This window comes from Sturnus vulgaris, chromosome 17, assembly GCF_052056855.1.
Source record: "Sturnus vulgaris isolate bStuVul1 chromosome 17, bStuVul1.hap1, whole genome shotgun sequence".
NCBI classification, from domain to species: Eukaryota; Metazoa; Chordata; class Aves; order Passeriformes; family Sturnidae; genus Sturnus; species Sturnus vulgaris.
The window spans coordinates 7,254,148-7,383,845 of NC_142259.1; the positions used below are offsets into that span (position 1 = coordinate 7,254,148).

The 129,698-nt window shown below is 56.9% G+C and overlaps 12 protein-coding genes, 1 long non-coding RNA gene and 1 pseudogene across 23 annotated transcripts; 10 read left to right on the forward strand and 4 right to left on the reverse strand.

Moving 5' to 3' along the window:
* Positions 1–8,814: 8,814 nt before the first annotated feature.
* On the forward strand, positions 8,815–17,922 carry FKBP1A (FKBP prolyl isomerase 1A). The gene is made up of 5 exons (XM_014890125.2): positions 8,815–8,983; positions 9,090–9,137; positions 14,972–15,084; positions 15,762–15,914; positions 16,890–17,922. The coding sequence occupies exons 1-4, from the start codon at positions 8,839–8,841 to the stop codon at positions 15,888–15,890; spliced, it is 435 nt and encodes a 144-aa protein (XP_014745611.2). The 5' UTR covers positions 8,815–8,838; the 3' UTR covers positions 15,891–15,914; positions 16,890–17,922.
* Positions 10,032–14,965, forward strand: LOC148221808 (uncharacterized; annotated as a pseudogene).
* Positions 17,923–19,639: 1,717 nt separating the features above from the next.
* On the forward strand, positions 19,640–23,982 carry SDCBP2 (syndecan binding protein 2). The gene is made up of 8 exons (XM_088174880.1): positions 19,640–20,639; positions 20,753–20,828; positions 21,062–21,165; positions 21,334–21,495; positions 21,740–21,915; positions 21,984–22,155; positions 22,281–22,372; positions 22,458–23,982. Exons 1-8 carry the CDS (start codon positions 20,586–20,588, stop codon positions 22,510–22,512), a joined length of 891 nt encoding a protein of 296 aa, XP_088031006.1. The 5' UTR covers positions 19,640–20,585; the 3' UTR covers positions 22,513–23,982.
* Positions 22,769–34,682, reverse strand: SNPH (syntaphilin). Of its 7 annotated transcripts, none has more exons than XM_014890075.2 (4): positions 28,802–34,682; positions 27,853–27,954; positions 26,188–26,337; positions 22,769–25,384 (listed from the first exon to the last, which is right to left on the reverse strand). In XM_014890075.2, exons 1-4 carry the CDS (start codon positions 29,206–29,208, stop codon positions 24,247–24,249), a joined length of 1,797 nt encoding a protein of 598 aa, XP_014745561.2. In that variant the 5' UTR covers positions 29,209–34,682; the 3' UTR covers positions 22,769–24,246. The 7 variants fall into 7 exon arrangements, with proteins under 7 accessions (XP_014745561.2, XP_088031000.1, XP_088030997.1 ...); XM_088174874.1 differs by having other exon boundaries at positions 27,853–28,053; positions 28,802–28,878; XM_088174871.1 differs by lacking the exon at positions 28,802–34,682 and adding an exon at positions 28,491–28,795.
* LOC148221809 (uncharacterized) lies at positions 34,064–39,157 on the forward strand. Its single transcript, XR_015807319.1, has 2 exons — positions 34,064–34,812; positions 36,080–39,157. It is a non-coding gene; the product is annotated as an uncharacterized LOC148221809 (long non-coding RNA).
* On the reverse strand, positions 37,636–54,949 carry RAD21L1 (RAD21 cohesin complex component like 1). Of its 3 annotated transcripts, none has more exons than XM_088174879.1 (13): positions 54,831–54,949; positions 48,795–48,924; positions 47,293–47,392; positions 46,226–46,332; positions 45,677–45,862; positions 44,966–45,067; positions 43,885–43,995; positions 42,663–42,892; positions 41,745–41,847; positions 40,897–41,036; positions 40,136–40,225; positions 39,482–39,583; positions 37,636–38,717 (listed from the first exon to the last, which is right to left on the reverse strand). In XM_088174879.1, exons 2-13 carry the CDS (start codon positions 48,814–48,816, stop codon positions 38,526–38,528), a joined length of 1,485 nt encoding a protein of 494 aa, XP_088031005.1. In that variant the 5' UTR covers positions 48,817–48,924; positions 54,831–54,949; the 3' UTR covers positions 37,636–38,525. The 3 variants fall into 3 exon arrangements, with proteins under 3 accessions (XP_088031005.1, XP_088031002.1, XP_088031004.1); XM_088174876.1 differs by having other exon boundaries at positions 47,298–47,392; positions 54,831–54,894; XM_088174878.1 differs by lacking the exon at positions 44,966–45,067.
* On the forward strand, positions 54,212–59,340 carry TMEM74B (transmembrane protein 74B). Its single transcript, XM_088174881.1, has one exon. It carries the CDS (start codon positions 54,860–54,862, stop codon positions 55,352–55,354), a length of 495 nt encoding a protein of 164 aa, XP_088031007.1. The 5' UTR covers positions 54,212–54,859; the 3' UTR covers positions 55,355–59,340.
* A 125-nt stretch (positions 59,341–59,465) lies between these two features.
* Positions 59,466–66,507, reverse strand: PSMF1 (proteasome inhibitor subunit 1). The gene is made up of 7 exons (XM_014890169.2): positions 66,297–66,507; positions 65,247–65,399; positions 64,628–64,710; positions 63,871–64,047; positions 62,634–62,687; positions 60,642–60,800; positions 59,466–60,528 (listed from the first exon to the last, which is right to left on the reverse strand). Exons 1-7 carry the CDS (start codon positions 66,423–66,425, stop codon positions 60,477–60,479), a joined length of 807 nt encoding a protein of 268 aa, XP_014745655.2. The 5' UTR covers positions 66,426–66,507; the 3' UTR covers positions 59,466–60,476.
* Positions 66,508–82,647: 16,140 nt separating this feature from the next.
* Positions 82,648–91,434, forward strand: RSPO4 (R-spondin 4). The gene is made up of 5 exons (XM_014890079.2): positions 82,648–83,215; positions 86,241–86,429; positions 86,691–86,834; positions 86,925–87,110; positions 90,066–91,434. Exons 1-5 carry the CDS (start codon positions 83,137–83,139, stop codon positions 90,137–90,139), a joined length of 672 nt encoding a protein of 223 aa, XP_014745565.1. The 5' UTR covers positions 82,648–83,136; the 3' UTR covers positions 90,140–91,434.
* Positions 91,435–92,563: 1,129 nt separating this feature from the next.
* On the forward strand, positions 92,564–101,646 carry ANGPT4 (angiopoietin 4). The gene is made up of 9 exons (XM_014890141.2): positions 92,564–92,896; positions 97,089–97,244; positions 97,465–97,586; positions 97,884–98,116; positions 98,591–98,706; positions 99,124–99,225; positions 99,305–99,471; positions 100,231–100,361; positions 100,448–101,646. The coding sequence occupies exons 1-9, from the start codon at positions 92,579–92,581 to the stop codon at positions 100,606–100,608; spliced, it is 1,506 nt and encodes a 501-aa protein (XP_014745627.2). The 5' UTR covers positions 92,564–92,578; the 3' UTR covers positions 100,609–101,646.
* A 1,739-nt stretch (positions 101,647–103,385) lies between these two features.
* On the reverse strand, positions 103,386–105,425 carry FAM110A (family with sequence similarity 110 member A). Its single transcript, XM_014890142.2, has one exon. The coding sequence runs from the start codon at positions 105,139–105,141 to the stop codon at positions 104,140–104,142; it is 1,002 nt and encodes a 333-aa protein (XP_014745628.2). The 5' UTR covers positions 105,142–105,425; the 3' UTR covers positions 103,386–104,139.
* A 5,951-nt stretch (positions 105,426–111,376) lies between these two features.
* SLC52A3 (solute carrier family 52 member 3) lies at positions 111,377–114,274 on the forward strand. Of its 3 annotated transcripts, none has more exons than XM_088174861.1 (4): positions 111,377–111,449; positions 112,316–113,386; positions 113,641–113,764; positions 113,888–114,274. In XM_088174861.1, the coding sequence occupies exons 2-4, from the start codon at positions 112,359–112,361 to the stop codon at positions 114,098–114,100; spliced, it is 1,365 nt and encodes a 454-aa protein (XP_088030987.1). In that variant the 5' UTR covers positions 111,377–111,449; positions 112,316–112,358; the 3' UTR covers positions 114,101–114,274. The 3 variants fall into 3 exon arrangements, with proteins under 3 accessions (XP_088030987.1, XP_088030985.1, XP_014745625.2); XM_088174859.1 differs by having other exon boundaries at positions 111,403–111,661; XM_014890139.2 differs by lacking the exon at positions 111,377–111,449 and having other exon boundaries at positions 112,249–113,386.
* Positions 114,275–117,806: 3,532 nt separating this feature from the next.
* Positions 117,807–122,870, forward strand: SCRT2 (scratch family transcriptional repressor 2). The gene is made up of 2 exons (XM_014890143.2): positions 117,807–118,001; positions 120,123–122,870. Exons 1-2 carry the CDS (start codon positions 117,878–117,880, stop codon positions 120,827–120,829), a joined length of 831 nt encoding a protein of 276 aa, XP_014745629.1. The 5' UTR covers positions 117,807–117,877; the 3' UTR covers positions 120,830–122,870.
* Positions 122,871–124,247: 1,377 nt separating this feature from the next.
* Positions 124,248–125,691, forward strand: SRXN1 (sulfiredoxin 1). The gene is made up of 2 exons (XM_014890144.2): positions 124,248–124,542; positions 124,711–125,691. The coding sequence occupies exons 1-2, from the start codon at positions 124,282–124,284 to the stop codon at positions 124,912–124,914; spliced, it is 465 nt and encodes a 154-aa protein (XP_014745630.1). The 5' UTR covers positions 124,248–124,281; the 3' UTR covers positions 124,915–125,691.
* The last annotated feature ends 4,007 nt before the right edge of the window (positions 125,692–129,698 follow it).

Sequence of the window (129,698 nt, forward strand, 5' to 3'; positions counted from 1 at the left end):
ATGGAGAGGGTTTTGCCTCTGTTCTTCTGCCTTGGCTGCTGCAGATAAGTCCAGTCTCAGAGAGCGAGGCAGCATCTGCTTTTAAAGAGCTGCATGATGGGATCAGATGTGCCAAACAGATGATTAGCGGGCAGAGTAATGGTGCCATCCCTCCCTGCCAGCCTTTTCCAGTGCCTGCTGTCCTCTGAAGCCAATTTCTCCCTCTGCTTTGCTTTGCCCAGCACTTGCAGCAGTGCTGGCTGTGAGCTGTGAGCATGGCTGCCTTGGGAACGCTGCTGCTCCCACACAGCCAGCACCAAGGAACTGGGCTCCCACCACTCTTCATGCAGGAGTAAATTTTGGTTTGTGATGCCGAGACTGGTGGATGCTCTGGGCTACAAAAGGATCGTGAAAAGGAACTGAAATGCACCTTTCTTGTCACCCGGTTAAAATACTGTGTGAGGTCTGCACTGCTATGGGAGATGTCTTGGGAGCTCACAGGCTGAAGGAGGCTGGAAATTGAAGATCTTCCAATATAAAGGAAAAACGTATCCCTGTATCCACATGGATGTATCCAGGATTCCTATGCTCACTGACCTTGTCCTGGCACTTTGCATAAGTGCCTGGACTGACATCACAAGGGGGAATGGCTTCACACTGACAAGGGCAGAGTCAGAAAGGATATTAAGAAAAAATTCTTCCTTTGAGGGTGGTGAGTGTCTGGCACAGGTTGCCCAGAGAAGCTGTGGCTGCCCCATCCCTGGAAGTGTCCAAGGCCAGGTTGGATGGGACTCTGAGCAACCTGGGGTAGTGCAAGGTGTCCCTGTCTGTGTCAGAGGATTGGAACAAAATGAGGTCTCTTCCAACCCAAAGCATTCTGTAATTCTGTGAATAAGTCCAAGCTGTGTTCCAGGACTTCTTTGGGAGAGAGAGGCTTTTGTTGCAGAGTGACCTGCAGCAAGGACCTGCCTGTTCCCACTGCTCTCTCCCTGCCTATTGCTGCCACTCTGCCTGCCTGCCTGCTCTGGATTTCACACGCTGGTAGTTGCTGGTGCTGAGGCAGGAGAGCTGGGCTGGCTCCAGCATGCTCCTGTAGTGCTCTGGAGCTCAGGCAAAGGCCTTCTTCCATCCCTTCCATCCCTGAGATCTCATTGTGGGAGCAGCCTGGAATGGGAAACAAATGCTGGACACAGCTTAACCTTTGGAGAGCAGAAGATTTCTCCACTTGACGGTAGAAAGCCTGGGAACTACTGCCCCGAGTCTGTGCTGCACTGTGAGCCCTGACAGGGTTCCTGCCTCTGTGGGCAGGGTCCGGTCACACTCCTCCAGCAGAGCAAGTCATTTCCCCCATATTATCTCCCCCTGGAGCCTCACAGATGTTGTACCTTCACTTGTCAAATCCCCAGCCAGCTCAGATGTGCATTTGCAGCAGCAACTTGATGTGCAAGGCCGAGTGTTCCTCACCCCAGCCAAGGAAGGCTCTGCCTCCCTGCCACGTGAAGGATGCAGCCGTGTCTGCTGCCACTCGGGCATCACAAAGATGCTGAGCTGCACAGGTTGACACAAGGGGCTCTCCCAGAGAGGAGAGTGGTCTGCAGAGAGGCAAGTTCAGTGTCCCAGGGTGCTGCTTCCTCACATGCAGAGGCGCATTTCACACGTGCAGCTCACCCTCGCTCGCCCACGCAGAGCCTGCCCGGCTCGAGCCGCAGGCTGTGGGGGTGGTTTGAAGTGTTTATGACTCAGGCTCGAGAACACATTGTTAAAGCAAAGCTCTGCGTTGTGGTGTTGTTGCTGACTTTCAAATGAAATGGGCAGAGCCGTGCATAGCGCTGTCCTACCTGCTGAGAGCATCAAGGGAACAAAAGCTACCACAAAACCGTGCAGCCATGAGAAATGCCTTTGTAATTTTAGAAACACAACTGCTGTGGAAATAAGATGTTGTATGAGTAAGTGCTGCTCGGTGGTGCAAGCCTAATGCCTCAGCCATTCCCGCGGGACAAGGCTTTCGAGATTGCATGCCTGCAGTTTGGAATACAAGGGACCTGACTCTTGCTGTGGGTCGCAAAAGGCAGAAAGTAAACTGGGACCAGAAACTGAGAGGCAGGAACAGGCTGGCACAGGGAAGGCAAACACTCTGCTCCCCTGGGTGTGTGGGGAGAAGCTGGGCCCTCCAGCCTCGTGGGCAGAGCAGCGTCAGTGCTTTTTCCGTGGCAGGGGCTGTGGAGGAGTTATTGCTAATTGCTGCGTGAGGGAAACTCATTCAGTGCCTTCTGGAATGCTGCTTTTCTGGGACTGTGCCCCTGGTTCTGTATACTGCTCCCTAGTACCATTACAATAAGGGTTTGTCATCCCTCAAGGGCAGTTGTTACCTTGGCTGATGTTAGTGGCACAGTGAGCTGTCCCCAGCCCAACCAGACCAGAGATCTGGCAGGTTGCACCCTCACTCTAAAAGAGATGAGAGAAGTGGGAATTTGAGGCATTCCTTGACTCAGTTTCCTGGTTCCCTAGCTGTCCATGTGATGCTACAGCCTGTCCCTCAGCCCAGCCTCTTGCACAGCAGCCCTGTGTCCAGTGTTCATCCCTCCTCACTCTGCAGGGCTCTTCTGGAGGAGCTCACAGCCTTTTACAGCTCTCTCTGAACCAGGCCTGGTGCCTGAGATGGCCATGTCCCCCACAGGGCAAGGGAGCCTTCTGTGTCTTTCAAAAGGTGCTGTGGATTTTCTGAGTGCAGGACACAGCCCACCTGCTGCACTGGAGCTGCTCGGGGATTGGGAAAGCAAAAACGTGGTGTGACCAAGAACCCGAAGTGCTCACGAGCCTGTTAGCCCTGGGCATCATCCAAGCTGGTCTGTGCTGAGAGGGGAGGTCAGCCCTGATCTTCACTGTGCTGGCAGAATGGCCTTGGAACAGATTTGCTTTATAGGAGAGTGAGTGTCACCAAGGCCACACACTACTCCAGCCAAGCCCAGATGAGCTGTCCACTCTCAATGTGGTCTTACCCTGTATCCCACAGGATACTCCTGGTCTTGTTCCATGCTGAGGTGTATCACACTAGATAGCAAATTCAGATAGCTGGAGGTAAGTCAGTGCTGTAGGTTACCTCTGGGAGCTTGCCAGATACTTGAGGATCAGTATGGTGTTTACTGAAGTTAACCACATCCAAATAAAAGAAAAGTTTTGCCATCAGCCCTTTTCCTGCTTGCTGAAACATTCCTTGTGCTTCCCCTGCTGATCTACAGAAATCCCCTGGGTTCTGGTCTTTGCAGTCTCTCTCCTCACTGCCTCCATTACAGTCACTTTAAGCCTGATGCAATTTGTACTTTTTAATATTACAGAACTTGAAGCATTGGATTGTGGTTCAACAGAACAGGAAAGGACAATGTCAGAGCTCAGCAGAGCACTGTGCCTCAATTAGAATCTGTGTCTCATTCGTTAGCAGCCTCTCATCTCCTGCAAATATGCCTTGAGGAAAATCAGGGAAAACACCAGAGATGTGACCCTGTTGACAAGACAAGCCCAAGAGGAGCAAATGACACAGATGCTCACTGATCAGCTTTTGCCTTGGAGCTCTGGCTGGTGGAGGAGTGGGTGTGGGATCAGAGAAAAGATTTGGTTTGAAATGGACCTTAATGCTCATCTCATTCCAACCCCTGCCACTGGCTGGGACACTTTCCACTAGACCAGATTGTGCCAAACCCCACCCAGCCTGGCCTTGAACAATGAGATGGGGTTATCTGCAAAGGGGTTCAGCAGTCTGGGGCAAAGGCAGAGTTTGACAGGTAGCTGAAAGCCATTGGAAATGCATTCAAAGTGGATCAAAATCACATGATTGTAAATATTGGTGGTGGAGATGTTTCTAGGCCATTTCAACACTTGGAGGGGTGTTCAGGGAATGCAGATGAAACACTGGCTGGAACAAGCTGCATCGTGCTGATGCTCACAGCTTTTCCCCAGGACTTCTTTCCCTTTCAAATTGTTGTTTTGCTCCCCCCCCCCCCCCCCCCCGGCTGGAGCCATTCCATGTCTCTTTGAAAATTTCCCTTGAACAGATTGAGGTGCAGTCTGCTAGTGGCTTCCTGGTCAGCAAGAGCCCAAGGAGAAAATACTGACAAAAAGTTGGTCCCATGGTGAATGTCCATGAAGATACCTCAGGAGGGTCTTTGCTATGTTTAAATTCCTTGAGTGATAGCACAAGGAGTCAGCTGGGACACTCCACTGGGAGGTGAGGTTTTTGAGGGATTCAGTGCTCCGAGAGGCCAGTGTGGTGGGACATATGGAGTCAATTCTTCCAGCAGCTCTCCTCCAGGCTCCAGCTGAGGGCAGATCTTGCATGCAGAGATCACTGCTGCCCCAGGGTTCTGCTGCAGGGCAAGGATTGAAGCAGTTAAGCAAGAAAATAAGAGATGTTAGAAACTCAGACATTATATTTTCTCTCAAATGTTAGTGCTTCCTCTCACAGATCTTGATCTTGCAGTAGCTGGGCTGTGGTTTGGAGGCTGGGGAAGAGACCGTTCTGTGTAACTCAGCTTGTGCAAGGAGCAGTGTGACCACCTTATCTGAGGGTCGCATCTGGCCAGCTCTGCTTCCTCCTCAGGGCTGCTCCAAGCTCTGTGCTGTCCAGGGTGCTCTGCTACAGCATGGTGTGATCCCTACCCCACCTCCCTGAAATTCCTGTAGCACCTGTTCAGGTACAGCTCCTTCCAGACTGTAAGGAACATGGTGCCTGGGGCTGACTGTCTCACACACCATCCTGTGCTGCCAGGGATGGGGCCTGGCCAGCTGGGGAGTCCCAGCCTCTCTGGGAAGGGACCTGGAACAGAGCCTGGGAGAGCTGAAGCTGGGGAGGATGAGAGATGGATGCAGTTTGAAGCCATTGCCCATTGTCCTAGCCTTGCCTGACTTCTCACCATGTTTCATGCGTGCTTGGGTTCCTTTTAACCTACATCAGGTAGAGTGTGGCAGCTGAGAATAAACCTGGGCTGGAGAGGCTGAGTTCATCCAGACACAGATTTGCTGTGCTGTCAGGATGTGCTGCTGTGGGGGAAAGTCATTGCTTCCTGTTGCTTCCTGTTCCCTATCCCAAAGGCCTGGTTTGTGTCCCAAACCCCTCCCTCTCCCAGCTGGCAGGCACGGGGAGGGGGTCCTGCTGCAGGCCCTGTCCTGCCACCTCACCAGAGCTTCTTCCAGGGGCCTGGCAGGTCCTGATAGATCTGGGCAAGGCAGATCCTTGCTTTCATCTGGACTGCAGTGCTGGGAGGAAGGGCCCCCACCAGCCCCAGAGCAGCACTGAGACAATGGAGTGTGGAAGTGTCACTTAGCCTGGTGGGAACACAAGCACAGCAAACATAGGGGCTGTTTTTGAGAGGAAACTATTTTTGACCAGTTTATAGGGAAAATACTCCTGAGATAGTGAATGTCTTTGTGCTCAGACTGCCCTTTCACAAGGAAAGGTTTAGAATTTCTTTGAACAAAGGTGAAGTTGAAGCCAGCGGTGGGTTAAAGCATAAGCAGAAACAACGCCTGGCAGCAGGGGGGTGGGAGTCAGCTCTGTCCACCTGCCTGGGCCATGTCACCTGAGTCACTTCTGGGAAAACAGGAGAGAATAGGCTATACTGCCTCCGGCCAGCAGCTAGGAGGAGTTGGCAGCTTGTCCTGGGTTTTAACAGGTTGGGAGGTTATAGCAGAAGTGTCAAATTAATTTCAAGATGGGCTGAACTTTTAAATCGTAGCCCATAGCTACATCTCCCACAGCAGCATCTTCAAAAGCTGCTGGCACCCCCACATCTCTCCTGGCAACAGTGAGGGGGCAGTGGGGGGAGAGGGGGGAAATCAGGCATCCAGGGGCTGTAGTGCTGGGCTGGGCTCAGCCTTGTGCAGAGGCAGAGAGGGAGGCTGGTTATTTTTAGGGCTGGAGCTGGATCTGACCGTAGGCTGACCTTGCAGCTCTCCAGTCTGGTGCACACTGGCAGGATTTGAGCAAATTGCTCCCCAGTTGTGCGATGAATTAATGCAAAGCCTTAAGTCTCATGGTGCAACACTGTGATCAATGAGGTGATGCTGTTTGAGAGCTGTGTCAGGACAGTTCCAGCAGCCCTGGTTCAAAACCATTTCTCTGATGCACAAAGAATCTCATGTTTTTCTCTCTTTTTTTCCTTTATTGTTGTTTAGTTTTCTGGAGGCTGAAGGCTCTTCCTTGGGATCATCTGGCTCAGCCTGGTCAGGTGTTGGGATGCACTGCACCCTGCCACTGCTTCCAGTCTGGCTGCCTCTGGAGTTAGGAACAGGACAGGAGCAGGGTCACTGCCCTGGTCCTGCTGGCCACACTATTGCTCATCCAGGCGCCATTGCCCTTTTTGCCCTCTTGAGCAAACACAAGCTCAACTTCAGCTGCTGCTGTCCAGCACCCCCAGATCTCTTCCCAGATTTCCGGCCACTTTGTCCCAAATCTGGAGCACTGCATGTGGTTGCTGTGACCTGAGGGCAGTATCTGGCACTTGTCCTTGTTGAATCTCATACCTTTGGCCTTGGACCATCGATTCAGCCTGCCCAGATCCCTCTGTGGATCCATCCTTCCCTCCAGCAAATCCGCAGCTGCTGGTGTGTGTGGTGGCTGCCAGCCCACTGCTGCCTGGGGTGGTGTTTCTGTAGCTCAAATAATGTCCCTTTTATTTTTTACAGTATTAAATCTCAATGGTCACGTTTGTCCCTCTTGGCATTTCTGATTTAGTGAGTTCTGTCAGAGGATGAGCCTGAGGGTAGGGAACGATTGGGGCAGAATTCACTAATTTTCAAGCCTTTATGCTTTCTCAAGAGTTTAGGCACCAGAATGTGACCTGAACCTCTCCTGAGTCTGACCAGCTGGACCCTGAGCAGTGAGTGGTTGGTCAAATCTGGCTGAGCACCTTGCCCCTGTTGAAAGACTGCTTGTTGCAGTGACCTTGCTGCTGGTAAGATGAGCAGATTATGCCAGGGACTTTAAAAAAAAAAAACAAAACAAAAAACCCCAAAACACCTCACCCAGAGCAAGAGCTGCTGAGCCTGACGTGTGCAAGCGTGCCTACACCAGTGAGGCAAGGGCTCCAACGTGGGTTTACATCCAGCAGCATTTTCCCCTTTCAGATCCTTGTTTATCACTACTTCTTGTAGAGAGAGCAGGCCCAGCTCTTGACAAAGACAGCATTACTACACAGGGATGAGAACATGCCCCTTTTTCTACCCTGTTGTTTTTCACCTTGACCCAGGGCCTCACACATCCGCCCTCCTGATGTGGAAAGTCAGGGACCACCAGCACCTCCGGTGTGTTGGAGCTTTAATGTAAAACATAATGCTATGGCATCAAACGAGAAAAAAACCCACCCTTGGTATTTCAGTATTTAAAAGATACACGCAAGGGACAGAAGCAAGTAAAACTTGCTTCATGCTATTATCTGTTATTTTAAGAGTCTCCTCCTCTTATGTCCCATTTTAATGCACTTGCTGAGAATCCTGGCTTTCTATTAGTCTCTTGGCTGTCCTTGGAACTTCTCTGTTCCCTTGTGGAGGCTCAAGTTCACCTCCTTGAAGTAAAGAAATAGGACACTTTGAGGCAAAATTCTGTGCCTGGAGTGATTCTTTTTTTGACCAAAAAAGAAAATAGTTGCTGCTGTCACCAGAAAAAGGTCCTTTTGAGTGTGGGATTGTTCAAACCTGCATATCTTTTGCTGAGCCTGTCCCAGTGATGCAGGGCCAGCACTGACCTCCATCTGCACAGTGGGGAGCAGCATTAATCACAGAAGTGTTATGGTTGGAAAAGACATTTAAGTTCATCAAATCCCAGCATGACCAAGGCCACCACTAAACCATGTCCCCACCTGCCACATCCACATGTCTTTTAAATTCCTTCGGGGATGATGACTCCACTGCCCTGTGCAGCCTGTGCTGGTGTTTTCCTCCATATCCAACATAAACCTCCTCTGGCACAACTTCAGGCATTTTTTCCTGTCCTGTCCCTTGTTCCGTGGGAGCAGAGTCTGAGCCCCACATGGCTGCACCCTCCTGTCAGGGAGTGGTGAGGGTGAGATTCTTCCTGAGCCTCATGTTCTCCAGGCTGAGCCCCTCCAGCTGTCTCAGCCTCTCCTGGTGCTCCAGCCCCTTTCCCTTCTCTAAACATGCTCCAGCTCCTCCATGTCCATCTTGAAGTGAAGGGCCCAGAACTGACGGCAGGACTCGAGGTGCCTCAGCAGTGCCAAGCACAGGGGACGGGCACTGCCCTGGTCCTGCTGGTCACACCGGGGAGGGCACAAGCCAGGACGCTGTTGGCCTTTGGAGGACATGGAGCTCTGGGTCTGCACTGCCACCTTGACTGTGTGTGTCCAGTTCAGCAGAACAAAGGACAGGACGAGAGAACATGGTCTTAATATGCAGCAGAGGAGGTTTAGGTTGGATGTTAGCTGTAATACCTTCACAGGAAGGGTCATTAGACCTTGGAATGCGCTGCCCAAGGAGGTGCTGGAGTCACCGTCCCTGGAGGTGTTTAAGGGAAGAATGGACGTGGCGCTCAGCACTCTGGTCTGGTTGACACGGTGGTGTTGGGTCAGAGGTTGGACTCGCTGATCTCAGAAGCCTTTTCCAAAGTAATTGATTCTGTGTTGGGCCACGCACCCCGCGGCTGTGTGGGCTGGAAATGGCGATAAAGGGGCAAAGCCCGCAGGGCGCCGCGCCCGGAGGGTCCCTCATGGCCGGGCCCGCGTTCCCTCGGCAACCGCGCGGTGCCGAGATGGCGGCGGGCGGGGGGGCGGAAGATGGCGGCGGCCAGGGCAGACCGCCGGGCGGGATCTATGGAAGGTCGGGCGGGATCTATGGAAGTGACGGGCGGGCTCCATGGCGGGGCGGGCGGGCTTTATGGCGGTGACTGCCGCGGCTGCGCACACGCGGCCCCTCCTCCGTCGGGCTGCGGGCGCTGCGGGTGCGAGCGGCACCGGCACCGGCATGGGCGTGCATGTGGAGACCATCGCCCCCGGCGACGGTGAGCCGCGGCGAGCCCGCTCCCCCCCATCCCTTCTCCCTGCCCTCCCCGCGGGTCCCGGTGCGGGTCCCGGTGCCGCGGGGTGATGGCGCGTGTCTCCCCGCAGGGCGGACGTTCCCCAAGCGCGGCCAGACCTGCGTGGTGCACTACACGGGTGAGTGCGGGGCGGCCCCGGGAGCGGAGGGGCGGGAGGCTCGGACCGGCCCGGACACCGAGGGAGCGGGGCCTGCAACCCCCCGCCCCCAGCTGCCTGCAGAGACCCCGGGCGCGGCGGCTCGGATGGGCCGCGGCGCTCCGTGGGGAAGAGGGGGCTCCGGGCCGCCACGGGGGCCTTTCCCGGGGGGCGCTGGGGTGGGCATGGAAGTCCTGTCGGTGCCCCGTGGCTGTGGGGAGGCCCCGCTGTCCCCGTCTTTCCCGCAGCCTTTTCAATGAAGGGGCCTTTCCCACGCGTATCCAGCCTTCTTTTTGGGGGTGCACCGGGGAACGACCCAGAGGGGACGCCAGGGCACAGGCAGGGGTACCCCGGGCAGAGCCCTGGGGGTCCCAGGGCAGCCGAGACCCGTGGGCTGTGGGGCAGCCGGGCCCGGAGCCCTCATGGGCTCCACAAGTCACCCCCCGGGAGCTTCGGGGTCCGCTTCTTCAGAGCGGGGTCTCTACTGCCATAGCTCCCTGCAGGAGTGCAATCCTCCTCCCTAGTCCTGCCCCAATCCCTTCTCCCTTGTAGGGTGACACCAGGGGTACCCGTGGGGCCGCTCCAGACCCGCATCATGGGGTTTTTTGGGGCGACCCCAGTGCAGGTAATCAGGGCGCTGTTAAGTGGTCGGGATAGTGCTTTAATGAGGGGCTGCCCCAAAACCAGGGTGGGTCATGTCCTCCAGCAGCCTTCTGCAAGGAAGGCTGGGGGGAAAGAAACCAACCTTGGGACCCCAAAAAAATGCTTTGGGGATCACTCTGGGGGCTCTTGTCCCCTTGGGCTGCCTTTTGTACAGCGTTGGCTCATTGGCATGGTAAAAATGAGTTAATGACTCATTTGTGACTGTTTTTGCTAATAACCAATTCCCCTTCCCGCCCCAGCGCTTTCTGCCTCGCCTTGCTCCCCTTGGAGGGCTGGGGGTGCCCCTCTCTGCGGAACGGGGCCTGGACTGTCGGGAGGGCTCGGCGGGCATCCAGCCCATCTGCTGCTCCTCCATCTCCCCCGTCCTTCCCGTTCCCTCGTCAGCAGGGAGAGGAAACAGCTTGGTCCGCCCGGCCGCCCCGTTTCCTCTGCCGGTGGAAGAACAAAGAGAGGCTGGCAGGCAGTCAAGTGGCTCCCGGTGGGCCAGTCCTGCCGCCTGCCAGCCCTCCCAGCTCCCAACCCTCTGGCTCCCTGCGCCGGCTCTCCCCTCCTGCGGCGTTGCTGGAGCTTGGCTGCTCTCCCCAGCTCCGTCCCCCACCCCAGCAGAGCTGTTTGGGGGTCACCAGCATCCTGTACCCACGTCACGGTGCTTCAGGCAAAGTGCTACGTGGTGACTTGCTCACAACGGACCCTCCCCAGCAGTCATCTGCTGCGCCTGGGAGCGGTTCTCTAATTTCCTTTATTTTATTTTTTTGTTATTATTGTCTCCATTTGTCCTTTATCCCCACCCCCGTTCCGTCTGCAGGCTGCTCCTGCCCCCCCTGCCTCGGCAGGCAGCAGGAATCAAACACCTCCAGGCCCTGATGCCATTTCCCTGCGTCGGCAGCGCAGTTCCTGCAGCCAGCCCTGCCAGAGACAGGAGCGGGGCTTGGCTTATGGGAAACCTTACAAACCTTTGATTCCCGGCCCAGTTGCAACGCTTGCCGATCCCAGAGCAGCATCAAAGATGGTGGCAGAGTGCAGTGCTGGAGGTGCTGAGCTTCAGGACTCCTTCCAGAGCCCTGTGTTGGCTCCGTCCCCAGCTGCCCTTTGCTCCAGTGCTGGGGAGATCCAGCCTGTGGTATGCAGGAGGCAGCTCTCCCTGTGCTGGGTTATGGATGCACAGTGGTTTGGGTAAAAACCACTTGGGGAAAAAAACAGTGATCCAAGTGTGAGGGACTGTGGCTTGGTCAGCCAGTGGCTGGTGCTGCTTCTGGCTGTGCCTAGGCTTCTGCTCCATGGGGCATGGCCCTGCTAAGAGCATCCCAGAATGTACAGACAGCCCTGGTGCAGGAGGGCAGTGCAGAGGAAAGAGGTGGAGAGAAGAGCAACCTCTGGGCCTCCTCCTTGGAGATGCCAGTTATTTATGCTGGGGTTGCAGAGATGGAAATATATGAGGGGAGCTGGTGGAATTGAACTTGTTCCCCCTCCTTCCTTCCAGGTCCTGGGTGTTTTTGTGGAGAGCTTGTGCCATGGGGTGTCCAAAAGAGCCTCTGATATGAAATCTGCTACGTAGGGCTCTTAAAGGAACAAAATCAAGGATAAAGTTCCCCAATGTGCCCAGTGTGTTCAGCACACTTTGCTTTGTTTGCAGCAACTGGCATGGGATGGAATGGAGCGTGGGAGTGAATCAGTGGGGAGAGGATGTGGATTTGGGGCCAACAGAGCTAAGCCCCCCTGAGTCAGAGCAGGGAGCAGAGTGGGCGTGCTGTGCAGCTGAGGGTCCTGTAGTGCTGGTGCCAGGGGGACCAGCTGTGTGGGGAGACTGTGGGCACCCCACTGTGCTTCAGGAGGGGAAATGGGGGGACCATAGTCGTTCTGGGGAGTGCCAAGACAGGAGCAAGTCTGACATAGGTTGGCCAAACAGGTTTGCACTCAGCATGTGAGGTCTCTGAGGGAGTTGGGCTTGGAGCAGAGAAGGATACTGAAGGAAACTGCATTTCTCCAGCAGGATGGAACTGAGGGGACTGCTATCCTCCCTAGCACCTGTGCACAGTCCCTGGGGCAGTGGTGCTCCCCCAGTTGCTCTGGGTGCTGCCCTCGATGCTCTCGTGCTGCTCAGCTAATGCCCTGTGGTTGTGAGGTGTTTCCTCCCAAGGTGTGCGACTGCTGGTCCATGGGTTGTGGCAACTGTGGGAGCTCAGCGCTGTCTCCTGCACTCCTTCCCTGCCTCTGCTGTGGTCCTCTGTCCTGCCAGGCCTCAAGAATGGTGGGCAGAGCCCTCTCTCCATCCAGCTGTGGCTGATAATGGGGTGGGCTTGAGTGATGGGGAGTGCTGGTGGAGGCAGGATTGAACCTCATCCAGGCATCCCTGCCCTGAGCAGGGGTTTGGAGCATGCTGGGTATTCCAGGGCTTCTGGCAAGGGTTTTCCATCCTGTCCCAGCTGGAGCAGAGGTGCCTGCCCCACTGCTCTGGTCTCTTCCTGCCTCTCCTTGGGAGGCTGGCTCTGCGCCAGAGCCCCTGGGCAATGGCCGTGCCAAGGATCAGCACCCCGGAGGGGATGGAGGGGGTGCGGGTGGGGCTCCGCACCCCTGGCAGAACCCGACCCGGCAGGTTTGTCCCAGGGCTGAGTCTGCCTGCTCCAGCACTGCTCTCTGCTGCCTCTGCCCGCCCAAGGGGGCCCGGAGCCAAGTCGCACGTTGCAGCCGGCGTCTCCCAGCTCCTGCCTGCCAAGTGTGGCAGAGACCTGGCAGGGCCACGCTGCCCAGCTGGGGCCGTGCTCCACAGCCCCTTCTCCATCCCGTAGCTGCTGCAGCCTCAGCTGTAAGGCTCTCTGTTCTTCCTCACTGTGATTTCCTGAGACCTCTGAGGGTTCAAATCCTTCTAGGTTGGAGTCAGGGCAAGTGAGTCTCAATAATCCACCTGTGTTAGCTCTGCCATCCTTGCAGGACTGGGGGTGACAAGCATACAGCCCTGTCAGGGGCTTGGATAAGCTGGGATGTGCCAGGGGCTATCTGCTGCACCTGGGGCTCTGCTGGGGTAGCTGCTTTTGCCAGAGGATGCTTTGCCTCCATAATAGCTTTAAGATCTTGTTATCTCCTTGCTCAGGGATGGCAGGGATGAGGAAATGGTTACTCATACTTGTCCAGGGCTGGAGAAATCTCCTAGGAGGCTTGCGGGCAGAGGAAGTGCCTGAGATGAAGATGCAGTCTCTGAGGGATTGTAGACTCTTTGTTTTTCCCACTGGCATGATGGGGGAACATGGCCAGGCTCCCATATATGACCTTCTCCATCCTGGTTCGGGAGAGCTGAGTGATCGATCCCTTAGGCTGCCGCATCCAGCATAGTCCAGCAATCCCTCTCTTCTGCAGCCACGGAGCTGCCAGCTCTGAAACAGTTCCTGAGGCTGGATTGGGACAGGTGAGCTTGGCAGAGGGGTCAGACAGTCCTGTCCACTCCCGTGCAAGGTTGATAGCATCTCCTGCACTGCTGCTGATGCTTCTGCATTCCCAGGTCAGGACATAAACGAGATTCACTTCTGCAGGCTGCAGATGCCCAGTAATCGCTGCTTGCTGTGACAAGCAGGGGGTTGTGTTGCATGGTCCCTTGGAGTTTTTCCTTGGTGGGTATCCAGGGAGACGGGTGGCAGAGAGCTGTCCTCTCTGTCCCTCCTCAGCCACCCTGGCCTGTGTCAGCGCCGGAGGGCCGGGAGCTGAGTTGGGGTCAGCTGGGGCCGCAGCCAGGCAGCGCTGCTTGTGCCAGCCGGCACGGCCTGCCCCGTGTCCCTGCTGCCAGGTGGGAGCAAGGCCAGCGGACGGGAGCGAGGAGCAGTGCCAGACGGGGCTGGAAGCAGGTTCAGTGACAAGAGGTTTATCCTGGAAGGAGGAAATGAGAGAACTCCAGAACTCCAGATTTACTATTCCAAAGTCCAGGGCTACAGCATGACCGGCTGAGCTGATGCTGGACACCCTGGAGAAGGGATTTTTGCTGTCTGTTAAATAAAAAACTTAATTCTGCTCCCTGAGAGGAGCCCACAGGTCTCGGTGCTTGTTGCCCCTGCAAAGGTGATGTATTTTCTCCCATTCCCTTCTTTCCGTTGAGCATTTCCTACCACTGTGGCTGCTGCTCTCTTTGTGCCATTCCCTCTGGTACTGTGCAAGCAGGGGCTGAGCTTCCCCATCCCATCTTCTTCACCAGACACATTTTCCCTTGCACACGTGCCCTGGCAAAGGGAAGTCAATCTGCCCCATGCCATCCTGAGGAAGTTCGGCTTTTCAAGACTGTAGAGCAGTGTCCAGCCAGGATAGCAAGATTTTTGGGCTGTTTTCGGAAGTGAAGAAATGTTTTGAAGAGGGTTTAATTTTGCTCTTATCACACAGGGTTTATTGTACAGGGCACTGGCTGTTTTAATGCAGAGCTGGAGCTGTCTATGGGAGCTGACTGGTGGAGTTACTGCTCCTATAAGGCAGCGCCAGCTCCAAGATTCCCCAAGAAGGTCAGGCAGGGAGCAAGGGAGCGGAGGAAATTCCTCCTTAGCTTATGTTGGGGAGTTATATTTAGCTCTGGGGATATCAGCCTGGCTCAGCCCGTGCTGGGGAACGAGGGCTGCCCCAGGCACATGCATCTAGCACTTGGTGATGCCTCTCCCTGTCGTCATTCTTGGGTCCAGGAGGGATTTGGCTTAGATCAGCTGGGCACAGGCAGGCCTGGAGGCCAGTCACAGCCTCCAGATGGGGTAGTGTCATCAGTGTTTTTGGATGCCTGAAGGTGGAAGCCTGGTGAAGAGTGAGAGGCGTGTTTTCCTGTGGGATGGGAAGCACAAGGTCGGATCCTGCTGCCTGATAAATGGCTGTCGGTGGTGCTGCAAGGTGGGCAAGATTTTCTTCCCCCATCTATCTGCTCCCCTGTCTGTCCTTGGTCCTGGCCCAGAGGAACACTTCTCTTCTGCCAAAACAGTTAAGTGTCATCCTTCTCTACCCCAAGATGGGTGATGCCACAGGGATTTCCCCTCCTGTACAAGTGTTTCCCAGGGAGAAGGAGATCAAGCTGAGACACATCTTTGACTCAGAGCCATGTGACTGTCACCTGCTCGGGCTGCCAGGTCACAGCATCTCACACTGGCGTGCGTGGCTCTGTCCTTGTATCACCATCACCTCCCTCTCTCTCTCCCCAGGTATGCTGGAGGATGGGAAGAAGTTTGATTCCTCCCGCGACAGGAACAAGCCGTTCAAGTTTGTGATGGGCAAGCAGGAGGTGATCCGCGGCTGGGAGGAAGGAGTCGCTCAGGTGCCCGCAGCTCCTCCGCCTCGCGCTCCCCGTGCCAGGCTGTGCTGCGCCAGGAGCTGCCGCGTGGGCAGCAATCAGTGTGCATGCAGCTCGTTCCCTCTTTTATTATTTTTTTTATTTTATTCCCCTGTTCCACCCCCTCGGCGCTGGGAGGTGTGGGTGTGAATATCACCTTCTGCATTGCCACCTGCCAGCTGGCAGGAACAGAGCCGGGCCAGGCCCCAGCAACACCTACAGCACGTCGGTGACTCAGCGGTGACATTTCTGCACTGAGTTAGCTCTGGATGAGCACGGCGGGAGTGCTCAGGCCTCCTGGGCTCCAGAGCCCACGCAGAGGGAGGGCTGTGGGCACAGCACAGCTTCAGCTCCTGCCCGTGTGACGCTGCTCACTCTGTGCTGTGCTGGCAACACAAGGATGCTGGTGGCTGGAGGGAATGCCCTGGCATTCCCTGCCTTCCCCTTGTGTGAAGGACATCTCAAGCCCTGCTCCTTTTCCAGCCTGTGCTGCCTACCTTTTCCCTCTGACATTCTTCTCGTTCTCTGCTTTGTGCAGCCTGGGTCCTTGCCCTTGCCCAGTGTGGGGAAAGCAGTGGGGATAGGTGTGTGTCCCTCCTCTGTCACTCACCTGGTAGTTGTGCCCATCTCCTGACATCCCTGTGTTTCTGTCCCTGCCCCAGATGAGCGTTGGTCAGCGGGCAAAGATGACCATCTCCCCAGATTATGCCTATGGCTCCACTGGCCACCCAGGGATCATCCCACCAAATGCTACTCTAATTTTTGACGTGGAGCTCATGAAATTGGAATGACCCATCCCAGCACCCTGTCCTCGGGTAAGGAGGGGCAGCTTCTGGCAGGGGCTGTGTGGATTGAGGACAGCTCAAGGCCCCTGTGTTTGATCTCTTGAGACAATGTGGGGAGGGGAGGTGGGATGGGGGTGAGAGGGGGGGAGTGGGCAGTAGTGGGAAATATGAGATTGACAGGACAGGTTTCTGGCTGTGGGTAGAAGCTGCTCTTGGGAGTCTGGTGAGCTGGGGTTCAGATCACTACAGTGCTACATGCAAAGTTCTCAGCCTGGCAGAGCAGGTTCATGTCATGGAGGTGTTGCAGTGCCAGTTCTTTGTGCTTTGGGTTCTGAGTGTTGTTGCTGCACCAAGGGGGCTTGGCTGCCTCACACACTCCTGTCTCCCATGCTGCCAGGGTATGGGACTGATGATGTGGGCAGGAGGCTGTGACTGTGACCCAAGGTTTGGAGCACTTCTGCTATGGAAACAGGCTGAGAGCTGGAGTTGCTCAGCCTGGCTCTGGGGAAACCTTCCAGAGCCTAAAGGGCCTCCAAGAGAGCTGGAGAGGGACTTAGCACAGGGCAAGGCAGAGCAGCTTCACACTGACAGAGGGCAAGGTTAGATTAGATATTCGGGAGAAATTTTTCCCTGTGAGGGCGGAGATGCCCTGGCACATGCTGTTCGGAGAAATTGTGGCTGCCCCATCCCTGGAAATGTCCACGGTCAGGTTGGATGGGGCTTGGAGCAGCTGGTCTAGTGGACAGTGTGCTTCCCTGTGCCAGGAGGCTGAAACAAGATCGGTCTTTAGGGTCCCTTCCAACCCAGCCCATTCTGTGTTTCTGGGGCTCTGCTCTGGGGTGTGGGGTCCCCACGGTGTGGGCAGGGTGGGGCTGTGCTCCCCGCTGTGATCGAGGCTTGACTGCTGCCTTGAGGGCCCGGTGTGGTTGCCGTGCCCTGGGCACATTCACTCCTCATCTGGCCCGCACTAAGCTCTGTCACACTGCCTCTCCTCTCTCCCCACAGGTTTGGCACATGGAGGAATCCAGAATCTCAGCTTCAAGAAGAGTGCACATGACTTTGTATGGAGCTTTTCCTGATAGTCCACTACACTCATTGTATAACCTTACACCTTGATTGAATGCCTTTGGTCACTAAGCTTTGCGTCTGACTCTTCCTCCTTGTATCGTGTTTTTATGTCTTTTTAAACTATACGCCGTAAACCTCAACTCTTTTTGGGTCAAGTTCTTAATCTTATTTTTGTTCCAGGTGTAGACTATGTTTTCCTAGTAGCACGCAGATGGGCTGACCTTAGATAGGAGTCATTTGAACAAAAGGAATCCTGTTAGTTACTCGTTTTGGTGCAGATTTATGGTGTTTTCAAACCAGAAATTGCTGCTGCTGCAAAAGCCATAGCAGAGTGAGGTTGTCGAGGCTGAAGGGATGCAGAGAGCAAGGGAGCAGTAGGCTTGTTTATAGGAATTCTGCCTGGAATGGGACAGCGAGGGAGCCTGGCCTTTCCCTGCTCCCTGGGGAGCATCACTGTGGGCATTGTGGGTTTGCTTTGGGAAAGGAGTGCTGCTCTGCCCCTGCTTCACCCTGCCATCTCACGGTGGGCCTGCCTTCCCCTCCAGACCACTTTTGGATTTAGGGAGCTGGGTTTCCACCAGAGCTCCACCACACCCTGAAAATCCTGTAGCATGGAGCTTTCTTTAAAGAAAAAGGAAAACTGGACAAAGGGAAGGTGCTGTCTGCAGGGGAGGTGGTGGGGGCTCAACTCAACAAAAATGCCTCTGTCCTCCTTCCCCCCCGTGGAAAGGAACTGTCAGCCCCCTGTTGTCCCTGCTCTGAGCACACCTGCCCATTCTCTCCTGCCACCTGATGCTGGTCATCGCTGCTTGCCTGGTCTCACAGGATGCATAGCTGTGTCCTGTGTCCCCTCCCTCTGCCCTGCCCAGTCCATTGGTAACAGAAATTCCCGCCGGTCACTTCCTTCTCCGCCGCACAAAGGTATCCAGTTTATTATCGCAATAAAAACGCTTTATGCTGGCTTTTCTCAGCCCTGTGTCCTGGAGGTTTTTCCCTCGCCCGTCTATCGCTCAGCAGGGGCCGGGCTGGGCTCAGGGGGTGCTGTGTGGGGTGCTGTGGGTGCTGCTCTGGGCTTGTAGGGAGCTGTGCCACGCTCATGGGGTGCTTTGGGTGCTGTGCCAGGGTTGTTCTGCTGTGGCTTAGTGAGAGGCTCAGGTGCTCAGCCCTGGGAGCACAGTAGGATGCCTGGGGCTGCTGTGCTCTGTGGGAGGTGATGGCGGCCTGCTGGAATTTGCATAATTAATTGCCTCGCCATAACCTATTATGCATTGCCCTCACAGCCTCATGCCCTTGTGGCCGTGACTCAGCCCAGGCTGGAAGCATGAAGGATAGATGGATGTATATTCCCATGGTCTTTGCAGCTCCAGGGAAGCCTTTCCTTGCATCTTTCTGGATTTCAGTCCTTTTGAAAGCTGGACATGGCACAGAGGGCACAGCACATCACCTGCTTTGGGCTTGTTTGTGTGTAAGACCTGCTGAGGCACCACTGTGGGCCAGTGCCTGGCTGCTCTGCTGACAACCTTTGATCAGTGTGCCACACCTGATAACACAGCCACGATCAATAACACAGCCTGTCCCGGCTGCCAAGCAAAGTTTATGTGTAATGGGTCCTGGAGGGAGCAGTGGCCCTGGGGCAGGAGCAGCTCCTGCTATTGGGATGCATTCAGGAGCACCAGTGCTTGCACAGGTCTGTGCAGGAATTAACACTGCCCTTAATTGCTGCTCAATTAAGCAGAACACGATCTTGTGGGGCACCAGCACCCTGCTCTGTCCTTTGCTGTGGCCATTTCTGGGTGGAAGCTTGAGGCCAGTTTGGGTTTCTCTTCCTGCAAAGATTTTTGCTTTAATTATTAACTGGTGCCAGGCAGTGCCATGGCTTCTGGCTGGGGCTGAGCTGGGCCTGGGGGGAGGCTGAGGGAACCTTCCTGCCCTTGGGCCCTCAGCCCCTGCACAGCTCCTGCAGCACCTGTGAGTGCAGGTGGGGTGTGAGTCTTTCCAGTTGTGGTTTTGTGGGGCTGAGGGTTTCAGGAAATGAAGAGTCTCCAGGGAACAATCCTCTGTCTGTGTAGGACTCTCTCTGCCGCTGGTGCTCAGGCTGTTTTTGTCCTGGGCTGGTCAAGGCAGCTGGGCACCATCCAGCTAAAAATAACACCGGTAAATAAAACACTTCCTCCTTGCCTGGCACGCCAGAGCGGAGGCACAGGGAGCTGGGATGTGCCTGGCTGTGGCTCCACAGTGAGGCTGGCCCAGTGCCAGGGAACTCTGGGCTGGTGCCACCAGGTCCAGGCCTGCCCAAGCACCCTCAGCACCCCCCTGCCCAGCCCCTGGGGACACGGTGGCCCATGGCATCCTCAATGCCCACAGCAGAATGTCACCACTGGCTGCTGGAGGACTGGATCCCCGGGTGACATGGTGATGGCCCATGGCAGCAGGACGCCCCAGCCACCCCATGCTGAGCTCTGTGCTGCCTCAGTTTCTCCACCTGTAGCATGGGACTCCCACACCTGGCACGTGTCCCAGCTGATGGCTGGGAGGGTGTGGGACACGGGATCCCGGTCACAGCCGCGCCAGCCTGACACGCCAGGGCAGTGAGGTGTCAGCAGGAGCCACTGCCCACGCAGGGGATCACAGTGGGGAACCCCCTTCCCCCCCCCCCAGCAGGGTCCGTGGAGCCCAGGAAGGATAATAAGGATAATGGGGGGAGGGGCAGTTGGGGGGCCAAGCCACATGCTGGGGGTGGCAGGAGAAGTGTGGGGGGGGGGGGGCCACCATGGAAGGTACAGCCCCAGCCCTGCTTCCTGAACCTTCAGAAAGCCATCCCTGTCCCCATCCCAATCCCTGTCGCATCCCTTCAGTGCCAGGGCTCTGTGCATTGTTGCTTTCATCTTCCTCTTCCTCTTCCTCACCTGTGCCCTACCTGGCGGAGGTGCAATCAGCTGAGGCTGTCTGGCTCCTCCCTGGGCTGGGCCCGGCTATAAAATCCAGGGACCAGGCAGAGGGTGTCACAAGGATCTGGGAGCTGTTGGCAGGTGAGTCCAGGGGTGCCAGGGTTGGACTTGGGGAGTCTTGTCTGTTGGATGCTGCTGCTATCCTTGGGCTGCAGGTGGGATTCTGCCTGGTTCCCACAGGGCTGAGAGCTGGGTCTGGATTTGACCTCTACCCCACGAATTTTGGATGTTTGGGGCACAAAATGCCATAGAGTAGGTTTTGGAAGCACAGTCTTGGGCACAACATGAGGTAAAGAGGGGGCTGATGGTGTGTACAAGGGCTGTTCCATGAGACATCTCACTGTTGCAGCTGGGTAATGTTGGAATGGTCCCACTGGCCAGCTGGGAATGGGGAGCAGAGGGGTCTGATCAGGGGCAAAGGGGCCATTCCCATGGGATATCCCATTCTGCTATCTGGGTGGTGTTGGGATGGCTCTGTGGGACAAGTGAACATCGGGAGCAGGACCTGCCCAGCACACAGCCAGCCAGGAAATGGTGGTGGTGGTGACCCTGCTGACATAGCCTTGAGTCACACTGGAGATTCCAGGTGACAGCCCATCTCCGGTACACGGGCTGGGAGGGATGCTTGGAGAGAGGCAAACCAGTACTTGAACCACCCCATCCCTGTCCCCAGACAGCAGCAGCGATGGCAACACTCTACCCCTCCCTGGAGGACATGAAGGGCCACCAGGTCCTGCAGGTCAGTGCCAGTGTTACATGGGGTGAAGGGAACCCAAGGGGTCCCTTTGGGGTCTCACCTCAGAGGGTCCCCAGGGTGGGGGGCACAGCATTAAGCACCCTGTCTCTTGGCAGGCACAGGCAGCAGCTGGGGTGAGGACCCCTGCCACCACAGTGGTCACAGAGAAGCCAAAACTCACCTCGGGCACTGGTAAGATGGGACACGATCAGCTCACCCTGTGCAGGGGCTGTCTGGGTGGGCAATGATGCTCAGTGTGGGGGGGCTCAGATGAGACCTCCCACAACTCAGTGCATGGGCTGGGGATGGGCTTTTGGAGTCTTTTTTTGTTGGCCCATGGTCCCAGGGGGCTTCTGGGATGGAGGGGACAACAGCTGTGGGTTAGGGGCCCCAGGAGCTGAGACCACCCTTGGTATGTCCCTCAGAGCCACCTGTGCTGTATCCCAACCTAGCTGAGCTGGAGAACTACATGGGGCTGGCGCTCTCCAGTGAGGAGATCCAGAAGAACCTGGGCACAGAAGACAGCACCGTAGGTGTCTGGGCTGAGAGCTCCCTGCTCCATGTGGCTCCCCATGCCATAATGGGGGTCCCTCTGGTTCCTCATCCTGCCTGGGAAAGGGATGCAGCACTCCCAGGGACGGAGGTGCAGAGGGCCCTGTGTCCCCCCTGTCTCCACTGACGCCCAGCTCCCCCACAGGCACTGACCCCCGCAGGGCCCTCCCCAGGCCAGCTGGTCGCCCCCCTGAGTGGGAACAGCGCGGGGCTGCGGCGGGCAGAGATCAAGCCAGGTGTGCGGGAGATCCACCTGTGCAAGGACGAGCGGGGCAAGACGGGGCTGCAGCTGAAGAACGTCGACCAGGTGAGGGGCTGGGTATGGCACGGCACAGTGTGTCATGGCATGATGTGACATGGCATGAGCATGACAGTAGAGCACAGCGTGACATGGCAGCGCATCATGGCACAGCAATGTGTGGCATTAAATATCACAGCTGCCACAGTGCAGCACAGCTGGGTGCGGATGGCATGGCATGGCATACCATGGTGCATGGCACGGCCACTAGTCCCTGCGCCAGCCCTGTGCCACCACTCCACTGTGTCCCCAGGGCATCTTCGTGCAGCTGGTGAAGGCCAACTCACCGGCAGCGCTGGTGGGGCTGCGCTTCGGGGATCAGGTGCTGCAGATCGATGGCAAGAACTGTGCAGGCTGGAGCAGTGACAAGGCACAGCGTGCACTGAAGAAGGCGAACCCTGAAAAAATCGTCATGGTGGTGCGGGACAGGTGAGTGGGTGGTGGCACCAGCGGTGCTGGCAGTGCTGATGGCAGCATTAATGGTGCTCTCCTCACAGGCCTTTCCAGCGCACTGTGACTGTGCACAAGGACAGCACTGGCCACATTGGCATTGTGGTGAAGAAGGGGAAGATTGTGTCACTGGCCAAGGACAGCTCGGCCGCCCGCAATGGGCTCCTCACCCACCACTGCATCTGTGAGGTGAACGGCCAGAACGTCATTGGCATGAAGGTAGGGCTGTGCCCTGGTGGTGCAGGACATGCCTGGGGAGTCCAGGATGTGGTCAGAGAATCCAGGAGGGACGGGCATACTGAGCAAAGCTGGGCACCCCATGGACCCCCTGCTCTCTCCCACAGGATAAGCAGCTCATGGAGGTGCTGGCAGGGGCTGGGAACGTGGTGACACTGACCATCATCCCCACTGTGATCTACGAGCACATGGTCAAACGGTGAGAACATGAGGCTGCAAGGACCCCCCCCCACCCCACAGGGACCCTCGGGTTCCCCCCACTGACCTCACTTCCTTCTGCTCAGGCTCTCATCAGGGCTAGTGAAGTCATCCATGGACCACTCCATCCCTGACCTGTGACACCACCGCTGCTGTTCCAGGAGCTGATGCTGGAGGCCCAGGAGGCCTGCTGAGGGGACCCCACAGCACCTCCAAAGGAGCTATTTTAGCACAAAACCCCTTATCCCTTCAGAGTCTGGTGGCTGCTGGGTGATTCTTCCTCTCCGCAGCAGGAACGGGGCAGATGTCCTGTACCAGGGTCCCATTGTCCCTGTGTCCCTGCTTGGGCCACCCCCTCAGGGAGGATGGCAAGGGCTGGCTCCAGCCAAAGCAGACATAGACCCAGCAACATTTATTACATCCACCACAGACAGCGAGTACAGGACAGGGGAAACAAGAAGAGGGGGGTTACAGCTTGTTCAGTTCTGTATTTAAAAAATATATTATATAGATTTGTCTTTCAAATATAGTCGTTACATTTATTTCTTGGCAAAGCTTTGGATAGTCTAACAGACGTGTACACAGATCCACAAATACATTGCACGAGAGGCGAATATCCCAGCTCCTCTTACAGCTGCCCCGGCTGCCTGGACACTGCTGCTCCCCAAATCCTTCCCCCAGCACCTGGTGCTGTGCTGGTGGCAGAGCTGCTGTCCCCACTGTCCCCCAGCACGGGCAGAGCCGGCAGAAGGGGGATGCAGGGAAGTGTGGGGCACACAGGATCTGGCATGTGCCCCTCTGGGGACCACTGGACACCGGCGTGTGGAGCATCACCGGCTGCCAGGGCACCTGGCCAGTGGCACCCATGGGTGGGGGAGTGGGCTTCGGCTGGGGTTGGGGGGAAACACTGTTAGTTCAAGTCACGAAGAAACCACAGACATTCGTGGGGTGGGAGTGCGGTACGCCTGGGGGAGCCCCAAGTTCCACACCCCAACAGCCCCGCTGAGCAATCCTTGCTGTCTTTGTGTTTCAACAACAACAAAAAAGGCATTTTTCCGGAGGCCACCAGCAAAGCGGGGGTTTGGGTGGGCCGGGGCGGCAAAGGGCTTGGCTCTGCCTGCACGGCACTGCTCGCACCCCAGCAAAGGCATCCGAGCTCCAGCACGTGGTGGCATCACCGGCATCACGGCTGACAAAATTACAGGAGCCCCCGGTCCCGCTCCCCGGCAGCCAGAGTCCCAACAACCGGGCTTCAGTCTGTACCCAAAAAAAAAGTGAATATAGTGCAAAGCAAAGGGAGGGAGAGCCCACGGCTTCCTCGGGGGGCTCCGTGCATGAGCTGCAGCCCAGTTCCATCCCAGTGTGGGGAGGCATCTCCTAGGGCACGGGGGGCTGGCCCGAACCGCTCCGGAGCTGATCCCTGTGTCTGGACAGGAACCCCCACCCCCCTGCCCACAGACAGACACTGCACCTGGAGCAGGGAACCGCCTGCATCCCCAGCGCTCCACGCTGCCAGCGGCTCCTTGCCATCCATCACCCGCCCGTGGCAGGGCTGGCTCCGGGGATAACCCGGCGACAAACAAAAAGCAAGTGCGACGGAGGGAGAGCCCCCCCCGGCGGGTGCAGCCCCACAGCTCGCCGCAGCCAGAGGCACAGGCTGGGGTGTCCATCGGCGGGGGTGACGCTGGGTGCCAACACCCCTCTTCTAACAACGGTTCTTTCCCTCCTCCAGGACAAAGGAGCTGGGGGGGGAGGCAGGCAGCCCACCTCGATGCACCCACAGATCTCTCGGCCCCTTCCCACCCGCCAGTGCCAAGCCGGGGCTTTACAATCAGCAGTCGGGTTCGTGGGGGCGGGTGGAGGGCGTCGGAGGGGTCAGGGCTGGGCAGCGCCTCCGGGGCCGGGGCTGGCGACGGGGCGACAGCCCATCCTGCGGATAGAGTGCAGGGCGACGGTGCAGCAGCCCCGCAGCAGCGAGCTGATGTTGTAGATGGGTTGGCCCTGCCGCCGCTGCGAGCGGCACAGCCAGGCCACCGTGGGCACCGCCGGCACCACCACCGCCAGCAGATCCACGATGAAGTGGCGGCTCCAGTAGCTCTTGGAAGGGTTGGTCTCGCAGCTGGTCACCTCCGTCAGCTCCTCCTCCGCCACGCAGGCGATGGCCACCGAGGGGCTGGCGCTGGGGGGCTGCCGCACCGCCGGGTTGCAGGGGACACCCCCCTCGGCACTGGCAGCCGCCGTCGCGGCGTCGGGCTCGGCCACCATCAGGTCCGTGGTCCCGGTGGGGTTGGCGAGCTCGGGGACGGGCATCGTGTCTTCCATTTCAGAGACCCAGGCTGAGGTGGGGCTGCCCAAGCTGCAAGCCTGAGACTTCATCACCTTCTCTAGGATGGTGTCCAGGTCGGGCTGGCAGGGCACGAAGTCCGTCTGGATGGCCCGCTCCTGCATGCAGCTGGCCTGCACCCCTGCCTCCACGCTGCTCCGCAGTCCCAGCACCTTCTCGTAGGTGTTGCTCGGGGGCAGGCGGGTGCCGGGCTCACCCCCCACCTCCAGCGGGTCCGTGTGGCCCGGAGCATCCTCCATCCCCACGAAGCCGCTGTCGGCCCCCTCGTCCAGCGAGATGGTCTGCGAGCCCCCCACGTTGCGGTCCCCGGCTCCCTGGTCGCTCAGCTTGGTGTAGGTGGAGCTGCGGGTGAGGGATCGGGCCGGGGACCCCCCGGCCGATTCGCCGGCGCCCTCCTCCTTCAGCGCCCCGTTCTGTGCCACCTCCATGCTGTGCAGCAGCGTCTCCAGCTTCTTGTTCTGGATGTTGATGTCCACAAAATACTTCTGGAGGCCTTTGTCCTTCTCCAGTAGGTTATTCTTCACTGTGTCGATGACCTGCTTCAGCTGCTTGATCTCCTTGCGAGCCTCTTTCAGCGCCAGCTGTGCCTCCACGCGGTGGCACTCCTCCTCGATCCAGTCCTCCTGCATCCGTGACAGCTGCGTCTTCAGGTCCTCGATCTCAGCATCCCTGTGGAGACGGGAGGGTAGCACCGCGGCGCTGAGGGGGCTGCAGGGACAGCCCTGTCCTCGTGTGCCCAGCACTGGATTGCAATCAATCACACAGTAACACTCCCAGCTGGGAACAAGGGATGGAGCCAGTGGCTTAGGGACCCTCAGGAGTGATACTCAGGGACCCCCAGGAGTGATGCTTAGGGACTCTCAGGAGTGACACTCAGGGACCCCAAGGATGGATGCTTAGGGACCCTCAGGAATGATACTTGGGGACTCTCAGGATTGATGCTTGAGGACCCTCAGGACTGATGCTCAGGGCCCCCTGGGATCACTGTTTGGAGCAATGGGAGCCCAGGGATCACTGGAAGTGATGCTCAGCCTCCTCCTGGAGGGGTTGCAGTGCCCAGGACTCCGGAGGGCTACATGGGGGTGGGCAGGTGCCCCAGGCAGGCGCGTGGCAGCTGGCACGGCGGCAGGGCCATGCCTAAGCCTGAGAGGAGCAGATGGGGATTAGCCACCCTCTGACGCTGAAATTCAGCAAAAGCATGGCAGGGACTTAAACAGGGTGAGGGGAGAATGCAGCCACTGCAGGTGGGACGTGGGGCTCTCCACTCCCCAAATGTGCAGCTCCCAGGTGCCAGATCCCACATGCCAGCAATGCCGTGGTACAGCTGTGACCTCAGTCCCAGGGCACGAGCATGAGGACAAGGTGCCATGCTGGGAACTGAGACACCCAGAAGGACCAGTCCCAGACAGGAGCTGCCACAGTGGGTAGTGATGGCTGGTGCTGGCACTCTTCCCATGAGGTCACATGCTCACCTGTCCTGCAGCCGCTCCTGTGTGTCCTTCAGGCGAGCCTTCAGGTGCCGGATGCAGACCTCCTTCTGCTGCAGGGGAGTCAGGTACTGCTCGGGTGTTGGTGGCTTTATCCCATGGTTGTCACTGCAGAGGTTGTACTTGGACGAGCGCCTGCGGGGACACAGATGTCACCCACTGCCAGTGCTAGGGTCAGCACAGGCTTGACCCAGGGGTACTAAGGCCTGCTGTCGGGGTGCTGCCCCATAATACATCCCAAAGGAGCCCTGAGAGCAGGAGGGGCAGGGTGGGTGCATGAGGGTGCAGTGCCCTGGCAAGAGAGGAAGGGTGGGTGCCTTGAGTGTTGTGCCTCTGGCAGGACAGACAGGGTGGGTGTCTTGGGTGCTGTGGCCTGGCAGGAGGGTGGGGGCAGCTCCTCCTGGACACACCAGTGCTGCTGTCAGGTACTGAGCCCTCTGTGGTGCTGGGGCATGATCAGAACCAGGGGAACCGAGGTCTGTGTGTGCCCAAAGTGACCTTCCTGGAAACAACTGATATGCATGGAGACCCCCAGGGTGGGATCAGCCCCCACAAAATGGGGAATGGAAGGGTTTGGGATGGAGCAGGTCTCGAGATGGTGGCTGTCCTGCTCATGGGGAGCAAGCCAGGGAATCCAGCATTTGCTCCAGGCTGGGCCAGCAGCACTCTGGACCCTCCTTGTGCCACCACTGGAGCAGATGAAGACATCTCTGGCCCAAAGTCAGTGTGGAGAGCAGGAGCTGGCCAGGGACAGGGCTACATGGCCAAGCTGGGAGGCACGTGGAGAGCTGGGAGCTGCACGAGTGGCTCTGGCATGGCAGTAGGGGGACTGAACTCCCTGCGTATGGAAAGGAGGCACTGCAAAGTTCCCTGCACGGTGTCCATCAGCCCAGCAGCCTTTAGCCATGTCCAGAAGCATTGTGTTAGAAGCATCCATGCCTTGGAATGCCCCATGGCAGCACGACAGCCACTGTCCTCGGCCACAGCACGCATGGGATCTGCTCACCATGCTGCCCGTGGGCCTCTCAGATCCTCCCAGAATGATTCCACCTCCGGGAGCTGGCAGGGGGCAGAGGACAGGCAGGCGATGAGCAGTGCACCACGGGCTGCTGTGCCTGCAGGGCTGGGGCTGGTGCCCATCCCACAGCTTGGTGCCAGCTCTTTGTGCCCCGAACACAGCTGGAGTTCCTTGCTGAGAAGCCAGGGGGCCTCCAGCTCTTGCCAAACCTTTGCCGGGCAACACAAGGGGATGGAAGCGAAGCTCTTGCCCTCGTGCCTTTGGTCTGGAAGGATCCGGGTGCTCCTTGGAATGCAGGAGTGGCAGGAGGGAGCGTGCAGCGTGCAAGCCACAGCCACAGCAGGACGGAGGGAAGAGGATGGGAGATCCCTGGGTGGCAGGCGGGGGGACAGGGAGGGACACAACACAACAACAGCGGCGGAGGGGTTTGGAGGAGGAGGGTAGTGAGGGTCTGTGGAGACACACCAGCAGCTCCGCCAGCTCCGGCTCCCCCAGCCACAAGCGCACAGCCTCGCTTCAGCTCCTGTCCCCGCTCCTGTCCCCGCTGGGCACCGGCACCGGCAGCACGGGGGGCTGCCCCCCCTGCCCGGGGGCACCCAGCAGCCGCTCTGGGGCCACGGGTGATGGGTTACCTTGGGGTGGGGCTGCTGTCGCTGCCCTTGCAGGAGCCAGAATTGCTGCTGCTGCTCAGCGAGGAGGTGCCGTAGGTGTCCCTCCCGGGGGGCGAGGGGCGCCTGGAGGCAGGGAGAAGAGGCTGTGTCTCAGGCCGAGTGGCTGAGGGCGCTGAAGACTTAAAGAAGGAGGCAAAGCCACTCCGTCCATAAACCCCGCGACTGCCAACCACCACACCGAGAACACACAAGACAAAAGGACAAAACAAACAGCAGGGATCAAAATTGCACGGACATGGCGACGGGCACAAAGGCAGGGCTGGGGGGGATGTCCACCCACTCCCCCTTCCCTGGTGTGGCAGCCCATGGATGCTGGCACAGCATCCTTGCACCCTGAGGACCTTGGGAGCCCCTGGGATCCCCTTGTAAGCCCCTTGGGAGCCCCATAAGAGTCCCCTGGGAGCACGGTCCCAGCATAGCTCGAGCCACACCTGCCAGAGCATCACCTCACGTGGGCAGCTCTGCCTCTTCTCCCTGCCCATGCTGAGCCTGTATCTCCATAACAACAGTCCAGGTCATGGAGACATTGGGAGGGGAATAAATGCTTTTTCTCTCTTTGTCACTCAGCTCAAGAAGATATTTTCCAAGGGCTAACATACCTCCCAGTTTCATTGCCCCAACCCAGTGCTCTCCACCACTGCCTGCCTTCGCCTGGACGGACGGAGGGGTCGGTCCTGGCTGTGGCACAGACGGACAGAGGGACGGGGCGTGCAGCACTCGGGGAGCTGCATGCACGGACAGGGAAGTGCTGTGCAGCGGGCAGTGCCATGCAAACCCCTGAAAGCTGGGCTGGGGGTTCGTGCTGCGAAGTGGCAGCTGGTGGTGGAGGTGTGGGGATCGTGGGGATCGTCTCATCCCGGCTGCAGGCGCTGGTGTCCAGTCCCGAGGCCAGAGGTTGAAGCATATTCACCTTCGTGATCCTGTGGACGCGCGTCTGCTCCCCGGCACGGACATGGCCTCGGTGCCACGGGTCCTGGGCACAGGGAACTGCGGGTGAAGGCAACAGAGAGAGCAGGTGAAGGCAGGAAAATGGCCCTGAGGAGATGGGGACCCTGTGGGGTGAGCCCTCGCATCAGTATAGTCCCCAGGGCCACCAGCAGAGGGACAGATGAAGACAGCATCCCCTGCACATCTGGGCTGTGCTTCCCACTTGTCTCCCATAGCCCAGAAATGCTGGAATACTGCATGCCCGTGGTCCCACAGGGACAAGGGTGTTGTTAATTTAAAAGGCAGACCAAAAGCAGAGCAGGTGCCTGCCCATGGTCTGGAGCCCCTTTCCCACCACGGTACAAGATTTCCCTTCTCCCAGATCCCCATCCCTGCCAGGCAGCAGGATAATGCCACAGCGACCGAGTGCCTGCAGTGGTGGCATTACTGGGGGCAGAGATGGTACAAGGGCTCTGACCCAGCCATGGAGCTCCCGCGGCAGACAGCTCTCCCTGCAGTGGGCTGGGTGCCTGCTTTTCCTTAATTAAGTGCAAATCCCCCATTCAGCAGTGAAATCAGGTGAGGAAGAACAGATCCCTGCATGCTGAGGCAGCAGCTGCTAATCCCTAGGGAAACACAGAGCCTGCTCTCCTGTAAATAAATAGGCCAGATCCAGAGGCTTGCAGCACCTCGGGCACATGCAGGATGTGAGGGAGTGAGGGAAGCATCTGCTCAGCACCCACATCCTGCCAAGCACCCATGGCACTGCTGGGATCCTCACTGTGCTCCCAGACTGACAGAGGTTGAGGGGCCGGGGGCAGCATGGCCCCGCCCCCGCTCCCCAGGCCTAGTCACAATGCCAGCATTTATCTCAGATTTTGGCAGAGCAGTGCAGGAGATGGGATCTGCCAACAGATAATCGATGGGTGACAGGAAACACTCCATGCTGCTGGCCCTGCTCCAGGGGAGAGTGAGGAGTGGGACAACAGGGGAGGCAGAACAGGAAGGGGGACATATCCAGCTCAGCCCAGTGCAGCCTTCTGCAATTACCACCCCAGGTTATTTTTCTTTCAGGATACCTCAAGGCCCACCTTGGCCAGCCCAGGCGCCTCCTCTATCCAGAATTTGCTGCTTCCTGATCCCCAAACCAGGGCACCAAAGATCTCAGAGCACTGTGCTGTGAAGTCCCAAGACCCAGCAGGCACAGTGCCCCATGACAGAAGGGTGCCAGCACTCCTGGAACACTGCAGGAAGAATTTGGGGATCCTGCTGCTCTCACCTGGGATGGATTTGCCTGGAGATGACCTGGGCAGGGGAAGGCAGTGTTCTGTCCTTCTGGATCACTGCTCCCAAATGGGCATCGAGCTCTGCTACTGCAGCAGCATGAATCAGCATCCACCAAGAGCTGTGCATGGCCTCACGCTGGCAGGAGCATCCTCCAGGATTCTCCATCACCCTCCAGCAGTACCACATGGGGCTGCAGCACAGCCTGGGCTCCAAGAGCTCTGAGCAGGGATTTAGGGAGATTTGAGAGGGTTGATTCCTCACCCTCTCCCCTGCAGTCCAGTGGTATCTGGTATTATCCCTGTGGTGCCCAGCATCAGCTCAGCTATACCTGGATCTTCCCCACTCGTGGCAAGGTCACCCTCATGCCACACTGCTCTGTGCAGGGCTCTCTCTGTGCACTACTGACACCAGCAAGTGCCACCATTCCAGATGGCATGTGTGTGTCCAGCACATGTCCCACATCACACGCCAGGCACCTGCTGCCAGCATCCACAGCCTGGAATGGCTCTGTCGGGACACCTGCATTTGGCCTCGTATCTGGGGACCTCATTTCCTCCTTCTCCTCCTCCCACTGCTGCTGACTTGCTTGGTGCCCACGCTGAGGCCTGATGCCTCCTACAGTACCCAGGGTGTCAGGAATTTAATAATGATAATTAATTGTCATTATTCCCAAAGGATCAATGGGCCTCTTCAGTCTCCCCAGAAGCCTCACTGTGCCCACAGGCTGCCCAGGACAGGCAAGGTGGGCAGATTCAGCACCAAAGCTGAACACATACCTTCCCATGTGGTACATGGCTATTAAAGGCAGAGGAAATTATGGATCTGCACTCAGAATTACCCCCATCACATGGACCAGGATGAGTAGTTGCAGCACCAGTGAAGCCTCACCAGGAAAGCAAGGGGAAATCCAGGATTAACCCTGGTCTAGTGGGTGGCATCCCTGCCTGTAGCAAGGGGTTAAAATGACAGAATGGTTTGAGTTGGAAGGGACCTTGAAGATCATCTCATTCCAGCCCTCTGCCATGGGCAGGGACACCTTCTACTAGCCCAGGTTGCTTCAAGCCTTGTCCAACCTGGCCTTGAACATTTCCAAGGATGGGGCATCCACAGCTTCTCTGGACAACCTGTGCCAGGGCCTTACCACCCTCACAGGGAAGAAATTTTTCCAAATATCCCATCTAACCCTGCCCTTTGTCAGTGGGAAGGGATTCTCCCTTGTCCTGCCACTCCATGCCCTTGTCCAAAGTCTCTCTCCAGCTCTTGGAACCTTAGGCACTGGAAGAGGCTTTTAAGGTCTCATCATTTCTCTTCTCTCTTCTCTCTTCTCTTCTCTTCTCTTCTCTTCTCTTCTCTTCTCTTCTCTTCTCTTCTCTTCTCTTCCAGCTCTCTCAACCTACCTCCACAGCAGGGGTGGTCAGGGCAATTCATGGACCAAGACAAAGGTGATTTTGGGGGTACTGGCTTGTCTCCATATTGGGGGACTGGGGGACCAGTAGGACCCTGCTCAGCACAGCACCTCTGTGCCTGCCCTGACTACCTGGGAATGCCAGCAAGGGCCAGGGTCTGACACTCCAACTTATACCTTGAGATTGTCCTGCAAACCACCTGCATGTGGTCCAGCACCCTGAAAATGCCCTAAAATGCAGTTTGAGGGCTGGGCAGGGTGGACACTGCCCATTACAAAGACCAATGTGTTGCTGGTGCTGCCAACAGGAAAACTCCCTGTGAGTCTCCCAGCACACAGAACAGAAGGGCAGAGCTTTTACAAACAACAGCACAAACCAGGGTTTGTTCCATGCAGTGGAATTAGCCTAGGGAATTCCTGATAAATAAAAGCAATGGGCCTTGATAAGGAAACAGCTGGAGCTACAGCATGAAAAAGTTAATCCCTCACAGAGGGCTGGGATGGAGAATCAGCACAAGTCCCCCACACTGCCACTCTCCCAGGGGGGTGACATCATGGGCTCATCTCCTGGTGGGTCCCCAGTTCCTGCTGACCTACTGATCACACCATGACAGTGATGGATGGCAGAGCAGTGACAGAGCAGGGAGCCAGGTGCCCCAGAGGAAGATATCCCCAGGGTCAGCTGGATCACTGCCCCACAGAGATGCTTTTTCACCTCAAATCCTGCCACTTCCTTACTCCTTACTGGATCCCCTAGCTGTGCCACTGATGGACAAACCAGGTTGGGCAGGTATGGCCCTTCCTAGATGTTTCTCACGTGGGAAATATGGACACAGGACTCCTGAAGTGACCCTCATCACTGGCTCAGTGAAGCCTCCGATGGGTCCTCAGCTTGTTCCTCTGAGGGTTTCATGGCTGCAGGCTCAAGAGTCCCATCAGCTTCCAAAGCTCAGCTTCTGTGGGATTCAGAGGGATCCAGCTGCTGCCAGCTCACCCCATCCCCACGGGGAACATGAGAGGAGGTGTGAGAGCCCGCAGCTCACTGCCAGTGTCAACCCTCAGCACAACACTGCTGTGCCAGCAGCCAGCACATTTCCCCGGATTTCTCGCTCACTGCTTCCTTTGTCAAGGCTCCCATCATCCTGCCTGCTGCCGGATTCCTGTGTTTCCCTTGGCACATCCTGTGTGAGGAATCTTTTGCAATGGTGGCACTGAGCCCAAGCGTCTGAGAGCAGCTTCACCCACTGCAGAGACCTGGGAGAGGAACTGTGGTGTCCCCATGAGTCTCCTGGGAGATCTTCAGCCTCCCAGGATGAACAAGATTAAAAGCAGAGGGAACACGGAGAGGGAAACCACAGCTTTGTTTTTCCAGGGTCCTTTTTGCCAAGGACCTACCCTGCCTTCCTGACACCGGCTCTGCTTTTCTACACACTAAAAATAAGCAAAGTGCTGGATGTGGCCAACAACCAGCAGCTGATGTGGGGCAGAGCCCTTGTTCCTGGATAGTGGCAAGGCCAGGGCTGCTTGCACTGGAAAAGGGTCTGGGATACAGCTGGGTCACAGTGGGAAGGAGCAGGATCCAGCAGCCAGGGCTGGCAGAAGTCTTGGTGCAGGAGGGGGTCAGCATTGGGGCCGTCATCTGGGCAGCTGGGGGCAAGCATCCATGACTGTGTCCACTCCACCTCCTGCCATGGAGGATTTTTGGGATACAGGGATTGCTTTGCTTTTGCTCCAAGAAGATTCCAAGGATGAGGAGCCTCTGCTCTAGTGTAGACGGGTTCATCCCAAAGCTTCACCTGGGCCCCATGCAGAGGGACATCATGGAATCACAGACCCATTTAGGTAACGAAATTACCTTTAATTCCTTCAAATCCAACTGCTAACCCTGTACTGCCAAAGCCACCGCTAAATCCAGTTCAGGACAGAGCCAAGTGCTCGGGGCACAAGCAGAGACAAACCCCATGGGGTGTTTATGCAACACCACCAGAAAAATCAATGTTGCTAAGAGTGGTTGTATCCCATTCCAAAAGGCGGGAGCACCTCCTTTTATTCTCCTGTTTGTTATAAAATGCTGAGTTGACACCCAGAGACTACAGGAAAACAGACACCATTTGGAAAGCTCGGGTTATGCAGCTCATCACTTTTCCAGCTGACCTAGCGGCAACTCCAAACGGGGAGGTGGCAATTCCCAACCCTCATTAGCTAAAAATAAGGTGCTTGACCAGAGGGCAAAGGCTGGGCTCTCAATGGGGACTCTGGAGCCAAAGGGAAATGGGAAAAGAGCTCCATGACAAGTGCTGTAGCAGCATGACAGCAGGACTGGGACACCCAGGACGCAGACCCCATGGTTTCACCCCAGGCCAGGAAGGTCAGCAGGATGGGATGGAGGTGCCATCCCACTGCACAGCCCAACCTGCAGAGGTGCTCTGGCAGGAGCCGAGCTGAGCTGTGTGAAGCAGAACAGCCCACTCCTTTGAGATACAAAGGCAAAAACCTGGAAGACAAACCCAGCTTCCAGTGCAACAGCTCCTCCTCCCCTCGGTGTCTCGGCGCGGCAGAAGGGAAGCAGGTCTCCCCTAACCACCTTGAGGGAGGGCTGGGAATGACAGCGGTGCCGGGGGATTAGCCCTGGTCTCCACACCGCTGGAATGGCCTACTTTAACCACACAGCACATCTCCTGCCTCAGCCCTCTGCAGCACTTCCGAGATGGGAGCACAGGCACTGCCCCTCTGACCCCCATCCTGAGACCCCTGCATACCGGGATTTGCATCTTCTGGCACAAGGTCATTGCACAACGTGCCTATTGCCCAGAGAGGGTGGGAACACTGGGATTTTATAAGCAGAACAGGCACCCAGCAGTGGGTTCTGTGTGACAGCCTGACCTTGTGGGGAGGAGAGAACAGAGCACCCGGCTCATCAACCCACGCGGGTGTTCCTGTGTCCCTTTGAAGATGCAGCATGAAGCCATTAAATAATAAAATGCCAGGAGCAGCTCCAGCTCCTGCAACGCCCCATGGTGCCGGAGACACTTTGGGCTGCTGCACAAGCAGATGTGGGGCTGGTGCTTGAGGGGAGCGTCTGGTGCATGAGATGTGGGTTTGGGGGGTGCAGGGAGGGTTTGGAGTGTGCAGGGACAGTCTGGTGCATGTGATGTGGATCTGATCCATGTAACATGGGATTGGTGGATGCAGGGAGGGTCTGGTGCATGACATGTGAGTCTAGGGTATGCAAGAAGGGTTTGGTGCATGTGAAGTGGGTCAGGTGCATGAGATGTGGGTCTGGCGAGTGCAGTGCAGGTCTGGTGAGTGCAAAGCGTGGCTGATGCTGCTGTGTGGGTCTAGTGCATGTCCTATGGGTCCAGGGCTGTGAAGCAGGACCGGTGGGTGTGGTGGGGGTCCAGATGGGTTTGCAGTGTGGGTCAGGGTCCATAAGATAAGGGTCTGATAAGTCAGATTAAGGTCCAGTGCGTGGCACGGGGGTCCAGCGCATGCCGTGGGCTTTGGTGCAGCAGTCCGGGTCTGGTGTGTGCCGCGGGGGTCTGGCACACGCAATGCGGGTGCGCTGCGGGCCCGATGCGTGACCCTCCCCGAGCACCCCGTGCCCCGGGAACCCCCCCGCTCCCTCCCCCCGATGCGGAGCGGCGCTGGCAGACCCGGCTGCGCCCCCCGCCTCCCCCCACCCCGAATCCGCAGCCAGAAAGGGATGAGTCACGGCGGCCGCGGGGCCCCGCACCGCGCCCCCCGCACCGCGCCCCGCACCGCTCACCTGCGCGGGGCCCCGCCGATGTCGGGGGCGGCAGCGCCGGGGTGGGGGGCTCAGCGACCTGCCGGGGAAGGGAGAGAGCGGACTGTGAGCGGCGGCGGCGCGGGGCCCGGTGGGGGACCCGGTGCGGTGCCCGGTGCGGTGCCCTCCGCCCCACCCCGCACCCCGCGACCTCCCCCGCCTCCATCACCTGCGCCGGCCTCCATGGGTGCGGCGGGGCGGCCGGGAGCGCTGGAGGGATGAGGGAGGGATGGAGGAGGGAGGGATGGCGAAGGGAGGGAGGGAGGGATGGATGGATGGATGGAGAAGGGAGGGAGGGAGGGATGAGCGGTGCAGCTGCGTAATTTGCTCCCTCCTCTGCGATCTTAAAGCGACGGCGCCGCGGGTGCCTCCCTCCGCCCCCCCCGCCGGGTTTCCCCCCGTTTCTATGGCAACTCCCCTCTGCTGAGCGGCACAACCACCTCAAAAACAGAAACCAGCCGGGATTTGGGCTCCCTCCCCGTCTGCGAAGCCCCGCGGGCCGGGTGTGCCCTGCGCCCGGTCGCCCTGGGCTCCTCGCCCCGCGTAACCCCGGAGGAGGGGGAGGAAGGGGAGGGGGAGCCGGGGCGGCTCCGCGCTGCGGCCACCCGGCCTTTGGAGTCCCCTCAGCGTCGTAGCTTTCATTTTAAGCAGTTCAGCTGTGAGGAGATCCCTGCCTGTAATTAGTGACGCACTTTCATAAAGTAAAGTCATTAAATAACCGGAATTCTGTGCCCCATTTCAATCCCTCTGGCTCTGCCCTAATCGCCGGGGCTGGGGTGGAGAAGCAGCAACAGCCACCCCGAGCTGCTGTTCCGCGCTGTGACCGGCGTCCCGGAGGTTTGGGAGATGAGGCTGAAGGCTGGCACGGCACGGCACGGCACGGCACGGCACGGCACGGCACGGCCCGTTCTGCAGCACAGCTCGGTTAGTCATGGCACTTCCCACACGCTTCCTGCTGTAACTGTCAAGATCAACCTTCCCAAATTATTTGCTGAGGAAACGTCTCGGGAGCCCCCGCGGGGAGCAGCAGGGCACCGGCTCCTGGCGAGCTCCGTGCCCGCGGCCAGGAGTGCCCAAGGTCGGCTGCGGACACCCCCGTGGGGACCAGGAGCGTGAGAGATGCGCATGTGCCTGTGTTACAAACATCCACAGGACATTGAGCTGTGTGGATCCACATACGGATTGATGGAGGGAAATGTTAATGTGGGAAATAGCCACAGAGTAGAACCTGAGCCCAGTTTGGGTCTGGACCCGAGGCCCATTGTGCTTCCCAGACATTCCCAGCTTCCTTTGTCACTCCCCCATGGTTATTCCAGAGTTTTGACAAACCTGTTTGGTAAATGCATGTCAGTCTTTTCTCCAGCACTATTTTCTGCGTGATTTGTACCTCATTTATCCTGACACACAGACTGTTTTCAGTGTATATATATATCCTGCCTCCCATTTATCCCTGCCCGCCTCCAGCTGCCTTTTGTTTCCCTCTTTCCTGGTGAATCCAGTGCACAGCCTCTCTCCTTGAAAGGAAAATTAATGAGTTAACACATCTGCTGCCACTGGAGCAGCTCTGACCATGTGGCACAGGCAGCAGCTCTGCTGTGAGATGCAGAGTCATTCCTGATGGCTTTTGGGAAAGAAAAAAGCCTTCTTCCCTCTGCAGTCTGCAGTGCTTGGTCTCCCAGGATACTCTGACCTGAAGAGTGGGAGCAGCACTCCAGGGAGATTGGGCCTGCTGCAGGGAGAGAGGAAGAGGTTTTCACCAAATGCAAACCCTTTTCCCAGGTCAGCACCTGGCTTTGGAAGTGCCAGGCCTGCCATAAGGAAAAGATGAGCTGCCCTTGGTTCCAGTCTTGGCCTGAACCATGCTCCTGTTCCCACCCAAACCCAGCATTTCTTTTGCAGAAAATGAAGAGGTTTTGACCATACAGGAATGTTTTTCCCTTCCTTACACCCAGAAAAGGAACCCCTCAAAGAACAGCACCAAAGGCCAATTACTTATTTAATCAAATATTCCTGTTCAAAAAGGACACTCAGCTGGAACAACCCCACAGCCAGTGGCCACCCCATGCCATTCCCCTGGCCCACACTGGGGCTTCACCACTTTTAAAGCCTTTTTACTCCTTTAAACATACCATCAAAACCAAACCCCCCTAAATCCTGTGTGACAGGAACCACACATTAGTGGGCCCAGAGAAACAGGGGTGTCACTGAGGTGAGTAAACACCTGGAAGTCAGGTGACAGTGTCACCCATCCTTTCCCATTTTAAGTAAAAATCACCAAGTCCCTGATTCTGAGGTGAACCCACAGGATTTAATCCTTCAGAAGAAACAGCAACAAGCAAAGGAAACATCTTCTGATTTTTATTGATTCCACATTAAAGAACACTGATGTCCCCACAGCACCAAAGCACCTGAATGGGGCACAACTACCCCTCCTCCAAGTGGGAGGCAGCTGGAAACCAAGAGCTTCAGGAAATTACAGTAAAAGGGATAAAATTTATCCTAAATTAGATTAAAATGCAAGGAACTAATATTATTTCAGTTAACAACCATTTCTAAATAGGGCTACTCATGAATAAAAGTGTTAATAAGTTAAAAGGCTCTGTGAAATCTGAAAATGCAGGATTTCTAGGAAATAGAATTTCTTGCTGCAGCTTCTGGACTCTTCTAGGGCCAGTGTAACCTATGTGTGCCTGAACACACAAAAGACTGGAGACAGTACCCTGCTAGATCTTAAAATATGAAATACTGAGCATTCTTTGACAGGAACAATTTTAAATAGTCTAAATTTTTTTGCTACAGAGAGTAAACAAATAAATCTCTAATACCGTCAGTAAGAGTTAACAGAACCAAGCCTTGTCAAGAATAATTTAAGCTCCAAAGGTAGTGTCTGAGAAGGGTTTTTATAGAAGTCCTTCAAAACCTTTCAAGGACTTCTATAAAATTCCTTTGAGGACTTTTATAAAATCCTTCACAATGTAAATCTCTTATGTAGAATATATATTTCAGTGGTATTGTATTAACATTGTATAACTATAACTCATCATGCAACTATAAATATTAATAATAAGCCCTCTAGTGATCACCTGGGGCAGGACCTCTGCACAAGCCATTACTGGGTGGTGTAGAGGACAGGGAGCTCTGCTCATCTACCACATTTTGACAAGACATTCCATCCTTTTTCCAGGAAAACTACTTGCTGGAAAAAGCAACCTAAACTGTATTTTGATCAGTTTATCTGATCTTGTCAAACATGGGCCCAGCAGTGGCTGTGAGGTCAGCAAAGGGCTCATGCTGCTGCAGCTCGAGGACCTGCTGCTTCTTCAGCACCAGGAAGATGTAAAACACGGCTGCTGCTTCTTTCCGGTTGTTTCTCTGGCAGAGCTTCCGAAAACTGAAGGAACACACACCTGACCTCTTCAGTTGCTACACGAGGGAAATGAGAAATCAGTCAGGTCAGCTTCTCCACCAGTGAAACTGGAGCCCATGGAGTCCAAACAGGGCACTGCATAGAGGGAGTATCTCTGCCTGAATGCCTCAAATTGGATCCAATCTCCATACAATCATGGAAGCACACACTGGTTTGGGTTGGAAGGGACCCAAAGACCATCTCATTCCCCCACCCTGGGTACCTTCAACTAGATAAGACTGTTCCCAGTCCCATCCAACCTGGCCTTGAACACTTGCAGGGATGGGGAATCCACAATCTCTCTGGCTATCTTCCATCTGTGTTTATAGAAGTGGCTTTTAACATTTAATGCCATAATAGTGTTGGTACTTCCGTGTGTTACTAAAATCTACAATTCCATTACACCAGGAGTGCTTCCACCATGCTTTGTGATTGATAATAAATATCCTGGAACAATTCTTTGGTTTCAGAGTTATCTCTTGTTTTTTAAAGGCTGTACTCAGGTGTAAATATTTATTTATTATTTGCACAGAACCTCTGAAATATGTTTAAAAAAAGCAGCACATTCAGAAAATTCTAGTAATTCCAGCAGCTGTGGAAAGGAACACCACACATCAAGCACCCAGAATCCTGATTTTCCACAGAAATACCAAAAAAAAGCACATGCTGCAAGTGAGAGGCAGAGACACAATGAACAGTAGATGGAAGAGTTTTTCTAACATGGTCCAGCTGAAATCAACACCAGCTTTTGGTATTTAATAACAAAATCCAGCACTGGTACCTGTAAAGTTTTTTGCAACCGAAGAGTTCTTTTGCCCCATCTTATTTCTTCACTGGTTTCTTTATTTTCTTCACTTATTTCTTTCCTGGTCCTTGTTTGTTCCTTAAGAGGAAGTAAACAGCAGGTTAGTCAGGGTGTGTAAGAAGTCACACACCATAAGAAAAAGGAGTTCCAGCCTGACTGAAAATCCAGATGGAGCTCAGCATCTGGATGGCCAAACTCAGGGAATCTGGAGCCTCTGACACCTCTGTGCTCACACAAGGTTGTGTGAAACAAAGGAAGGAATGGGACCTGTGTGCTTTGTGCTACAGAAACAGCTCAGGTGTAAGAGGCCATGGATGGTCCCAGTGAGGCAGCTCCACAGCCAGGTACTGCTCTGTGGGATTGGGATTCTGACAGGATTTGTACTGGCCAAGGGCTTAAAGAGATGTTCAAATATTTAGCTTAGGATTTTGGGCTTAACCTCTGAAGTCTGCAGCTGACTGCCCTGGTTTCAGAGTACTTGAGCATCCTCAAAGCCAGTAAGGTTGAAATTATTTCCTTCTCACAGAAAGCAAAACTCCCTCTAAGTTCATGATGTTATCTTTTTTTTTTTTTTAAAGAAACAGTATTCTCTTCTGAAATAAGCCAGGGCCATCAGCTTAGGACACACACCTTTGGCACCTCCACCTGCTGCACCTGCTGTGCTTCAGCTTCCTGGCCCAGGGAATTTTTTGAGCTCTCGGAAAAAGCTGCTCCATCCTCCTGTGAGCACGAAAAAGACAATCACTAGGCCTGACCATTTAGACACACAGTTCTGCTCAAAGAATTTATTGTAATGAAGCTTTTCAAAATGAGTTAATAGCTGCTATTTCTACCTATGCTATTTCTATTCTATGTCTTTCCTGATACAGGGAAGGGCCTTGCTATAGGATTTATCTTACAGATGAATCTAAATCTGTGGGCAGAGTTCAGGCATGGAGCACATGTCTTCTGCTGCCATTAGCTCCAATTTCATAACTTTTCAACATTAATGAGCCTCATATTCTCTAAAGAATGCCCTTTAGCATAAGTGAAGAAGGAAGAGATATTGCTTAAGTATTTCCTCAATATGAGACACAAAATATAAGTTTTATCCTTTATAAAGATTTGTCTCTTCAGTACAATATTTAATATTTAATATTAAGCTCTCATTTATACTTAGTGATTAAACTGTAATCTATGCTGATTAATAAACATTTTAATTCATCATTCATTGTGGGAGTTTACCAAATTATAATTAAACATTCATCACACAAGCTGCTTAATGGTCTCTTGACTGGCTTTAGTATCTTTCCAAACATTAGTAATTTCTTAACGTGTTTTAAATGGAACCTTAGCAAAAAGTGGAAACAATAGACACACTTAGGTCTCTAAAACTGAGGAAAACTGCTCACTATAATTTCACAACAGTTCTCATTGGTTTCATTTCTGTCATTCTGTGATGTCAGCATAAAGGAATCATTTCCAATTTTTCTCTCAGTCTCGGAATGAGCTGGCTCCTGCAGGTAACTTGGCTCTTCTACTGGCAGCATCTCTGTATTAATAGAAAACCAAGGTTGAAGAGGCAGTTACTGTGAATCACTGTCATTAAAAAAATCCCACCGAAAACCAAAAACCACACCCAAGTTCACAGTCTTTGAGAGGAAGAGCCATAATAAGAAGCAAATATTGAAGAAACATCATTCCCAACAGGAGCATGGAAGAAGAACCTTCCAAGGCAGGTTTGCCTTTTATGAAAGTTGACCTTTATGGACTCACAGGAGGTGGGTTTGTTAATTAATTTTTGAGGCAGGCGAGGTTCCCAGCAGAGCAAAGGAGTGCAAATGGATACATCCTTCTCAGAAGATCTAAAATGGAACATTTCTTCTTGCCTGATATTAACCAAACACATCTTCCAGATACAAGTAGAACTATTTACATTAATTTTGAAGAGCAGTTTGATTAAAATTAGAATAAGTGGAAAGTATTTTAAAAAAATTATATTTAAAAAAAGCCCACAAGCAACATTACCCAAATCTGCAGTTTCAGAGATATTTAGAGAAATCAAAGATGAAACCAAAAATATCTCCTTATGCCACAAGGAAGAAAATACTTGGATTTCATTTTCTAAGAAACAAAAGAACAGCTAAGTAGCAATTTGTGGAATACTGCACACAAACACCTCTTGTATCTCTCAAACATTATGAAGAAAAGAAAATACTTTCTAACAGCTAATTCTGCACAACAGAATTAAAAATATTACCTGTAGTATCTTGCTTTTTTCTCATTTCTTTCATTTCAGACATCCTCTGTATTCCATTTGCTCTCATCTTAAATCTGTCAGTCTTGAAGCATTTTTCAAACAACTGAAAAGAATTATTTTTTCTATGTTTGCTTTCAGAATATAATGTCGTATTATTTGCAAACATCAACACAAAGACATAAATATGAGCTGTATGTTAATGACTGCAACCCAGAATTTCAGTATTTGAATTAGGTCACTCTTAAAAGCTGCAATTTTTTTTTGTTTGTTTTTAAGCAATAGCCTTCTGCAGCTCCAACATAATTCCATGATTAAACATCTTAGGAGCAGGTATCTTGGACCATTTTTCTTGAAGCCAGCCAGTAAGGAAGGATGAAAGAAAGAAACATCTGCAGTTTTCATCCTCTTAAAGAGCAAGTTGTAATTCTGCAGCTGGACTCTAAGTGGTGAAGCTGTGCTGCTGCAGTGCACCCTTCCAAATCCATTAGCAATATTCTAATAATAATGTCTGATGTACCTTTAAAATAAATATAAACAAAAGATGTCTCAAATTTACTACGAAGATGCAATAAACCAGAAAACGACACAACAAAGGAGAAAGTACAAAAGAAATTGACAGAAAAGTAAGAAATTGTGTCTCAGTATAAGATCAGTCAAGTGCCAGTGTGTGAAATGAAACATCAGCTCTCATGTTCCTTTTGTAATTTTTCACTTGTTGGAGCGCAGGAGGTTAGGGCTGTGACCCCACAGATGATGAAACAATTAGTGGTGAGTGTCCAGCTGACCTGTACTGCAGAGCAATGCTCAGTGCACACCTGCAGCCAACTCCAAGTTTGGATCAAACACGGTCTGCAAAGCCTCTCTCAGTCACATCCCAGCTCTGCAACAATCCTGGCCCCAGAAGGAACTGATCTTTACCTTTTGCAGCTGAGTATGAACCATAGGCTGTGTAGCATGGAACAGGAGTTTATCCACACCTCCCCACTCCTTCCACATCATTGTTTTCTTGGTTGGGGGAGCAAGGTCCAGCGTGGCCAGGAGGTCTGAGCAGTTGGTGAGCTGCTTGTAAATGGTGTGGCAGCTGAGCTCCTTCTCTGCATCCACCAGCAGCTTCCTCTTCCTTTGTTTTTTTTTCCTCTGGGTGACAGCTACATAAAGCAAGTATTAATAACAAGTTTTAAAGTCTATTCCTAGGACATTAAGTACACAAAAAAGCCCAATGAATCAACCTGGCTGCCAACCTTCTGAACACTGCCTAGACTTGAAAATCAAAGTGCAAGTGCACAGGCCATTCCTTCAACAGTTTCTATGAAGTTTTCACTCTTTGTACTCTTTTGCTGGAAATTCCCTCATGTTTAATTGTGGAAGGCAAATGACTCTTTTAATAAAGAACTGGGAAGAGGAGAACTTAATGAGAACACATGACAGAACAACAAGACTGAATAAGCTGTCTTTAATCCATCAGGAAGTGCTCCAGGAACTGCTGATACACTCAAGACGTTTCATTACCTCATAATTAATATCTGTATTTGTCAGTTTAATCCTTTAGCAATTTAATCAAGATGTAAACACAAAGAAAGATAGATTAGTTATATATCTGTAACTTCCTGGATATTATCTGGGCAGGCCGGAAAATTCCAATATTGTAAATATTGCTGTCAGTATGAGCTTGTTTATTCATCAACGGTCACCAATATGATAGTGGACATTTAGATTTCCTCTACAGAGGAAATCACCTTGGATCTTGTTAAAAATTCAAAAAACAATGTTTTCCAAAGGCTTGAAAGTTTTAGGATTGTGATTTTAAATATAAAAGTCACTGATGTCTCACTGACAATTCAAGTTTTTCAGGTGACTCTTCAGTACCACCCCCGAGGCCAAACTTGCAATGCTACCAGAGCTGAAGAGCAACAAAACTTGACTTGGTACATGGAAGAAACTGCAAGCAGAGGTTTGGGCAGCTGAGATAAATAGCCTGACACTGGGTTTGTATAGTATTTACTGTAAAATGGAACTCTGACAGCAGGAGCAAATGCAATCTAAGGTGGGAATAATCTATATTGCAAGTATTTTTCACTACGAAGAAGCAAACCAAACCTAGTTAATGCAAACATTCATCAGAAACGGATCAACTTCTGACCTGTATCATCAACTGGCTCAAGCACAAATGCTTCTTTCTGGTACAAAAGGATTGTCTCATCCATTGTGTGATTTACGTCCTTAACGGTGGTGTCTGCACAGTTGGACTCAACTGCAAGAAAACCCAGCAAATAACCCAAATTAAAAAAAAAAAAGAAAATGCAATACGGACTAATTTCTCAATCACGTGACAGAGAATGATATCAGACAAAACTAGTGAGAAATAGGAAACTGTGGTTTTGTTTATAACCTCACTTATGTCCACCAGTTCCTTCTCATACTGCACACTTTCTTTCACTGATCCCAGAATGACCAGGCTGTAGAAGAGACAGAAGAACCAATCTGGAGAAAAATCCACCCAACAGAAAGTGTTTAGGGCAAAGGTGTTTAGTTTCAATCCAGTTCCAGGCAAGTGGATGGCAGTGTGGACATTTCTGTCAACACAAAAGGAACAAGTAGCACCAGCAATAGAGCAAGGAGAGGCAAGAGCCACCCTATCCTTTTAAAGCTGTTCCAGAATTCACTGTTTTAAACTAAGACTCTGATGGGGCAGCAAGGATTTAACATAGAAAAAATTTCTCAGAAATTGTTATCAAAGCTTAATTTCTTTCATCAACATCAAACCAAAAGAAGATTAACAAAACCGTTATGAGCTACTTAAGTGTCATTTGTGGCAGAAATATGAAGTCAGAAATAGAAGCACGGAATTGTTTCTGTTGGGAAAGACCTTTTAAGCTCTCACTAGGAAAGTTCACTGTTACAGGACAGCCTTTTTTGGGTTTCTTTCCCCCTCAAAAGGGACATCACGCTGTGAGCAGCAGGGTGGACCAACAGCGTATCCAACAGGATGTCACATGAAGGTGTTTCTAAGCAATGTCAAGTTACAAATTTGGAATCCCTAAATCAAATAAAATTATCCTAAAATGGTGGATGAAACAGTTTAGGGGGAAAAAAAAAGCGCAAAATAAATGAAGAAAGGAAAAAGGCACAAGGACACTACAAAAAGCTGAATGTGAGTGACATCAGGCATTAACACAGGAACAGAGGGTTTATGTGAGATGGAGCAGACACTGCAAACTCACTGGCTGTGCTGTTCTCTGGCAGATCTTGTGACAAAGGACGTGCTTCCTCCACATCAAGAATGTCTTTATCTAGGACATTTTGCTCATCCCTCAACAGGATTTCTTAAATACAAAACACATAGTTCTAAGCATACCAAGCCTTAGTAGTCATGAAATAGCCTGATACAGCCTAATGTTAGTCAAGGTTAATACTCTGCAAAGAAAGCAAGCTCAGCTTCTGCAGATGGCTGTCAGTGGTACGGCTGTCTGCAACAGCACACAAAGGAGGGGATTAGTCCCAAGTTTGAGATTTCCACCTTATTTTCTTTAGATTATGGCCTTGATAGTGTTAACAGGTACCAATCTGTAAGGTTTACATAAATACTCTAAGCCATAATGATATAGAAGCTACTTTGCTGCCTTTGTTATTAAAACAGTAAGGATAAAAATGCTGCATCATTTCACCTTTGAAAATAGAAACTGAATTGTTAAACATTTAAGCATAAATTTAATGCCTTTAATTCTAAAAGAATTAAATACAGCCTTTAAATCAATATGACTTGGCAGTGTTTAAGTGATCATAGATTTAGTGAAAAAAATATGTATGAAGACAACAAATAACATAGAATTTATGTTTGACAACAATCACTTTAGTGTTATCTTAACTGTTTTCCTGTAAGAACAAAAATATTTGGAAAGGAACAGATTCTGTTTGCCTGTGGCAAACCCTACCAATCATATCTACTGCATCCTCCTCATCCCCAAAATGGTCATCCTGGAAGCAGTAAACATCTTCGTGCAGCACAGATTTGTCTCCGCTGGTTCTGGCTGAGTTGGGATCGGCCACCAGACTGTTACTGCTCGTCAGGACACTGCCCTCAAAGAAGCTCTGTCTCCTCAGTGCATCTGCTTCTTCATCTGAGGGAACACACAATTCCTGATCCCTCATCTGCATGAGTTTTGGAAACCCAGATTTATTAATTTCCTAATTTTTCAAGTAATTTTTAAAAGATTGCAAGGCATCCCATACCTCAAATGGAATAAACAATAAACAGTCTTATCTAATTTAGTAAAAGCAGGAAATGTTTGGTTTGGTTCCCAGTCTCTGACTCCAGGTTATATTGCTTACACAGAATTTTAAACCTAAGACAATCAGCAAAAGCATGAAACAAATGCTCATTTAATCACAGCTTTTTCATGTGTGGAAAGGCCTCACATAAAAGTCTCACATAAAACACACTTCCCCTTATGAAACACTTCCACTTTCTCAACTTCTCTCACCAAAGTTTCTATCACAGAGAAGTATACTGCTTTCATAATCCTCTGTAAGTGTGATTTCTTCAGGTTTGCTCTGATTCAAGGTAAAATGTTCAGCAACATCAATGGTCCTGATGAGAAAAATATTATAAAAATATAGGATGAACTGAAACTCATTGAGCATTCAGCTGGAATATGAAAACTAGTTTCTACACAGCCTTCAATTCTGGAATTTTATCACAAGCCCCCATATTTCTCCATTCTCTTTTGCCAGTAAACTTGGGCTTTTGTAATTTTGTTCCCATCCAAGCCCTGGTATTTACCAGGCCCTTGTCAGAAGGCAACTAATTAGTGAAACATCTTTTAAATCAAATGACACAAGCCTTTGGGCAGACAGAAAAGGCACCTTTACAGAGTCAGCACACTGAGGCATTTGAATAAAGTGTATTATATTGCAGCTGTACTTAGAAAATAATAAACCCTTACTGATCCCATCAAACTGCATTTATGAGGAGGTGCAGAACAACCCTCTGTGGAAATCTCTTGTCCTGGACCTTCAGGGCATCAGAGCCATCAGAAACATGACTTAGACTCCTGCTTTTTATCAGTTTTCTACATTAATGCTGCTTTGTGTCAAAAAAGCCTAAGAAATATGCTGTCTTTTTCTCAGGAGCCAGGCTGACTATTGCTGATAAAACACCCCAGCCCCAGAGAGCAGTGGAGCAGAAACAAAATAAAGTTACCCAGTGGAACAGTGCAATACTGTGTGATTACTGACCACATCTTTCCGGATTAATACTAATTTTTGTCTCTTCTCTTGAGGTTCAGAAAGCTGTTTGCATCCTTCACTCAGATAATTTAAAATCCTGAAGTCTAAGTTCAAGACATTATTTCATTTTGAAGGTCTGTTGATTAAAGGAAAACTACCAAAGCACAACGTCTGTGGCTGTAGCCTTGTAGAGCTCAGAATTTAGGAGAATTCAGTTATTAAACTGAAACAACCAAATCTGAGTCTCAATCAGATAACAGCAAGTAGAGCCTTTACTTCTGAGAATACTAAAAGAATGAATAAAAACTAGGGAAGCATTTACTTTACATCTGGTAGTGGTGATTCAAAATCATGAAATTCTTCAGGTAACGTAATGGACTGATAAGCAGCCTCAAAGCTCTCAACTGGAAGGTCAAGAAGCCCTGAAATAAACAGACAACATAACAAAATAAGTATCAATAAAATAAAAGTAGTGTTCTCTCCCAAGTAGGTATAATAAGCCCATAAACCTGCCAGGAGGAGCTGCTGCCATTCTAAATCACAGAAAGGTAAAGCTTAGGCACCTGAAAGTGGAATTTCAGTTTCCATGTCCTTAAGATTATCTATTTTTTACAGATACAGATACAAGAGTCTGCTGCAACAGAACCTGAAATATGTAAGTACTTGTGTTGGTGAACAACTGCTTCAAGTCCCTGGAAGGTTTTCCCAGCTGATGTTTATGCCAGAGTCTCTTTCACAGCGCTGCAAATGAACCACTGTGTTTTCCTTTCCTCTGCTCACAGAGGAGGGATTTCTCAAGGTCATCCAACCCAACCTTTTGCTCATAACAGGGTCAATTTCAAAGTCAGATCACTTTTGACTATTTCTGTTGATTTCACAGCATCCCTGACCAGCCTCTTTCAGCATTTTACGACTTCTGCTGAGATTTTTCTCCCCCCCCACTTCTATCTAGGTAAAGTCTCTGTTGTTGCAGTCGTGACTGTTGTGTATTTTTGAGCTGTGTGGTGTTCTCCAAGTTGCTGTAGGATCTATCTCCAAAATAGCTGAAAGCTGTGGCCAGCAGATTTCAGTTGGGTATTAAGGAAAATTTCTTCACTGAAAGAGTTTTCAAGCCCTGGCACAGGCTGAACAGGATAGTGCTGGAGTCACTATCCCTGGAGGGATTTGAAAGACATGTGGTATTTGGGGACATGGCTTAGTGGTGGCCTTGGCAGTGCTGGATGAACAGTTGGACTGGGTTTTGGAGGGCTTTTCCAGCCTAAACGATTCTGTGATTCTCTAATTCTGTGATCATATCCTTGAGAATAATGCAGAGTAATTATTCACTATTTTGCAAACAGACCAGGTCACAAAAACATTAAAACTGGCAGTAGACACTGGTGTTCTCAGGCTTTTTTTAGACAACAGTGCCTCCCATTTATTGCCTAAGTATGACAAACACAGAGCCTGTTGGAAAAGGCTCCAGTCATCTCAGCTCCTTTCTCCCTGTCTACATGGCTAGAGCTCAAAACACACTGTCAGGTCTGGCACTGATACTGTTAGACATGTTGTTGGTGTCATCAGAAATTAAAATTAATTATCTAGCAATGGAGACTGAACTCAAGCATCTTCTTGTAAGCCCACTTAAGATACTGCTTCTGTTAAGGGAGTCAAAGACCTGAAATGGCACTAAATTAAGCAAGACTAAACACCAGCAGTAGGTGCCAGTATGCCCAGTTTCCTTTGGGGTCAATAATGTGCATTCAACAGAAATATCCGAAAATTAACTTTTAAAATCAGAGCTGTACAGGATACAGATGAAAAAATGCTGAATTTTGTGTATACCTGGGCGAAAGGCTGTCTTCATTTTGGTCAGAGCTTCACTGCAGTCTGCCAAGAGGTACTTTGCTTTCCTGTGGTAAATCCGCACCACTCCCAGGAGTAAATGTCCAGAGGTTCGCAGAGCTATAGCAAACTGTGAGGATTTAAAATAAAATAAACATAAAATTAAAAATTAAAAAAAACAACTGTTCAGGAGTTAGTATTTTTTACAAAAACGTTAAAATATTATGGAGAAGTAACAGAGCTCTCTGTAAAAGACCAACACCTCCTCCCTAGGACTCTCCAGGAGATCCCTCCTCATGCCACAGCCTACCTTTGGCGAGAGGATGTTTTGTACGGTGGCCTCTAAATTGCACTCAAAGATATGTGCCTTGGTGAGCTTCTTCTCCCAGTGGGCAGCCAGCCAGATTTTGGCCAGCGGCCCCCGCTTGTTGATGAGCAAATGGACGTAGAACATTGTGCCTGGCCAAAGGCCTCAGGGCAGCCCTGACAAAATTCCCTGAGCTCTTCCCCTTGCAACAGGAGATGGGTCCTGGGGCACCAAGTGGGATTAGGGATTTAGTGGAATCTGAGGGGATGGGGTGCTATGGAGAAGGGGGAATTTAGTGGGATCTGAGGGGATGGGGGGACACAACCAGGCACTGAAGGGGATGAGAGAATTTATGTGATCTGAGGGGACAGGGCACCCAGGCAGATATTAAGGGGATATGAGGATTTAGTGGGATCCAGAAGGGCTGGGATCACCCAGCTGGGTGCTGAAAGTATGAGGAGAACCCTGAGAGCACTGAGGGAATGAAAGGATTTAACGGGACCCTCAGGGGACAGGGGGGGATCCTTAGGGGACGGGTCAGGTCGGATTTAGTAGTGCCTGAGGGGACAGGGGGATCCAAGCAGGACCTGAGGGGATGGGGTGCCCAAGCTGCTGAGGGGACAGGGGATTTAGTAGGATCTGAGGGGACAGGGGGATTTAGTGGGATCCGAGGGGACAGGGGGATTTAGTGGGATCCGAGGGGACAGGGGGATTTAGTGGGATCCGAGGGGACAGGGGGATTTAGTGGGATCTGAGGGGACAGGGGGATTTAGTGGGATCTGAGGGGACAGGGGGATTTAGTGGGATCCGAGGGGAGGGGCGGCCTGAGCAATGCTAGGAGGGGCGCGCTGGCTTCAGCGGGACCCTGAGGCATGGATGGGCACAGCCGGCCGCCGAGAAGCCCTGGGGGGATGAGAAGCCCCGCTGGGCTCTGCGGGGACCCGGGGGATTAGCGGGCGCTGAGGGGCGCGGCGGGGCGGGCGGACCCCCCTCAGGCCTCAGCCGAGAGGCGCCGCCCGGGGCCGCACGCCGGGCCCGCCCTCGGAGCCGGTGCGGGGCAGCTCCGGCCTCAGCCCCCGTCTCCACTCGCCACGGAGCCCTCGGTAGGGACCTGCCGCTGGAAATGGCTCCCTGCTCCTTCCTGGGGCTCACCGGCAGTGCCCCCACGTGCCCGGGAACGCGGTGCCGCACCCCTCATTTTAGGTTCATGTGCGTGCAGAGCAATCTCATTCTCCCCATCCATCTCTCCTCCTCCCTCTCCTCTCTTCCTTCCTCTCATCTCCTTGTCTTCCCCTTCCCTGCTTCTTCCTCTCCTCCTCTTCTCCTCCCAATGTTTCACCCTTGGCAGTCTAAGAGCCCGTTTGCAGACACCGCCCCATCTCTTTCTTTCTCTGCAGGTGAGCAGCTCCTGCGTGGCTCCAGACACGTCTGATAAAACTCCCCTGGTGAAGGAAATTCGCAGAAGAAAAACCAAACGAAAACAAAACAAAACAAAAAAACCCAAACATTACAACAACAAAAAAACAAAGCCTCAGGTCGGACCTCTGTGCACAGGGGGAAGGCGAGAGGTGCACAGCCATCCATCTCTGTCAGCTCCAGCCACCCCTGAGAGAAGACAGTATGTTTGCACGCTTAGGTGTCATCAGCCAGGAAAAAAATAGTTTGTCACTCTCTGGTTCGTGCTTTCCATGTTTTATATTCAGGCAGAACACAGCGAGGCTCCCGTTGCTCCCAGGCACAGCCCGGAGCATCAGCTGTTGCCATATCACAAGGCACCTGTGGTTTTCCCTGTCTCCCTGGTGTTAGCTGAAGATAACGAGATCTTAATTATCACCAGGAAAGCGCTGAACCTCATCCCAGTGCGGCTGTACAGCTGGCCATAATGGCAAGCAGGGCTCCATCCCTCCAGCTGCCTTTGGGCTGGGGCTTAGACGTTTGGGGAAGGAGAGGGATTTTTGCTATAAACCATCCTTGGAGTGGTGTATCCGCCACGGGGACTTGCAAGAATCTCCCACGAGCCCCAGAGCAGGTATCCACTGCTCTTCCAAGGCACCAAACCTGTCTGGGAACTCCATGCCCTGCGAGAGGGGAACCACCCTCACTGATGCCCACTGTGCAGCTCCAGCCCTCTCCAGCATGAAGGCTGTTCTTCAGCCCTGCCTGCCTTGCTGGTGGCAATAGCTCCCCAGAGCAGTTTGCTGGATCAGAAATCCCATCCATGGGGAGCCCTGGGATGTTGTGTCTGGGATACAAGGGATTGGCAGTGACAGGCAGGGAAGCTGTAATGTGCTGGGAACCTCTGGCCCTCCCAAACTGCTGGATCTCTCAGTGATGTAGAGCCAGCTCCTGAATTGCCTGGCTGCTTTTTCCCTGACCTCTGAGTCACCTTGAGCCGTGCTGGCTGCGGTGCTCGCTCTGCCATGGGATGTTGTGAATGCTGAGGCAGGAATGAAACTTCACCTCGGTGGTGAGGCTGGTTAGGGGTCAGGACTGCCAGTGGGCACCAGACAGCTGTGCACTCCCCAAAATTGGGCTGTGCTGCACAGGGCTGTGTTAGGAAACAGAGCCAGGTCCACAGCCTGTCTAGCTCCATCACATTCCTGTTCCTGCTGTCCTCTTCTGCTTGCCTGAGGCTCCCATTCATTTCGTCTGAGGAGTGACATGTTCCCATCCCTGGTTCCCCGTCTGGCTCCTTCACCTTGTTCCATCTCACAGACTTCTTCCCTCTCTCCTCTTTCCTTTCCAAGTCGTCTGTCTCTCCCCTCCAGCACTCCTGCAGTTTCATTGTAAATTTTGGCAGTGCTCCCTCTGACCTTGGCTGTCTCCCTCCTCTCTTTGCTCCTGCACTGGCAGTATAGATCTTGGCTGTCTCAGTCACTCCTCCCCTTCTGTTAGTGCCAGCACCTTGGGAATGGAGTGGCCTTTGCCAGTCCCCAGCCTCATGATCAGCCACTCAGGATCAGACTGGGGAAGGTTTTTGGGCTACCCTGAAGCCCCTTCAAAGGCCTGGGGTTCGTTCCAGCTCCCATCCAGCAATGGCAGTGGGGCAGCACAGTGCAAGCAGCGATGCTAGCAGGATACGTCCCTCCATCTCATCCATCACAGGTGGCTTCTCGAGCACTGCTGTGGAATTGGGGTGCAGGAGCAGCCCCCCAGGCAGCATGGAGCCTTGGCCCCACGCAGGCTCAGCCCTGTCCCTGTATGAAGGCAGGTGGGAGGCACAGCATGAACGCCTCTGCTTCTGGCTCACAAATCCCCATCCTGGCCAGGCTCCTGGCCTTGGCATCCCTGGGTGCATGGGCAGCCACAGGGTTTGGGTGCTCCAGAACAGAGGGCTTGACCACAGCTCTGCTCAGGAGCAAACTGGTGGCAGTTCTCTCTTCCCAGGGAATTTGGCGATGGTGAGGCAGCAGATCTGCTCCTGCCCATCTGTTCACAGTGATATGCCCGCCTGCTCCAAATCCATCTTTTCCTGCTGATTTGGGACAATCTGTGTCCCATGACCTACTTGTCTCCAAGCATCTCCTGCCTTCCTGCGGAGTGGGTTGGTACTAAAGCCTCTCTAAATGTAGTTAATGTGTCAGGATGCACTTACATTTATATTTAATTCTGCTTCTTTCTCAGCCCACTTCTGGCTGCATCTCTGGGGACACTGTGCTGGGAAGCCTCTGTGTTTCATAGAGTCACAGAGTCACGGAATGGTTTGGATTGGAAGACACCTTACAGATCACCTCATTCCAATGGCAGGTCCATGCCCCTACTGCAGCTCTGAGACTGGAAATGCCACGGGTTGGTCTAGGGGATTCCAGTCAGCATCATGGATAGACAGTGTGCCTGGATAGGTGCTGAATCTGGATTGTGTTGCACCTGTGCAGCCGTCAGAAAACACAAATGTACCTCTTTATTTGTGTGCCACACCCTAAAACTCTCTGGCCCTTTTTTATCCGTTTTAGCTGTATCCGATAGAGATTTCAGAGAAAATCCCAGCTCTGTCATGACATAGGTGGAAGGAGACTCCTATCTGACATCTTCACGCAGAGCAGTGCCCAGACACTATGGATAACACAGAGCCCAGTATAGCTGCAGACGAACGTACTATGTGCAGGGACAGGATTCAGGATACGAGGGGGTCAGGGTGCAGGGCACAAGGGGCATCCCTGTAGCTCCAGCACTGAGTTCACCCAGCACTCACAGTGCTGGGTGTGCTTATGGAGATGGTGGAAGCATGTGAAGGTGTTGAACGGAATGACAATGTGATGGACAAACCTTCCTGGCAGCTGTCAGCAGCCCACCCGCTATTGCTTGGGATTTACATCCACATCTCCAGGCACTGCTCCAAATGTGGAAATAGACCACGTCGTATTAACAAACGAGGGAAAGAGTGTGGCTGCCAGCAGGTCGCTGCTAGGGCACGTGCCTGGTCTGGTGCCAGGTCAGGGAGAAGAAGAGTGCAGGCACTGACATGAATGCTCTGGGGAAAATGGAATAAATAACGCGTGTGTGTGTGTGTGTGTGTGTGTGTGTCTGAAGGGGAGCATTATGCCATGGGACTGCAGTGGGACTGTGGTGGAGTCAGGAGTTCCTCTGTCCCAGGCTGGGGCACATCATACCTGGCCCAAACCAAGGTCAACCCCCACTTTCCCCGGGAATTTGGGGACAGGCTGGGCAAAGTCTATATGGGACCTCCTCTACTGTCTTTGGGGCTGGGGATACTCATGCTGCAGCCCCAGTATCCCCAGCCCAGCTCCGCCTCGGGTCCCACAGGGGACTGCTGCTTGCGGGGGGCACGTCCTCCAGGCAGACCGCACACAAAACCCACCGTGCTGCCCTGTACTCTCCAAAGCCCCTCCCCAGGCAGCCCCCCGGGGTGCCCACGAAGGGTCCCGGTGCTGTCGAGGGGGCAGCACGGAGGGGTCCCTGTTGTACAGGATACGTGCACAGCAGGTGCCGGTAAAGCACCTGGGCGCGTGCATGTGAGTGCATGTGTGTGCCCCCCGTACGTGTGTGTGTGTGCGTGTGCGTGCGGCGGCCGTGCGCGACCGCAGCTCGGGGCACCCACCGCCCGCCCCGCGGCGGCACGGGCACCGGCACCTGCCCGGGGAGCCGGGGAGGCGGCGGGGGTAGGCAGCACGACGCGGAGGACCGGGAGAGGAAACGGGACAGCTCGGTGCGGGAGCATCGGCGGCGAGGGCAGACCGAGCGGAGAAGCGGGACCGGAGCCCGGTGCACGGGGCCACAGCCCGGTGCGGGAGCGGGGAACCGGAGGGCAGAGCCCGGCGGGAGAAGAGGGTCCGGTGAGGGGCAGTTTAGTGGAGTCACAGGGACACAGGTCCCCACAGGGGGTTTCAGACGGATTTGGGAAGGTGGGTCGCGCGGTGAGAGCCTGGTTTGGGAAGGGGGAGAGCCAGGTGGGACGACCCGGTTCGGAGAGGCAGGTGCTGTGTTCAGGGAAGGGGAGCAGCTCGGTCTGGGGGGCTGCTCCGGGGAAGGGGGACAGTTCGGGCGGGGTCTCAGCTCCGAAGGTAGCACGGTTCGGCTAAGTGGGATCCCAGGAGGAGCAGCCCGGTTCGGAGACCTGCGGGGTGGGGTTGGCAGCCTGGTCAGGGGAAGCGACTCCTGGGAAGGGAAGCATCCCGCCCCAGGGCTTCGGCTCCGGTTTGGGGAAGCATCCCGGTTCGGGGACCCGTCTCCGACCCATAGGAGCATCCCGTCCCGGTTCGACCGCTCACCTTCGGCCGCGCAGGCCGGCGGCGGTTCCATGGCGTCCCCGCGGGCGGCGGAGCTGCGGAGCCCGGACGAGGCGGCGGCCGCGGGTGCGGGGGCTGGTGCGGGCGCGGTTGCGGGGGGGCCGGTGCCGGCGGGCCCGGGGCTGGCGCTGGCGCTAGGCTGCGCCCTGGGCGGCGCGGCGCTGGTGGTGCTGGCGGGGGCCGTTCCGCGGGCGGCGCGGCCCGACCCCGCGGTACCGGCGCGCCAGATGGAGCGGCTGGAGGCTCGGGCAGCCCGGCTCCGCGCCCGCCTCGACCGCTGCACCGTGGCCGGGCTGGCGCTGCTGGCCCTGGGAGGGCTCCTGCTCGCCGCCCTGCTGCTGGCCGCCGCCGCCGCCCGCCGCCGCGCCCGGGCCGCCCGCCGCACCGGTGGCACCTATGGTTCGGTACGGCTGCGGCTGCGGAGGGTATCAGCTGAAGGGACGCGGGCGCTGCTGGAGAGTCAGCTGAGTCCCCCACCCCAGCCCCCCGAGGGGTCCGGCTCCTAGCCGTGTGTGCCCCAGGGACGCCCCGCCGCTGTCAGAAACGGGGTCACCTTGCTGCACTCCAAAATCGATACCATTGGGTGAAACTTCGACTATGCCAGCCTTCAGCCACCGTTCTCACCTCCTTGAACCCTTCCTGAATGGTGCTCCGGCCCAACAGCACCGGACTGATGAGGCTTTGGGATACTCCACCAGACTGCATGGCCCTGGCCTGGGTTGTTCGCCACCACCAGCACTGGGACAGCATGGCCTTGGGACCTCCTGTCACCTTCCTGGATGGGATCCTGCCATCAGCATCATGGCAGCGGCACAGTCAAGGCAACCATGGGATTTCTCTGCCATGGTCAGTTGCAGCCTGGGCTGGATGTGAGGCTGAGCTCTTTCCCACAGCCAGGACGTGACTACTGTTCCTGATAGATCCATTTCTGCCATCAGTGACTACTTTTAGCAATAGTTTCCTCTAAAACTCTGGCACAGAGCTGGTGCTTGCACTGCTTCGGGCAGAAGAGGAGGCAGCAAGCATGCCCACCAGCCATGGGGTGCCCCTGGCACCCCTGAGCCTTCACACCCCACCAGCCCCATTCTGCCCAGCAGGATGAAGGCCAGGACACACACCTGCACTGTGCCAAGCATCCCGCTACCACCAGCAGCCCTGGAATGGCCTCTTCAAAAACCATGGTGCTCTGTACAGAAGAGAGTGGATGATTCTCAGTGCCTCGAGGTGATGTGGTGGCTGTGTCCCATGCTGGCCTGGCAGTGCTGCTGCTGGGGTGTCCCCACATCGGCCTTTCTGCTTATTCAAAGGCCGTTGTCTGTGGTGTGAATGCAAAATTGCATCTCGGGAATTATACATGAAGCGTCATTAAAGCACAATATTCTATGGAAAGAGAAATGGGTATGAGCAATGTGCTGGGAAAGGGAAATAATCGTCCCACTGGAAAATGCAGACCCACAAAAGGTGCTGTTTATCATGAATTGCCACCAGTTTTCAGTCCATCCCTTAAGCTACCCACTTCAGGCATTCTCAGGCAGGGACAAATCCCTCCAGACAGCCTGACGCAAAGAAAATACGATTTTTACATCTGGTTGCCTGGATAGGATTTTATTCCAGGGCTTCCAGTGTCTTCTCGTATGCTTGGAATGGTGTCCTCTGCCCTGTGTTTCCAGATAATGCTTCACAGATGATTCTTCATGTTGCTGTGAAGGGCCACATGCCTCTCTCCCTGTTAAATCACCAGCCACGCTCTGTATTTTTTGTAGGGTCCCAGGAAACAACCTTGAATCACCTCACGCCTGCAATCCTGGCACCCAGGCACCTTTCCCTGGGATGAAACCACACTTGGAGTGAAATGGGTGGCTGAGCCCCAAACAAGCATCACCTGTCCCCAACAGCACTGGGACAAATGTCTTTAATCAGAGCCTGAGGGGCCAAATGAAGGCTCCAAGGAGAGCAGGGGGGACAAATGTCATTGTGGCTGTCACCAGGGGGCTCTAGGGTGGAGGAGGGAGTGATGCCATGGGAGGGAAGGAAGAGAGGGAAGGAAAGGGAAGAAGAGAAGGGGAGAAAGGGGGAGCTCTGAGTCTTCCCAAGCAAGGCTCTGCCCTGAGAAGGCAGATGTCCCTCCTGCAACTCAGCACTGACCCTGCATTTCTAGATTAGAAAAATAAACCCGTTAGTCTGAGAAATCATCCTCATCCCTTTTTTGTTGCTTTAAGTAAGATGGAAGGAGTGTTTTCAGGATGAAAAGCTGAGCCTGGTGAAGGTTATAGCTGCTAAGCACCTGCTGTATGTGAGCACAAGAAATACTCCCATGGATTAGGGCATGAGGTTACTCAAGAAACTGCGGGAAGGTGCTGTTACTGCTTTGTCAGCATGTTACTGGATTGTGCCTTGAGTACGTGCAGGACTGGCGGGAAGCCTCTACATGGAGAGAGATATATTTACACTGAACAAACTGTGTCAGAGAAGGAGCACCATTAAAGAAGATTCCCCACTGAGAACTCCAGGGCTGGGATGTAATCTTGTACACAACCTCCCTTGAGGTGAGGTATAGGGTGGCTGTGGGAAAAGAGAAACACGGAGCTGTCTGACCTGGCTGTCCCTTCATCACTCTGGCAGGCACCGGGAAAGAGGCACCAGCATGTGGTGCTTAATGTGCAGAGGAGTAGTAGGAAGCAATCCAAAATATTCCAGAGCGCTGAGAAATATCTGGCTGGGAAAGGCTGATGCTGTGCAGCCTGAGTGGATTGAGGGTCAATGGCTCTCCAGTCCCCCAGTGCTGGTGTTTTGGGGATGTCTTTCTTTGTGCCAGGGGTGAGCAAAGCAAGCAGGGAGGGCCCAGCATGCCTTTCCCAGTTCCACATAACGGGGCTGCTTTGTTTTCCTGCTGGGCCACACACACGGCTTCCCTCTGCCCAGGATCCAAGGGATGTAGCACCGGCTGCAAGGTAATTAGCCACGCCGGGGGGTTCTGCCATCCCATCGGGAGCAGGCAGGCAGGTGCTGTGAGCTGGGCGGGCTGGCAGATGGCCTGAAGGACTCTCTGGGGATCCTGAGCCATTACCAATAATCCAGTGCCTCTCTTCAAACGAGTAGTGGAAGTGCTGCTGCTGGAGGAGGGAGGCTGAGCCTGTGCCAAGACCGCACACCCAGCCCCAGCCACTCCTCACAGCCTCTCCATAAAAATTAACGCGGGGTTTGTTACTGTGCTACCGTGCATGTTAATGTTTCCTGTCGCTTAGGGCAGAAACAGCAGTGCTGGGGACAGGGACACATGGCTGGGGGTCTGAACTGTCTCTCCTGCTCAAGGGAGACCTGGCGCTCACAGCCACTGTGGAACAAACGTGCAAATGGAGGTGGCAGCCCCCCAGCCATTCTCAGAGAATGGGGTTTGTGCTGGCCACAAGCCCTAGAGATGGAATAAGGAATGTGTTTGGGATCATTGGTCCTCAGGAGCCACCTCCTTTGGTGGCACCCAAGCCAGCTGTGGCGACGGTCTCCTGTTCCCACTGTCTTGTGACATGGAGAGGAGGATCATTGCCTCTTTTTACCCGTCCTTTTTGGAGACTGGATGGCTCAGCCCTGGGAGCCCAGAGGCTCAGGCACAGGCCTGCAGCAGACACTTGTCCCCTTTGGAACCCAGTCCCCTCCTCTGCCACCTGTTTCCCAGCTGCACAGCATCACGGACCCGCCGGGCCGGGTGCTGCAGACAAAAGCCAATTCCTCGCCCTGCCGCAACCTCTCCCCGCGCCGACTCGCTTTAATTAGCCCCATCAAAGCTGGCTGCGCCTCTCCCTCCTGGTAGGTCTCAGAACATGATTAATTCAGGCACAGAAAACAGCCGCCCCCCAGAGAGAGGGCCTCTCGATGAGGCCGGAGCTGTTTCCTCTCCCCCCTCCAGTCTCTCAACTCCAGCAGCAAGGTTGGGAGCTTTTTTCTCCTGGAACAAAGCTGTGGATAGGCACAGTCTGTCCCAGGAGCAGAGTCCTCACAGAGCCCTGGGTCTCTCTCCATCCCTCCCATGCTGCTCTGTTCATGGGCATTGCCCACGGTCCATGCATGGGTCTGCAGCTGGGACTTCCCCATAAAAACCTCTGGGTAATGCTGTGGGTCTGGGCTCAGAACCTGCCCCTCCACGAATGGAGGTCCTGCGTGAGCCATGGGGAGATGCAGGGAATGCTCCAACTGCTCCCAGCACAGATTTCTCCAGCTGGTCTTCTCTGCTCCCACATGTGCAGGGCCCAGGGTGGCACACACCATAACACAGCTTTATTAACTGCATTTGTAGGCAAAGAGGTTTTAAAAGGAAAAAGCCTTTTGGGAAAAGAGATAGATGGGGGGGATCCCTTCCCCCTTTTTATTTCTGCCAACGCAGCTGCGTGCAGTGTTCCAACAGCACTCAATGCCCCGGAGAGGCAATTACTGCAGGAGCAGGGCTGGGCTGTTCTCCACTTCATTTTCCTAATACAGTTACATCGTCTTGGAAAAGCGCTGCTGCTCAGGGGAAGGTACAAAGCGGGCTCCCAGCATGGATCCTCTGCCTCAGGAAGGGCTCTGGGGCTTCCCTTTGCACAGTAGAGAACAGAGGGGCCACCGTAGTAAGCACCAACACAACACTGTTCTCAGGTTTTTATTTCAGTCTCATGAACATTCTTCCAAGACATCAAACCATGAGAAGAAAAACGGTGTGAGCCCTGACAGGAGAGATGACCTGCAGGCCCAAAATCAGCTGAATCTGTGGGCAGGGGAGGTTTCTAGAGAGCTCAGGAGCCTCAGCCATGCAGATTTCACCCATTCTCCCCAAGCCAGCCAGGCAGAACCACACACAACAAGATTGGTAGTAGGAAAACATGTTTGAGAAACCTCTTATGCAAAGCTCCCTCCCTCTTACTCCAGATCCATGCAGTGCCCAGTGGGCATCCCTCACCACACTGCCTGCAGAGCTTCACAGACAAACCCCAGGAATGAAAAATACCGTGGCTTCAGGGAAGAGAGGGGGAAAGGTGAGCCAGGAATTCAATCTATGTCTCTTCTCATGCACATCAAAGGCTTTTCTGGTGCTGCTCTTCAAAGCTAGCAGGCACAGTCATAATCCCAGCTGCTGCTGGGGGTCTGCCCATGGAGACCCTGTGGGCTGGGCTTTCCAGCCCTTCAATCAGTGCCTTGCTCAGATACAGAGCAAAAGAGAAACCCCACTTTGTGGGGAGCCCACTCCAGCTGTCCCCTTCAGGAGGTTGCTGTGGTTTCCTGCAGAGGAGCAGCAAGGAGCCAGCTCCCTCCTCACACCACTTGTGGGACCCCAGCAGCAAGCTCTGGCACCCCAGAGAAGCAGAGGAGAGATCCCACAGCACCCAGGCCGCTCCCAGAGCGCCACACCCCACGCTCCCACCTTGCTGGGTGCAAACGGCTGGGTGCCCTCAGAGGAGCAGAGAAAGAAATGACCTACTACTGCCTCCTCTTCTGTTCTGCAAACAGGGAAGCCTTAATAGCTGGTGGGACACATGGGAATGTGGCCCAAAACGGATAGAAGGAAAATGCTGTTGGAAAGATCACGTCCATCAGATGAGGAGTGAAAAGGCAAAGTGCCCCTGTTCTCCAGAAGACTTGTAGCCACATGGTGACTCCTCACATGAACATGTCATCATAGCCTGGAGGAGGAAGGTGGTCAGGATCCGGCCTGGAAAAAAATTCATAGCAGAGTCAAACAAAATTGAGAGCTCAGGCCTGCAGCAACAGGGTTGAGCTGGGATCCAGTGGCAGGCTGGAATACCAGCATGGCCAAGGACCTACCCGGGCCGCCCAATTCCTAAGGGGCCAAAGGGGTCAAATCTGGCGCCTGGTGGAACAGCTCCTGGAGGAAGCCGGCCTGGGATGCCTGACGATGGGTCAATGCGAGGCTGCGGGATGCCAGAGTGGAGAGGATCCACAATCATTCCCCCACTCCGACCTCTGGAGAGAGAAAAGACAGAGAATGAGGTGAGACTGGCACTGGAGAGAACTAAAGAAATGCTGAGCATGGAACAAGGGGTTAACCTGACACATGGCATGTGGGAAGCTCCCAGGATGAGCCAGTGAGGCAGCCCATGGCAGAAAGACAGAGAGCCCTGCACAGTATCCCAGAATTGTCTTGAGTAGGAAGGGACCTCAAAATTCATTTCATTCCAACTCCCTACCACAGGCAGCGACATCTTCCACTAGACCAAGCTGTCCCAAGCCCCATCCAATCTTGAACACTTCCAGTGATGGGGCAGCCACAGCTTCTCTGGACAACCAGATGTCTGGGGTCTCATCATCCTCACAGGTAAGAATTTCTACCCAATATCCAATCCAATTTGGCCTGCTGTCAGTGGGAAACCATTCCCCTTTGTCCTGTCACTTCATATCTGAAGTCCCCCTCCAGCACTCTTGGTGCCCCTCTGGGCATTGTAAGGGGCTGTAAGGTGTCCCTGAAGCCTCCTCTTCTCCAGGCTGAACAGCCCCAGCTCTCTCAGCCTGTCTCCACAGCAAAGGTGCTGGTTGTTCCCTCAAGAAGCACCAGACCTGCTGGCCCTCACTGCAGACCCACGTTTCATCCTTGCTTCCCATCCTGCCCTGCACAGTGTTGCAAGAGCCAGCTGGGCTCCCACAAGCCTTTCCAAAGAGCTGCCTGGAAGTGATTTGCTGACCACGGCGGCTCCTCGGAGCTGCCCCACGCTGTGAGTGCCATTCCTCATGGTCGGCTTTGTGCAAATGTGGCTGGAGCCTCCGGACACTGCTGCCATCATACAAGTCATTAACAACCATGCTAATGAGTTCCATTAGGCCAGAACAGCTGCCCAAAGCGCTCCGAGACAGCCAGGTCCCATGAGCATATTCCTGGGAGTCTGGGTCTCCAGCCCCAGCACTGGCAGGTGTCAGCACACAAATCTGCTTCCATTTACCATCTTTTCTTTGTCATTTACAAAGAAATCTCTGATGAAGGGCTGGAGGCAGCAAGAGAAACAGGGACACACTCCCCCCAAAATGAAAACTCTTCTGGTGCAATCAGGTTTCGTTCCAGTCCTCCCAGCTCCAGGCCTCTCTTTCCAGCTGAGCAGAGACATTTTTAGCTGTCCTTTTTCTAGCCAAGCCCATGGAGAAACAAGTCTTGCAAGAGGGGAAAAAATGCCATCCCCACAGGAGAGTGGTTCCAAATAGAAGTCTCCTCTAGGCTGCAGGACACTCCACGACGACACCACAAGCTGGTTATTAAATGACTGTGTGCTTTTAACTGGAGCGGAAGATGACAGGTTCTCTTTGCCTGACCAAACCAGATATCGAGGATGTATCTGTGAAGCTCAGTCTCCAGACAGCCCAGCCTTTGCCCAGCCTTTCTCCAAGTGCCTCAGACAGCCGGGAGGCTTGAAACAGGACTTGAGAATCTGTGAACTCGGCTTTCAGCCTCCCCTTCTGCAGACTGCTGGGCTGGAGACACAGCAGCTGGTAACGGTTTAAATTAGAGGCTTACATTCACTTAACGACGTATTCAGCTTTGATTTACTGCAGGAATTACTGTGTGTTAAATGAATACAAGCTGATTATTAAACAGACACAGATTGCAACCTATCATCTATGCAAGAGATGGGATCTTATTACGATATTAGAACCATATTGAGCTTTAGCAACTGTCAATTGGTCCCTCACAATTTGCACTGAGCAACTGCCCCCATTCAGAGACACTTAGCTAGATACTGTTCCAGTGGTCTCCAACCACCCCACATCCCCCAAAGGCGGAGCAGGGTGTGCTCTAAGAGCCATACTCACCCCAAAGGGTCCAGGTCTTCTCCACCAACAGCAAAGGGAGCCAAGGGGGAAGGCCTGAAACACAGGACACAGCAAAATGTTCAGGAAGAGCAGAGAAGCTGAGTGGAGCTGTGCCCATGGGTGCTCTCCCATGGCAAACAGTGCAGCACCTGGAGGGCACTGGGATCTCTGGGACCCTGCATGAGGGGGCTGCCACTGGGAGCATTCCCTGCTCCAGGGTGTTGCTGGATTAGGACACTGACGTGTGTGGCAGCAGCTTGCTGAGATAAAAGGAGCCCTGTTGTTTCCACTGCTTGGAGCAGGAGCTGTCCATGTATACCAGGAGTTTCCATGTCAGGGGATCCCTAAGCAGTGCTGGGCTAGGCCAGACTCTCCAGCATGTCCCAGCCAGAGGCACAGCCCCACTTCTAGGAGAGTGGGGACAGTGGGGTATTGGGCCTGCAGCCAGCTGGCACATCTCCTTGTCAATAACTCATGCCACGAACATACTTTCAGAGCAGTGCTCAGCTCCAGCTCATCTTCCTAGGCCTCTCCCTGGAGTCTCTTCCATTCTGAGTGGCAGCAGACAGCAGTGGGGTGACACACAAGCCAGAAGCTACAGCTGGTCCCCAAGAGATGGCAGAGCCACTGCAGTGTCTCTTGACTTCCAGCCAAATGGGACCACAGTGTGTGTGCGAGAGGAGGGAACCCGCCTGCCATGTACAAGGGATGACTGGAATGGACCAGGAAGGGATGGCAGAGCAGGTGCCATGTGTCCCCTCTACCAACATTGCAAGCAATGATTCCAAGGGCAAAGTGGGGTCAGGAGAACAGGAAGGGGAAGTTTCGCACCCCACCCTGGCTGGGTGCACCTCTAGTGTCCCTCCTGAAAGCTGCTCAGCCACACAATGGCACTGTCCTTCCCACTGGTGTCCTTGCTCTGCCAGCCCCGATGGCCCCTCAGAAGCAGGAGTAGGGCCACTGTCCTTCACCCCACATCTCACCTCCCAGCCCCAGATCCTGCCTGTTCCCTCCTGGGTCTGTCAGTCTAAAACACAGTTCCAGAAAAGCCCATCCCTCTCCAGCAACCAAATCAAAACCAGGTGTCCAGGCTGATCCAGCTGGGGAAGGTCTGGATCCTTTTCATTCCCCATGACGCATGGGTGAGATGGGCATCTGATGTGTCGTCTGAGGAGCTGTGCCAGGACCACATCCCCTTTACCACGGGGTTCTCAGCAGCCACACACTCTTTGCTCACCTGGAGGGGGCCCTTGTGCCCATTGGCTGCCGGGGAGGGACACGGAGTGGGTTCTCATCCCAATGCATGTCCTCTTTGAACTCAGGCTCCTTTCCGGCCTTTCCTGCAGGGACCCCGAGGGGAACAATGATGCCTGAAGTGATTCTTGTCCTCAGCTCCTTGGTGTTCTTGTACACCCTACAGCAAGGAGAGGGAAGGCAGTGGGGTGGGGTGGCCATGGCACCAGGACATGGGGTGCTGGACAGGCTGCAACAGGCACAGGGAGGAGACAGACAAGCCCAAAGTGTCCCTGGCACAAAACATGTCGCCCACTGGCAGCACAGAGGGGTCAGAAAGGGGTAACAGCAGACATGGACACCAAAGTCTTTACCCCATTTCATATGGGCAAGGTGCCACCCAGCTACTCCCTTCTGCTCCAACCCAACCAGATTGCACTGGAGGAAAGCACATGACACTGTGAACGTGGCTGAAGCTGTCACATTCCTGGGCAGTGTCCACCCAGCAGAATTCTCTGGAAATAAATGTGCTGGCCTGGTCTGTTCCCACGTAGGGTGGCCCTTCCCTGAGCTCCAACCCATGATCCCACTGTCCTCTCTATCTCTTGTGCCAGCACAGAGGAAGGCAGGGAACAGAGTTCTGGCTGCATTTCAGGGCTGGCCTGGTTTTGTACTGGCAAGTTAAGTCCTCCAGCTCCTCCCAACCTGATTTCTACCCCAATCTTTTGCTCCTGCAGAAAATATCAGGAAACTGAAATTACTTGTGGAAATCGTCCAGGTGCTCTGGATTGATGTAGTCAGCCACTGCCAAGGTCACATCTGCCACCTTCTGAGAGCTGCGATCCTGGAAAAACACAGGTAAAGCAAAGTGAGCAGACTGGCAGAGCTGGGAATAACGGACAGAGAAGCTACAACAACAGCCACAGGCTTGGGATACAAGGAATGAGGCTCACCTGCTTCCCACCATATCCCTGTACTGCGCCTGAATCCCCAGGAGCAAACCCCAGTGTACAGCAAGATTTCCCCTGCTCCCTCTCCCCAGTTCAGGCTGCAAAGGGTGAAACACTGAGCAAAGCCACCTGGAACAGTTGCTTGTTGGGGGCTGCAGAAAAGTCCTCAGCTGGGAAAGGGACAGAAGCAGGGCAGCTCCTGTGCTGGAGTGTTCAAGGCCAACTGTCCCAGTGCCCTGACACAGACAGGGTTTGACCAGTTTCATGCTGGGCCGCCACCTGCACAAAAACACCCCTTGGGTCTGCCCCATCCTCAGGGGCAAACACCACTTGCAGGCAGAACAAGCAAAAGCCAATATTTAAGAAATTGCCCCTGGTGTTCTTTTCAGCCAAAGGACCTCAAAGCCACAGAGGCCATGTGGGTGCTCACCATGACATTGAGGATCATACTGTCCTCCACCATGATGGCCTTCAGCAGCAGCTCCTGGGCATCATCTGTGGACTTGTAGCGCAGTGTATACACCTCCTTGTTGGCTTCCCAGCCAGCAGGTAATAGTTCTGACTTCCTTTCATCAGGACCTGGCTGCAATGGAACAGATGGGCTGCTGAGACCCTGCCCAGGAGCCTAGCATGACCTCCTAGGGCTGGGGGTCTTGTCTGGGCTGCACAGGAAGATCCAGGAGGGAACTGAGGTCTCTGGGAGGGGATCCCGCAATGCCTTCCAGGTTTTGATAGCAGAAGCTGTCTGGGGCATGGGGGAAGGCTGTCATCATGTCTGTCCCAGCCTCACATCAGTGCTTCTGGGAAGTCCTGCCCTACACTGTACCCTCCTATGGTACTGGGGAGAGTCCTCTGCTGTCACAGTGCCCTGCACCCCTCATTACCCCCCATCACGACATCAGGTGCTCTCCCAACACCCATCAGGATCCCAATTCACCAGACCTCCATCTTAGCACTGGGTGCAGAACTAGACGGCCCCACCCTCTGGTATTGCCCCAGTACATTTCCTCCTCAGCACTGGACTGCACATCTCCCTTTTATCACAGAGTTCTGCCTCACCACCAAGCCCCACTTAGCACTATACTAACTCTCTTCCCGGAGTCATACTGATCGCACCAGCATCAGGATCTCCCGTCCTGCGACATGGCACAGACCACCCCCAGCATCAGGACCCTGGGCACCCCCAATACCGGGATCGTCCCAGCTATTATGCCAAGAGCGGGACCCCTCTACAGCACCGGGACCCCCCAAAACCGGGACACCTCCAGCCCCGCAGCCGCCCGCTCCGACCTCCACAGCACTATTGAGACCTCTCGGACCCGGGTGGCCCCAACACCGCCGGCGCCGCCCGGTTCCCCCAGCCCCGGCAGCAGTCGCCCGGCTCGGCCGCACGGCGCCGGCGGGCGGCGCTAGGAAAGGCCGAGGCTTCACCGCGGCCTACCCAGGCCTCCGTGGCGGCGCAGCGCGGCTCGGCCCGTACCTGGTCGCCGGTACCCAGGCAGCGGTAGCCATGCTGAATCAACTCCCAGTGGATGCCGCAGACCAGAGCGTCCTGCGGACGGGAGATGGCGAGTCTCGCCCAGGCGTACAGCGGCTCCAAACCGGCCATGGCTGCTCCGGGCCGGGGCGGAGCCGGGGCCGCACCGCCCCTCACTAGAGGGCTCCCGTCCGCTGCGCTGGGCTCGAGCCGCCTCCTGAGGCCACTGGGCTACTGAGTGTTTTGTTGAGCTCGACACTGCTGAGGCTCTTCGGGTTCTGGGACCGGTTTCGGGCCCCCCAGGACAAGAAAGACATTGAGGGGCTGAAGCGTGTCCAGAGAAAGGAATGGAGCTGGGGAAAGGGCTGGAGCAGCAGGAGCAGATGGGGAGCCGGGGGGACTCAGAGTGGAGAAAAGGAGGCTCAGGGCGGACCTTCTCTCTCTCTACAACTCCCTGACAGGAGGGTGCAGCCAGGTGGGGGTCGGGCTCTGCTCCCAGGGAACACGGACAGGACAAGAGGAAACGGCCTCAAGTTGTGCCAGGGGAGGTTTACTTTGGATATTAGGGAAAATTTCCTCACCAGAAGAGTTAGTGGTAGGCTTGGTTGTGCTGGGGCAAGAGTTGGACTCAATGATCTAAGTGGGCTTTTCCAACCTAAAGGATTTAATGATCCTGTGAAAGGTGTCTGCCCAGCGCCATCCATCAACCTCCAGGTTAGTCACTCTGAGCCTCCTTCCCTGCTCCTGGCTCGCTCTTGTTATCAGAAAAACATTTAAGTCGTGCAGGGTCTGATTGTGCTGCCATAGCAAGCCTTCGTGCTGAAACCAAAGGGACCAAAGCACCAAACAGCCACTGATGGGTTTATTTAATCTGTTCCATAACTCCCTTGTCTGGGTCACAGTGCTTCTAACACCTAAATTCTATTGAAGTTGCCATTGAAAGGCATTCAGGGCCTTTTTTTCCTTGCCCCTGGGCCAGAGCCAGTATCCTCAGTGTGGCTGGCAGGAGGCTGGGGCTCGGGACAAAGCCAGGGAACACCATCATCTGCTGCTTTCCTAATCTGAGCTTCAGCTCCTTGGGGGATGCTCATCTTGACTTCATTACGTGTCAATTAATTAACTCGCACTGCTCGCTCTTTCCATTTCCCTCTCAAGAAGTCACTGGGGCTGAACAACCGACCACAGCCTGGCAGGTCCCATGGGAATCACCACCAGAAGACACCACATCTCCTGCCACACTCTGCCACTCCTTTATTCAGGAAAGACGGCTGGACTCATCAGGAAAGCTGCTGTGGATTTTCCACAGGGCCGGGATTTTAGCACAGGAGTTCCATGAGAGAGGCATCGGATGGGGATGAGTTGGGAACAGCAGGAAATGCCTCAGCCGGAGATTCTCCATTGCTGAGATGTGATTCAGAGCAGCAGCAGCATTTCCACCCCATGGCTCGGCTCACTCCCGGGCAGCAGCCGTGGTTTCAGGCTTTAACAGCATCCACATTTCACTTTCCCAGCACAGCCTAGCCCTGGGTGGGCCAGGAGCCTACCAATGGCTCCATTTGAATGCCCACTTCTGAGGCAGAATTTGAAATCTTCAGTCTCTGTCCAGAAACCTGATCTGGAATCCTGTATCCCACTGCTGCTATTAGACACCCCTATGTTCCTGCAGAGCTGCTGCACAGATTCCTACAGGTGTAGGAGCACAGGGTATTTGGGATTGGTGGCCTCAGGAGCTGTTGGTATCTCAGCAGGATTACACTGAAGCTCTGCTGAGTGCTTGCCAAGCTTTCTGTTTCTATTTTTGCCATCCCTTTTCACTCACCATCCACTCCCCACCCTCTCGCCCCTCACTACATGCTCCCATCCAGCCCTCAGCTTGTCCTCCTGTGGCCTCACCTCCATGTTCATCCTTTATTTTCCCACACTGTCTTGTGTCAGCTGCCCCGGCCCACTCTTGAGAAGTGACTTTTGGTGCCAAGTCCCTCTTGGCCTGATCAGCCCCTCCATGGGCACAGCAGGGAGGAAAGCAGGGAGGAAAGTCCTCACCATGAGACCCTCCTGGGAGCCAGGCCCCTGCCATACCTGAGCCCATGGCCCCAGGGCTGGCTGCCACTACATCAAAGCCATTATTCCAGCACCCACAGTGCCATGCTGGCTCACATTGCCTGACTCCCCATTGTCTCCTTCCTATGCTCCCGTGCTTTACTCACTCCGTGGCTCATTGATGATGAAAACCACCGGCCACATGAAAGCAGCCCCCTAATGTGAGTTAGGGGCCTGCGAACTGTGTGGGAGGTACGGAGAGCCCGGCCCTGGCTGGAATCAGCCAAGTCACTAACGAGGTGATGAGGATTACAGAGCTGGCGCAGTTGTGCTGCAAGGCGAGCTCGTCAGGGCGGCTGCCCGGCACGCTGCTGTCCTCACCAGAGCAGCCATGTCCTTTTTGTGACTGCTGGAGTCTAGCTGGGAGCAGGAGTGATGTTGTGAGAGCTGAGGGAAGCCCTCAGAGCAGCCCGTGCCCTGATGCCTTGCACGTGTTCGTGACGATTCACGCCCAGCTCTTCCACCAGGGAAGCTGCCCTTGGCCATTTTCCTCCCTCTTTTACCCAGGAACATGATCTGCAGAGATCTGCTCCCTGACAGAGCGTGGATACAGGTGGTGTCCCAGGGGAGGCAGTAGCTGGAGCTATCCCAGCCGGATGGCGGTGCTTGGAGCAGGTAAAAGGCTACATCAGCCGGGGTCACCTCCGTCACACAAACCACAGTCTCCCCTGACCTTCATACTTTCCCACTGCCTCACTGCTCCCATTGCATGCGCCCACTGTGGTGTCGTAACGAGCAGAAGAGGAAACAGATTTCCCAACCGCCCGCCCCGCTGGCAGCCCATGAGCCCTCTGTGCTGGGAATGGCAGCCAGCACGGCCAGGGCAGCTGGCTCACCCCTGTGCTGTGCTGTGCATGCTGGGTATGACCCAGAGTCTCACAGGAGAAGGCAGAGAGGGGCCGTGGATAATCCCTGGCTGATGTTCAGGTGTTGCAGGCTGCTGGTTCCCTAAGGGTCAGTTTGCTGCTGCTCCTCTCCCATGGATGGGAAAGCCCCCCATGCATCACCCATGGTGAGCAGGGCGGGGTGATGGATGGCACTGCCATGTTTTCTACCAGAATCCCTGTCCTGCTCCATGCAGGCAGTAGTTTCCTAGAACACAGTGGGAGGGAAAGATGGGATCCCCTGCTGCATAGCAGGGAGAGCCAGCAGCGCTGGAGTAGCTCCTCCACAATCTGCTCAGTGCCTCAGGGCTTACTGGCTCAGAAGGAGCCACCTGATTGTGACTGAAATCACCAGGGACCTGGACCATGGCAGGAGTTCCTGGAATGGGCTTTTCCCCTCACTGCCATCATTGCCTTGAGAGGGGAGGTAGTCACCCCATGAAAATTTGGCCTCCCCTTCATTTCCCCTAAATTCAATTCCAGGGAAAGATGACACTGAGGCAGGAGAAAGGAGTTTTTTTTCTCCGGGGAAGAAATGCAAACCACATGCAGGCAGGCTCAGGCAGGAGGAGGGACTGGGGCTGCGAGAGCCGGCGCTCAGCAGCGAGGCCGAGCTAAAGTCAATTAGTGCTTCAGGACTCCAAACACGCCTGAGTGCTGCGCTTCGAGCAGGCGTGATCCCTGTCGGAGAAAGGCTGCCAGTAGGGTTTGAAAATAATTAGGAAACCCAGAACCCCAGTGCTTCCCAGAAAAGCCTGTTAGTTCTGCGGTGGAAACCTTGCTTGCAGGGAGTGCATCGCACAAACAGTCATGACTCATCAACTGGATGGAGCTAAACTCCATTTTTCGAAGGTCAACATGCTCAAGTCCTAATGAGCTTTACCCTTGGTAGGGCTTCTATATTCCCGTTGTCGACCTGAATTCCAGGGATGCCCAGCACACCTGAGAGTAATGGAGGACGGTTTCAGGGGATGTATTTCATCCAGAGATACCAAGAGCTTCCAAGAGAGCAATGGTGATGGGGACACTGAGGCACAGAGGGTTCAGACCACCAGCCCACTGCCTCCAGCCAGAGCCTGCACCCCACCAGCCCTATCCCTGCAGCCTGGACGCTACCAAGCCCTGCTCTTGGGGGATCTCAGCTGTGAATCCGAGCGATCCAGGACAGCCTTGGAGGAACAAAACAAGACAATCAATCACCCTTGCTTCATCCCGCCCCAGTCTGCATTGTGCGGAGCCTGAGGGACTCCACATCAAAGCAGGAGCAGCTGGCTGCCGGGGTGTCCCAAGCTGGCTGCCGGGGTGTCCCAGCCCCAGACGGGCAGCGCCCTGCCCACGGGCTGCCTGTCTGCACTGCCCACACGGGCTTGGCCTCTGCTCACTGCCCGAGCCCCGGCAGCAAAGCCAGGATGCAGCGCTGCTCCCTGCTCCGAGTACGGAGAGGAGATGTCCGAGGTCACGGCGGCTGCAGAGAGCACCAAAGGTGGGGATTCATGGATACGGGGACACCACTGGAGCATTCCAGGGCCGGCAGCACCTTCCCTCTGCAGGGGCGAGCAGGAGATGGCACTGTATATGGGGAAAGAGCCAGTCCCATCCCAAGCTTATCCTGGAGCTGCGGGAAGCCTGCAGAGCAAAGCCTGCTCCTGCCGCGCAGCTCCCGTTATCCTCACAAGACCCTTTTCTTTGCAGTTCCTTCCGTGCCACACGGCGGGCGCTTCCCTCGGGCTGCAGCCCCAGCGCTGCTGCAGACAGTACATTAATTTTTGGATGTCTTTTGCAGCTCCCCAGCGTTTCTCCCCATCCCAGGCACGCACGGCTGGGATGAGGCAATGTTCTCGGGGAATATTGGCTTCCCGGCTGGTGGGGAATATTCCTTGATCAAACTGGTCCAACATACTGCCCGGTGGAGCTGGGGATGGTGGGAGGGTACAAGGGGTCCAGTTGTGGTTGGCTGGGCTGCACCATGGTAAACCAGCAGCGTTGACCATCTGAGATGGGGCATCGGGGCAAGAGAGAGCACCTGGATCCCCCTGGAGCACTGCCGTGTGTGCGTGCAGAAGTGGAACAAAAATTTGGGTACAACCCTCCAGATATCCCCTGTTTTCCCTCTGGCAAAGGGTCAGGGTGACTGTGCCCTGTGACCACAGCATGGGACAGAGCAGGGAGGATATGTCTCTGGCAGCCTGCAGGACGCACGTGCCCATGGTGGGTAACAATTAACATTTTTTCCAGTTCGTTAATTAAAACACAGAACAAAAGTGACTAAAGTGTGAGGCTGGGTGTTTACAGGGAAAATTCCTCTTCAGGTGCCAGATTTATTAATAGAAGAGGAAAAAAACAAGGGGGAGAAGCAGGGCCACAGCTGGACAAGGAACATCTGGGAAAGATATGCTTTTGTGGGGTGCATGGTGTTGGGTGTGTGTGTGGGATGGGTGTGTGAGGATGGGGGTACAGTAAGCACCCGTGTCCACCACCACCAAACCCCTGGGATGCTGAGTGGCCATGGGGAAGCCATGCCGTGGGCATTCCTGTGAGGCAGGAGGTTCCCAGCTCACCATGTGGGACCCTGGCAGGGCTGATTCAGATCCTTTGAAGTTTTCCCCATTAACTGCCACAAACTGGTCAGGATCCAGGCTGATGAAGCAGGACATGCTGTCAACATTGCCACCAGAGCTGGAGATGCTGGGACACAAGAAAGACATGCTCAGCCAGGGTTCATGGAGTGAAGTTTGGGGCAGCAAAACCCCTCTGGCTCCTTCAAGCTGCCTCCAGGAGTGCAAGGACTCCCAGCAGTGTTGGGGGGTGGTGGAGCTGTGCCCCCCGACCCACATGCCACCCACCTCTGCCAAGTGCCGGCACACAGGCTGGCATTTGCACTTCCATATGTGACACATTAGGATTTGTTTAGAAGCCCTTTATTGTCATATTTTGTTCTTTATTTCCTACAAATTCAATTTGCTGAGGGATATGTGCGGATTGTGAAATTATTTTGAGAATAGTTCCTCTGGGTTTTTTAATTTCCTTTGTATTAAATTTTTTACAGTGTTTAAAAGGCTATGAAAAATTTTATATATATAAAAAAAAAAAGAACAGGAGGGCAAAATTCCAGGGAGGAAAGGAGAAGAGCCCAAGAAGGGGATGAGCTGTGGGTTGGCGCTGGGACCAGCCACTGCCACCTCTGTCATGGCAGGAGCCAGGAATGGTCTGTCACTGATGCCCCCTCCTGCTCCCACTCATCTTGCGTGGAAAACCAGGCTGGGAGAGATGTGGCCACTGCCTCAAAACGGGTGCCAGAGTGGGACCTGCCATTTGCTGAGGCCTGGATGATTGTGGTTTTTCCCACCACTCAGCCTTTCCCTTTCCTTTGCTCTCCATATGGGAGCAGGGCACGGATGCTTTGCACAAGGCTATGGAGCTCCACTGAGCCCCTGCCTGCCTTTCCAACCCCTTGCAGTCATTCAGTGCAGACATAAGAGCCCACGGCCACTCTGGGCAAGAAATTCCCGACAAGAAAATCTTTGAATTATTCCCAAGCTGTGACTGTGGAAAGCCAGGCTGCCCCCCTCAATCCCCCCCGGATGAAGGGCTCCACAGCTTGGAGGCATTAGGGACCCCTTTCGCTGCCGGGATGATGGCCAGTGGGGAGCCACCCTCCCGCCCTCTGTCCCCTATGCTGGGTGTTTCCAGCTTCTTCAAATCACAGACACATTTTTCATCTCTTTATTTCTACCATTGTCATTGTCATTGTTCCAGGCTGGTGCAAATTGGGAACTGGCCATGCACTGACAGCACTGCTCCCTTTGCCCACAGCCGCCTTTGTCCCCAGAACCAGCAGGAGGGCCCATTCCAGGGATGGGGATAGTACTGCATCCTGCTGCCAGTTCCCCTGGGGCTTTTGCACCTTGGTCCGTGTCCCTGCCTGGCACAGGACCCCTGACATGCTGCATCCTGCCTCTCCCCAACATCGTTTCCCCTTTTCAGCCTGCCCAAGGAGGGTGCAGGGACTGTGTCAGTGTCTGGTGAAGGTCTGGCTGAGGCCCCCCAGGGTTTTGAGAGGGCTCCTGGGGCCTCAGCAGCACTGAGGAGGGGGCTGGAGGCTTTGGAAATGACAGAATCATCCAGTTCCAACTCTCTTGCCACGGGCAGGAACACCTTCCACCAGACCATTCTACCTGGCCTTGAACATGTTCAGGGACTGGGAAACTCAAATCCAGCAGCATCTCCAGCCTCAAGGGACTAGGGACAAGGACTTCCCTTTGCAGTGCCAGGGTGCCCAACCCTTACCACAGCTATGCAGGGATCTGTAGGGTGGTTGGTGCCTCTCAGCACCAGGGAAGGGAGATGATGTGGAAAATAATTATGCAACAGGATTTATCCATTATTAACATGGAAATGGAAGAATTCCGTGCATGCGTAATTTCGATCAAGAGCAAGATGCCAGGGCTGCAGAGATGTCCAGTGCAGTAGGATGTGCCAGACAACCAGCAGCACCGAGCATCTGGGAAGAACAGCAGGATGTTTGAATAAGCAGAGAACAGAACAGCCTTCCAGGGCTGTGGGAGAGCCCTGCAGGGATTCAGGGAGGGATGTATGGATGTAGGAATGTGGGGATTAGGGGGAGGCAGACATGCAGGGACCCAGAGATGAAGGGATGCAGAGATTCAGGGTTGTGGGGATGCAGGGATGCAAGTCTCAAGCTGATGGTCCCTCTTCCCATCACATCCCTCTACCCATGCAGACCCTCTCCCTAACCCCAGGGTGCCAAGGCCTTCTCAGATCAGCCTCACTCTGCTCCTCTGACCCCTCCAGAGAACTTGGCAAAACGATGGAGGAGGATTGCTGAGCAGATCCCAGCTTATGATCTGTTCTAGGAAAAGAGAGGCCACACCAAGAACTTTCTGAAATTCCTTCCTGAAGCCTTGGCTGGGAGCCTCTGCCGCTTTGCTGAGACATTCAGACCCTGGCAGCACTGGGGCTTGAGCCTGGCCTGGCCACGCCATCCTGCCTCTTCCCAGCACCCAGGTTTAGGGAGCTGCAGCCTTGTCAAGGGCTCCCTGCTCCAGCCTGTAGCCCTGTGAAGGTGTCTGGGTGTGGAGCCTCCCTGCCAGCCACCTTCTGGCTTCTCTTTGCCCCTAGAGTCATGAGGTGGTGGCTTCTCCAGGCCACCAGCATTGCTTTCCCCGCCACATGCTGGCAAATTCCTTTCACATGAACAGGAAATACGAATTCTCTTCTTGTCTTTGTTTTCTCAAGGAAAAAAAAGTTTTAAAAAAAATCTAATCAAATGCTGTTTGTTTGTGGTCTTGGTGATCTCCAGTTGTTTGGTTGAGGCTCAGTGAGATGCCATTGGGATGGCCAAGGATGGGGACATTCCAAACCTGCTACAAACCCAGGTATTCCCAGCTCTGCCATTGTGAGCAGAGCTGGGGCTCATCCCCATGTGGGGATAAACAGACGTCCCCATGGCTCCCCTGGAACTGGGACCACTGGAGCCAGAACTGGTTTGGCTGATGGAACCAGTGCTGGCCCTACTTCTGTCGGGCTGGCTGGGAGAGTATGGGAGCACAGGAACTGTTGTGTGGTCTTCCAGGAGGGCTGAAATGAACAAACCAGCATTGTTAAACAGCTCAAAACATCAGTAGCCTTTAATTATCCCCGTTTCCTTAGGGAGGAGGCATTTTGTACCTGGGGAGGCCATGCCACACATTGCTCTTTCATCACAGTATGATGGGGTTTTTCCTCAATGCTGATGTCTGGAAGCAGCTCTGCTCCAGACCCACAGTGGGAAAGCACTGCTATGCCAGGACCCTGGAAATCCCCATCCATGGGAAGCACCACTGTGATCCTCGTGGGACCCCTGTTCCTGGGCATGGCCCAGCACAGGAATATCTCTTCTGCAAAGATCTGATGAAGGTTTATTCCCTGTCTCCAGGGGAACTCTGAGCAGCATCAGTTCCCTTGGGACTGGAATCACCCTTTTCAGCCCAGAGCACCCCAAAGCCAGGGCTGGGACCTCAGCAGAAGGGACCTTCTGCCTGCAGGAAGGTCCTGGAACTTCCCTACTGCAATGAATGGCTGGGTTGGTTCTGCTGGAAGCCTCCCAGACAGCCAGGGACGGCTGGAAAGAGATGAGGGTACCGGGTAGTGATGTCTCCCCATGTTGTGGTTGCCTCAGAGCTGAGACAGAGCTCTCCCCTGTGGTGGGGAGCCATGAGCCCCCTAAAAAGCCGTGGGAAGGAGAGGTGGCAGCTGAGAGCGCCTGGAGTGCGTGCGGGATGCGGAGGAGGCTGCGGATATTTGGAAATGTTCTTTTTCTGCTTTCATAGTGCGGCGTGCATTTTTTACTTCATTTAATCTTTTTTGCTCGAATTCCCAAGTGAAGAATTCTTTCCATGAGCCAGCGCCTGCTGCCACGGCTTTGTGCCCGGCCATGGCACTTGGGACCAGTTGGAGACCATGCCCTTGTATCCCTCCTCCAACCCCAGTAGCACAGATGCTCAGAAATGGGCATGAGGCTCAGGGCACCCAACTGGCATATTTTCCATCACTGCTTCAGCTCCACCGTCCCAACCCAACCCCCTTTTCTCCCCACTCCCACAATTTGCTTTTTTGGGGTGATGAACCTTCCTCTGTGTGCTTCGAGCGGGAGCTGCCCACAACCCATTTTAAACAGCTCAGGCTTTGTCTTAATTCCAGCTCCTGAAAATTGAATTTGTTAGTGGCATAAACAGGATATAAAAGACTGAAAAAATAAAAAGGAGAGGGGAACATTTTTCTCCACGTCTTTTCCTTCAACCTCTGAGGACCATATCTGCTGGCACTCCTGAGTGTTAGTCAAACTCCTGATGGCAAACAGGCCCTGGGGACCTGCTCTGTCCAGCATCCCCGTATACTCCTGATCCTAGATTTTTTAATACAATGGTCACAATTTCTTCTTTTTTCCTTTTTTTTCCCCTGGTGTTCTCCAAACTAATGGTGGTTTATGGTGCTCTTTGACGTCAGCCACAAATGGGGCTGCCAGGTGGTAATAATTTTCCTGAATGTCGGCTAAATACAATTATCACTCCATTTTCACTTCAGAAATATTGAAGTTTGTGTTCCTCCTGTTATTAATTCTGAAAAAAAGCCTTTATAAGTCACCGTGGCACACGGCCGCCGGCCCTGGGGTGCTGGCAGCCACGGCAGGGCTGGTGACCATAGTCCAGGCTGGCCCTGCTGTGCCACATTGCTGGATTGTTCTGGAGGAGAGGGATGGGAGGCAGTGCCCTAGAGACACAGGGACAGAGCCAAGAGTTGGGATATCAGTGGGACTGAGGATGGGTCCTGAGGCTGGGAGGGTGAGGAGGGATCCATGTCCCTGTAGGAGACACAAATTCCAGTTCCTGTGGACCATGAACTTAAATCGGGTGTTTCCCAACTCTGTGCCAGCACAGCAGGGTCCATCAAAGGACAAGCTCCTAGACATGCTGCTTCCTCCTGGCTTGGTGTCCAAAGCATGAGCACATCCCTGCAGCTTTGGCCAGGGCAGGCAGGAGCTGAGGAGCCGCTGGCTTTTGTCACGGAATGATCACATCCTGCTGCCAAGAGGGGTCCATGAGGGTTGGGATGCTGCAGAAGTCCAAGTTCAGCTGCAACCAGAGGACCCATGCAGTTCCCAGAGCTGAGACACTGGGGTTTGATTATCAGCAAAATGGCTTAAAAGTAAACTTTGAGACAGAGACACCATCACAGCCTTTGGTGGCCAAGTTCCAGCTGAGTAGTGCCGACACCAACATCAGGCTCTCAGCCCTGGCACAAGCTGAGGTTCAGGTGCAGCCACACATCCCATGTTTTCCATCCCTGAGGGCACACAAATGGGCACCCCGCTTGCCTTCCATTACCCAGGGTCACCTCAGCCTCTCATCACATCCCCTGAGTGGGAGCACATGCACTGAGAGCTGCAGCTGCACCAGGGCATGGGCAGGGCTGGCCATGGGCACAGGAGCCACGACTGCAGAAGCTGCTTCCACAGCCCTCCCTGGGCTCTGTGGCTGCGGTGGGGAATTTCCCCATCCCCAACCAGCAGCCTGCTCAAAGCCTTTGTCTTCTGCTGAATTCCAACTGGTGAGAGTCATCCACCAGAGTCAGAGGATTTACCCTCCTGGGGAATGATGTGCAAGAGGGAACCATGAAGTCACATTAAAATTATTTGAAAAAGAATGGGACTTCTGAGTGCTGTCTCACGTGGAGCCAGGAACATCCATCTGACTGATGCTTCCATCTGTCTTTCTCAATAGTTTCCTTAAATAGTCCAAATATTAAAAAAAAAAAAAAATCTATTGGAATTTGGCATATATGGTTCTTAGGAGAATAGAAGAGGGCCAGATACTAAAATACCACTGCCTCACTCCCTTCCAGTTACAAACACATGATTTTCATTGCAGGGAAGGCAGATAGTCACATCTGGCACAGAGGAGGGTGCTCCATGATCACTGATGCTTTGGCTTTGCTGGGAGAGCAGGCTGTGCCCAGGCTGAGGGGTCCCGTAGGGCACAGTAGCAGCACCTGACTCATCTGGGGAATTCCAGCTCCCTACAGCAGAGAAATCTGCAGTCCAGCTGCCCCAAACCCCAGGCTCCCTGTCCCACACTGTGAGTCCTATCTCCTGCCTTTCCTTGGAGAAACCTTCCCTGAGTCCCCACAGTGCACAGCCAGGGAGAATGGCTGCAATGGCGGGAAGAGATTCTAGAGACTTTTCACACCATGTCTCAGTTCCTCAAAGACCTTCCCTGTTGTTCCTCTTACTATCACCTCCTGCCAGCTCTTCCCAGGAGCCCTGCAGTGCCCACAAATGGGAATTGGTTTATGGCCTGGCTCAATATTGGTGACTCTTCACCACCGTGTTTGCTCATTTCATCTATTCAGCTCCACTCAAGGAGCGATGACAGATTTTCAGTGACAATGTTTCAGTGGCTCATGTGAGATGGAGATTGATGTTGGCTTCAAGGATGTTGCATGGTGCAAGTGCTTTCCCACAGGGATGCTGGGCCTGGGGGCCTTTCCCTGCCCCAATGCCACCCCACTGCTGGGGAAGAGTTGGATAAAACCTTCAACAACTCCCAGCCTTCATATTCATCTCCTCCTTTCACCTTCTCCAGTGAATACCAAGGTCCCAGTTCAACAGTTCAACAGTTCATGCAGCAAGCACATCCTCCATCTTCCCAAGCTTCTCCACATTCCACAGTCCTCATCTGGCCACCTGAGAGCACTGCCCCAACACCACCTCCCTTTGGGGAATCCCAGCTCAGCCATAACCAGCAGAGCAGAGGAGCCCGATGTGGGGACACTGTCCCTCCCGGCGCCCATCGGTGCTGGCCGGTGCTGAGCCCACCCGAGCCAGCTGCCGGGTGTTCTCCCCGCTCTGACAGCTGGACGGAAATTGGAAAGCGACGCTGACATGTGTCAACAATAACCAGTGAACAAGCGCCGGCGGCGGCGGCGGCTGTCCCCACCACCTCGAGGAGGCTGGCCACTCTTGGCTGAAATCACAGCACGTTGCTGCTGGAAGCGGGAGTATTGTTTCAATTATTTCCATTATATAAAGTCAGGCCATTTAATATATTCTGCCTCAAAGGGGCTCAACTAAAGAGATAAAATAAACACTGAGAATCTGCTCTGCTGACATGTACCAGGAATTCAGTTTCGACACCAAGCCTTCCCTCCCATCTTGCTGCTCATCTTCCCTTTCCTCTCGGTTCCTTGTCCTATTCTTGCTGCCCCTCGGCCTTCAGTGCCACTTGATGTCCCTCTTTGGGCTTTGCTCCTGTTTTGGCAGCTGGAGCACTTGAAGGCTGTGCAGCCACGCTGGCGTCCAGGACTGGAGCAAGCCAGAGGAGCCAAGAAGAGAGATGGAGCTCCAGAGCTCGCTCTGGGATGAAGGATTTGATTTATGGCAAGTCTTAAGCCTCTTGGGATGCCATATCCCCTGAGATCAGCAGGAATGGTGGGTGGCACAAGCCCAGGAATGCCTAGAGTGTGGCATGAGGAGGAGGAGAAGAAGGAAAAGGAGAAGGAAAAAGAAGGAAGAGGAGGAGGAGGGGAGAGCAAATGTGTCATAAGTGTGCTGCGGGCTGCACTTGGCAATGTCAGCACTAAAATCAGCCACCTTCACACCTTCCTTTTTATCTGGGAGAGCTGACCCCAGCGCTGAGGGACTTCATGGCTCTATGCTGGTATGGGAGGGGGTGAATTAGGCTGCCAGGAGGCTGGAGTTGCTCCCACCAGCTCTGACCAGACAGGAGCTGCTTCCCATTAGTGCTTCCCACAGTATCAGCCTCCCCAGAGCACTCGTCCCTTGCAGGGCTGTACTAGTCGAGGCATTCCCAACATGTTGGCATGAGGGGAGCACCAGCCACACCAGCAGTAAATCTGTTACTTGGCCTTTCCCAGCACATTTCCCTGCTCAGAGCTCTGCCTCTCCTGGAGCGGGGTCACGGGCAGTGCCACCGCCAGGGACCGGGGTGATGGAGGATGCCAGTGAGGGCTGCGCTGCGGCGTGAGTCGGAGCTGGCATTTCATAAGAGCAGGGAAAGGACTTCTGCCGAACTGGCGCGAGAGCAGCTGTGACTTTCCATTCCTGTGGGAAGTGGGCTGCCACCGTCCAAGCATCTGGGCTTGTTATGATGGGAGAGGAATGCCAAGTATTTTTCTTCCTTATCCACTACCATCCGCTCAAACCCTTCCCTGATCAAACCCACATTCATCGCCTGGGATGCACAGGGGAAGATCCCTCTCAGCCCTCACGGCTGCTGGGAGCTTATGGCACCTGTGGAGAAAACCCCGCCCTCATCCAGGGGCTCCCTCCATCCCCCTGCCCCTTCCTGTCTCCTGCTACTAGCCAGCTCCAGACATTTAATTTTCATTTTACTACCTTTGCTAGGAGCATCCCTGCACCTTCATCCCTGTGCCTGAATCCCTGTGCCCCCACCTCTGTGACTGCATCCCTGCTGACCTGTGGGCCCGGCGGGACCGCACTGTCCCCTCCAGAGCCCTGAGCATCCCGAAAACAGCCACTGGGCTGGTGCCACGGGCGTGTGCCCTGGGGCGGCTTCCGTGCCGGGAAGCAGGCGGTGCAGCTTTGGAAGGTCACCAAGATTTTTCCGAAGATGAAAGTGTGCTCAAGTGTCAAACAAACTTTCCAAATTATCTTTCTGGACACTTTCTCCCTTCTGCTTTGGAAGACGGAGGAGGAACATTTCATTCCGTCTGTGCTGGCGTGGAGCGGGGCTGCATGAGGAGCCAGGAGCTGCCAGCGGCACCCGCGGCTCAACCTCGCTTCTTTCTCCCCGACATCATCCCTGAGTCACCGCAGGTGCTGCCCTGGCATCATCAGCTGGGCTTCCCCGTCCCCACAGCCCCCCAAACCAGCACAACAGAGGGCTGCCAAGTGCTCAGTTAAGCAGCAGTCACCACCTCTCCTCCCACCAACAGTTGGATTTATCATAAATAGACAAATTAAGGGAAACGTGTGGATTTCTCTGGTCGCTCAGGGATATCTGGCACACAGCAGCAGGGGCATGGGGACAGCGGCTATGCCGCCCTTGGCAGATCCCCGCGATCCCAAACAGCTGGGGATGGGCTGAACAACGGCCACGTGGTGCCCCCAGGATGCAGCACTAACGAGAGCTGTCTAATTAGTGCGTCCTCCTGTGACGGGTCACTCTGGCAAGGCTTGCGCCAACATCCGCTCACCCATGCCAGCAGCCAGAGAGCGTGACCAGGAATGAGGTGCTTCCCTGGCCCTTGCCCAGTGTTTGCCTTCCAGGTCTGGACAAGGAAATTCCCTGTCGGCTCCAGGGCAGCTGGGCTGGCACGCAACTGGGCTTGTGGATGCTCCTTGCCCTGCGGCACCCGCATCTCATCCCGGTCACGGCCATCCACACCAACGCAGCTGCCTGCAAATCCTCCAGGATTTGGAGACGCTCGGACACCCCCAGTGCCATTGCAGTATCGCTGTTTTTCTGTGCTGGGATGGCAGCAGCATCCCCATGTCCACATGGGCCCCCCAGCCCTTGCAAACTCCTGATGGTGATGCCATGCTGCAGGTTTGGTTGTTTATGGAAATTTCGGCCGAGCCAGATGCTGCAATTTATGCATTTTATGTGTAATTTTTCAATTTATTTCATAATTAGAAAAAAAACCTAAAGTGATCCCAACCATTATTACTCCTGGTTTCCTATAGTGAGGCCAAAGGGGTCTGAAATGGCTCCTTTGTTGTCTGATCATTAACCCTTCAGGAATGAAATGCAGCAGTGCCGGATGGGAGTGGTGGGGAGAGAGGCTCAGAGGGGGCTGGGGGAGAGAAGGGAAACAGGAGGGAGAAATTCGATGGATAGGGAGAAGATTAACCCCAATGTACTCTCCCTGGGCATGGTTGGACACCCTAGGACACTGAATTCATCCACTGAAGCCCCGTGGGTGCTCTACTCTGGTGCAATGAGTTTGCTGGTTCTGAGTGACTCCCTGCCCATTCACCCCGCAGACAATCCAGACCCAGAGCATCCCGGGTGGAAAGCAGCCCTGCAGCACGTTGGCACGTGGGATGAGCAGGTGGACGATGATCTGCCCGGGGGTGCTCAGGGGGGTCCTGTGTGCCCAGAAAGTTTCTCTGTGCCCCCTCTGGGGGGAGGAGAGTGGCACCATGTGCTGGTTTGCACGTGGTAATGACAGGAGTGAATGCGCTGTAACTGGGGCTGTCACTGGTGGCCAGTGGCCTTGGAGCCCTGGTTGGGAGGTTACCAGGCTGTCCCAGGGTACGGCTCCTGGCACGACGGGATGGGCACATGGGGCTCCCAGGATGGGGACCTACGCCTTGAGGTCACCTCAGGTACCTACGAGTGAGGTGTCTCCGTCCTGTCCTGCATCCCACTTAAAACACAGACCTTAGGGTGGGTTTTGGGGGGCACAGCATGGAACAAGGGGTGTGGACAGCCGCATGGGAGCCAGGAACAGCTCCGTGAGCTCGTCTTGGCTTGGAACAGCTTGGCACAGCTCGGCTCGGCTCAGCTTCGTTCCCGCAGCTCGGAAGGAGGTGAGTTAAGAAGCGCTCGGAAAATCAGAGTCAGCTGCAACCCTGGGGACAGCCGGGGCAGACCCACAGCCGCCGCCGGAGCTGCCGGAGACCCACCACGGCTCCCGGCGACCGGGAGACTCAGCCCTGCCCGTGGGGGCTCAGCCCTGCCCGGGGGGCTCAGCCCTGCCCGGGGGCTGCCGCTGGCCCCCCCAGCCCTGCGAGGACCAGGAGCAGGGGGCTGAGCAGGGGGAGCTGAGCTGGGGGGGCCGGCGCAGGCAGCGTCACCCTCCTGGCTCCACCCCCCCAAAATCGCAGGGGGCTTCGCTGTGACCCCGGCGCTGGGATGGCAGCGGAACAGTCGGACCGCGGCGGGACGGCGGGACGGTTCCCAGCCGAGGTGGTGGCTGGAGTGCTCCGGGGGGATCCAGCCAGGGCGTTTGCCAGTCGCTTTGTTGCTGCTGGGGGATTTTTTTATTTTTTATTTTTTTTTAGGATTATTATTATTTTGAGAGGGAGGGTGTGGAGAGGGGGCTGACACTGTCTATAAAGGCAGAGCTCCCTGGAGCAGCCGGCACTTCTCCGCCACCATGAGCACTCCCCGGGCCTGACAGCCCCAGCCTGCCCCACTGTCGCCGGCTCAAGCTGCCCTGAAGTGTGGCTGTGTGTCCGAAGATCGGGTTGGGATGGTGTGAGCCCGGAGCCGCTCGTCGCCCTCCCACCACCCCTTACCGGCTCTGGCAGGAGCCGACCCCGCCAGCCGCTTGGATGATTTGATTTCTCCCTGTCCGACATCACTCCTGCCCAGATGCAGTGGATAATATTCATGTTGCTGTTATTCATCAGCTCCATGGAAATGCTCACGCAGAACCGCTGGAAGAAACAAGGTACGGTGTGCGCAGTGGGCTTGTCCCGCTCGGGTCCTGCAGGGTGGCTTCGGGACTGCCTTTCCTGCCTGCACAGAGCTGGAAGGAGCTGGGAACCAGGGCTGGAGGTGCCAGGAACCGGCATAACCCCAACGCCTCCCCTTGAGCCCCTTTGGGGACTGTCTGTGTTCCCCTCTGGGTGAGTGGCACAGGGCTGGCTTGGCAGTGCAGGAAGACGCAGAGTGCAGCCCCATAGCACTGCCTGCCCAGTGCCAGCCCTGCCTTTAGGGCTAGCAGGAGACAAGGGACAGTGGCTGGCACTGGGAGCAGCTCTGCAAACCCCAGCAGAGCCAGACACAGTGGGGATAGCACAAAATTGGCAGATTTTCTGATATTTCCTTTCTCTGTGTAACACACTAAGAGCTTTAGGAGTAAAACCTCCTGGAAGGATGCTCAGAGCCACGGCAGGCACTGCCTGTCCCCTGCCCCATCCTTTCCCCAGGAAGAGCCACTGCTCGGTGCCTGGGCAAGAGCAGGGTGTGCTGAGGCATGTACCCACTCCATCGGGCACTGGCTCATGTCTCTCACTGGGCAATGCCAAGCAGTGCCAGCTGGCCATGTGGAGTGGATCCAGGGCTGGTTCTCAGCTCTGTGCCAGGAATGCCTTGGTTTTGGGGGCAACATGTGCCAGGGTAGGGGCTGGACCTCCCAGGACCAGGGCTCTCAGGGCTGGAGCCCAGAGAGCTTCCCTTGAAGTTGTTCCATGTTAAAGGCATGCGGAGGCAGTAGGTGTGTGTGATGATGTGGGTGGCCAGGCTGGTGGCCAAAATACCCCTGATAGGAAACAGCCAAGCACCAAGAGGGGCTCCAGATTCCAGTGCTTGATGCTGGGTAGTGCAATGCTCCAAAGGCCTCAGGTCTTGGCAGCCTGGGGGTCTGGCCATGGCTTCACACCCCAGACATGTTACATCCCCGGGATAACCCACACAGAAAAGCTAGCACAGGGCCCAGGAGCCACAAAAGATGCTGCAGCACCCCACAGCCTCCCTACTGCCACGGGGAGCTCTGATCTGGGCAGTCCAGTGCCCCAGGGACTCATGGTTCCCAGCAGGACTGGGCGTAGGGTGGGCAGGGATGGGGGATGTCACACTCATGTCCAGCACAACTCAGGTACCCACTGTGCCCCGTGCCCAGTGCCCATCCCAGCTCAGCCCTGCACTCTGCCATCACCACTGGACAGGAAGAGATGAACCCACCACTTGTCCCTAATCCCCAAGCCCATGGTTTTGAAGTGAGCCACATTCTGTTGTTCTCTGTGGTGGCTCCTAGTGTCACTCCTGGTGGAAGAGATGTGTGTGCCATGCCAGCAGCACTGTGGAGTGGAGGAGGACGACCCCACTTCTCCCAGCTTCATAGCATAGGATTATTTCCAAAACCAGTGAGAGGAAGGGGGCCCTGGAGCCCATCCAGGACTCCCCACCTTCTTTGCCCTGGCTGGAGGTGGAAGGAGAGCAGCAAAAAAACCTCCTAAATATCAAAAAGAATTAGGGAAGGGATAGAGGCTTGTAAATTCACGGGTCTCGAGGGAAGCGACTCCAGCTGCAGCCAGGAACACAAATGTTGTCAGCGTTTGGTAAATATGTAACGGAGACCATAACAACTTAATGGATCCAAGGTGCTTCGTTAGTGCTCCCAGCAGACGCAGCTCTAATGAAGGCTCCTGGCAGTGCTGCCATCCCAGACAGTGTGCCCCAGAGAAGGGACTTGGATGAGCCAGCTTAGGGACAACTGCATGGCACCACAGCACCATGGACTGGCTTGTGCCAGGGACCAGAGCACAGGGCTGAGAGGCATCACCCATCGTGGCCTGACAGAATCCTCTGTCAGCATCTCCCCGGCTTCCCCAGCACCTCTGCCCCAGCCCCACAGCCATGGGACCCTTTTGACACAGCTTCTGGGGTCAGAGGGACCAGTGCCAGGCACTGCTCCCAGGGCTGAGTCTATGTCCTTGCTGGGCAGCACGCAGAAGGTGATTTGGGCTTGTAGCAACCTTGTCTAATGCGAGGTGCCCCTGCCCATGGCAGGGGGCTTGAGATGATCTTGAAGGTCTCTTCCAACCCAAACCATTCTGTGATTCTATGGTTCTGTAGAGCCTAGGTCCTAAGCATGCTGTACCAGGGCTTCTGGCACTGTCACTGGTACTCAGGCTGTGGTGCCAGAGCCAAGCAAACAGTTCCCAACACAGGGGCATGGTGAAGGCATTGGATGCCTGCATGCAGGAGTTCTGTGGCTCCTTTCGTCATGCCCAGACAGCCTAGGGTTGCAAAAATACACCAAGGCATGTGTAGCTCCCAGAGCTTGATGCTTCCCGGCTCCCAAAGTGCTCCTGTGCCAGGAGCATCCCTCCAGGCTGCTTTTCTGTGGGCTCGGACAGCAGGAGCAGTTGGCAGTGTCTCTGTGGGCTGGTGGATATTGACATCCTGTCCTTGTCTTTGGGAACAGAGGTCACCCTCCTTGGGGTCAGTCATCGTCCCACAGGCTGGGAGTACAGCACAGACAGCCAGGGAGGCAGCAGAGGCTCTTGAGCACACAGACAGATCCTTATCTCAGCTCCTCTTGAGTGCAACCAAAATGCCCTTTGTCCTCTGACACTTAACAGGCATCAACTGATTAATCCAGGTCAGGTCGTATTTCTACCCACTGACCCAGTGGTTGTTCCACTTCCCACAGGATGGGCAAAGCTAGCTTGGGATGTGGCTCAGATTGTCACCCATGGGCAGTGCTGGGCATGGGGCAAACCCTCAGTCTGGATCTTCCAGTGATGGAGGCCATCAGTGATGACCAAGCTGGGAGCGATAGCCCCGTGTGTCCCTTTGCTGCCAGCATGGACAGAGGTGGGGATTTGAGGATCAGGGAGAGGTGGGGTAACATTTGCAGGAAGACAGGACAGTGCTGTCATCGTGGTGTGTAAGAGAGGGCCTGCCACAGGGCTGGGACCCACCTCGGCACGTGTGCCACAGCTCCTCTCCTCCATTTGTCCCCGCAGCGAGTGCCGGCCTGCTGGAAAACTGCACGGGCTGCGTCCTGTGTTCTGAGGACAACGGCTGCATCACCTGCCACCACCGGCTCTTCCTGCTTATCTGGAGGGACGGTATCCGCCAGTACGGGATGTGTGTCCACACTTGTCCCCCAGGCTACTTTGGTGTGCGGGGTCTGGAGGTCAACAGATGCACAAGTACGTCCCGCGCCAGCCGGGGTCCCCCTGCTCCTGCCTCGGTGCCCTGAGGGTCCCAGTGCTGCGGGAAGGGCTATGGCTTCATTTCCCACAGCATCCCCGGTGACACTGGATCCGGGGGCGGCCGGGTCGGGGGGGCTTCGTCCGCTTTTCCCTTGCCCAGAGCTGCAGCCTGGACCCCGCAGGTTTTGGGTCCCCAGTGGGTGCCGGGGGTGGCTCGTTCCCCGGGCTGTCCCGCTGACCGGCCGTCCCTCCCGGCAGAGTGCAGGTCGCCCAGCTGCGAGAGCTGCTTCAGCAGAGACTTCTGCATGAAGTGCAAGGACAAGTTCTACTTGCACAAGGGCCAGTGTTTTCGGCAGTGTCCCCCCGGCACTGCGGCACAGCCCGGCACCAGCGAGTGCCAAGGTAAGCAGCACCCGCACCCCGTGCCCACCGTCCCTGGGGACGTGCCTGGCGCCGAGGGGTCACCAATCCGTTGTGTCCCCGTCCCTGCAGAGACGTGCGAGCCGGGGCCGTGGAGCGAGTGGAGCGCCTGTACCCACGAGAGCCGGACCTGCGGCTGCAAGTGGGGTGTGGAGACGCGGGTGCGGGAGGTGCCCGAGGCTGCCCGGGAGGAAGGGACTGCCTGCCCCGCGCTGCTGGAGACCAGGAGGTGCCGCATGAAGAAGCACTGCCCGGGAGGTGAGCACCGCGTTGCCGGGGCTGGGGACAGCTTCGCGTCCCTCCAAAGTAAGCCCGAGGGGCGCTGCAGGAGGACGATGGCAGCAGGGGTCTGGCGAGCCATGCTGTCATCTCCCAAGCATTTTGAAATTTTGGGTAAAGCCGTCATCTCAGGCACATGTGCTGAGCAGCCCTAGGGCTGGCTGCTCCCACCTGGCAATCCCCGAGACTGCCTGGAACGAGCCAGTGTCCCCTTCCGTGCTGGACTGGGCTGGGCTGGGCACTGGCACGAACCGCCGCGGTGGGATGAGGCTGCCGAGCTCCAGCTCCCATCCTGCCACGACGCGAAGGGAGGCTTTCTGTACTGCAGCTGTGGGTAAGGAGGATTGAGACACTCAGGGGAAGTTTCTGCAAAAACCTCTGAGCTCCCCAAAAGCTGGAAGGCTCGTGGAGCAGGAGAGCATCACTGAGGGGATTTCTGATGGCCAGACTTTTGGGAGACACCCCAGGGCACAGTACCCCTTCATGGCTCATCTGGACAGATGTTCACTCATGCTTCTGCACTTCCCCCCACCTCATTCCCAAGCTGGGGGCTCCCTGGCTCAAGGATCTCCCCACCTTTCACACACCAGACCCGCTGCAGGCTCTGTCCAGGCGGTGCGTGCACGGGTGCAGAGCTGGCGATGGGAACCAGGACATGGCTGATGTAATTTTTGGATGCAGGCGTCTGGACTGAAGCTACCCTAATAAATCTCCACTTAATAACTGGCAGAAAGGGGGATGCATGAGATACCGATTTGAAGTGCCTGGCAGCAGATCTGAGCCACCGAGGGTTGCGGTTCGGAGCTGCGGGATCACTCTGCGCCGTGGGATGGGCTGGCCGGCACCGCCAGCGTGGCGGGGATCACAGAGGACAGGGCTGTGAGGGTGGAGTGAAAAAGGATGAAGAAGGGGGGCAAGAGCAGAGGACGTGTGTGCTGGGTGAAGGCCACAGAGCCAGGAGAGAGGCTTCATCCCAGCAGTATCAATCATAAGTAATATTTTCCTGCTGACAGTGCAGAGAAGCTGATTCCTTTCCCCACCCAGGTCCTAGCTCATGTCTTTGGGGTGCCAGGTGGCATCGATTTTGAGGATGTTCCCCTCCCTGCTGGTGTGTGGCAGCTCCAGACCCGCAGAGCTGGTGACAGTTTGATGCAAGAAATTTAGTGTGGGAGGACAGGCTGCTCTGGAGCACTGTGTCCTGAAGCACCGTGCACATGCCCTGCCCTGCCTGGCACACAGCAGGGTCTCACTGGCAGGGACCATTGTGCCAGTGTTCCAGGGACACCTCATCTTATGAAGTTACTGCAAAGGCACTGGCAACCCAGAAAAATGCTTGGCCTTCTGCTTCTACCTGTGCTCCTGCAAGCTGGAAGCTCTGGGGCTACGGTGATGGGCTCAGGGACTGGCAGGACTCTACTCTTGAGGCTGCTATCTGGGATCAGCTTCAGAGACAGGCCTGTCCCCTGTCCAGCAGAAGGAATCCCATGCGTGCCCCCCAGGCAGCCCCCTGAGGAGAGAGCAGCCCCTCCATGTCTCCCTCTCCTGGGCAGGCTGCTCAGAGTCCCTGCCACAGCAGAGCATGCATCTGCCCTCGCTCCCAGGCTCCTGCCCTCCTGGCCAAGTGCTGGGTTATGGGATCCAGATGCTGGAGGAGGACGAGGAGTTCACTTGATGCATCCGAGACACCCCCAGCCCAGGCGAGCCAGGGCAGGCGGCCGAACCCGATCGTGTGATGAGAGATTTGTGCCACCACTTCTGAGCCATCCAGGCGGCTGGAAGGGAAAAGCTGCCGCGCTTGGCCATGGCACAAACCCCTCGCACTGCTGTAAATCTGCCTTGGGTGTCTGTCCCGCTCTCCAGACGCTTGGCATGCGTGCCGTGCCCTCTCCTTTGTGGGTGGCAACTGTCTGGAGATCAGAGCCAAGAAACAGGGTTTCAGAGCCAGGCAGGACAAGAACTGGAGCCCTCAGAAGGGAGTAGGGACAGCAGTGCTAGCACACGCAGCACCAGGGACAGTCATGGTCCCTTGTGCCCCTCGCACCACTGAACCCCCACATGTGACTCTAATTGGAGTGTGGCAGGGGCGGCAAGGACCAACAAAGCTGCCCAGTTTTTGGAGTAACCATTCTGATCCGTAGCAGGGACTCCCCCTCCCACTGCAACCCATGGCAGAGCAGGGTTTGTCCTGAATGCCAGTTTCTTTGGTGCCTCAGCACCAACACCTCAGCCAGCTGGAGGGTGTGTGGCAGCTTCTCAGGGTGAGCAAAGATTTGAGTCCCAGCAGCCTGACCCTGGAAAGCTGGCAGTGATTTGACCTGGTATGCATCCAGGCTCCACCAGCACGCCGGTTGTGCCACTGGGACGGGGACCATCTACACGTGGAGGGCATCCACAGGGACAGAAAACTGGCACTTATGCAAGGATGCTCTCCAAAGCCACCATGCCCAAATCCTCCTGGGGATGTCTGGGTCCCATGGTGGTGGGCAGGTTCCCACATCATGGCAGAGCTGAGCACGGCTGTGCCATGGCTTTGGGGTGTTGGTGCAGCCACTGCCCCTCTCCAACACCCACTGTCCTTGCTCAGAGAGAAGCTGGAGTTTCTCCAGGCAGCTTCTGCTTGGACTGAGCTGCCCCACCCCATTCCAAGGGATTTTGGGGTACCAGGACGGAGAGTCCAGCCGTGGGAGATGTGGGGACAACATGCCAGTGTGCCTCTGCCCATGCCATCAGCACACTCAGACCACCCACAGACCCACACTGCTGTTTCATGACCGGACAAGGGCTCTGGGGTCCCCAAAATCAGAAACTGGGTCCAGCACTAACACCCTGAGGGAGGATATGGATATGGAATCAGCATCCCATGAATGGGGCTCAGGTCAGATCATGTTGCCTGGCCAATGGGCGAGCTCTCCTTTTCTCCTCTTTCTGTTGCAGAGAAAACCGAACCCAAAAATAAAGGCAAAAAGCGACAGAAGAAGCCGAAGACAGAAAGGCACACGGGCACCTAGCAGGCACCAGCACAGGAGCCAGGGCACTGTGGCAGGAGCTCCCAGCCAGCTCCTGCCACGGTGCTCCAGCCACATCACCCCTGTTTTTCCATCCACAAAAAAAATTGCACAATTTTCTCTGCCCCCCCATCCCCCTTTTCTTCTGAGACAATTTATGGTCTGTAAAACATTTCCTTTTCAGAAAATCTAATTTGCAATGTCCAAAGCAAAGCCCTAGGGCTTGGGGAGGGGGTGGCTCCTTTATTCCTCTGGTCTTCCCTCTGCCCTAGCTTGCTCCATCTCTTCCCTTCCTCCAGACGGGTGGGATGGGGTTAGACCAAGGTTGGACCCTGCTAATGAAGCTGATGCCTGCCTGGATAATGTTCCCCAGGGCTGGGAGATGCCCTGGCTCCACAAGGTCCTGATTTTATGGAAGTGCTGGGAGGCACAGTGCACCACTGAGCTGCTCCAGGTCCTGGATAGTGTCCCTCATCCTCAGCCACAGGCATGGGAAGCAGCAGGACTCCTGGGGTTGGGACCCCAGTGGAGACCGTGCCATTGCTCACAGCAGCCCAGCCTGGTGCTCAACATCCCCACCAGCACAACCAAGGGCCAAATCCTGCTCTCCTGTGTCTTGGAGAGCAGCTGGACCTCCAGACTGACAACCCTTCTGGGACCATGCCAGCCCAGCACTCAGCACCCTCATGGGCCAAATCCTGCTGTCCTCAGGCTCACAGAAAGGCTCAAAGAGCTTCTCTCCCAGCTGGATGTGGGCACAGGAATTTGGGGTGACAACGGTGTGTTCGGTCTAGGACAGGGACATGCACAGTGCAAATGCAAGCCCAGGTAGGGGATGCTCCCGCGCCCCCAAACTCGGATGTGCTGGAAGCAGCACTGCAATCCCCTCCGAACCATCACGATGGGGTGCTTAGCCCCCTTCCAGCCATCACCGGGGAGTGCTGAGCCCCCTCCCAGCCATCACCGGGGGATGCTGAGCCCAGGTGTGCCAGTCTGTCCCTCCCTGCCCAGAGGCACAGAGGGCTCTATCAGTATATATACCACGTGTGTGCTTAAATCGCTGCCCAGCCGCAGGCAGCTCTGCATTTGGGGTTTGCCGAGGTCCGAACTCTCCGTGCCTGCCTGTGCGTGAGTGGGGGAGGCCGGGGCTGGCCGCGGGGTGTCGAGGCTGCGGGGGCTGCACGAACCCTTCAGGACGGGAGCGCTGGGTGTCAGCATCGAGCCAGCCCCAGAGCCGGCACAAAGCTGCCGGAGCAACTCCTCCAATCGCTTCATGACAAATAAACGGATTAAACCCCCGGCATCGCTCCTGCCTCCCTGCTTTCCCCATTCCCACGAGCTGCTGCCGGAATGCTGGCCCCGGTGCAATCCCGCATTCCCCAGTTCTGCAGCTTCGGGGGACACCCTGCCCTGGTCCCCCAGCACTGGGATATTGGGGAAAGATTTTATTACAAGTTTTTATGTAAAGTACCATCAGCATCGTTCATTGCCTGATCCAGCACTGGGGCGAGCGGCAAGTGAGATACTGGGCCATTCCACAAGACTGGAAACCACCAGGTTTTTTCTGGATGTTGGAGAAAATCCCCCTCTGCTAAGATGGTTGGGCTTCCCCTTGGCAGCCTGTCCCCACCACCGGGATTGTCTCCTCCTGGGGGACACAGCCTAGATCCTATCCCAGTACATGGGCTGGCAGACGTGGTGACCCCCAGTTCTGGCTGGAGTCCATCAGCCCCCGACAGACCCCGGCCTGGGATCTGGGCACGCCGAGCCCCATGCACAGTCTGGCTGTGTCCTGCCAAACTCTATCTGGGACACAGCCCTCCTCCTGGTCCCCACGGGCTCATCCCATGGCCAGAGCAGCAAAATCCAGGCCTGGCTCCCGCTGGCATTATAAATAGCCGGGACTCGGGGAGGGAGCTGTGCTGCCCGGGATGGGGGTGCCTGAGTGTGGTGAATCTCAGCGGGTGCTGCTCGGGGGGGCTCGCTGGGTTTAGGGCTGGAGGATGGGAGGGTTCGGTGCTGCCATGGCGCTGTCCACCCCAGGATGTGCAATGAGTTTTGCAGAGAACGGCCGGGGGAGGGATGGGGCTGTGTGTGTGACTGTGAGTGTGTGAGTGTGTGAGAGAGACATTTATAGATCACGTGTGAAACTTGATCTCCCCGCAGTGGACTCAGAGGAAAGAAAAAAGATAGAAGTATTGTTTTTAAACAGATTTTTTCCTTTGTTTTTCTTTTTTTTTTTTTTTTTTTTTTCCTCCCCTCTCCCCCTGCGAGGGCTGGCGATAAAAGGCCGGGGCGGCCAGCTCCGGCTCAGAGGGAGGAAATGCCGAAATCGCCGCGGTTGGACGCGGCGGCGAGCGCCCACTGACCCATCCCGGCACAGAGCGAGCTGCCGGCGCATCCCCCGCCGCGGCACCCCGGTCCCGCGGGGACCCCCGCACCATGCGGGCAATCAGCCTCGGCCTCGTGGCCCTGACCTGTGCCACGACGGCTCTGTGCGCTGCCGGAGCCCAGCGCCGGGCTCTGGAGGGCGGCGGCCGCCGACGCTACCACCGCGTGCAGCACGGCCACTGCAGCTACACCTTCGTGCTGCCCGAGGCCGACCCTCTGCCCTGCCCGGCAGCTCCCGGTGCTGTCCCCGGCCCGGCCAATGTGCTGCTCCAGCGGGACTCGCCCGCCGGCACCGCCGGGCACGGGGCTGCCCAGCGCCTGCGGCACCTCGAGAGGATCCTGGAGAACAGCACCCAGTGGCTGCTGAAGGTAGGGTGTAGGATGTGGGGTGTGGGATGTGGGGGGGGACACTCACTCATGCCGCATCCCTGTGGCATAGCTGCGGGCACTGGGGCCTGTGCTCACCTGAGCATCCGGGTCAGCTTTTCTCTGCAGGTGTGCAGCCGGCATCAGGCACTGTCTGCATGAAGGGGGTGCGTGCTGTGGGTTCTGTGGGGGCTGCAGCTCGTGGGTGCTGCAGATCACTCATCCAAATCACTTCCCATTGAGGCTCTATTCCCTGTCCATCCTTGCCATAGGGCTCCTCATGGTCCTGGCTGGGTTAGCCGTGACAAATATCCCTTGGGGATCAGCATTCCAGGTTCTGGGAGAGGAAACTGGGAAGAGGTTTGGCCAATGGTAGGGCAAGGATCCCAAGGGCAGGGGCCACCAAAATCTCTCCAGTTTCATCATTTTCCCTCTTACAGGCTTTGCAAAAGCTCCCAGCACTTGGTTGTGGGACCCATGGCTCCTGGGTGACCTATGGGTGGTGGACGGTGGGAGCAGTGGGGTGCCACACCAGAGGGGCTGTGTACCCACAGGGTTGCCACCCTCAGCCCCCACTGGCTCACCGCATCCCCAATGCCTGAGGCAGGAAGAAGCGTTTCCTTCCTGGAGCCCCCAGCAGCTGAGTGTGGCTGCCTGCGTCAGACCCAGGAATAGCTCATCCCATGGGACACATCCCTGAGGGGCCCTGAACCCCACAGCCTGTGCCAGGAACACTGGGTACCTGCACTGATAAGAGGGGAAGTGGCTTGTCCCCAGCTGTCACTGAGCCAGCAGAGCCACATGCATGTCCTGTGGTGTCCCACCAGGCTGCCATGGGACCTGTGTGCCTCTGCACTCCCATTTCCTGGGTGATCTTCCTGTGCCGAGCCCCTGCAGCATTCGGGGTTCAGGATGGGGCCAACACACTGAGTGGGGGTCCTGGGGATGGCCTGTGCCAGCCACGCTGCTCGGGTCGGCACCCTGGCTGTGGGGGACAGTGCAGGCAGCAGAGACGTGCAGGACGTTGTTCCTTGTCCCCTCAGCCATCCTAGAGAACAAATTCCTCAAGAGCTGGGAAAACACTGAACCGTGGCTTTGCTGGAAGCCAGCCCAGAGTGTTTCAGAGGGGTCAGCAGCGCCAGTGACAACCTGGCTGGTGGCACCAAATCATTATCGCTGTGGAACCTGCTGGGTCTGCTGGGTGCACACAAATCCTGGGGTCTCTGGGCCCTGGGGTCCCTCTGCCCTCAGCTCTCTGCCTTGGTGTCCCTGTGCTCTGGTGTCTTTGTGTCCTGTGTGCCCAGGCCAGCTCTGAGCTTCCCGTGGGATGAGGGCAGCCTTTGTATGGCCAAGCAAGGCAGGAACCAGGGTCCCACCACAGGTGCACATGGCCCTGTCCAGAGCAGACTGTCACAGGCAAAGTGTGACTGCACATCTGGGCAGCTGTGGGCAGCAATGCCCCTCACCACAGCCCCAAGGAGCACAAGGCAGTGGAGCACTGGGCAGCCAGTACTCCATTCCTTCCCCATCCTGATCTATCCAACCATCCCATCACAACAATCCCACCCCATCCCATCCTGTCCCGCCCCGTCCTGCAGCATGGCTCTCTCCTTTTAGAGGCAGCTTGCAGCTATGTTTTTTGCTGTTGTTCCTCAGCTTCCCAAATTTCAGCAGAGCTGCCCAAGAACGCTTGTTTTGGTCAGACTCCAGCCCTGAACAAACAAACGAGGGCTGAAAAGAAGCATTGGGTTCAGGGACAGATCGTAAATAACGTTGCATCCTCGTCTGCTCTGCCTTGGCATGGGGAGCCCTGCAGGGTGCTGAGAAACTGGGAGGTCTCCTGGTACCCATAGGGTTCCCCAGGTCCCCTCAGGCATCTCCAGCACCGGCCTCCCTCAGGACCCCCATCCATGGCACTGGGGGACTGGTGCACCCTCCCCACTCAGCACCCCTCGGTGGGGACATGGCGAGGACCCAGCACACAAGGACACATCAGCTGCTTCTGTCTCAGGAGGAGTTAATTTTAGTTCAAACACAAACACTTGATGGTGCCGCTGGGTCTAGGGGGAACTTGGGATGGGATGAGATGGGATGGGATGGGGTCTCCAGCAGGGCAGTGGCATTTTGGCAGCTCTGAGGTTCCCTGAGGCACAGGGGCTGATGCTGCTCACCCTGAGATGTGTGCAGGGGTATGGGGAGCAGGTGAAGGGTTTTCCACCCACCTGTGACTCAAGGATTCCTGAGCCAGTGCTTGTGAAATGTTTAGAAATGCCAGGGAAAGATAGGAAATGGGACTTAGGGGAGGGATGTGGCTGCAAGAAGGATGATCCAGCTGTGGGCAATGGGATCCCAGCATGGGGACAGCGAGTGGCTGAGTTTCCTCCTGCTCTATGGTGATGTTTGGGGGTGACCAAAACAACACCACAGCTTTTCCCCCAGCAGCTCTGCCTTTGTGGTAGAGAAATGGGTCTCTGAGACCAGGAGAGCCTAGCTCACATCAGCACCCATGAGATGAAGGAGGGGGATCCCGGATTCCCTGTCCTTGGCACAGAGCCTGTCCTACTTGTGTCCTCTATGCCAAACATGCCTGGGGACACTGTGCCCCACTCCAGCTCCCAGGGAGCTGCTGGGGCCAGGATCCAAGACTCCATCTCCAGGGCTCTCAGCTTCCCCGTGCCAGCTTGACCTTTTCCGTGGGTATGTTCTGCCCTTGGCTCACAGATATGTTTATTTAAAATAAAAAAAAAAAGCAGCAAGATTGAGCGGGAGAAAAGGCCTCCCCAAGCCTGTGAAGCAACAAGATTAACGACGTGGTTAAAGGGAAACTCTCCAGCAATCCCTCAGCTTGGGGAAATGTTTTCCAGACGCCGCTCTCCGACCTTTCCCTGCTTCCTCCCTGAGAGCATGTTCCTGTGAGAGAAAATCCCCAGGGAAAGGGGTGCAGGAGATGCTGGCTGCGATGTCAGCCCTGGGACCTTCCTGCCCGGAGACCCTCCTGCCCCACATGGATGCTCACAGGGGGGTGATGGTTTTGCCACTGTCTGGTGTGGAGGAGGAGGGAACAGTGAGATTTCGTCATGCCAAACAAGTGCAGAGCCCTGTGCCCTGGCCGGCTGCCGGCCCCACTCCCACGCTGAGTATCGCAACACTGCTGCCTGCCGTGGTGCTGAACATCCTGGTATTTCATGATGCCAAACATCCCAGCACTGCCGCCTGCCTGCCACAGTGCCAAGCATCCCAGCACCACTGCATTCCCACCATGGTGCAGAACATCCCGGCACCACTGCCTGCTTTCCACACTGCCTTAAGAGCAGCATCCCAACCCTGCTGATTCTGGTCCGCAACCCCGCCAGCTGCAGGGAGATGTGAGGCTCTGCCTGCAGCACTGAGGAGCTCAGGCAGGGAGCAGGATCTGGGCATTGCAGGGACAGCAGCATCTGTGGGATGCAGGGAGCTGGGCAGCCCCCGTCCCTCCTGCTCTCAGGGGCTGCTTTCCCAGCGTGGGCGGCAGCGTGGCCCCTTCCGCTCCCCGTGGCCCCTGCCGAGGGACCGTGCCCCCACCGAGGCCATCGCCCTGGGGAGGGGCTGAATGGGAACCTCATGGCGGGGCTGCCAGAAATAGCAAAGCCTTTGGGAAAGGCGGCTCCCCCGCGGGCTGGGAAAGCGGAAGCGTCATCTCAGCTGTGTCCGAGCTGTGTTCGCAGCCAGCTTCTCCCCAGCCCCACGTACTTCCTCGTGGTGGAGCAGCACCGGGTGCTGGACACCCACCTTCTCTGGCTGATGGTGTCCCCTCACCCTCCATATCCCCAGCCCTGGGAAGCCAGTGGTTGGGGGCTGGCAGCTGACGCTGATGCCAGTGGCAGCCATTCCCTGCCTGGCTGCTTGGCACAGGCCACCCTGGCTGGGCATCAGCCCCAGCTCGCCAGCACACCTGGGCACACAGAAGCCCGTGCCAGGCCCCAGCTGGTACCACAGCCCAGGAATCTTGGCAGCTGGTGAGGAGCCTCCCCTGCAGCAGCTCAGCTCGCTCTGTCCTCTGATAAGATTCTAAGGGCCCTGAGCTGGGTCAAGCCTTGTGGAGACACAGGGCTGTTCCTGGAGGCTGTGCCCAGTCGTGCCAGGCTCAGCTGGGATGCTGAGACATGACCTAAAGAGGTGCCTGAATGACCCCCTGGATCCTCACTTCCCTGCACAGCTGGAGAGCTACATCCAGAGCAGCATGAAGCCGGAGATGGCAGAGCTGCAGCAGACGGCAGTGCAGAACCAGACCGCCACCATGCTGGAGATCGGCAGCTCCCTCCTCAACCGCAGCGCCGAGCAGAGCCGCAAGCTCACCGACGTGGAGGCCCAGGTATGGCACACGTGTCCCCAAGTCCCCACCACCCTGAGGCTCTGGTGGGTGGCACAGTTTGTCGGCAGATTAAAGCTATTCCCGGAGGTGACACAGGGTTTAATGCACCAGTGGTGGAGGTACCAGGGCTGTGTGGCAGAGACCAGCCAGCCCGGTGAAACCACGGCTGTGGTGTGGCTCTGGCTGCTGGTGCCAAGACTCCCCTCTGCTCCCGAGGCAGGTGCTGAATCAGACATGGCGCATCGAGATGCAGCTCCAGGAGAATTCCCTGTCCACCACCAAGCTGGAGAAGCAGCTGCTGCTGCAGACCAATGAGATCCACAAGCTGCAGAACAGAAACAAGTAGGGGCTGGGGTGACTCAGGGACCCCCACAGCCCTTGGACCCCACAGGGAGGCTGGTCTCTCCCACTTCACAGTACACTTTGAGGGGGCTTGAACCCCTCCAGGTGCTGGCTGTGGTCCCTAGGGGATTGCACAGCCCCAGCATGGCCACTGGGCTTTGGGCTCCCCTGGCTGGGCACATCCCAGAAGTGAGGGTACAATTCAGGGGGTGCAGCAGGGGATGGGGACAGCAATGGGTCTCTGCAGACACACTGGGACCGCTCTGCCACCCCATCACCGCTGCATCCCACTCCCAGCATCCTGGAGGTGCGGGTGCTGGAGATGGAAGCGAAGCAGCAGGCGGAGCTGGCGGGGGCCCACTCAGAGAAGGAGAAGCTGCAGCGGCTGCTGAGCCGGCAGAGCGGCACCATCGAGGAGATGGAAAAGACGCTGCTGGCTGCCAGTGCCAACACCAGCCTGCTCCAGCGCCAGCAGCTCCAGCTCCTCCAGTCTGTCCAGAGCCTGGTGCGCCTCGTCTCCCAGGGCAGAGGTGAGCAGGGTTTGCAGGCAGAGTGGGGGCAGTGGGAAAGCTCCTCATGCTCCCAGGAGCATGCTAGGGTGCCCCTGTGGTCTGCTCAGCTTGAGTGACTTCACCTCAAAAATCACCGAATTATTCAATCATAGAATGGTTTGGGTTGGCTCATGTCATTGCATCACCCTGCCATGGGCAGGAACACTTTCCACTAGAACATGAACCGCTCATTGCAACCAAGGAGCAGCTTGGAGCCCCAAGGGGTGGGTCCATAGCCTGACGCCATTCCCCCATGGCAAACACCCCGGGGTTAGGCTGGCAGCAGCCCTGGTGGCAGTGCTGCCGTGCCCAGCCCTCAGGAGATGGCGCAGAAGGAAAAAAAAAAAATCCGTGAGCACAAAGACATTCAGAGGGGGAGGGAAGAGCAGCACAACCATGCAGGGCTGCAGGGCTTTCAGGGTTTCTGCCTTCTCACTGTCCCCTCTGCCACAGCCATGTCACCTGGGCAGGAGCAGCAATTCCAGGACTGTGCCGAGATGCGCCGGGCAGGCATCCATGCCAGTGGCATCTACACACTGCACATTGCCAACCTCAGCGAGCCCAAAAAGGTGAGCACAGTTCAGAGAGGGCTTCCCTGCAGCACCCCAGAGCGTTGCCCACCCAGTGCACACCAGCCCCACACCAGATCCCTTTAGCTTGGCACATCTCTGAACAGTTTCCCCACCCCAGCCAGCCTTGGGGGCTGCACAGGGTGAAGGCAATTCCCACGGGATGAAAGCAGAGCTGGCACAGCCTTCCAAATGGGGGTATAAAACTGATTTTAAAGGCGCCCTGACCTATAAAAACCAGCCCCTGCCCATGGCCATGGAGGGAGGAGAGACCCTTCAGCCAGGCATTGGGCACAGCACACCCTCACCAGCTCCTCAGCCAGCTCTAGCACCAATGCTGACCTGCCCATTCTGGCAGGGGTGCACCTAGCCATCCACTCCAAGCCACCCCCAGCCTGTCCCTCACTCTCCTTGCAGGCATACTGTGACATGGAGACAGATCGAGGGGGCTGGACTATCATCCAGCTTCGTGCCAACGGCAGCCTTAGCTTCCAGAGGAGCTGGAGGGAGTACAAGCAGGTGTGTGCCTGACTGGGGAGGGAGACACCCTGGGGGCAACCCCAGGCACCCTGAACTCACCCACCCTGCTGCTTCACAGGGCTTTGGGGACGCGTCGGGGGAATACTGGCTGGGGAATGAAGCTGTGCACCTGCTGACGAGCCGGGTGCCCTATGCCCTGCGGGTCGAGCTGCAGGACTGGGAAGGCGGCCAGGTGTATGCCCACTACGGGAAATTCCAGCTGGGCAGTGAGCGGCAGTTTTACAGGTAGGGGAGAGGCACTGTGGGAACAGCCCAGCACTCTCCATCTCTGACTGTCCCCAAGCCCTGTGGCCAGGGGGAAGGGCTGGGTGTGGTGCCACACGGAGGTGCAGGATCACCTGGGGCTTCACTGGGTTGTCCTGGTGTAGTTATGATGCCGGGTGCCAGGCACATTGCTGTGACACTTTGATCTCTCCCTGAGCTCCTGAGAAGTAGATTTTTAATGTATAAAATTGCATCAAGGCAGTGGGATTTGCCATTCCAGCGGGAGCAACTTGGACACTTGCACTGAGGCTCTTTGTTTGGGCAAGGGAGGTGACACAGCTGTGGCCACTAGGCATTTCCAGGGGGGTTGGGCATCCCCAACATCCTCCATCCAGGGAGGGATGCTGTGCTTCTAATGCTGAGCTTGCCGTGACCATGTGCTCCTGGCCATGGGCAGGAGGGTAGAAAGCTGGGGGCCTTCACTGCTGGGCTGGAGGTGGAACCAGACCCCAGACATCCCCTGCACCATCCATCCCATGCATGCACCGAGCTGACCTCCAGCAAGAGGACTGGAGGAGACTTGAGGGTCCTCTCTGCCCCAGCATACCACAACCTCCACTCTTGGGGAACAAGGACAGGAGGCTAAGCTGGAACTGCAGGATCTCTGCCCACATCCCTCTGTGCTGTGTTCAGCTCACGGCAGCCGCTGAGCAGTGCTGGGGGCTCTGTGACCCGCAGTGTCACTGGCAGTGACAGTGGCTGTGTTCCTGCTGGGCACAGGCTGTCACTGCAGGACTACAGTGGCACAGCTGGGCATCAGAGTGGCCTGGCACTGCAGGGCACCCAATTCAGCACCCGTGACGCCGACAATGACAACTGTCTCTGCAAGTGTGCCCAGATGCTCTCGGGAGGTGAGTGGAGCAGGGGGACACCTCCATGCAGCACCTATGAGTGCCAGCCTGCGGTGCCATCTTCCCACCCTGCTCCCTTCTCACAGGATGGTGGTTTGATGCCTGTGGCCTCTCCAACCTGAATGGCATCTACTATCCGGCCCGGAACAACATCCGCAAGCTCAACGGCATCCGCTGGCACCACTTCCAGGGGCCCAGCTACTCCCTGAAGGGCACCCGCATGATGATCCGACCCAGCAGCTTCTAATGTGCCTGCAGCCAGTGCCAGCACTGAGAGAGGAGTTCGGGACAAGGGATGGTTGGGGGCGGCTAAGATGCCACAGCTGCTGCAGGGAACTTTTGCCATGAGTTATATTTTTTACTCTTGTTTATCCAATTTTTCAGAAGTCTGCAGTGTCACCATGGCCATGCTGAAGGAACCGTGGGCAGGGGTGAAGGGTGCTGCAGGAGCTGGAGCTGCAGGAGCTGGAATGGGACAAAGCCAGACCTGCCAAAGTGGGCTCCAGCATATGGAAACTCCCTGATCTCACCTCAGCTTCTCTCTCCGAATTTCTGCTGGGTCTCCAGGTTTTGTCTTGGGAACAGGGCTGCAAGACTCCCCCAGTGATGGGGCTCTGAGAACCCCTGGGACCATGTGCATTCAGAGGGATCCCAGACATGATGGAGGGTTTGCCTTTTCACTGGTTTTGGATATTGTAAATCCCCTGCCATCCCGCTTTGCTGAAGGATTAGAGGAGCTGGGTGGGATGGGAATCCTGATAAGCACTGGGGCTGGTGGTGTCCCTCCTTCCCCTTTTGTCAGACACAGCCATGCAGAGGGCCACAGGCTGTCTCCTTCCAAGCATGGCTGGAGCCACTGTCCCCATTTATGGCAGGACAGTCCCTGCTCCTCACAGGATGGAGCTGAGTTTCTCCAGCTCTCAGAGAGGACAGGAAGCGCAGGGGATGTCCTTGGGGACCTTCATGGGGACCAGTCCTGGGATGGCCAGTGGCCCATTTCTGCAAGGCGCTGGGAGCAGACACAGCACTGGCAGGGCCCTAGGCAAGAAGGGGCTGGGGGGTCGTGGGTGGAGAGGGGGCTGTGGGTTGAAGGGGCTGGGAGGTGGGAGGTGGTGGGTGCTGGCACCAACACCGGCTGTGCACACAGCACAGTGGGGGCTCCTGCTGCCTGCCCTCATCACTGTCCCGAGGCACCCGCTAATTAACGCTGATTAAAGCACGTGATGTTGTTGGCGCTTCCAGAAGATGCTCATCAGTGGGGAATAATTAAAAAATGGAAAACACAGGGGGCGGTGCTGCCGGTTTTCCTTCTGTCCTGGCTGCCTGCCTGCACCTCCTGCCTGCACATGGGGCACCCATGGGGAATCTCAGCACAGAGGGTGAGGGTGATGGACATTTCCTCAGCTGTCCCTCCTCCCTGGAAATAACTGATGGGCTCAGCTGCACTCCCCACGAAACCGGAGCCACCGGGAAGCAGCTGCCAGGGAAAGCGATAGGGAGCATGCGGCTGTCCTGCTGTCCCCAGCAGGGACATGCAACGGTGGAGGGCATTCTGGGGGGGACATGTGTGTCTGAACACATCTGTGCCAGGGTTTCATGCTGGCAGTCCCAAGGGTGGGGGTCAGATGGAGTCTCCTGGTTCAGGAACAAGGCTGCCGTGTGTGCACATCAAAATACTGCTCACAAACACATGTGCACATGGACACAGATACACACACGTCCTGCATGCACAGGATCATGCATGCACACATGAGAACACAGGGCTTTGGATGGCCATGTCAGGTCCCATTCATGCAGGGTATGGGACAGCAGGGCCACACCAAGGACTGGCAGCACCTGAGGGACATGTGGCTGCTCAGCCCTTGCCTGGCTGGGGACTGAAGGGCCCCTCCCACACTTCCCCTTAGCAATAGCAACAAATTTAGACCAAGCCCTGGGACACACCATGCTGAGGAATCCGGCAGCACAGCCGGTCCTAGCCACCAGAGAGGATCTGGTTCCCTCAGAGATTTCCCCAAGGGCAAAGCCTGTCCCCAAGCAATTGCCTGGGGTCTCTGTCACCCTCTGGTTTCTGGGGTGTTTTCCTTGGGGAGGCACCTAGTGCCCCATGTGCCGTCATTAAGGATCCCCTGGGTGTGCGTGTCCTGCCCAGAGCACTTCATCAGCCTGATTCACAGCCAGATGCCATCCCCATGTCTTGTCACCACGTCCTGACACCACATCCTGCCCTCCACATTCCCAGCAGCTGGACCTGACAATACCCCAGCAGGAGTCAGATGGATCCTGCACCCCAAGCAAGGGATCTGGGTGGACACAGAACAGTGCAGGAATCAAGCTGTGGTGGTAAATTCTTCTTTATGACAGCTTTTCTGGAGACCCCAAGTGCTGGATGGAAGCCCCAGTCAAGGGGCCCATGGTGCTGCCTTGGCCAGCAGCTGCTGAGGGGGCTGGCACCCAAGGGAGGCAGTGGCAGGCTCAGGATCCAGGTAGGGTCCCTGGGTGCAGGTGCTTGCTGGTGGCTTTAATGTCACCTTCCCCAGCAGACACCTGCCTGCATGGGACACATGAGGAGCACAGGGCACAGGTGGCACCTGAGGTGCCAGGAGGGCTGCGGTGCCATGCGAGGCTGCCCTGGGAGAACATGGGCGCTTTTCATCTTCAAAGCGCTCCCTACAGCAGCTTTCATCCCAGCCCACCTGGGAGGTGTCTGCTGTTGCCGCCCTCATCTCCCAGTTCTTGGGGAGCCGGGACCTGGCCAAGCTTTGCAGGAGTGAGGGAAGGAGGCAGGGGAGGGTGCATGGCACAGAGGGGAATCCCAACAGCTGGGGTTCTGCCGGGACCTGCCAGACCCAACCGCCGCCCTGCCGTGCCTGCCGGGCCCCGCGCTGGCACACTGCAGTATGGAACCCATGGTTCCCTTCCAGCACCCATCCTCTCAGCACCCATAGCTCTGCAGAGCTACAGGCACCTTAAGAGTCCCTGTCCCATCCCAACCTCCACCGCCCCAAAAGACAACACACAGCCTCCAAAACACAGGCATTTAATAAAACTGGCTGCATTATTATTATTATTTACAGATCAAACATAAGGAAAAGAGTAGAAAATAGAACTGTTGTCTTCATAAATACCAGGCCCAGCATGGTGGGGGCTTCGTGCCCACTGGCAGCTGGGGAGGGGAACACAGGCACCCGCAGACACTCACACACACAGACACACAGCCCTGGGCAGCTTGAAGCAGGGGCTCAGGTTTCCCCCTCACCCCTCAAAGCACCAGGCTTTTCTTCGGCAATAAAATGGGACCACCAAGATGTAGCCACCAACCCAGCAGTGGGACCCCTTCCATGGAGGCTGCAAGGGGGCAGCTCCTTCACTGGTGCAGTATCCCTGCTCCATGCAGGGGATAACCAGCCCCTTGCACCCCACCCCGGGGTGCTGGTGAGGAGCAGGACAGGCAGGAGCTGCCAGAAGTGCAGGCAGGGCAGCCACACATGAAGTCCTGTGGGTGTTGAGGACCAGCCACACACCCAGTGGCACGTGTCCTCTGCCTTCCCAGGGGCTTGCAGGGACCTGGCTCTCTAGTGCTGGCACAGGGGTCTGACAATGGATCCCTGGCCACCACATCAGGCCAGTGATGCTGTGGCACAACAGGGCTGAGTTCAAGGGTCCTGTCACCACCACCGAGAGGTCCCTGCTCCTCCCAAGGCACAGCCTGCGCTTTGTCCCCATCCAGCATTGCCCGCTTGTGAGCGACCCATCCCCGGTGCCCACCATGGCACTGCTACACATCAGAGACCTGCTGGGGCTCCCTGGCCTGGCGCAGCCCGTAGAGCCACTTGATGACACGGGCGTTGCGCTCGATGATGGAGATGCCGTAGGGCACGCGCTCTGCCGGCCGTCCCTCCGGCGTGGCAGCGCTGGGTGGCGAGTGGCCGCCCTCCGAGCTGGCCGTGCTCACGCTGTGGAACTTGAGGGACACGATGTCAGAGCTGGCGCGGGCGAAGCGCTCAGCCCCCATGTCCTGCATCTCCTCGGGGTCAAGGCCACAGTAGTTGAAGAAGCGCTCCAGGTCGGCAGTGGCCCTCGAAAGCCGATCGCTCAGGTCCGACTTGGAGCGGTGCAGCAGCGGCTGCCGGCGGGCGCTCTCCGGGCGGGCGGGTGAGCTCCGAGACGGGGTCACAGGCAGCCCACCTGGAATGGGGGATGCTGGCAGCGGTGTCACTGGGCTCCGCGGAGCTCCACAGGGACGGACGTCCACCCTCCGCACGGCCACACTGCCGGGGGGCTTAGTGGTGGCCGGGCTCTCCGGTGGCTTGACAGCCCCCTCCACCGCTGGCGCTTCCGCTCGCCACCTGCACTCCCTGCCCAGCGGCGTCTCCGCCTTAGGGAAGGGGCTGTCACATAGGTTGATGAGGTTGTTGAGGATCTCCAGGTCAAGGGAGGTCTTCGGGCTGGCAGAATCGGCGCGGCGTGGCCCCGGGGGTGCCCTGCGGCTGGGTGTGAGCACAGCCCGGCGCACCCCGGGGCTGAAGAGGGGCTGCTTGAGCAGCAGTGGCTTCACCGGCTCCTGCCTCGTGCTGGCGACCTTCTGGCTCTTCACGTACTTGGCCTTGTCTGCCTCCAGCCTCTCCACCGCGCTGGGCTTGCCGGCCCCCGGCTCGGCGTGCCGGCGGAAATACGCGGGCCCTTTGCGGAGGATACGGACGGGCATGGCCGAGGTGAAAGGCGCCGTCACCGTCATCCCCTTCATGGTGTCACCGGCTTGCAGCGCCTCGACGGACATCCTCCGTGCCGGCACCGGGACACGGGTGGGCGGCCGCCACGGGCAGCGAGGGGCTCAGGTGCTGTCGGCTGCGAAGAGGGGCCGGAGTGAGAGCGGGGCCGGAGTGAGAGCCGTGGCGATGCTGCCGCTGCCCCTCCCCGCGCCCCGGCCCCACGGCAGACAAAGACAGCCCAGGCTGTGCGGTACCGCACTCGCTGCGCCCCCGACTCCGCTGCCTATTTGAAGGCGGTCACCACGCCTCCGCGCTGCCGAGCCTCCTCAAGTGGCCCGGCCAATCCGCGCGGCACGCCTGCTTCAAACCGCAACGGGGCCAATAGCGCCGGCGGGGAGGGTGCCCCGGTCCCGGCGAGGGGCACCCTGGGGAGAGACGGGGCAGAGAGGGCCAAGCACCCCTCACTGATGCTCTGCCCAAGTCGCAGGTGTCGGGGGTGCATCGCCCACATCAAGGGGTTCATTGCATGTGCCCATCGTCCATGCTCAGGGGTGCACTGCCCACATCCAGGGGGGCATTTCCTTCTCCCAGGCGTGCATCACCCACGCCCAGGCGTGCATTGCCTGCACCCATGCCCAAGGTTCCATCACCCACCACCCTGCCGGGCTGGTGGATTCTGTGCTCCGCTCCCTCAGCTCTCAGCCCTCTCGCAAGCTCCGGGGCTGGTCCCAGGCTCCCTGCTCTCATCCTAGAGCTCCTTGGAAAGTACGTGGAATATACACGGGTTTCCACTCGTGCTTCCCCGGCCGCGGTGTGCTCGGAGCAGCATGAGGCCCTGTGCACCCCGTGTCCTTGGGTCCCTGCCAGCCCCAACAAGCGCAGCCGCCACAACGGTCGCGCAGAGGCACCAGCCCGCCCACAGCGAAAAGGGGGGGGAGGGCTCCCAAAACAGCCCTACACCCTTCTGCAGCCCCCTGACCAGAGGTGGGCACACCCAGAGTAGCCCCAATACCCAGAAAGGCTCAGCAGTGTCAGGGCTCACAGGAGCATATGTGGGTCAGACCCCTTCCCCCAACCCCCTTCCCAAGCTGCTCTGAGATTCCTCTTGAGGGTCCCGATCTGGGCCACTGATGAGCCCGGGGATGTGACAGCAAGCCCCAGCACTCACCAGGCGCAGTGGTGGGCAGGGCGGGGCCAGGTGTGCTGTGGCCTCCCTCGCTCCCGTGGCAGCCCCGAGCAGGCAGCTGCCGCCGTCAGCTGCTCACCTGCGTGTACAAACTTCCTGGGAGCGCCCAAGCGCCTGTCCCAGCACTGACCGCCGGCGGCAGGAGGCAGTCCTGGCACCCATAGGCCCGCCGAGCCATGGCTCAGCCACAGCTGAGCCATGTCTGCACCCCCTACCAGCCCACGCGTGCCATATTCCCCAGAATCTGGACCCCAGCAGGATCCCTGCACAGCACACGGTGCATCTCCCTGACACACTGTGACAGATGAGTGGCCATGGGGGAGGCTGGCTGCCCCTCTCCCCGTCCTCGTCCCCTGCCTGGGGGGACATGCTGCCTCCTGACCTGGAAAATGTCTGCAGGGGGGCGGCCAGGCGTGGCGACAGCTGGGAGCTGTCCCAGGACCGGCACAGATCCTCCTGCCTCCTCCCCGGGGCAGCTTTCTGCACCCCTCTGCCCGACCCCTCGGGTCCAGTGCTGCCCAGCCCCTGTGCCAATGGCCAGCTTCACTGCTCTAGTACCTGTGCCCAGCACACGAGGGCTCCTCGGTTCAGCACAGGGGTGCAAAAGTGTCCCCCAGGCAAGACAAAGCGGGAAAATGTCCCCACGTCAGGCACTGTAGCTCAGCCTTTTACCAGACGCTCAGCCAAGTCACAGAGGAGGCGACTGTCGAAGTGCAGGGACAAGGACACGGGAGCCCCAGCACAGCCGCCAGTGGCCGGCGCAGGGTCTCCTCCCCAGCACGGACAGCCCGGCCGGGCACAACCTGCTGCTCCACATTCCTGCTGAGCCACTGTGCTGGCACGGCCACACCGAGCTGGGCTGCACCGAGACAAGCTGAGCCGAGCGGAGCCGCCCTCCAAATAGCCCAAAAAAACACGGCAACATAATTCCATGCCCCAAATCCAGTTGGAGTGCGGGGATCTGAGATCAGGGGATTGCCCAGTGTGGCCACAGCTCCTCTCCCTCCTGGGGTGGGCAGTTCAGCCAGGCTCACAAGGCACACCAGGTCACCTCCTGCCTGGAGGAGCTGCTCCAGAGGTAGACGGTTGTGACCCCTTCACCGGCTCACCCAGCTCCATTCTGCTGGCTCTGGACCAGCATGGGACCAGCACCATCTCTGCCACCCACCTGGATCGGCCCTGAAGCGTGGGAGCCTCCTCGGCACGGATCAGCTGCCACACTGCTTCTCCCTGCTCTCTTTCCGAGGGTGTCCCGATGGTGTCCTGATGTCCCCACACCTCCTGCTCCCCAGCCACGTCCTCCCCGTCTCCCAGCGTGGCGGCGGCTGGAGGGTGCTGGAGCGGTTCTGCATGCGGCGGCTGCTGCTCGCTGAGTCAGCGCCGGGCGAGGACGCCCTCCGAGGCAACTCAGCGCTCACATGGGATCGAAACCACGGGGCATTCCTCCATGCCAGGCTGCGTCAGGCAGTGTGACGGTGCCCCGTGACGTCTCGGGTGCCGGTTCAGCCCGCGGTGCCGGCTGAGCAGCCTGGATGTATACACAGCCCGAGTTTCTCACACTGACAAAGCTAAAATGCTTCTGGATGTAGCTGCTCACTGTGGACAGACGGTCCTGGTACTGGGTTAGGGCTTCAGGGACACGGGAAATTCCCAGCCTTCCTGTGGGCACACAGATTCCCTCGTATCACTGGTATGGCTAGTTGGCAGGGCCTGCTCTGATTTGGAAATCTCACCTTGTTTCCCCAAGCACCCAGCAGCAATAAACTCCAACATGCAGGAAAAGAAACTGGATAGTAGGAAGGGACGTGACAGACTGGAACAGGGTCACCAAGCCACCTGAACCTGCTGGCCTGAACCCAGCCCCAGGGTGGCTCGTGCCCCATGGTACAGGCATCTCTGCTCAGCTCTGCATGGAGGGAATGAGCATTTGGCTCATGCTATGGAGCTCAGTTACAGCCCTGCATTGTTCAAACGGTTCCTGGAGCAAGACAAGGCGCTGGTGGAGGGAGAAGGGCCAAGGAAAGCATACAGTCAGGGAGCCAGAGGGCTGCCCTGAGCACAGATTCGCACAACGGGCTCATCTGGAAAATCCCAGTTAGTAGGAAGGGCAGAGCCCGCAGGCTGCGTCCCCCCACAGCTGCCGAGGCTGTGCGGGTGCAGGCAGGAGGCTGCAGGAGCTGCTCGGGCACGTCTGGCCCGTTGGAGCGGGGCGTTGGATCCAGGCAGCGCCCCAAGCCTCGCCCTCCCTGGGAGCATACCGGGACATGCTCCGGGAGGGCAGCTCCTGCAGAAATGCTCCCCAAGCATCCCCACCGCTGCTCCAGGAACACGGGGACAGTGTTTGTGAACAGAGGGACAATCAGGCGCTGGCCGTGCTTTTGCTTTCACCTTCTACAGACATCCTCGTGCCACTGCCAGGACCTCCTGGATGCTAAATTAAGCTGCCAGCGAGCAGAAAACACACTCAGCGGCCAATTCCCCCCGGAAGTGCTGTGCGGAGGCAGCTATGGGTGCCTGGCAACACCTGCCAAGCCGCAGATCTGGGGCTCAGCCGTGTGGGCACCCCCACGCAGCAGCACCCCCAGAGTTCAGAAGTCCCCAACCTCTTCATCTTGGGTGTTAACTCCCAGTGTTTTATTCCAGCTTGTTGCCGTCCCCTGACCCAGGATAAGCCACCACCCGCTCCTGCCTCAGTTTCCCCAGCAAGAGCTTTACAGAGCCACTTCAGAAGGAACATGGGGACAGAGTGGGGAGGCACCCGCTGCACCCAGCATCACCCCATTCCCTGTGGGCAAAAGGAATGATGCTGCCTGCACCCGGATGTTCACACTCGGTCTCTGCTAAGAGATCCGGGAACCAGGGAGGTGACAGATGGGGACATGCTGGGCACGAGGCCTTTGTCTGGCCGGTGGTGGCTGCGGCACAGACCCGCAGATGGCGGCTGCCGTGGGGCCGTGGCCGCAGCCCATGGCCAGCCGAGCACTGGGCCCTGGGGACCCGGCCCTTTTGTTGGGGTCTCACCTCCAGCAGCGGCCCCTTCCCGGCTACTCCCCACCAGCCTTTCCACTTTCAACTTGACCTGTTCCTTTCACATGGAAATGGAATGCAAATAGGGTTGGGGCTGTCAGGGTCCAGACTGAAACCTGTCAGCAGGCCCCAAGTCTGGGGGTCATACCCTCTCAAATAGGGTGGCCAGTAGTCTCTGGAGTGAGGGGGTCCCCTTGTCCCCCAGCAATGGAGCAGCAGCCACCCTCTGCCCAGGCAGACATCCCCACTGCTCACACATGGAAGAAGATATTAGGGGATGAGTCTCACTAGGGCTGAGCTCAAGGACAGACCCCTGCTTTTCTGGGCTGCCAATCTTTCCATGCCCTCCTTCCACCCTTGCCCCGTGGCACGGGCAGTGTGCCCACCCTGGGGATCCCTGCCGCACCCTCTGGCATGCGCTGGCTGCAGTTGGGATGGGCTCCCCATCTGCCACACCTGGCTGGGTGAGGAGGAGGCTTCCTGGAGGGATGGTCATCGCAGCCCAGCAAAGTCCCGGAGGCAGGGACCACTCGGCTACCAAATGTTGCCATCTGCTCCGGGGCCTTCGCTCGCATCTGCCGGGGGTGCGGAGGGGCGAGGGGCCGGGGGGCCGGGAGTTCAGCTGCGAGGCGGGCAGGGGGCGGAGAAGGCACAGGCAGGGCAAGCAGCACGCGTCGGGTGGATTTGGATGAGTAGCGTGAAGGGGCAACACGGGGGTCCCACACCCAGCAACCCCTCGAATTGCCTCTGCCCCGTAGCCATTCGCCCTTGGGAAGGGTCTCATTGCCGGCTGAGCCGCCTCTTTGTGCCGACAAATTAAACACAGAACAATTGTTGTCCCCTCCCTGTCCCCATACCCTTGGACACACAATGACCTCAGCTGCCCAGCGCCCACTCCAAGTCCCCTGCCCCTGGTTTCCCCAGCACCTCGCACCTGTTCCCCACCTTCCAGGTCCCCTGGGGTCCTGTACTGGTTTGACTGGGATAGAGGTCATTTTGTCCATAGGAGCCAGGGCAAGACTGTTTTGGAGTAGTGCTGAAAGCAGTGCTGATAACTCAGGAGTGTCTGATCAAGGCTGAGCCACGCTCACAGAGCCCCAAGGACTTTTTCGCTCCTCCCGCTGCCCCACCAGGGAGTGAGAGCGCATAGAAACTGGGAGGGGACGTAGATGGGACAGCTCTGCCCCTCCCCTCCCACCCCGCCCCCCCGCCCCTGGATACCCCGGACTATAGGACATCCTTGCTTTTCCTATTCAACTGGTTTTATCTCAATCCTTTTACCATTTTATCTTTTCCCATTTTATACCCCATCCCACCGGAGGTGTGTATGTGACTGAGCAGCTGAAGGGGGCTGATCTGCCTGCTGGGATTAAATCGCAGCAGTACCTCCAAACTGTGACCCTCCCCCCGCCACTGTCACACAGTGTCCCTGCAGCCCCGGGGACAAGAGACACCCTTGTCCCCACTAAACCCAACGGTCCTGGCTGCTATGGGTGCTCCCACAGGCGCAGGGCAGGGTGGAGGAGCACACTGTCGTCCCCGGAGGGACAGGGACAGGTAGGGCAGGGAAGCAATCGGAAAAGAGAGCCCCAGGTTTTGCAGGGCTGCAGCCTGCTCTCCCAGCGACACCCGGTGGGTGCTGGGGGAAGAGCTGCCATGAGGCATCCTGGGGCGGTGGGTCCAGGCATGGGAGAGGGGAGGGGTCCTGCTGGGGGTGACCAGGGGTCTGTCTCCTCACCCGTGTCACCTCCCTACCGGTGCAAATGGCTCATCCGCTGGCTCACGGCTTGGTCCCCGCAGTGTCCCGAAGTGGGACAGTTGCCACATTCGGAGGTTTCCCAGCGCCCCATGCCAACCCGTGACCCCGCAGAGATCCTGATGGGGTCAGGAACCGTCACCGGGTGACACTTGCACCTGCAAGAAGTGTCTGTGATAGGTGGGACACGGTTCAGGCGAGGACAGGGACAAAGTCCAGGACACCGCCAAGAATAATAACCCCCCTGAGCTAGAGAATCTGCCAGCTGGGATCAAGACGAAGAACAGAGCAGGGCCAGGCTATCACCGTCCGCATCCGGAGGTGGTGACGCGCCGGCGTCACGTCACTGCTCCGGCAGCCAGGACTGGCTCCTGCCCGCGTGGTGCTGCCGGTTCCCCCAAAGCGCAGTGAGTTGCCCTTGGGAGATTGCCGAGGGACCGGTCAGACCGGAGCCCGTTTCCTTCCTGCCTCCTGCTCCCCAGCGCGCTGCCTCCCCGCGGGGCCGGGGCCATGGGTGGATCGCTGTGCCCGCCAGGCTCAGCCCCGTGAGACCTGACTTTCCTCCGGCGGCCTCAGCGCCCCAGGAGAGGGTTGGAGACGGCTCTGTGAGACCGCGGGGGTACGGAACGTAGGGACACGGGACGTGAGAGTTCTGTCCAGGAGCGGGATGGGAGTGGGCAAGGGATGTGTCCGGAGCCCAGCTGACTCAGCTGACTGGTACGAGCAGAGGCTGGGCTGCAGGTTGGGCTGCTGGGGCCTGTCTTCCGTGCCACCGGAGCGTGACGGGATCGCACGGGTCCTGGCTGGGAGGGGACGGGCATCGTCCTGCCCTGCAGATGCAGTGGGAGGAACGAGGCGTCCATTCCCAGCGGAGCAGCTGCCCAGGCCACTCAGCCCCCAGGTGAGAGCCCTCTTCACCCTGCTTGCGGCTGTGCCGAGCTGCACGGAACTGCAACGTGAGCTGGCACAGGTTCAATGCCCTCCAGGGTACCGCACCTGCTGCTGCCAAGCCTCAGCCCTCCGGGATGAGACTAGGTGAAGCTCATCAGGATCCACACCCAGGGCAGGAGGGCATTGTATCATCACTTGGAGGGGGCAGGGGGGTCCACAGGGCTTGCAGAGGGCAAAGTGGGGCTGGGTTGGGCTGTGGGTCCCACACCCCTACAGCACGTAGGAGGAAAGCTGTTCTGCCAACGCCAGCAGTTGTCACGGGAGGACATGGCCAGGATCTGGAAGATCTCACCTCACCACTTATCAAAGTCTCTCTCCACAGCACAGCAGCGTCACTCCCCGGCCCAGGCACCCAGCCCTGAGCCATGGCACTGCTCACCCACCTTCTGGCCTGTGCCTTCGGCATGGGCTCCTGGGTGGCCATCAACGGGCTGTGGGTGGAGGTGCCACTGCTGGTGACGGTGCTGCCAGAGCAGTGGTACCTCCCCTCCTACATCACCATCATCATCCAGATGGCCAACGTGGGACCACTCTTTGTCACCCTCATGAATCGCTTTCGGCCTGGCTTGCTGAAGGAGGTGGCTGTTATCTATGCCATCGTGTCCGTGGGTGTCATGGCCTGCTTGCTCCTGGCTTTCCTCTGGAACCACACATCCCTCATTGCTGGGACATCCCACAGCATCGCCTTCCTAATCCTTACTTTCTTCCTGGCCCTGGTGGACTGCACCTCCTCTGTCACCTTCCTGCCCTTCATGATGCAGCTGCAGCCCCAGTACACGAACACCTTCTTCATAGGTGAAGGGCTCAGTGGTCTGATCCCTGCTCTCATTGCCCTGGGCCAGGGCTCTGGTGTCTCCAGCTGCACCAATGTCAGCTACGAGGTCAACATCACCACTGGCAACGAGACTGTGGAGGGCACCATCTTTCAGCTGGAGACCCAATACCTCCCACCCAACTTCTCCACCCTCATCTTTTTCCTGCTTATGACTGCAATGATGCTGACCTGCTTGCTGGCCTTCTTCTTCCTCACCCGGCAGCCCAAGGTGTGGGAGCTCTCTCAGCAGCACCTCTTTCCCAGCAACATTGTGCTGAACTCATTTGACCGGATCCTTGATGAGGGAGCTGACTCGCAGCTGAGCAGAGGCTGCTCATGCCCAAAGGATCCCAAGGGACCTGGGGACATCCTGCCACAGAAGGTCTCCTACTCCTTAGCCCAGCTCACCCTCATCTACCTCCTCGTCACCTGGGTGAGTGCCTTGACCAACGGGGCCCTGCCATCTGTGCAGTCCTACTCCTGCCTGCCCTACGGACACACCACCTACCACCTGGCAACCACACTTAGCTCCATGGCCAACCCCCTCGCCTGCATCGTGGCCATGTTCCTGCCCAGCAGGTAGGTTGCAGGGCCCTGGGGGTTGCATCAGGGTGCACACCAGGGGCTTCTGCCCCAAGAGTGGCCCCTACTTTGCAAGGGTTGGGGGTGTAAGCACTGGGTGGGAGAGGGCTTGTGGGGTGTCCATGCCCTGGCAGCACAGACACCCCCAGAAAGGAGGATGGAGCCAGCAAGGAGCCAGAATGTGCTGCGTGCCTGTGCTGCTCACCAGGGACAGGTAGTGTTCTCCAGTGACACTCACGTGTCCTTTGCAGATCCCTGACCCTGATGGTCATCCTCACCGTGGCAGGGACAGGCTTTGGTGCCTACAACATGGCTATTGCAGTGATGAGTCCCTGCCCACTCCTCCAGCAGTCCCAATGGGGCGATGTCATCATTGTAAGTCACGGTGTCCCTCTCACTCAGGGAGGTCTTTGATGCCACACCTGGACCTGACCTCACCACAATGTCCCCACAGTGGGAAACCCCTGGCCCTGATCACTTTTCCACCTATGCCACCAGGTCCTCTCCTGGGTGCTGTTCACCGGGACACTCTCCTACATGAAGGTGATGGCCGGGGTGATCCTGCGGAGCTGCAGCCACAGTGCACTGGTGTGGTACGGGGCACTAGAGCAGCTGGGCTCCCTCCTCGGGGCACTGCTCATGTTCCCCCTTGTCAACGTCTACAGCCTTTTCAAATCTGCTGACTACTGCAGCCTGCAGTGCCCAGCATGAACTCCCAAAAATCAGGAGGGCTGGCTGGCTGGGAAGCAGTGCTGGCACTGGGACAGCTGCAATCACAGCTCCCTGATGGGCTCTGCCAGGGAGCAGCTTCTTCAGGGCTGTGTCCCCATCTTGGGCACGGGGTGTTCCCATCATCTGAAAACAATAGAAGGTGTTTTATTCAGCTCTCTGCCTCTCTGCTGCCCACATCCTCCATGCTGATGGGGCTGTCTGTGCCAGTACTCCCCACCTGGGTACCTCTCAACTGGGGCCATGTCCAGTCCCTTCCTCTGGGGGGTCCGGCACTATTTGGCATCGTGCCCTAAAGCCCCCTTGGACTCTGTGGGTGGGCACAGCCCCAGCTGCACCCGGCAGCACCAGTGGCGTTCCCGGCCCTGTACTGTGGCAGCTGCCCCCAAACAGAGGGTTTGGAACCAGCTGAGGGGAGTGGGGACAAAGGCGGCCATGGGGAGGGGAATGGTGGGGGAATACGGTGGGGGAACATGGAACTTTTACAAGGCCCCCAGTAGCAGCTGGGGAAACTGAGGCACAGTGGGACTTGAGTGACATGTTTGCCACCCTCTGCTATGGTCCCATCCATGCTTTGTGCTCCCTCCCCATAGCCCTGTGCTTCCCTGCACCCCATTTCAGCCTTGCTGCACCTTGAGATGGGAAGAGCTGGAGAGAGGCCGCAGCAGAGCAGTGTGGGCTCAGTGACCGTGGCAGAGGTGGCACAGCACCAGTGCCAGGGCTGGCCCACCTGGTAGCCAACTGTGCCCCAGCCATGCCAGCCAGGGTGGGGGCCGGGTGGACACTGGGGCATGGCAAGCACGGGAGGTCGGGGCAGTGGCAGCCCCGGGATGGGACAGCACCCGTGCCCTGCACGCGCCTGCGCCCCTTCCCTGGGGCACGAAGCAGCCGGGCCTTTGTCCCCGGCCCTTTGTCTGGCATCTGCTCCCTGCGCTGGCGGCAGCACCAGACCACGGATTGGAGCCACTTCGGGGCTCTGGCTGCGACCCGAGTGCCTCTGGGAAGGACGAGATTGGAATACGTAATGGCCAGCAGCCCCCCAAGCTGGCAGTGGTGGGGGTCCTGCAGCTGAGGCAGCAGAGAGGGCACGAGTGAGGGCTCTGCTTCCTGGCACTAGTGGGAATCCTCTGGCAGATCCTGGCTGACCCCACAGCCCGTGTCCAGGATCCATGGAGGATGGGGGAGCTGAGGACCAGTGGGAGATGTGGGGACACCACAGGGCAGCTTGTCTCCTTCCAGTAGCAGGATATGTCCCTTGTAGGTAGACTGGGAACTGGAATAAGGACCTGACCTCTCTCCTCCTGCCCCCCGAGAGGATGATCCTGCCCTTGGGAGCCCCCAAAACCCCTCACCCACAGTACCCCCGCAGCCCCCTCCCTCTTGTCTGGGAAACAATTGCCTCCGATGGGAATTATTTCCATACAGCTGCTCAGGAAGGCACAAACCCGGTGGAGGAAGGCTGAGCCTTTCTTCTAGCGCTGCTCCCCCTCCCCACAGTGGCGGGGGCAGGTTTGGGGGGGGGCCCAGGCGCTGCCGTCAGCGCTATCAGCTCGGCAGGGCTGGCTGCGGTTATTACCATACATTATCGCAGTCCCCTGCCTCCGAAAGGAGCCGGGGCTGCTCCCCCCTCCCAGCCCTCCCTCCTTCTGCCTTTTACACTTAATTACCTCCCTTATTACACCGCAGCCTGGAGAGAGACAAAATCCCAGGGCAGCGGGCAGGCAGGCAGCAGGCAGCGGGCAGGCAGGCAGCGGGCAGCGGGCGGGCAGCGGGCAGGCAGGCCCAACTAGGGCGTAAGTAATCGCCCGCTGTGCAAACGTGCCTTCCAGGAGAGAGCAGGCACACGCACGGATAAATAAATCAGGGAGAGGAGGCCGGGAGCCCAGTGTGTGTGTGTGGGATGCCGCGAGCAGCCCGGCAGGCAATGTCCCCTCGGGCCGCAGCCCTGCGGGAGAGGTGACCTTGAACTTGGCAGAGCCTTGACGTCAGGGCAGCGCTGCAGGGACAGATGGGGCTCGTGGTGCTGCTGGCAATCCCTGGCCAAGCGCTGCGGGAGCAAGTGGAGAGACTCCAGCCCACATGGGGAGCAGCCCTGGGATCCTGTAGGATGTGGCGTGCTGTAGATATGGGATGCTCTGGGATGGGGTATGCTGTGAGCTCTGGGATGCTGTGAGATGCTGTGGGATATCAGATGCTTGTGGGATGCTGTGGTCTGTGGGATGCTCTAGGCTGTGGAATGATGTGGGCTGTGAGATGCCCTGGGCTATAGGATACTGTGGGATGCTGTGGGATGCCCTGGGCTGTGGAGTACCACACAAAGCAGTGGAGCAGGGGCACTGCGATGCAGGGCTGGATCCAGATGTGGCTCTGGGCACAACTGAAGGATCAGACGTGGCTGTGAGCAGGCAGGCCCACAGTGCTGCCTGTGGGGATGCTGCTTTTGGTCCCCAGACCTGGTGCCACATCCCAGGCCAAAGGGGCTAGTGAGCCCAGGGCTGCCCCGTGCCAGCCGTGCCAGCACTCTGCCGGCCGTGGTAGTGGAGGGACCGTCCTTATTAAATGCTGCAACACTCTTGGCATTGCACGAGGCTCAGGGAGAGCACGGCCAGCTGCCAGTCAGGTCCCCGTGTCACCCACTGGCCCTCAGATGGCACAACTCCGGCCTTTAGATGGCACAACTGCAGGGAAAGGCATCCCCGGACCACCAGCTGCCTGCAGTGGAGCGCAGAGAGGAGGGGGGGAATGCGAGTGGGAACTCCAATGAGACGAGGGGGGAGGAAGAGTGGGAGCTCTGGCCGGGAACAATGAACTGCCACGAGCCCAGCTATTGTTGTGGCTCCGAAGGTCATGGTGCTTCCTGGGGAATGGGAGTGGGACAGGGACAGGGGAAGGGGAGAGAAGGTGGGAAAAGAGGGATGGGAACAGTGAGCAGGGATGGGGACAAGACAGAGGTGGGACAGAGATGAAAAAGAAGAGGGGAAAATGTTGAGGGCAGAGAAAATGGTACAGGGGAAGGGAGGAGGGAGAAGGGAAAGAGAAAGGGGTCAGTGAAAAGGGACTGTGGACAGAGATGAGAACAGGGAAGATGGATGGGAATGGGAACTGGGAACAGGGATAGGAACAGGGAGCAAGGACAAGGAAGGAGAAAGGGACAAGAAGCAGGAACAGGGATGGAGACAAGACAAGGGACAAGGGACAGGAATGGGGACAGGGGACATGGATGGGGACAGAGAAGGGGATGAGGTCTCCTGCTCGGCAGACCCGTCTTTCCCTGGCCCCGGGAACTGGCGGCAGGGAGACAAAGGCGGTGGGAGGCAGAGGCATGTGCCCCCCCTCCCTCCCTCGTCTCCCCCCGTCCCCCTGTGTCCCCATTGTCCGTGGCCGGGGTGGGGGGAGGAACCAGGGGGAGGGACCAGGGACCCCACAGTGTCGTGATGCCCGGGGCACCCCGCGCTGCCGGCGGCTCGGGGGGCTCTGGGGGGGCTCCGGGCGCGGCCGGGCGAAGCGGCCCCCTCCCCCCTCGACCGCCTGCCTTCCTCCTCCTCCTCCCCCTCTTCCCCACCTCCTTCTCTTCCTCCTCCTCCTCCTCCTCCTCGCCGCCCTGCCGCCTCCCCGCCCCTCGCACTCGCCTCCCCGCGCCTCTCTGTGCGCACCGCCGGGGCCGAGCGCCGGGGCGGGGGGGGGGGCCGGGGCCGGTGCGGGGGCCGGGGCCGGTGGCGGTGCCGGTACCGGAGGTGTCCAGCGCTGCCCGGCCCCGCCATGCCCCGCTCCTTCCTGGTGAAGAAGCTGAAAGCGGAGGCGTTCCCGGCCGCCGGGGCCCCCGCGCCCCCCTACGCCCCCCTGGAGCCCCCCTACACGCTGCCTGGCCCCGCCGCCGGCGATGGTGAGTGAGGGGCCGGGGGTCCGGAGGGGCCCCCCCGCCTCTATTGTTCGTGCGCCCGGCGGGGCACCGGGAAGGAGACACGGGGGGACGCAGGGCAGGACGGGGAGGGGGTCCCCGCGTTGTGTCCCGCGACGGGCGAGGGGTGCGGGGTGGGGTGTGTCATCCTTCGTCGCCGTCTTGTCCCCAGCTCCGGGGCCACCGTCCGCTGCCGAAGTTGGTCCTTGGGGAAACATCCCCTGCGTGACAGCGTCAGCCCCGTGGGCAGCCCCGAGTCCCCCCTGCCCGTGGGGCACCGAGGTGGGCTCCTTCCCACGACAAGTTGGGGGGATAAGAAGCAACCGGTCTGCGGGGGCGGCGGGGGTGGCAGCCTCGCCGTGCCGGAGGGTTTCATTGTTCGCAGCGGTGCCCCGAGCCCCTCTGGGAGCGCGGGGGGGGCCTGCGCCCTCTGGGGCAGGGGGAGCGGGGAGGAGAGAATAGGGGGTACCCCCAGCAGCGGGAGAGGTGCAAAAGGCTGGACTGGAGGTAGCCGTGGTCCTTGGAATCCCGTCTTGCGGGGGAACGCTGGGGTGGGCTCGGAGTTCCCTGGGCTTGCAGAGCCTCCCAACGGGGCAGCCCGGGCACCTGCCCAGAAAGAGGGGCTAGCCGGGGGTCGGGTGGTCTGTTGCATAGGCTGGGGAGTCCTGGTTGTTCGCGGTTTGGGAAACGGAGCTAGATGCGGGAATGGGCCTGATCCAGCCACGCACAAGCTAACATCGCCCAGCCGCTGCGGCGCTTGTACCCCCTTTTCTAATGCTCCCCAGCCCTTGGTGGGCTTTCCCTGACAGGGGCCGGGGTGCGAAGCCGGTCTGGCCTCGGGGTCCTCTGCTCCCCCCCCATCAACCAGGAGCCGGTGGGGGAGGGATGTGCTGCAGCTGGGCAGAAGCTGCCGACGCTGCTCTCCTGGAAATAACCTTGCTGCATGCTCGGAGGCAGCGTGAGAAATTGCTGAGCAGAGCGCTTTCTGCACAGCCCGCGCTGTCAGCACGGCGCGGGGGACGGGGGGGCCCGGCTCTGCCCCTGCCACACAGCCCCCTCCCCACAGCAGGCACCCCTGACCGCCACGGGACAAACAGCAGCATTTCCTTGCCAAGGGGTCCCGTGGATGCTGCCAGAGGGTGTGTGGATTTAGGAGATGCTCGGCTGCAGCTGTGGTGAGATGTCCCCGCTCCCCGATGGTGTGCATGGGTCAGCCCAGCTGTGCACTGACCCCAAGCCCCTGATAGCCCTTCTGTCCCTATCAGTGGGGATGAGGCATCTGAAGCAGCTTCAAGGGCAGGGGATTGCTGGGACCAATTTGGGGGTCTTGGGGTACATCCCCAGGTTTGCTGGCCTGGTGGGAGTGGGGCTGCAGTGCTGCTCCTGCTGTGACCTTTGTATGACAGCACAGAGGGACTGGGATGCCAATGCAGCGCCCACTCTGACACTGGTTGGGAGTCCCACATACAAAGTAGTGTCATGAGAAGACTTGCACCAATGTCACATGTGTGTGACACCAATGGAGTGGTAGCTGAGCCTGGCTCCACATCTGGCGGGCTGTGGGTCACTCAATTTGGCAGGAGGCCAGGGACCTGGTGCTGCTGCCCTCCTGGTGCTGTCCCATCTCCAGAGAATAGGTCCTGTGGGGACAGCAGAGAGGTGGGAGGCTTTCCTAGCCCCTTAGCTGAGGAAGAGGAACCTGGAGCAGCCTCATCCCCCTCATCCCGGCTGCCTACGGAGCGTAGCTCATTACCGGCATGGCCCCGTGAACAATGAGCTCCCGGCACTGACAGCTGTCTGATGGCTAATGGCCCCCGGGGGCTGCCCGCAGCCGGGGCAGGCGCAGCTGGACGTTCTGCAGCTCCATCCCCAGTTCCCATCCCAGGCAGCCCTGCAGGATGGGACCCATCCTGCTGACAGATGCAGACAGGAGCCAGGGCAGGACAATGCATCTCTGGTGCTCAGTGGCTCATCAGGGACAGAAAACGGTTTGGAGGGACAACCCTGATTCTGCACCTCCTATGGGAAATTTTAGCTTGTGGCTTTTTGCTGTCCCTGGTAAGGCTGCTCTGGAGGGACAATGACCCCACTGTGTTGTTTCCACAGGGTACCTCCAGCACTGCCTGGCGCCAGCCGGCTATGACACTGACAAGAAGCAAGGCCTGCCACCACCGCCACCAGACCCAGCCTATGCACCCGGCCACGAGGAGTACAGCGATCCCGAGAGCCCCCAGTCCAGCTTTTCCGCCCGCTACTTCAATGGAGAGGCGGCAGTGACAGACAGCTACTCCATGGATGCCTTCTTCATCACGGACGGGCGGTCGCGCCGGCGCAGCGAGAGCCAGCGCCGCGGCAGCCACCGTCACTCCTGCCCCGAGTGCGGCAAGACCTACGCCACCTCCTCCAACCTCAGCCGGCACAAGCAGACCCACCGCAGCCTGGACAGCAAGATGGCGAGGAAATGCCCCACCTGCGGGAAGGCGTACGTCTCCATGCCCGCCCTGGCCATGCACGTCCTCACCCACAACCTCAAGCACAAGTGCGACGTGTGCGGCAAAGCCTTCAGCCGGCCCTGGCTGCTGCAGGGCCATATGCGGTCCCACACCGGCGAGAAGCCGTTCGGCTGCTCCCACTGCGGGAAAGCCTTCGCCGACCGCTCCAACCTGCGCGCCCACATGCAGACCCACTCTGCCTTCAAGCACTACAAGTGCAAGCAGTGCGAGAAGACCTTCGCCCTCAAGTCGTACCTCAACAAGCACTACGAGTCCGCCTGCTTCAAGGGCTCTGAACATAGCTGTGCAATAGGGAATTAGCCTCCCAACCCCTGTGGCACATCCCCATTCCCAACCTCATCCTTCTATCCAATCCCCATCCCTGTTCCCATTTCATCCCATCCCCATCCCTATTACCCTATAAATTCCATCCTGTCCCCATCCCTATCCTATCCTGGTCTCAGTCCCTGTGCCAGCACTCCTGCAGCTGCAACCAGCTGGTTTGTTGCTGTGCGGAGGCAGGAGGACACATCCCCACAGACTCACTCCCCATCTGCTCCCTGGGAAGGGGTTCCCCAACAGTGGGATCCAGCTCCTTTCCCCTGGGTCCCAGAGCCACCCCGCAGCCAGGCAGGTCTCTCTGCGGGGGACTCACCTGGGGACCTCTTCTAGACCCAGGAGAGATTTTCCTCCCCTAGCTTGTGATTTTCACCTTTATTTATTTAATTTATTACTATTATTTATTTAGAGCTGCTGCTTCTCTTCCCGGGGGATCCCGGGGGAGAAAAGACACTTTTCTGCTCCCCGCTAGGAGCAAACCCTCTGCTTGACCCTAATCCTGATGAGACCATGGGCTGGTGTTACTGCCAGCTCGGCAGGACTGATGGCCACTGAGGCTGACAGAAGGCAGGGCTGCCAGTCAGCCTTGGAGCCTGGGGTCCCTGCAGCCCACCATACAGGGTACCCTGCTGCCCCTCTGCCCCATGGCACAGTGTTCACCCTGGCACTGCAGATTCGCAGCCCTGGATTCAGGGGAAGAGCCAGGGGAAGAGCCAAGGGAAGAGCCAGGGGCTCCAGCAGGGATCCACAGGACAGGTCCTCTGTTGGCTCCCAGCTCCTGGCTTGGCCTGGCACAACTGGCCCCTGCCACGATGATAGGGAATAGCCCCCCCAGGCAGGTGCAGCCTCCCTCACCATGCAAAGGGCTGGGCTGGCAGCTGGGCTGGAGACCCAGCCCTGGGGCAGGTAGTACCCGAACCCCCGACCACCCCCCCCCCCATGTATCCCTAGCCCCTTCTCCAGCCGGCTCCCGGCTCCCTTGCCATTGTCCCCCACCTGCACTCAGGAGGAGGGGGTCAGAGTAGCTGTAAAGTTTGGGTGAGTCTATTTAAATGTTCTTATTTATATTATTTATAACTTATGCTTTTCACTATTTATTTGTCAAGACTGACCGGGCCATGCCAGCGCTGGCTCGCAGGAGGTGGCAGAGCTGCACCAGAGCTGCCGTGCCCAGGACACAGCCACGGCGACACGGACGGGGACAGGACCCCGAGAGCGGACTGTGTGGCGGGCGCGGAGGCAGGAGGGCACAAGCTGGCCCGGCAGCTCAGGCTCCATGTCCTGCAAGCCTCCCCCAAAGGCAAAGCCCTTCTCCTTTGTCTTCCTTGCTGCCACGGGCTCCTGCTTTGCTCCATGCCCCGCGCCAGCCCAATGGGGACAAACCAGCCACTCTATGCAACCTCCCGGCGGAGCGGCCCCGCACCGGCCCCGGAGCAAGCTCCGCGCACGGCATTCCGGAGCGGGGCCCGACCCACGCCTCCGCTTCCTACCTCGGGCCGCGAGTTGTCACAGCCCCATCACCCCGTGCCGGTCCCCAACACTTCGGGACTCAGCCCGGCACCCACGGGGCCGCACTCGCGCACCCCCACACCGTCTTCCTGCGCCGTCTTCCTCCCTGCACCGTCTTCCTCCCGCTGCCTCGGTGCCTGTCATGGTCACGGGTTGAGTGGGGATGTCCCTGTCATGGTCCTCGCTGCCATGGCACCGTGACCACACGTCTGCACCCCACAGAGGGGATGAGCATCGCCCTGGCCACGCGGGCACCCCACCGGGTTTTCCCCTCGATGCTGGCGCCGTTCCGCGGATCACGGTGTCCTGAGGCCGGCAGGCTTGGAGCACTGCGCCTCTGCCCCTCTCTCCTGTAAATAGCAGATACTACAGCAATAATTTTCCGTGCATGATAGATTTTTTCTGCCAGGTTTTGTACTCGCCAGCCCCAGTATGACAAGTCTACTGAGATCCGGCCACCCGCAGTATTACTTGTAACGCAATTCAGGGATATAAAAGGGATTTCTGCCACTAACCATGTGTCTTGGGGGATTTGTGTGTCGGCGGTGGCGGGTGGCGGGACGTGTGCTGCCAGCCTGTCCATCCCACGGTGGCCTGTGCCCATACTCACTCCTGGGCTGGAGCATCGTGGAAAGAACTGACCAAAAGAGAGGGGTGATGTCCTGGCAGACCGTTGGGAAGGGGTGGCTGAGTCCCCCGGAGCATCCCACAGTGCCCTGCCAGCCCTTCAGCCAGTGGGCAGCAGCCAGACAACCCCCGACTGTGACAAGGAGGGCTTACGATGCCACCCTGCTCGTGAGAGCGCCGGGGGCTGTGAGCGCGGCAGAGCGCTGACCTGGAAGTAAAGCGGCGTGTGAAATCCCAGCAGCGGGCGCACAGCCCGGCGGGCAGCCCGGGGAGGGCGCCGGTAATGCTCACACACACCCCCGGGGCGCCGCTGCGATGAGTGGGAAGGATTCTGTGAGCAAATTTTATTTGAACTCGCCCGTGGCGACTACCCAGCAGAGGCCCTGCTCCCAGGGGCAGACAGGCATTCCTGCTCCCCACCTCTTTCCTCTTTCCTCATTTCCTCTTTCTCAGATGTGGGTGCCAGTGGGGGAAGGCAAACTAATTTTAGCATCCAGCTTGTCAGCAAAGACCTCGCTGAGCCCTGGGCTCCCAGTGACCTCAAGTGCAATCTTTCACCCGCAAAGTCATTACCAGATTCACCTTGCAAAAAACTAATTTCAGAGCCTCACAAATCCGTCCCTGACCATCATCTACATGATTCTGAGTCAGCTCTGGAGCTGAGGACCCTCCATGACACCAGGGAGCCAGGGTGAGGGCACTGGGAGCAGCCATCCCCTGTCATCGTGTCCCTGCAGTGGATTCAGGGTGTCCTGGTTGCAGCAGCCAGAGGGTGGGAGACCCAGTTCTTCCTGGGAGCCTCTCCCCATTTGGAACATTGGTCTGAAGAAATGACCTAGAAAGACTCAGGGCTGAAGTTCTTCAATGCCTGCCCGCTGTGGAGCATTCCAGCATCATTGCTCAGTTCTGCAGTTGTTTCATACCTCATCTTCCTTGCCGTGGACCCCGTAGGTGTCAGCGCAGGAGGGAGGGGGCTCTGGGTTGGGGACGTGTTCCTGGCACAGCCAGGCAGGTGGGGGGCATAACCCAGCTCTCAGTTGCCGGATGATCCGTAGTGCCGGGCACGGCCAGGTGGGACCCCAGACTCCCAGGGGGCAGGATAGGGACCCCTGCACACATGGTGGAGGTTCAGCTGCCGTGTGCCCATGGATGTCCCATGGGAAGGAGGAGCCGAGGGCAGCCCTGACTGCAGGCTCTCCGGAGCAGGCAGCAGGCCAGCCGGCTCTGGCACCCGGCCCGGAAGTCTGTCCTGCCCCTTCACTGTGACTCTGCAAAACAGTGGGGCGGCGGCTGTGACGATGACGATGGCTGGGCAAGGAGGAAGCAGAGGGGCCTGGCTGGGCGCTGCACTGCTCCGGGCAGAGCGGAGGGCTCGGCTGAGCAGGACAGAGGAAGGCAAAGGCCGGCCGACAGCCACAGCCATGGCTGAGGACGAAAACAGGAGCATCCATACACAGCACATCTCGGCCGTGCACAACGTGCCCATGCGTGTCCTCATCCGGCCCATCCCGGCAGAGCTGGATTCGGGAAAGGTGCAGAGCCTGATGGAGACCCTGCAGGTGAGTACAGCCCCTGGGATGCAGAGGCAGCCCCTCCTGCACCCATTCAGAGGGCACTGCTGGGGAAGCTGACGGCACCCAAGCCTTGGCATAGTCAGGTCGGGGAGTATCAGGGCAGGTTGGGAATGCCGGGGTGTGTTGCTCTTGGATGTCTCTCTCCTTTCCCAGGAAGATCCTGAGCGGGTGCCCCCCATCGACGTGCTCTGGGTCAAAGGCAGTGAGGGCGGTGATTATTTCTACTCCTTCGGGGGCTGCCACCGTTTTGCTGCCCACCAGGCACTCCACCGGGAAACCATCCCCGCCAAGATCATCCCCTCCACCCTCAGCGACCTCCGTACCTACCTCGGCTCCTCTACACCTCACCTGCGCTAGGCCAGAACCCCGAGGATGCCCAGAAGCCCCTCTGTCCCTGTTGGTTCCGACCCGTGAGCCCTTGGTGAGGATGTGGGCGGGGTCCCCAGCCCCGGCGTCCCTCCAGCCGGGATGGGTCACAATCCCCCAGACTTGGGGAGTCCCCAAGGTCCATCCAGCCGGGATGGGTCACAGTCCCCTACACGTAGGGAGTCCCCAGGGCTCATCCAGCCGGGATGGGTGAGGGTCCCCCAGACTTGGAGGGTCCTCGGGGTCCCTCCAGCCGGGACAGGTCAGGCTCTCACCGGTACCCGGAGGTGCCCGGCGGGGCCGGCAGGTGGCGCTATTGTGCTGCGCTGCGCCGCCCGCAGCGGCCGCGAGAACCGGGACTGGACGGGATGAACCGGGACGAACCCGGACGAATCGGGACGGGATGAACCAGTTGGGGTGGGATGAAGCGGGGCACGGCTCAATCGGGAATAGCTGAACCGGGATGGAACAGGCTAAACCGGGGCATGGCTCAAGCGGGAATGGCTGAACCGGGGCACAATGGAACTGGGACAAGTCACAGCTCATTCGGGGCACAGATGAACCGGGAAGGGGTACAAGCGAACTGGGACACAACAGAATCAGGACACGGGGAAGAGACACAGCCGACCCGGCATGGCCAGTCCCCAACCCTCCTTCAGCGACTCTGGGCTCACCTGTGGTCCCAGTCTCCGTGGGGGACATGTCCAAAATCCTGTGGTGGGGACACCCACTGCCGCAACTGGAATAAAGATGATCAAAACCCCTGCAGATCCTTGGCGTGGTGCTAGAGGATGCTGAGGTTGGGAGCAGGGATGCAGTGGTCCAGCATGGCACAGCACGGCACAGTATGGTGGCCTGGCACCAGCAAGACCAGTGGCTGTGGGCAGACAGAAAGAACAAGGGCAGATGCCTTGCAAGGAGGTGGATGTTCTCCGAGGGAATGGCTACTGTGTTGGGAGGTGGATGCTGTGACAGGACAATGCTCTGCCAGCCTGCCCTGCCATGGAGCTGAATTCAGGGTCAGCTCTGGCCCAGCTGTGGGGATGCATGCGGTCCTGCCATGCTGGGATGCTGTCATTTCTGCAAGCACCACATCCTGACCCCACGTGCAGCCTGGAGAAAACGCCTCGATCATCCCCTGGGCATCCCAGCATCCCTCTAAGTCGAGAGCCTCCATCCAGGGAGGGGAAAGGGCACTGACTCACTCACCACGTCGTGAGTCAGCAGGACTGGGACAGGAACTGCTGCCGGACATTTCTGCCCTATCAACCATGCTCCTCCCGGAACGGATCCTGTTCCCCTAGGGCAGAAACGGGCTGGGAGAGGAGGGCACGGCCTGAGCTGGCAGTGCTGGCATCGGACAGGGCACAATTTACCGCTGCCTCCACGTTTCCGCAGGATCCACTGGGGAGGAAGAGCAGGGTGGGCTGGGGGTGCTGGATGAGGGGAGGGGACCGGAGGGAGACTCCGGCGCGGCAGAGCTGCATGTGCTGCATCAAAGCAGCTGTGTGCCGGGAGGAAGCCCTGCAAGCACTCACGGAGAGCAGCCCTGGCCCGCGGCTCCCTGATGGGCCATAAATTTCTCCTAAGAATTGTGGCGTGCTAAAAAGTTTCCTCTTGTTAGAGAGCGGGGGGTGGAGGGAGGAGGTAGCAGCTCCTGCCGCAGCTCCTGTGGCAATATGGACATTTCCAGAGTGCCCCTAAAACTGGTGTCCCATGGCAGGGACTGATGTCTGCCCATATCCTGTGTGCCCCCACTGCTGGGCATCCCACATGAACTCTGTTTGCCCCACTCTTACGGGCTTGTGCTCCTCATCCCTTAGATAAGAGCCAGCTCAGCAGAACTGGGAATTCCACAAAGTGGGAATGAACTGAGGCTGCCCAGATCCTGCAACTCCTTTTCCTTCAAGCCATGGAGGCTTCTTCCACCTGGGAAACCTGCTGCAGGATCTGCTTTTCCAGCTTACCATCCCCTGCAAGCAGTGCCCAAGGTCCGTGCCAGTCCCAGGGTGTCCTGACATCACTCCTAGGGCTCGCTGGCACCAGCTAGGAGCCAGGACCTGAAGCTGTGTCCAAGGTTCTGTGTGAGCATCTCCAAGGCTGACCAGTGCATCCATGGTGCTGGCATGGTGTGGGCACTGGGAGCTGGTCCCCTGCTGGGGCTTCTGGTGCCACAACCCCCTGGCTGGCACAGGAATGGGTCTCTCCAGTGCCCTGCATTGCTTCCATCTATCCGTCCTCCACCTGTCCCCCTTCCCTCTGCCTGACCCGCGGGGTCTCTGGTGTCGCTGGCTGACAGCCGATCCGGCTGCCTCCAATCCATTCGTTCCAGGGCAGGAACAAAGGCGCTTTGTGGGCTCCCCCCAGCCCGGGCCGGGTGGGGGGGGGGGGGTGGTCCTAGCTCCGGAACTGGGACAGACTTCCCCGCACGACAGGCGTGTAATGCCTTCCAGACCAGCAGCCCCAGCCCTCAGGTACAGCCCGGGGGGCAGAGGGGGCCTGGTGCTTCCCACACTGCCTGGGGACCCTCCAGGTCACCCTGATACAGCCCTGATCCAGGAAAATGGGGAAACTCTCCTGTTCCCTGAAATGTTTCACAATGTCCCCATGCTCCTCCCCACCCAGGGGGCTCCAGAGGTTCTGGGGGCTCCCAGATTTGTCATCTCTGGTCTCCCAGAGCAGGGAGCAGGGACAGACTCCCCTGGGATGAGATCCCTGCCTCGCTGGGCTTAGTGTCAGGCAGGAGGCAGCTGGACTTGGAGGCTGTGTGTGCCCAGCTGGACAGGACTGTGCCTTTGGGATGGGACAGCTCCCAGGCTTATGGCCTCCCTGGCCTGAGCACCCTGAAACTGGGGAGCCACAGGCAGAGGGGCCAGTCCTGGACATCCCCCAGTACCAAGGTCTGGTCAGGGATTGTGGACTTGGGGCATTCAGTGGGATGGGATGGGGTGGGATGGTGTGGGTGGGTTGTGATGGGATAGGATGGGATATAGTGGGATGGACGGGATGGGATAGGATGGGGTTGAATAGATCAGTCCAGCACCAGGGCTCAACAGGGTCAGGCCCAGTGTCCTGGTGGCCACATGTTCCAGCACTGCCGCAGGTCTGGAATCCATTTGCCTCGCTGGCCGTGGTGTTTTCCCAGCAGGGCTGGAGTGATCCCACAGGGCCAGGGGCAGCCCTGGCCCCTGCCCCATCTGCTCCCTGTTTATTTTCTTACACTTAAGTATCACCTCGAAGATAAACACTCCCTGGTGTGGGGGGCAGGGGGCATTTCACTGGCAGCAGAGGCAGGGCCCAACCCTCAGGATGCCCAGCACCCTGACCCCACAGTGCCTGCCAAGCAGGGGATGCCTGGTTGGACTGGGGTCAGAGCTGCAACCCCATGCTCAGGCCATGTCCCCTCCATGCTGTATGTCCCATGCAGGGTCCCGTGAATGCCTGACCCACTGCCTGGTGCTGCCCTCTGCCCAAGGATTAGTTAGCTTGGAGGGATCAGCTGGGAGAGCTGTAATGCCAAACCCCACCATGTCCTGGCACTCAGGCTGGCAGAAGGTTTGTGATGCCACAGCTTCAACTGCACCTCGCACTGCCTGGCTGGGTCAGAGTCCAAGCCACAGTGCTGGGGGGGCTGGGGGGAACCCAGGCACAGGAGCTCATGTCCTGTACCAGATGCCTGCCAGGCAGCACAGGAAACCCGGCTGCTGCCCTGCAGCCACAGCATCCACAAGCAGCTGGACAGGCAGGGAGCCGGCAGCGTTCCCTGCTTCCCATGGCTCCTGCTGTTCTCCCAGTCAGGGATGACAGCTCCTGTCCATCCATCCTTCTCTGTGCAGCATTTGGCGAGGTGGTGGTCACACATTCACACATCTGTCCCAACGTGGGGATGTCACTGCAGCAGGAGCTGGTGGCATTCAGGGTTTACGTGGCACCCACAGGCACACATCCACATCCACGTGCAACTGCACAAACACGTGCACACACCCTCATACTCGCATACATCCCTGTGCACACACACATGGATATACACAGCCATGCGTGCTTGGATGTACAGAAGTGTGCAGCTGCACACACACACACACAAACTCGTGTGCACACACGTGTGCTGTCTCCACCCCACACTGAGCTATCTCCTGTCTGCTGCTCCTTCCCTGCCTGTGCCCTACCATGTTCCAGACCCCACAGGCCACCAGCACCCCACCTGTGGCCATGCCCCCCAGAAAAGCCCCCACATCGCCTGGGTGTGGGGACTGGGTGACCCGCCCAGCCTGTCCCCGTCAGCTGGTGGCCATGTGTGGGATGTGCAGCTGAGTACACAGACCCTGCCATCCGTCTTGCCGCCTGTCAGGGCCAGGGGCTGCTGTGGACCCCCAGCCATGGCTCAGCAAGACTCTGGGATGAGAGGGGGGCAGAGTGGGGGTTCCCTTCTCTGCGGCAACCTGCCTTCTCTCTGCCTGTCACGCCAAGGGCTTCCCCATCCTCAGCTTTGCCCCTGGCACTGCCTGCACGTGCCCTTTTTTGGGGGGCTGCACCTGGGCAGGGGCTACAGAAGAAGGTCGGGGTCTCTCATGGAGACTGATGCATGGTGAGAGCTGTCAGTGTGGACACAGTGCAGATCCTTGCCCATCCTCAGGAGGATCCCTGTCCTCATGCTCAGCCCTGCATGTCCCTAGTCCCTGGTGTGGCCCTACATGTTGCCAGCTCCAGCGGAACCCCTGGCCCCTGGTGCAGCCCTACATATCCCCAGCCCCAGCAGGACCACCAGCCCCCAGCCC

Coding starts and splice junctions, on each gene's coding strand:
- FKBP1A (XM_014890125.2), top strand. CDS start 8,839: ATGGCGGGGCGGGCGGGCTTTATGGCGGTGACTGCCGCGGCTGCGCAC. Junction 9,138..14,971: donor CTGCGTGGTGCACTACACGG/GTGAGTGCGGGG, acceptor CTCTCTCCCCAG/GTATGCTGGAGGATGGGAAG. Junction 15,085..15,761: donor GGGAGGAAGGAGTCGCTCAG/GTGCCCGCAGCT, acceptor TCCCTGCCCCAG/ATGAGCGTTGGTCAGCGGGC.
- SLC52A3 (XM_088174861.1), top strand. CDS start 112,359: ATGGCACTGCTCACCCACCTTCTGGCCTGTGCCTTCGGCATGGGCTCC. Junction 113,387..113,640: donor GCCATGTTCCTGCCCAGCAG/GTAGGTTGCAGG, acceptor TGTCCTTTGCAG/ATCCCTGACCCTGATGGTCA. Junction 113,765..113,887: donor AATGGGGCGATGTCATCATT/GTAAGTCACGGT, acceptor CTATGCCACCAG/GTCCTCTCCTGGGTGCTGTT.
- SDCBP2 (XM_088174880.1), top strand. CDS start 20,586: ATGGCAACACTCTACCCCTCCCTGGAGGACATGAAGGGCCACCAGGTC. Junction 22,156..22,280: donor AGAACGTCATTGGCATGAAG/GTAGGGCTGTGC, acceptor TCTCTCCCACAG/GATAAGCAGCTCATGGAGGT. Junction 22,373..22,457: donor TACGAGCACATGGTCAAACG/GTGAGAACATGA, acceptor CCTTCTGCTCAG/GCTCTCATCAGGGCTAGTGA.
- RSPO4 (XM_014890079.2), top strand. CDS start 83,137: ATGCAGTGGATAATATTCATGTTGCTGTTATTCATCAGCTCCATGGAA. Junction 83,216..86,240: donor GAACCGCTGGAAGAAACAAG/GTACGGTGTGCG, acceptor TTGTCCCCGCAG/CGAGTGCCGGCCTGCTGGAA. Junction 87,111..90,065: donor GAAGAAGCACTGCCCGGGAG/GTGAGCACCGCG, acceptor TTTCTGTTGCAG/AGAAAACCGAACCCAAAAAT.
- PSMF1 (XM_014890169.2), bottom strand. CDS start 66,425: ATGGCCGGTTTGGAGCCGCTGTACGCCTGGGCGAGACTCGCCATCTCC. Junction 65,400..66,296: donor GCCTGGGTACCGGCGACCAG/GTACGGGCCGAG, acceptor GTTCCATTGCAG/CCAGGTCCTGATGAAAGGAA. Junction 64,048..64,627: donor CACCTGGACGATTTCCACAA/GTAATTTCAGTT, acceptor TCCTTGCTGTAG/GGTGTACAAGAACACCAAGG.
- FAM110A (XM_014890142.2), bottom strand. CDS start 105,141: ATGTCCGTCGAGGCGCTGCAAGCCGGTGACACCATGAAGGGGATGACG.
- SNPH (XM_088174869.1), bottom strand. CDS start 28,373: ATGGGCAGGGAGAAGAGGCAGAGCTGCCCACGTGAGGTGATGCTCTGG. Junction 26,338..27,852: donor GACAGCAGCCCCACCCCAAG/GTAACCCATCAC, acceptor GTGTCCCCGCAG/GCGCTCGTCCAAGTACAACC. Junction 25,385..26,187: donor CAGGAGCGGCTGCAGGACAG/GTGAGCATGTGA, acceptor CCGTCTCCACAG/GGATGCTGAGATCGAGGACC.
- SRXN1 (XM_014890144.2), top strand. CDS start 124,282: ATGACGATGGCTGGGCAAGGAGGAAGCAGAGGGGCCTGGCTGGGCGCT. Junction 124,543..124,710: donor GCCTGATGGAGACCCTGCAG/GTGAGTACAGCC, acceptor CTCCTTTCCCAG/GAAGATCCTGAGCGGGTGCC.
- ANGPT4 (XM_014890141.2), top strand. CDS start 92,579: ATGCGGGCAATCAGCCTCGGCCTCGTGGCCCTGACCTGTGCCACGACG. Junction 92,897..97,088: donor GCACCCAGTGGCTGCTGAAG/GTAGGGTGTAGG, acceptor TTCCCTGCACAG/CTGGAGAGCTACATCCAGAG. Junction 99,472..100,230: donor AGTGAGCGGCAGTTTTACAG/GTAGGGGAGAGG, acceptor TGCTGGGCACAG/GCTGTCACTGCAGGACTACA.
- TMEM74B (XM_088174881.1), top strand. CDS start 54,860: ATGGCGTCCCCGCGGGCGGCGGAGCTGCGGAGCCCGGACGAGGCGGCG.
- RAD21L1 (XM_088174879.1), bottom strand. CDS start 48,816: ATGAAGACAGCCTTTCGCCCAG. Junction 41,848..42,662: donor TTCATACTCAGCTGCAAAAG/GTAAAGATCAGT, acceptor AATTCTTTTCAG/TTGTTTGAAAAATGCTTCAA. Junction 40,226..40,896: donor AGAACTGTTGTGAAATTATA/GTGAGCAGTTTT, acceptor TCGTGCTCACAG/GAGGATGGAGCAGCTTTTTC.
- SCRT2 (XM_014890143.2), top strand. CDS start 117,878: ATGCCCCGCTCCTTCCTGGTGAAGAAGCTGAAAGCGGAGGCGTTCCCG. Junction 118,002..120,122: donor TGGCCCCGCCGCCGGCGATG/GTGAGTGAGGGG, acceptor TTGTTTCCACAG/GGTACCTCCAGCACTGCCTG.